The following is a 144,179-nucleotide window of genomic DNA, read 5'->3' as shown; positions in this document are numbered from 1 at the left end:
CTGTGCGAACTGCTCCTAATGAGGTGTCCACACGTCTCAAGATTCCTGTGCCACTTTCATCAGAGCCAGATGTACCATGGGCCTCAGAAAACGAAGGCCATCCAGTGCCAGAGCAGTACTTTTTCTCAGAACTAAGGAAGACATTCCCAACACTACTGTTATTAACATACAAATAGGATTTTATACCCAAACTCTTTTTTCTACCAAGCAGATCTGATTCCCTCCCTCCTCTGCTAGGTCCCAAGGCCAGTGACATGAGAATCAATTCCACAGGAATTTTGCCCACTGCACCTTCACTATTAAAACATTGCCCCATCGCAATGAAAGGCTTTCTTGTTCCTTTGATGCTAAAGGCTTCCCTCTCAATGTCCAACAAGGACCTAAAAACACTAGGAGCTTTGTGGACTGTGTTGCATATTAAGAAACACAGATCAAACCCACGTGTTGTAAATGTAGAAAAGGGGGAAATCAAAGTGAAATAACAGTGGCTGAAGGAGGGCATATGAGCCTGGCACATCAGAGAAGCATGAGGTCTGATGAAACAGCCACTTTCAGCAACGGAAATTTCGGATTATCTAAACACAGAGGCCTGACTACCTCAGGGACCCAAGGGCTGCCCCTGCCACTTCTCAGCTGTATGAAATTTGGCAAGCTGCTTCACCTCTCAGCCTCAGTTTTCTTATCTCTAAAATGGGGGTAATACCTACCTTATGGAGATGTTTTGAGAATTTAAAGAGCTACTCTGTAGAGCACATGATAAGTGCTTATGAATGAACATTCACTATGATTTTATTATTATTAATAAATAAGCCTGGTCACTCTGGGTCAATCACTGCAGTGAAGCCTGGCCCTGCCGGGGAAGTCCCACAGGCACCAGTGGGGCTGAAGGCTGGGGAGGGACAGGGGAGCTGGCAAGAGGAGGGCAACAAGCAGTCTGCCCAGCAAAAGCCCGCTTTCTAAGTGCTCTAAAAGATAAGCTCTTTTAAATGGCACTAGGAAAATAGATTAAAAATTTTTTAATGACAATGAGATGGCTCTAAGAAAAAATGAGAAGAAATGAATTATATACTTAGAAAAAAAAAAGCTGAGCAAAGTGAAAAACAACAATTGGCAAATAATCAAATCCCTAGACTACGAACAGGGAAAGAAGCTCAGTTTAGAGCACAAACTCCAGCAGAAACATCTAATGTAATACAGTGATTCTTCAACATTCTGGTCTTGGGATCCTTTCATACTAAAAAATTATGGAAGATTGCTGAGAGCTTTTGTTTACACGAGTTATGTATATCAATATTTAACAAATTATAAATTAAAACTGAGAATTTAAAAATATATATATACATTACTTATAAAAAAGAATAAATTCATTACATAATATAAATGGTGTTTTTATGACAGTTATATTTTCCAAAATGAAACAAATATTTAGTGAGAAGAGTTGCACTGCTTTACAATTTTGCAAATCTCTTTAATGTCTGGCTTAACTAAGGACAATTGAATTTCCATATGCACTTCTGCATCCAACCTGCTGCAGTGTTGTTGATTGAAGTGTAGGAAGAAGGTGTGGCCCTGCCAGTATGTGGTTAGAAAAGAGAAGACCTCAGAGGTCCCCTAAAGGGGTCCCAGGAACTCTCGGGGTCCTCAGACCAGGCTTTGAGAACCATAGGTATGACTTTCAGGACTAAGGGCTTCGACTTCTGAAAGATTTGGGTGTGAATGCAGGCTCTGCCTGTTACATCTATGTGACCTTGGCAAGTTATTTAATCTTTTAAAGCCTTAAGGCCTGGGGGGTGGGGTGTGCGGTGCAGGGGGTCAATGAGGAAAAAAGGGACATCTGTAATATTTTCAACAATAGGTAAATTAAAAATAAATAAATAAATAAAGCCTTGGCATCCTAACCAACAGATTAGTAATGGCATCATTACCTCACAGGGTTGTTGAAAAGATTAACTGAGATACTTTCTGTATAGCAGTGTCAGACACATGGTACATAAGTCAGTAGCTAGTATTTTTTAATATCATCATTATTATTAATAACAGATATCCATGACATTTCAACATCTGTGGGTCCAATTAGAAGTGTCTGCACATTCAGGCTGGGTTCTTTGCAACCCTTTTGCAAGGGTTTAAAACATTAATCCATGCCACTCTCGCCCAGGGAAAAACATCTTAAGTAACTTATAAATATATCCTTTCAACTCTCAACATTATATATAAACTAGTGATCATTAAAGGAATTTCAGTGGAGAATTATGAATACAATAAATCTTTTTAATGAATGAATCTAAGACTAATAAAAAGTCATTTAAAACATTTTATGGGAAACAATAAACCTTTATTGAGACAATTAACAGAATCTGGAGATTTTGACAAGTAATATTAGAGGGCCATCATGCATAATTTAAGACTGGGAACCTAAATATTAAGGCCAATTAGAAATTCCAATATACATATTGAAATGATTAGCAGATTATAAGGCCCACCCTTGAAAAACTAAAACCATTCTGGATAATTTCTCCTCATATACTCTTTCATTTATTATTCATTTCTGGAAATTCTACAGCCTCCAAACCAACAGCACAGGTGATAACTGACAACCCTAGTATCTTAGAAAATTTTCTGTTCATTTGAAGGAATCAAGAGTACAAAAACAGGTTTTAAACAATGTTAGTTAACGGTAACATGTAGAACATCGGATATTACATAAAAAGGGAACTAATAACAGGCTCTCTGTTTTCTTCTAAGATTTTGACCATGAAATATGTGACCCCACAGATTTTCATAAACACTTCCAGAATGGGCATCTGAAGGGAAGGAGAAGGAAGGTGAAGAGAGGAAGTAGGGAAGGGCAAAGTCACAAAGTGACAGTCTGGAGTCCCCAGGGGATTGATAACATCCTGAGAGAGTTCTCTGGAAACCCTGAAAACCCTGATTTAAAAGACTCTGATTTGGAGAGTCGGCAGCTCTCCCAGAACATGCCCCATATTGGTTCTGTGCAAAGGCAAGTCTGCGGGCAACAACGAACCCATCTGCCAAGAGGCAGTGGTCCCACATCCACATGACTATTTAACTATTTAGTTTTGGTTGACTGACGTTTCACCCCCTTTTAACTCTATACAAGTATTTGAAGGAATGTTTATTTTTCTCTAACTCTGATCCCTGTTATTGAGGCTGGTAACTGCGGACAGAAAGAGGGGGGAAAATGAGAGGCAAAAGAAGAATAATTCCTAGGACTAGCCTCTTGAATGGGAAGCATGCTCAGGAATATAGTCTTCATTTCTAGATTCTCATTAATTAAAATATACTCTCAAGAATTCCTCATTATCAAAGATACATTCATGTATGCAGCCCTAAGAAGGATCTATCTCTATCACTGCTAGTATTGTGTGCTTAGCATGTGTCAGGCATTGCTCTGGTGCTCTTACATGTATTAACTCATAACTCAGTTAATCCTCCCAACAACCCTACAAATTTGGTACTACTGACATGCTCACTTTACAGGTGAGCAAGCTGAGGCACAGAGAGATTAAGAAACTTGCCCAAGGTCACAGGGTAATGGAGTCAGGATGCATATCTAGGCAGCCTTAACCACTCTGCTATACTATAAACAAATGTATCTTTAAAAAGAGTATATTCTGGAACCTAAATGATTCTTATGAATATATTCTTATTTCTCTTAGTCTTGGCTGCAGCAGCAACAGAAAAATGGAACAAACTCAAAAGTCCTTAAAAAAAAATAAAAACTTTTCAATTAAAATTAAGTGACTGAAAAGAAACAAATAACGTTGGTGAACTGGAAGTTCAGTAAACTGGCCACTTGATAAACAGCCTTTTGGAGAATTAGCTGGCTTTCCTGTTAGAGTTGGCTGCTTCACTACTTTAGTGACCTGGGGCTGGTAGTCCAACTTCCTTAATTTAGACTACCACTGTACTAATACAGTAGCCTGGCCACATGCGGCCTTATAAGTTAAATTATTTAAAAGAAAACATTCAGCTTTTCAGTGGCATTAGCCACATTTCACATGCTGAATAGCCACATGAGATTAGTGGCTACCATATTAGACAGAGCAGATATAGAACACTTGCATCATCGCAGAAAATTCTACTGCACAGAGCTTTCTGCTCTGGTCTCTCGGGTCTGCCCTGCTCCCACATTCTGTGATTCCATGCCTGACCTACGTGCTGGGGTGGCAGACATTGTGTAGGAAGGTCTCAACTTTACTGCTGCATAAACTAGAACACCAATGAAGTGGGGGGAAGAATAAAATGTAGGGGAATGCTCTTACAAGGATGGCTTCTAATCTTTTGTCTTCATAGCCCAAAGACAGAAAGAGAACATCTGTCTTGCTGCCTTATGGTCAAGGCAGTCCTTGATACTTTTACAACATGGTTCCTTGGCTTGAAGCGGGTTGGCCATCTCAAGGTCCTACTTCTTCTCTTTAATAGGACCAAAGATCATGGAATAATTAATGTCTGAGAATACACATCCCATATTTTACTGTGTCAAAATTAACCTTTGTCTCCTAGTTGTCCCAGGCCATCCTGGGCTGACTGCCATCTTAGATATCTCCTCACTGACCACTGACAAAATGAATGAATCTGGGCAAAGGCCTGCCTTCCGTGAGCATGAAGGAAAATCAATCCTAATCATTCCTCACCCATGAAGGCAGGTCTGGCTTTCCAAATTCAGCCCTCATTAGCAGGAAAGCCCAGTCTGCTCAAAGCCCAAAGGACATAATGAAGCACTGACTAATGGAAGATTCACAGAACTGTCCTGATTTATATTTTATTCTAAACCAATTTAGGGTTGATTCAAAAGAAAAAAAAACACCTTTGAAGTTCTGAAAAACAAGACTTCAAAGATGTTTTCCTTTATTCTCCATTGAGTCTACTTTTTTAGACTGTTTCCTGCATGTCTAAACAAAAAAGTCTTTGTTGAGAGATTTCAGATTCTGATTGACTCAAAAGAGGCTTTGAAATCAAGGGACAATTAAATTTACTTTTAGCTACATAGAAGAGGGCATGGTACTCACTACTGTCAAGCATTGTGGGGAATCTGTCCTCATAAAATTCTACATTTCCTAAATCGAATTATAAACCCATTTTCCCTGGGAGAGATACAGTTTTAATCACATGGCCAAGCAAATACTATTATGGTTTAGATTTCTTTAAATACTTTCCCAGGAAAAAATTCTAATAGCTTTCTCTTAAGATGCCCACCATGTTTTATAATTTTGCAATTTGTTGGGGATATAGAAAGAAAGAAAGAATATAGGCTAAGAAGCCTTGTTAACTGCTCTAAATGCTAGAAATAATTAGGACAAGCAAGTACCTTATACAAATAGCTCTCCTTATAGCAAGCATTCCAGATGCGAAGGACAATTAAAAACAACATATGGTTTTATCCAAGGCCTCAAATGAGGCAGAGTTGAAGGACCTTCTCCTTCAGAATTGCTTGATCTTTTCTCTCACCTGAAGAGTGGGCTGTCACAGCATACACAGTGATACATTCCGGATTCCTTGTTATTCAGGTAGATCCCACTGAAAGGCTGAAAGTCAATTAGATACATCATGTTCAGGTTTCTCATAACACCAGCAGGAGATAATACAGTAGATTTAAATCCAAGATGAAGTCCCCAAATAAAGGACTTTTTGTACTAATTTGACAAAGAGCAAATATCACCAGAGAGAAAATTACCACACACCCAGTGAAACAGACTGCAGGCTTATTTACAACCCAGCCTTTATTGTGCCAAATATTTAAATTATGACATTAATAATGCCCTGTATTAACATAGCACCTTTCACTGGGGAACATCAAAGTCCATGAAAAGGGGAGAGAACAGTCCTCTGGATTGTGTAAGATTTCAGTCTCCGTTTGGAAAGAGTCAATACAACAGGAATCTAGTCCTGTCAAAAACCCTCTGAAATCTTCAATTACAGACAGAGTATAAACACATAAGAAGTATAGCTCAGTGAGATGAGGGTTGTGCCCTTATGATGTTTCATATAGTGTTTAGGACACTGCAACTTAATAAATGTTAAACAATGAGCTTGATTCTCCCAGTGCCTAAGTGACGACTTAGATGAAATTACTATGCTAATTGTGGCTTCAGAGTTCGAAGGTTTTCAAAGGTCTCCCGAGAGGAACACAAGGAGAGTTGAGGTAATGAGTGAGCTCAATAAATGTTTTTTAAAATGTTATTTTACAAACTAACCTCACTGGTTAAAAAAAACATTTTTGTCCAATTCTTTTTGTTATCTCCTTTGTCAAATAAAATTAAAGGGGAAAAAAACCCTTTCACTAGCCAACTATGAACCACTGTCCCATTTTAAGGGATGGAAGGGAAGAGGAAGTACAGAATGGCTCACTGAGTCACAGAGCTGACTCAGGAAATACGCTGGACTCTTCTGGCCTCTCTAGATTTCTCATCTCAACAAGTTCACAGGTCAAACATTCAAATTTCCTGTGGTGGTATTAACAGCACATTTCTAGTGAACTAAATAATGGACAATTTCAAATTAACTTACTGAGCCTACCATCTGGGCACACTTGGGTATTTTCCCTCTTTAAAGACCCTAAACTTAGTTGAAGAAATCTGAAGGGTAGTGAGCCAGTGGTTTTATGGCCCATCCCTCTGAATGCTTGCTCCCAACATGGGTGCAAATGAGCATCTGTCATGAGGAAGAAGTTTCACATCCCTCTCACCTGGGCTGATGAGACACACATGCCCAAGGGCTTCCAGTCCTAATGCTGACCTAGAAAAGCCTATTCATAGGATCCAGACAGAATGATAACATTAAAAATATAATTTTGTCATTGCATCACTGCAGGGGGCAGCTAGACAGAGGAAGTGACAGGGAACTGGTATTATAGCTTTAAAAAACTGAAATAAAAAGGAAGCTCTAGCTGACATATTTGATGAAATGGCATCTCTGAGCCGCCTCCTTGCCTGATTTCCCAATGTCCCCACTCCCTTCCCCAATTTTATATCAACCCTTGCTCTTATTTAGGGCTAAACTCAGCTTCCATCTCAATTGTTTATACTAGTGTTTACATGAAAACCTAGTATGTGCCCAGTGGAAACTTAAACTGGGTGTGCACATGACATCCACATGAAGAACGGGGTGGAGCAGGGGCAAGAAGACACTGGAGGCAAAGAGCAGTCAAACAGCCACTAACACAGGCCTGGACTTAGCTGTTGCAGGAGCAGTGGGAATAAAAAGAGGATAAATCCAATAATCACTCAGAAGAGAGAACTGCAGTGACTGCATGGGGAGGGGGACAGGCTCAGGGACAGCATGGCACTCAAGATACCCCTTGGGTTTTCAAGGTCTGTGCTATGGACTGAATGTTTGTTGAAGCCTAATCCCCAATGTGATATTTGGAAGTGGGATCTTTAAAGGTGACTAGGTCATAAAGGTGGAGCCCTCATGAATGGGACTAGTGCCCTTATAAGAAGAGACATGAGAGAGAAAGCTGCTCCCTTTCTCCATCATTTGAGGACACAGTAAGAAGGCGGCCATCTGTACACACCAGGAAGAAAGCTCTCTCCAGTCATCGAATTGCCGGCTCCTTAATCTTGGACTTTTTAGCCTCCAGAACAGTGAGAAATAAATGTTTGTTGTCTAAGCCCTCCAGTCTATAGTATTCTGCTACAGCAGCTCAAACTGACTAAGACAGTCTGTCTGGACCAACAGGGGATCTCCCTTCTTTGACCTTGTCAATACAACATACCTGTTGGAAACAGATGACACCCTGAAAAGGGATGATTCGCAGATAATTTAGTACAGAATTATTTACAAAGTTGGGGATGGACAAGGCCAATGAAAACCAACAAGGGAGAGTGAAGCACCCCTGGGCCAGTGACCATAAGAACACACTACACCCACTAGGCCTGTGGGACAAAGGAAGGGGCAGTTACCAAAACCTGTGACACTGCAGCTACAGATGAGGGCTGCCTATGGCAGCTGCAACCTACACTAGAGGAACACAGCTCCAGGGAGGACCGTGGATCCTAACTTCTCTATCCTGCCATCTGATCTCTCTGGCATCTCCCATTGGTCAAATTCAATTACTAGTAGCTAGAGGGCAAGGGAGATGGTTACTCTTCCCTGAGCTGAGAGCAGGGTAAAGCAAGTGGAGAGCAGATCTGGAGGGCAGACAGAGGATGGTCTGCATAAAGCCTACCTTCTATTGATACCTGACTTTTAGTTATTGCTCATCCACGCTGTAAACTCCACCATACCTAGCAGAGTGCTGACACATTACTGCTGCCTAATAAAAGCACGTGGAACTTGATTTTAATTTTGAGTCACACATAGAAAGCTTAGATGTTTTACTTCTTTTTCCTTAGCCTCATGAAGCTAACAAAGGCTTATATTCTTGTGGGGAGCCGGCGGGACTCCCCCCGGGGAGGACCCGCCGGGCGAGGTGCTGCCCAGGGAGAAAGACCCAGGAGGCCCGCTTGCCCTAGTGTCATCGAGAGAGAAATCTCTGAGGCATTGACCCGAGTGGTGGGCAGCGGTGCTAGCACTCGCCCTGCTCCCCCCGCTCCCCCTCCTTAGGGACTTGGCTAAGCTTAAGATTGACAATGCTTGCATGGGGAGGTACCTTGATCCAGGAACCGTGGCCGGGTTAGAAGTGCAGCATGTCCCAGCTACCAATGATGTATGTACGAGAACAAGGAACAGGACTACCAATGATGTATGCATGAGAACAAAGAGCTAGGTGGGGAACATACATGGGACAAAGGTTACTGATTAAACCGCTGCCTTACTGAATGCGCTATAATTACAAGCTGAAAAATAAACTCGGGGCTCAGTCACGTACTGAAGCCCTCCCGATCCCATCCTGTCTCTTGTCTTTCTTTTCCAATCCTCACCCCCTCAATCAGGTTACTGCTCGACTGCCGGCAGGCTCCGGCATATTCTAAAAAGTTAAATGTGGAAATGGATCAAGTAAAAGGGATTTATAACATTAGTTAAAATAATGGATGAGGCTCATTTTGTAAAATGGCCAAATGCACAGAGTATAATGCACCATCTGTCTGAGAATCCCACAGATTTATTCTCCTAAACATCTGGCAGCTCATCTCCAGGCTCTGTATATACACCGAACTCTGCCTGAGAACAGGGCTGCCTTAGAATATTCTGGGAATACACACAACTGTACAGAGCATCACGTATGGCTCCCTTGTGCCACCACAATAATGGTGAACATTGTCTCTTTCCCAGTGAAGGCTTTATTAAAATCCTGCCCACAAGAAGTTTCCAAAAATACCAGTCTTTCATAAAAATCTTTTGGGATCTGCTGTCACGTCTTATGACTTCAGCATAGGAGAAGTTGAGGGTGAGACCATGATTATAAGGCCACATGCACATGGACAGCTACTTGAACTTTGCAGGGATCGCTAAAGTAAATATATAAACACTCTACAACTTTGCAAAACCACTCCCTGGGGACTGCTTCAGAAGTGAAAGCATCTAATAACAAGTTCAGTCCAGTAGCCACATTTGGGTCTAAGACAGCCCACTTGTTAAGAAATGCAGGGCTGTAAAAATGGTATTATAATGAGGAAACACTGAGGATTGTTCTCTCAGGAAATGAAATAAGGTGAGATTGTTGAATGTAGTGTAAATAATATTTCCACTTCTTAGCCTTTAGTCATTGAACATTCAGAAAATTTATTTTTTGAGTGCCAGACATCATGTTATGTTCTATGGATATACCAACGATGGATAATGCTATGAAGGAAAAGGACCAGTAAAGGCAAAGCCAGCTTGGGGCTGAGAAAAGGCTTCCCTGAGGAAGTGAGGTTCGGGTGGAGAGCTGAAACATAGTTCTGAATGAAGTTGGGGCGGTGGTGATGAGAAAGGAGAAAGGGCCCTAGGGGAGAAGGAGCCCAGGGAGTGTGAGAGGTGAAAGGACAGTGTGGCCAAAGTGCACAGACCGAGAGGTAAAACGGCAGGATTCGAGGATGGGGAGGGGAGGAAGGGGCCAGAGCCATTAGGGCCATGCTAGCTGTTTAAACACTTCTCTTTACCTTGGAAGCAGTGGGGAGCCACTGGAGGATTCTGAACAGGGGAGTGATGCGATCAGATTTGTGTTTTGAAAAGATGTGTTCAGCGGCCGTGTGGAGAACGGCTGCATGAGGGGCAAGAATGGCTGTGAGTAGAACAGTGGGAGGCTCCTGCCATCCGAGCAGCGAGATGGCGGGCACCGGGACCGCCCGGCAGCAAGAGCAGTGGGGACAAGCAGAGTGACGGGAGGCAACGCAGGAGGCAGCATGGCTGGGGAGGCGACGGAGGGCGGACGGTGACGTGACATGTCCGGGGAAGAGCTCTGGTTTCTACACCTAGATGGGTGCCGATGGCCTGAGAAGAACAATGGAGGGGACCAGATCTGTAGAGCAGATGACGATGAGCTAGGTTTGTAACTAGAGCTGTTCCAACCCCGATCTGCACGCACGTAATCAGGAAACCGTCAGTCCGCTCAGCTTACCGGCTCAGTTCCTTTTTCTCTGGTCACATAGAATTGCTCTGGAGTCAGCTTCTTTCGCCACTCACTCTTGGGGAGGGATGGCTCATGCTTTGTAAGAGACCCTGTATTGTTAAATAAGATTTTTTTTAATTAAAACAAAAAGTGCAATGACCTTTTCTTCCTCAGCCTTCCTCCTGATGTGCACTATCACCCCGTAAAAAAAGGCGGTCACTGCCCCTCTCCCACTCCTTCCTTCTTCACAGGGACCAGAAAGCTCTGGTACAAAATGATTTAATTGAGTCATTACTTTAATAAGAAATGAGTAATAAGTAGAGAGCCAGTTTTCTACTCCCCCTGGGGCAGAGAAGCTAAAGAGGCAGCTGAAATATGAAATAATGAAGAATAAATTCTCCTCAGGTAGGAAGGGTAGAAATTGATCCTTCTTCCATTACTGCGTTCAAAGGAGTAGCTCCTGTCAGGATGCAGCTGGGAGTAGTGGAGTGATTGAGAGAAAAGACGGCTGAGCTAGTGGGTTATTAAACTCCTTTCCCTTGCGGGTTTATAAAGGTATCTCTAATTCTGTTTGTCAAGGGAGGTCTTTATTAAAAAATCTTGTGTAGAAAAAAAGACTCCTATAGCATACATTCCTGAAAGGGAAACTGAGACCCACCATAATCTATTCTAACGTTTCATGGTTTTTGTTCACATTTTTGCTTTCTTCTACTCTCTCTGTCTTCTATTATCAGGTAGAGCTGTTTTTGTTACTATTTTAAGAGTAAGTAGGATGAGAACTACTTTTGATGGACATGAACTATTTGTTTAAGCATAACGGAAATGGAAGGCATTCTATTTTAGACAATTTAAAAGACTGGTAGATATATGGGTATAACTACATTTTATAAGTCCTTCAACCAAGGGCAAGATGCTAAGAGATGACCAGTGCCAATGTGTCAGAGTGGTCTAAGCTGGGACTGGTCACACAAAGGCTACCCCAAAGGGCGAAAAGTTGGAAGGTAAGAGAAAAACAGGTCTTGCTAGTTAGAATGAACTGCCCTGGATTTCTTCTTCCAGAATTTAAACTCTGGTCTAGAGGGGAATTTGTGAAATCTGAACCCTGGCTATCACTGACATCTATCAAGGAAAGGAGCAATAGAGCACTAATGATAAAAGCTCTCCTTACCCTTCAAATACCTGTCCTGCCATGCCACTCCCTGCATATTCTTGGCTTTGACAAAGATCTTGCTTTATTTCCCTGGATAGCTAAGATGAGGATCAACTTTTGATATTAAGGTTGGGATTTATAGTCTATAAAGCAGCCATTATCTTCCTATCTCCTTTTGGGTAGGAAGTGGAATGGGATTAGAGGAAAAAACCTAGTGTCTCCTGGAAGTATTGCCCTTAGTGTCTTTCAACATGCAGTACAATATAATAGTTGACACTGGGAAGTGGGAATTCATGAAGGGGTAAATTCAGTGGGACTCCCATGCTTCAGCGTTGAACCTAAGGCATGAATCCTATATGAGCTTCTAGCTCCCTCTCCCCGAGCTCTATATTTTATTACACCTGTTAGAGAGTGCCTTCCTATTTTCAGACACCCACCTTCTCCCTCTGCCCTAATTATTTTTAGCTTAAAATTTATATTTAAACTGTTAAACAAAATAATTTCTCCTTCATCTAAATGCAATAAGAAACTACATTTTTCATGGTTCTTCTAATCCTTATCAATATGTACCTTTTACACTATTATTAATGTGCGGGAAAGGTTTCGTGGGTTGGTATCAATCTTCCCACTAGTTGATGAAGCACCAATTCAAGCACTGATTACACAATATTTTGTTGCCAATCTGCCAGCCTGGATGACTATGTCAAAAGGAGACAGACTCTGCCTTGATAGCCAAATGACAAATGTGTCGGTTGGGTGCTCTAAGGTCAGGATATATGTGGTATGTATCACTTGAAGAGGTTTAAACTGGGTGTTATGAGCTGAACTATGTCCCCCCCTCCCCCATTCATATGTTGAAGTTCCAATCCTCAGGAGCTCAGAATGTAATCATATTTGGAGATAGAACTTTTAAAGAGGTGATTAGGTTAAAATGAGGCCAGTAGGATGGGTCCTACCCCAATCTGACTGTTGTCCTTATATGAAGAGGAAGAGACACTAGGGATGTGAAAACACAAGAAAAGGCCAACTGCAAGGGAAGGAGACAGGCCTCAGAGAAAACCAACCCTGCTCGACATTTTGATCTTAGACCTATAGTCTCTAAAACGGTGAGGAGATACATTTCTGTTGTTTTGGCCACCCAGCCTATGGTATTTTGTCATGGCAGCCTGAGCAGAGTAATACACTATGCTTTAGGAAATGACTAAAGTTTGAATGAAAATTGCATTGAGTAAATTTTGTGCAGTTTTACCAAACAGCAATTTAGGTGCATGTACACACAACACACAGTAAGGTCTCACTTGGGAATGCGTTAAGTCTTTTGACCACCAATGGCTAAAGAGCAGGACTCAGTGTTGGTCTCCTCATCCTTTTGTTTGTTTGTGTGTGTGTATGTGTGTGTGCATGTGTGTGTGTGTGCAGGTGTATTCTGTCCTCAATCCACATCACCTGCACCTCATGTGGATCCTTTGGGGATCACATGTCTTTCAGATTCCCTCTGCATTCTCCTGCTATCTTCATTACCAAAAAGTTTGGGCTGCTGCTGCTATTGCATTCGATGGCTACACAGCTCTACATTGAACTATGCTTTGATAAACTCAGATTCCTTTGGGTACCTTTCTTTCTTTGTGCTGTGTACTTTGCACAGGCTGTATTTCTTGTTGCTCATATGTTCCATGAGGTGGTCCTTGATTTTCACATCTTTAAAAAAACACAGTCATGCTCATATGGCCACCCACTGGTTACCTCCTTCTAGTTTTGCTAACCTTTCTGGCCACAGTTGCTGTACTGCCAATTGTCACACATGAGTCAGCCTCGTTTCAGTAACTACTTGTTAAAACTAAAAGAACCTATTAGGAACTGGGGTAAAAGAATCCCAGCCCACTCTAATCTGTAGAACTAACTTTCTCTCCCACCACAGTGACTAGACTGTTTTAAACTTCCGCTCAGATGGTCTCCGAGCAGAGTAACTCTAGAAAGAATGTTTTTCTGAAACAACAGATTATTTTCTCCAAATACTTCTAACTTTCCTCTTCAATTTGCTCTTTGTCAATCTGAATGACAAAATCACAGGGGCCTTGCCTCTTATTTATCAGAAGCCTTAGTGCTGGAGAACAGTCCTCTGTCACTTTCAACATCTCATTTCTCTTTCTCTCCAACCTTCCCCAAGTCCACAATGTGGGTTAAATGTGGACTACACTTTTGTCTTTTCCACTTATTTGTGTAAGTATAACTAACATTTACTGCATGCTTACCAAGTGCCAATCATTGTGATAAAGCATTTTAAATTATGTTTTTCCCATTTATTCTGTACAACCCTACTATTGTCATTATCCATATTTCATAAAAGAACAGGCTGAAGCACACCAAGTTCAAAATGTATACTGAAGCCCTTTATAACCTGTTAATCCTTTTTAATGGATGCCTAATAGTTGTTGAATTGAACTTTCATGGTTTATGTAAGCATTCGTTAACTGATGGACATTGGGTTATAGCCAGTTTCTTAAAAGCAGTGTTCTTAAAAACATCCTCACACAGATAGCTTTGTTCTTTTGAATAATTTCCTTAGAATAAATGCCCAGGATGGGGTGTCTGATAAGTTACATAGCTCTAGTTATGTATTGGTGTCTGGCCAAATTTTAATGCTGCTGAAGAACTTCAGGTCCAAAGGCAATTCATTAGGCTGTTTCTGACAGCACCAAGTACATTCATAAAGGACAGGTTTCTGCTGAAACCACTAGCCTCTAAAGGGGAGTGAGGAGAGCTCTAGCCTGCAACTGTGGCGTTTCCATCACTGGTGGTTCTCAGCAAACCAGTGCTTGGCACACAGTAGGCAGGCAACAAATATCATCAGATTGGCTAATTATAGACACCAAAGGGTCCTGAAGGCCACGACGGGAAGTCATGTTGGGTCGGCTACTGCTCCACAATGTTGGAGCTTCTATTTAACGCTACGTACTGAAAACTTGCAGGAAAAAAGAGTTCCCAGTGACTGGGTACATTGTCAGCGGCGTTAGGTATCTCTAAATGTCGTCAATGGTAGCAGAACAGAACTGGATCCAGAGATGGCCGGGAAGCCAATCCTCAGGGCCACTAAATTACCCTGACACAGATCTGAAATACAGGGGACTCCGTGCTAAAGGGTGGAATGTAAAGGTGCCGGGATATGACAGGGGCGCCACAGGCATTTTACAGAAAACACACACTCCCCTGCTCAGTCTCGGCCACTGACGAACCATGATTATCTGCGTAAAGGGGCCGGGTTATTAGCCCCTGTTTCCCCAGGTCCTGAAACATACACAGAAACAGAGCAGGGCAGGAGGCCAACCCACAGCAACTCGAGTCTGAACCGCCCGCTTCCAGCCGCAAGGGCGACCGCGTGGAGGCGAAGGCCCGTCACCGAGCGCCGCGTCGCCGCCAGCCCCGCGGTTCCGCTCCCGCAGCCCCAGCACAGGCGGCAGGGGCTCCTGAGCCCGAAATGTCACGCAAAAGAAAAAACAAATGTGCGCACGTTCCTGGAGAGGATCTATACCTTTCCCCCAATTCTCTGCGACTCCCCTGCTGCCCCTCCAAGTCCCAGCCGGGTCCAGAACCAGCACGCAGCACCCACGGCGCGGCAAAGAGACGGAAAAACCGAAAGACGGGAGGCGGGGGGCCTGCGAGGCCCGCGTCCTACCTGCGTCCCCGTGTCGCGCCCTGGCGCCGAGGACATCGCTAACCGGTCGGCCGCGCGCAGCCCGCGGAGGCGCAGCTCCGAAGGGCAGGCTCCGGAGTCTGCGGAGGAGGAGCGCCATGATGCCGACGTCCGCAGGCCCCGCCCCCCGCGCCACCTTGGCCCCGCCCCCGCCCCGCCCCGCCCCCGCCCCCTCCCAGCCCCGCCTTGCCCCGCCCTCTCCCCCCCGCCCTCTCCTCCCCCCCTTTCCCTCCCCCCCCCCCCGCGCTCCTCCCCCTCCCGCGTCCCTTCTCCTATGCCCTTCCTGCTCCTGCCCCTGCCCACCTTCCCTTAACTCTCCCTGGCCCTCCACCCCTTTGCCCTCTCTAGTACCCCTCCCCCTCTCCCCACGTTCCTTCTGGCCCCTGCCCGGTCGTGCTCCTCCCGGGGCCCTGCCCCACGCCACCCAGGCCCACTCCACTCTCCTGGAATCCAAACACCGGTCTGTTTTCGTTTGCATTTCCTAGAATTATAGATAAAGGGGACTATAGATTAGTTTGCATTTTCTTGAGTTGAATATAAATAAAATCATACAATATATACTTGATTTGGTCTAACCTCTTTCATTCAGCATAATTATTTTGACACATTCATGTTTTTTGAGTGTAACAGTTCATCCCTTGCTAGTGCTGAGTAGCACTCTATTTATGAACATACCATAATGTACTTATCTACTCACCTGTTGGTCGACATGGACATTGTTTCCAACTTTTCCTCACTGGAAATAAAGCTGCTAGGAATATTGCTGTACACATCTATGTAGGGACATGTGCTTTCTTTTCTCTGGGGTAAATACCTGGAAATGGAATGGCTAGGTCATAGGTAGGTGTATCTTTTTAAGAAATTACAAAAATGTTTTCCAAAATGCTAGTTTCCTTTTACATTTCCACCAGCAGGTGTGTGAGTTCCAGTTCCTCTACATCCTTGTCAACACCCAAATATCCAGACTTCTAAATTGTAGCCATTCTAATAGTGTGTGGTGGTGTCTCATTGTGGTTTTATTTTGCATTCCCTAATGACATGATGTTGACATCTTTTTCATATGCTTATCTACAGTGGATTTATTTTCTTTGGTGAAACATATATTCAAATCTTTTGTCCATTTATTATTGGGCTGTTTTTTATTACTGAGTTCTTTATATATTCTGGATACAAATCCTTTATCAAGTATTATGCTTTACAAAGATTTTCTCCCAGTCTGTGGCTTGGTTTTTTTCTTTCTTTTAATAGTGTCTTAGGAAGAGTGGAAGTTTTTAATTTTGATGAAGTTCAGTGTATTGTTTTTCTCTTTTATGGATAATGTTTTTGGTATCATATTTAAGAAATTCTTGCCTAACTCAAGTTTTTCTCCATTTTTTATTCTAAGTTTTATAGGGATTTTTTTTGGTTTTACACTTAGGTCTATGATCCATTTTGAGTTAATTTTGTATATGCCCAAGATTTTTGTTTATTTTTAAAATTATTTTTGTTTGTTTTTGCATATGGATATACAGTTGTTCCAGCACCATTTGTTGAAAAGACTACCCCTTCTCCACTGAACTGTCTTTGAATATTTGTCAAAAATCTGTTTTCCGTCCATGTGTGGGTCTATTTCTGGATATTCTACTCCATTCTGTTAATTGGCTTGTCTATCTTTACATCAGTACCATGATGTTCTGATTACCACATTTCAAATCAGCTTGGTCAGCACTGAATTTTTCTGTTATTTCCCAAGGTGGTTTTGGCTATTTTAGGTCTTTTGTATTTCAACATAAATTTCAGATTCAGCTTAATTTTTACAATTTTGATTGGGATTGCATTCGCTCTATCCATAAATTTGGGGAGGATTGATAGCCTAATAATATTGAATCTTCTGACTCATGTATAAGATATGCCTCTCAATTTATTTAGGTCTTCTTTAGTTTTTCTCAGCAGTGTTTTATAGTTTTCAGTGTGTTATAGGTTTTACACATCTTTTGACAGATTTATCCTGAAATATTTCATATTTTTGATACTAGTGTATTGTTTCACCAATTTCAGTTTCTGATTATTTCTATATGATTTGTATCTTGATCTTGTATTCTTCAACTTTGCTAAACTCATTTATTAGTCGTAGTAACAATTTTATAGATTTTATCAGATTTTCTATGTAGCCAACCATGTCATTTGTGAAGAAGGAATTTTCGCTTTCCTTGCCAATACAGATGCCTTTGATTTCTTTTTCTTTCCTTATTGCACTGGCTACAATCTGTACTATGTTGAGTAGAGGTGCTGAGAATGAACATCCTGATCTTAGAGGGAAAGTGTTCAGCCTTTCACATTAAGTGAGATAGCTATAGATATTTTGTAGATACTCTATCAGATAAAGGGAATTCCCATCTATTTGTAGTCTGCTGAGAGGTTTTTATCAGGAAAGGATGTTGGATTTTTATTAAATGCTTTCTCTGCAGCAATTAAGATAATCATATGGTTTTTTCTTTCTATTTTATTGAATGATTTTCAAATATTAAACCAATTTAGTATTCCTGGCAAAAACCCAACTTTATCTGTTTTATTGTCCATTATAAATATTGTAAGATGTCATGAATTAAAATTTTGTGTAGAGTTTTTGTATCTATGATCACGAGAGATAGTGGTCTACAATGCTGTTTTTCTTTTTCTTGTAACGTTTGTCTGGTTTTGTATGAGTGATAAAGAAACCGATTCAGATCCAGGGAAGTTAAGTAGCATGTCCATGCTACTAGTAGTGTGACTAGTAGGTCACACTACTAGTTAGTGGAAGAGTGTGTAAAGTCCCCCTAAAGTTTAGAATTTAGAAACTATAAAGGAATAGCAGACCTTTAACCTACGCATCTTCACTCCCCAATCACAAAGTTAAGAAATGAATTTAACTTGTGACATTGTGAAAAAACATGGATTCTGCACTAAGACCCAATTCAGAAGATCTTACATTTAAAAGAAGGATGACCTTGATCAAGTATTCAATACGTTTCAGCTTCAATTTTCTTATCCCTAAAATTGGGTTATTATGAGGATAAGAGACGGTATACATTTAAAAACATAACAAACTCTCTGGCACATGATTGGTTTTAATAAATATTACTTATTGTTATGAAGATTTAATTGGGAAGACAGTGATGGGTAAACAGAATTGATAACCAACCCATGTCTGCATTTCTGTGCATCCCACACTCCCAGTAAGATATTCTAAATACTGAGGAAGTACCTCCCTCCCTCCTGCTATTCTCAACCCTGCTGTGAGAACTCTTGCCTCATCTTTGCTCAGGCCCTTTCTGGTCTTGAAATGCCCCCTCTGCCCACCATCATTTTGTCTAAATCCAATTTAACCATTAAGACCACGAACTAATCTCTAATTAGCTGTATCATCTTAGCCTGAACAAAATACAACTTTTGCTCTCCTTTTTTCTTTATGCCTGGAAATTAGTCATGGTGGCTAGAGCACTAGCAAACTTCTGGTATTTATGATGATGAGACCCACACTCTGATATTAAAGAAGTAGATATCAGGAAGGGACCTGGGTGCTTGGTGACACTGTGGAATCAATATAATGGCCCTGGATCTCCTACCTTCAGATTTCCCATTACAGGAGAGACAAATCCATATTTTCATTAAACTACTGCTATTTGGGTTTCCTGTTGCACTTTATGTCTGGTGTCCTGAATTTGATTGCGAGAATCTCCTGAAAAGGCAAGATTCTGTAACTTTTCTCTTTGTGTAGTTAACATACTTCTGTGCAGACAAAAGTGTACAAGAAACAATTGTTTATAATAAAATCCTAGAAAATGGGAGATTGGTTCAAAAGCCAACTCACTTTTCCTTACAAAAAAACCCCACTCAGTGAAGTGTGATGTAATGGAATAAGCTTTGCACATTCTGTCCCCACTGAAGAAACCATATGCCCAAAGTTCAACATCAATGATCTTTGTTTTCCTACTACAATCCTAGAAAATTCCTAGAAATAAACTAACTGGGATATACCTACCATTTGTAAAAGAGAACTTTAAAGTGTTAAAGGCAGCAAATGAAGATTTGAATAAATGGTGTGATAGAAAAAGTGTACAATGAGATAGGCCCTGGGTTTTGTTTTCAGCTATTCCCCTAACCAGATACGGGTTTGGGGGCCTTGGTTTGACCATCTGTCTCTGGGCCTTGGGTTGATTGTCTATAAAATGGCATGGGTTGGGGGAAGGTGGCCTAGAAGTATAACTTGAATGATAGCTAAATAGCTAAACTCTCTTAAATCTGTAATCATTTGACTTTTGGTGAAAAATGGAAGGAAGTTGAAATAATGTTCAAGTTAATTAATAGGTTTAAGTAATATCATTTATAATCCCAATGGGTCACTCTAAAGAAAATAACAAAGTAACAACTAAAATAAATGTGGAAAAAAGTACATTTTTGTAATGAAGGTAATACTGGAGAAGTGGCCTCACCACATATTAAAGTTTCTTATTAAGGAACAGTAGTTATCAAAATGGTCTAACCAAAAATTAGGCCAAGGAGATAAAATAGATTCTCTAAATTAATGTGTATTTAATCTATTATATACAAAGGGATATAAAATTATTCAATATATGTCTTGGGAAAAGTGACTGTTAATATGGGAAAAATAACCTTAGAGTCTAATGTTTAGATTGATAATTCACTTCAACCAAAATAATTAATTTTTCAGTTAAATGTAGCATCACCTATATTTATATATACATATAAAATAAAACAATATTGCACTTATTTATTTTAGAAGAAAAAGGATTTCAGACAATGGAAGTAATAAGAGGAATTACCAATGAACTGATGGTAAGGTTGACCAATTCAGGTACATGAAAATTAAAATACATACGTGCCAACAACAAAATATTAAGGTTCTCCAGAGACACAAAACCGACACAGAGAGGGAGAGAAAGAGAGAAAGAGAGAGAGAGAGGAGAGATTTATTATAAGATGCTGGCTTACATGATTATGGGGGCTAGAGAGCTGCAGGCTAGGTACCCAGGAAAGCCCGAGCTACAGTTCAAAGGCCTGAGAGCTGGCGAGCCTTCCAATCTGTGCTTGAAGGCCCGAGACCAAGGTGTGCTCAGAACAGGAAAACACCCATGTCCCGGCACAAGTTGTTCGGCAGAGAGTGAATTCAACCTTCCCTGCCTTTTTGTTCTCTTGAGTTCCTCAATGGACTGGATGATGCCCACCCACTTTTAGGAGGGCCACCCTCTTTACTCGGTTCAATTTAAATGCTAATCTCTTCTAGAACCACTTTCACAGACATACTAGAAATTACGTTTAACCAGTTATCTGGGCATTCTGTGGCCCAGACAAGTTGACACATAAAATTAAACATCATAGTCCCAAACTGGAAAAATAAAAAGGAAAACATAAGGGGAGCATTGTAATAGCCTATAAACATTTATTATTAGGAATATAATGGAAGTGAATATTATCTATATGGGCAATACTCAGGTCTGACTAGACAGGTGGTTAAAGGATATGAGCAGATGGTTTGCATAAGGGAAAATACAAATAGTGAAAACACGCTTGGGAAAATGTTTATCTTCCCTAATAATTACAGAATGGTAAATTAAAATAGTCTGACATACTACCTCATGCATATTAAATTATTAATAATAGATTTTTAAAACTAAAGTGAGTAGCACTTCATAGGTTCAGGTATTCTCATACATAGCTTGTAGAAATAATGGTGTAAATTTTCTGGAAATAAATCTGACAACATGGATCAAGGATCATAGAGTGCATTATATCCTTCGAATTGGCAAATCTGCTTTGGAAAGCAAATCCCAAGGAAAAAATTCAATAAGGGGAGACACCCAATTTTGCAAAGATGATTGTAGTTATGCCTTTCATAATGGTAGAAGAATCCAAGATCATTAACAGTCAGGAAATGCCTAACTACATCTTGACATAGTAATACAATGAAACTTTATATACCCATTAAAACATCAAATATGAAGATTATCTGGACTTACGGAATGATCTATATGAAATAATGTCAAGGGGGAAAATAACACAAAACAGTTGATACCTAAAAATACTAACATATGAAAGTATGCACCATAAAACTGATCTCTCCTGAAGCATTAAATTTTGGAAGAAAATATGTTTTGGTTAAAAGATACTTTTGTACTTTTCAAATAATTATCTTTTAATTTCACAAACACTTCATATTCCTTATAGATAAAATAGAAAATAAGTGTATACACAAAACTTTTTTTGAACACTGTCTCAGAAATCTTTACTGATGATATTTTGATGTATATTCTTTCAATCATTCTCATATATACTGTAGTTAATATGTTTTAGTTACTTCCCCTTCTCTTTGAACTAGACTCTTGAATTTTTAAAAATTTTTTTTGAAGAATACACTCCCTCTCCCCTTGTCAGTTATGTGATTTGGATAGGGTGATCAGAGCAAGGTTTCTCAGCCTCAGCACCCCAGCCGTTTTGGGCCGCATGAGCCTTCCATGTGTGCTAGAGGGAGGGGAACTGTGGTCCTGTGCATTGCAGGATGTTTAGAGCGTTCTGACCTTCACCCACTCGATGCCAGTAGCATCCGCCTCCAGTTGTGGCATTGCCAGATATCCCCTAGGAGCGAAACCACCCGTGGTTGAGAACCACTGATAGCACACAGATTACTGTATCTTAGAACAATTTAAGCTATTGTTTAGTGTGTTTTAAAATCTCACATAAGAGGCATCATAGTGTTGGTTTGCTTTTACAACTTGATTTTATCATTCAGTATTTTACTTTTTAAAGATTTATTGAGATAGAATGATATCGATCTAGATCATTAATTTTAACTGCTGTATGGAATGCACTATATCAACAAACCAAACAATATCCATTATTCTCTTTAGAGATAGATATTAAGATGTTTTCATTCTTCAGCTATTGCAAAACATACTACGATGCCATCAACAAACAACTTTACACAAACCTCCTTGTTCATGCAAGATTTCTCTAGAGTAGACATCTAGAGAATGGTTGGATCAAAGGATAATGCATCTTCCTCTTTCCTGGGCCTTCCCCTATTGCTCTTCAAAGTGGAGGCACGAACAAGGTATATGACTCTCTATTTCTCCACATCTTCACCAGTATTTAACATTATAAGATTCACTGTTTTTTGCCAATATGATGGGTGCACAATGGAGTTTCATTAATTTTTAATTTTCATTTTCCTGGTTATTAATGGGGTTGAGAGTTTTTTCAGACATTTATTAGCCTCTAAGTTTTTTCTACCTGTGAATTGTATGTATTCTTGTCTCTTTTTGATTGTTACTCATTTTGTTACAACCTCGTTGGAATTCTGTTATTATGCATACTGATTATATGTTGATCGTATGGGTTTGTGATTTTCTCCCATTATGTGGATTGAATTTACTTGGCTCATGGTATCTTTTGTCAAGAAATTTTAATACTTAGGTAATCAAATTTATCTACCTTTATTTTTATAGTTTATGTCCTTTTATTATATTTATAATCACATGTGTGTATGTGTAAAAATTTCCACAAATAGTACATATTATTGTCATCAAATGTATGTATCCTTTCCCAAATGCTTTGCTTACTCTACATTTCGTTTTAAAAGTTTACCTGTCTGGATTTTAAAAATCCATTTTATTTAGTTTAATGGATCTGAACTAATAATGATATTCTCTTAATGCTATCTTCTAAAGCTAACAGTTTTGCTTTTTACATTTAGGTTTTTAGTGATAGCACAAAATTATTTTTTGTATGTAGTGTAAGGTAAGGGTTTAATTTTGTCTTTTTCTACATGGAGGTTCAATTGTCAGACCATTTATTAAGTGTTCATTTGTTAAACCATTTATTAAAAGTCTGTTCTGTTCCATTGGCTTATTTGTCTACCCCTCCAATAAAGATTTGTGGTACCAATACCACACTGTTTCAAAACTAATAATTTTATATTAAGCCTTATTATTTGACAAATATAAATCTCCCTTCTTAAAAATTTATTGGCTATTATTGACTTCATTTATCCAAATGAAATATAAGATCACCTTCCATATGAAATGTTAGTTGCAAAAAAATAACCCTATTGGAATGTTGGCTGGAATTGCATTGAATTTATAAATTAAGGGCCAGACAATTGTTATTTTTGATAATGTTTATTCAAGTAATATAGCACTCCAATTATCTAGGTTTCATTTTCTATTTTCTAGTTTTATTATCAATAAAGGAGCTGCCATCTTTTGTTAAATTTATTCATAGAAACCTTGTAACTTTTGTTGCTATTGTGTATTTGTTGCATATTCTAATTGCTAATTATTTGTTGAATGTTTATTTAGATGCAATTTTAGTATATCAATATTTTATCCAGTAATCTTGCCAAACTCTCTTCTATATTCAAGTTGTCTTGAAGAGTTTCTTGAATTTCCTATGAAAACAATCTTATTCTTACCTCATCTTTCTTTCCGATCCTGTTATCTTTAATTTCTTATTGTGCAGGCTTGGACCTCCAATAAAGATTGAAGAGATGAAATGACTCTAAAGGAAATGCTTCTAACATTTCTCCAATACATATAGTGGTTTTTCTTTGTAGATTTTTAGTAATCTTTACTAGGCTGTAGATGTTCCCTTCAATTCCTAGTTTACTAAGAATTTTTATCATGAATGAGTGTTGAATTTTATTTGTTGGCTTTCCTGTATCTAGTGAGATGATTATATGGCCTTTTTCTTTTACTATGCTAATGATAGTCTTACATTAATAGATTTTCTACTGACGTTAAACCATTGTTGAAAGCTTGAGATCAACCCAGCTTGGTCATGTGGTATATTTTTTACACATTTTTAAGTAGTTTGCCAGTATTTATTTAGGAGGTTCACAATTATATTCAAAACTTAGTTTACTTTGTAATTTTCCTTTCTCATGATCCCATTGCCAGGTTTTAATATCAAACTTATGCTAGCCTCACCAAATGAGCCCAGAAGTCTTCTGTATATTGTTCAAAATCAATTGATGAACTATATATCATAATTTTAATGGCTTCACTGTTGTTTGAATGTAATAATTTAGTTACAAATTGAAGAAGATATTTTGTGTCTAGTTTGTCAGTAATTTTAATTGTGAAGATGGTAAATATTTAATAAAATCAATTTCAAAATAATCTGTTATTTTCTGATCTATCTGGTTCTGTTCCCATATCACAGAGGTTTCCTGGCCAAATTGGTATGACTGGCACTTACTTTTTTTATTAAGGTTTAGTTCCCCCTCCAGAGGACTGACATACCTACTGCTCTGAAGATTGGCATCATTTCAGATATCATGGGTTGGCCCAGGGAAATTTGGTTTGGTCTTTGATTTTCTGAGCCATCTTTTCTCTGTCTCCAGACTATGCTAATTTGTTTTCTTTCATTAAAATGTTAAAGCTTTTTTTGCCTCGTGCTTCTCTGAGTCTTCTGCTTTCTGAGGCTAATCTAAATTTGTTTCCATGTTCCTTAAGGGAGTCAGCCTTTATTTGATACTCAAGAATGATCCAAAGAGCTGAATTCTGACTCATGGTAATTTCCCTGTTGGTCCCTCCCTCAGCTCACAGTTTCAGGACAGCCTCCACTGGCTTTTTGTTATATCTTTAAAAGCCTCAAGCCAGTCCTTAAAATCCAAATGTCACCCTCCTGGGATTGAGGAATATTTCCATACAGAAAGAGGTCTAGATTTTCCTTCAGTTGCATTTTAATTTCATTGGGTCAACTGAACAAGGCTTTCAGAGGAAACATCATTTGTGTCGTTGAGCACCTTCAGCACTTTCTTCAAAATCGTGGTGGCAAATCTGTGAACATATTTACAGGGCCTGGTGAATCTTCTCTCTCCAGATGGCTTGCCACAACAAGCTAATCCCACTTCATGTTACTGGTAATTGAATTCTCCCCTGAGAAGGAAATTGTATGAGATCCATGCACATTTGATGTATGGATATTTCTAAACAGCCTGACTTGGAAAAGATTAAAACAGCCTTGTATTCCCAATCCCTCAGACCTCCTCACCGGCAGGACCCAGATTTTAATCTGGTCCAGGTGGCAAAACTCAGGAAGGCTTATAGCTCTCAGCATCTTCAATTAATGCCAAGTGTAATCATGGTTGGCAGAGTGCAGGGTGTGCTGGCATGTTTAAGGGATGGGCACAGAACCTTTCTGCCAAGTCCTTAGTGTACTATCTTTTGGACTGCACTTCTTATAATCAAAAGCTACTATGATTAATGAGCTACAGACAATGGGTAATCCCTACACTTAAAAATTAGGACGTGGGGAAAAGAAAGAGCAAATTATTCGACACACTCTTGGGTTTCTTGACCTCAAAAGCTTTGTGCAAAGCCTTTCTTTTAGGCCCTTTGCCATGCAGACAGCTGAGTCTGATTGAGCTGTGTTTTATCTGCATGTGTGAGAGTTTGCTGCTCTGCATCAGTGAGTGCATTTGTTTCAATTTTGCTCATGAGCCCAGAGGCATTTGGAATTGGCTAAATTTAAAAGTAAAACAAAAGCATCAAAACATTAGATCTGGGGAATAATCACATAACTGGACTCCTCTTTGCGTGTCTGATTGGCTTCTGGTCCATTCAAGGCAATCTGAAGCAAGATGTTTCCAGCACTTGTTACAGGGACAAGTCTGCATTGGAAACTGTGACCCCTTTGACACCAACTTAATTTCAGCAAGTCATAAAAGTCCAATTTATACTCCAGAACTGAAAAGGAAATGCTAACTCAGAAAAAAACTATAGATTGAATGAATGTTTTTCTTTAATTTGATGGCTATTTCAAAGTTAAAAAAGTGAAGCTATCTAAGTTCCACTGGAAAAACAAGGAAATCAAGTTACAAAGCAGATGAAGGGGAGACTAGTTCTTTATTTAATGACACTATAGGAACATTACCAAAGTGATGGGGAAAGAATCACCTCTAGAAACTATCATGGATTTACAACATTTTTTATATAGGTAATAACTTGGTTTTTATGACTATCAAGAGATCATGAGAGAACAAGAAAATAGTTTTAATACGTTTTGACTAACGTAAAAAAAAACAACTTAGTAAATCCTTGACATTTCTCTCAATTTTATAAATCACTAAAGCTTGTATTTAAATTAGGTTTTATTAGTCATTGTAAAATGGTGCATTACTTTGTTACACATTGTTTTTAAAAGCTGGAGAAATAGAATCTTAATTCTATGTTATCACACGTGGCATAAGAGTCTTTGTAATGACTGTTTCATGAGACTCTCCAGGAGTAGGGTGCATTGTAAATCTCCTGGTTCCACAGTTTATAGACAGACATAGCAAAGCACGTGGAAGTTAAGTCACTGGTGTTCATGTTACAACAGCAGCGATGGAATTGTTACTTTTTAAAATGTATTAATTTTAGAGGGAGAGGAAGGAGAAGGGAGAGAGAGAATGAAAGAGAGAGAAAAACAGTGATTTGTTGTTCCACTTATTTATGTATTCACTGGTTGATTCTTGTATGTGTCCTGACCAGGGATTGAATCCCCAACCTTGGGGTATCGGGATGATGCTCTAACCGACTGAGCCCCTGGGCCAGTGATGGAATTAAATCTGAGACATTATCTGTGAAAGAGAAATTTGCCTCCATACATGAAGCCCAAAGTCCCTCAAGTATTTTGGCAGAGAAGAGCTGTGGAAAGGAGAGGGAGAGTCTGTGCCTGGGTCTCAATTCTGTCCCATTGGATGTCGCCTGCCCCTTTGGACGTTGGAACTATCAACGTCCTTTCTCTTGTTCCCCTGTAAACAACAAAAGAATGTACTGGGTTTCTCTTAGCATTGCCTGGGAAGAATGACAGTTTTTAAAGAATGTAATGCAGGAGGAAAATCAAATGGAAACAAACTGAGAACTAAGCCTTCACTATCCTGTCCCATCTGATTTTACTGAGCCCAGATTCCCCTTCCTCCCCAGCTTCCTTCCACATAACCTCTTTCAATGTGCCCTCTGCAACTCTTCCCACCATAAACAAACTCCCACTTTGAGGCTCGGGTTACTTATGTCCACAATACTGATGACCTGTTCCACAGTCCTGCCATCTGTCAACCTTCGGGTCACTCTCCCACATTCACTGAGGACATTAGCACCTGGCTTATTGTCCTTCTCTCCAGCCCAAATGCTGGATGACCTCGGAGTTCATGTAGAGGACTGTTTGACACCCTAATGGCAGGTCTGTTTGGCCCCACTGTTGGCCTTTTAAAGTTATACCTCTTTATTTTTTTATTGATTGTTCTAGAGATTACCACACAGGGCCTTCACTTATCAGTCTACTATACCAATTCCAATAAAAAATATTGAACTATATCCACCCACTTAGCACCCTCTCACTTTGTGCTATTATTGTTATACACCTTCCACATGCACTAGAGGGGGGGGGCAAAAGTAGGTTTACAGTTGTGAGTACTCAGAACAGTTTATTCTTGTATTATTATTAATTATTGTATTATTTCCATATGAACAACTCTAAACCTACTTTTGCCCACCCCTGTATACACCTCACAACACATAGTTTTATTCTTTCTTTAGTCAGTTTACCAGTAAAGAAAAATTTAAAAACAAACAAACAAGGAATTTTTTACTTACCATTTCCAGTATTCTTCATTCTTGTGCATCACTTTGAATTTCCAACTCATATTATTTCCCTTAATCCTGAAGAACATTCTTTAATATTTATTGTAGGTCAAGCCTGCTGGCAACAGTCTCTCAAGTTCTGTTTTTGAAAATCTCCTTTTTCATCTTCATTTTTTAAAGGTATTTCTACTAGTTATAGAATTCTAGGTTGACGATCCTCCCCCCAACACACACACACTCACACACCAGCACATTAAAAATGTCATCCCATTTTGCATTGTGTCTTATGGAAGTCAACAATCATTTTTATTCTTGTTTATGCAATGTGATCCTCCTGTCACCCTCATCTGCTAATTTTAAGGCTTGGTTTTCAGCATCATTACTCTGCTATGCCTAGATGTAGTTATCACTGTTTATTCTACTTCAGGTTTGTTGAGATTCTTGAATCTTTGGGTTAAAGTTTTTCTCAAGATTGGAAATATTTGTGCCATTAAGTCTTCAATTTTTTTTCTGCCTCATTCTTTCTCTTTCCTCTGTGTCTCATTATGTGTATATTAGATTACTTGATGCAGTCCCACAGGTCACTGAGGTTCTGTTAATGTTAACTTAAAAACTCCTTTCTCTCTCTCTGCTCCTGTTTTGAAGTTTCTATTGTTTTCAAGTCCTTGTGCCATGTGTAATCTAATGTTAAACCAATACAGTGTAATTTATATTTTAGATATTTTATTTTTCAGATCTATAGTTTCCAGTTAGTTCCCTGTCTTATAGTTTTCCTTTCTAGGCTGATATTCCATATCTGTTAATTTTTTAAGTTCATTTTTTTCTTTAAATCTTTGAACAAATTAATAATATGTCTTCTAAAGCTCCATCTAATAATTCCAACATGTGTCATCTTTGGATCAGTTCCTATTAACATTTTTTCTCCAGATTGGGGGTCACCTTTTCCTGCTTTGTATCACATCTAGTAATTGTTTTTAAAAATTATGTGCTTTGAAAATGCTACTTAGTGCTAAATTTCTATGTTTTTCTTTTCTTTTTTTTAAATAAATATATCTTTATTGATTTCAGAGAGAGGAAAGGAGAGGGAGAGAGAGAGAGAGAGAGAAATATCAATGATGAGAGAGTCATTGATTGGCTCCCTCTTGCATGCCCCCAACTGGGGATTGAGCCTGCAACCCGGGCATGTGCCCTGACTGGGAATCGAACCCTGATCGCCTGGATCCTAGGTCGACGCTCAACCACTGAGCCATGCCCGGCCGTGGTCTATGTTTTTCTGTAAAGAATGTTGGGTTTACCTTTAGCATTCAGTTGATTTACCCATGGACCTGTTTGAACCTGCTGAGACTTATTTTAGGCTTTGTTACAACAGTTGTTGGGTCATCCTTGCTTTAGATGTGGCCTTCCTGGACCCTCAGCTGAGTGCCCGAGGACTTCAGCAAGTTCTCTCCACTCAGGCCAGTTGGAACTTCACTATCTTCCAGCCCTGCTTGGCTTCTGGAAACTCTGTTCTGCTTAAACCCTCCAGTAGCTGTTCTCTGCCCAACAGGGTCTTACCTTGCACCTACACAGCTTAGTCTTCAGCCAAAGACTCCAGGGGACCTTTTGAAAATCCAAGATTTCTAGAGCTCCTTATCTGTGTAACTTCCTCCCCTGTAAGTGTCCTGTCCCTCAAATTCTAGCCACTTTAACATCCTTGAACCCAATCTCTGTCTCCTCAGCCCAGTGAGACCACTGCTGTCTGTATGGGCTCCATTTTTCTGCGCTGTAGTTTAGAAAGGGCCCCCTAGAGGAGTCCAGGGTGAATGTGCTGTCTCCTTTTTTTCAAAGATCATAACCCTGTGCTGTCTGCTGTCTGCTGCCTAAAAGCAGTTGCTCCATATATTTTGCCCAGTCTTGTCATTTTTACGCTGGGAGGGTGAATCTGATACTTGTCACTTCATCATGACCAGAAACAAAAGTCAGCTCAGGGTGGTTTTTTTTTTGAAATAGAAACCTTCATGTCGGGGGGAAGGAAAGCTGTACTTTCATTTGTTCATTTGTTTTCCTAAGGTGGAACTAAAAAATTTCTGCTCTTTCATTTTTCTCTCCTTTCCTCTTCCCTATATCCAGTTCCTTCTTTTTAAAATTCTCCTTAATAGGGGTGCCTAAAGTTTGCCTATATGCAAACTGGAATTTTGGCAACTAAAGTAAATTACAGTAGTAAATTTGCATATACTAGAACTTTACTTAAGGGGAATAAGAGAGTGGTTTATGTATAGGAAGCATATAAACAGCTAGGTTTAGAAATCCCAGGTAAACATAGCTTGCAGAAAGCTTGTTTATCTTATTTTCATCCCATTTCCATGTTCACATCCATATAAACAATTTAATTTCTCACTGTTCAAGAGTAGTCTCAAAGCCACGTCTTTTACTCAGAGAAGGCCAAAGGACCCCAATTCGAGCTTCCTAGGCTCCCTGAGCCTTTCAGTTCATTTTCTAGTCAAGGAAAGCACCTGGATCCCAAGTGAACAGCAGGACTTCTATGGTTTATATTTTGAATCTGACCACAGTTACAGTGAAATTTCACCTTCAAAGCTTCCACACCACCACCAAGCTAGAGGGTAGTCAACCCATTATAGGTTTAAAACGTGAAATGTTTTAAAGATGCAATCAGCTTCACGTTCCAAATAACGAACTTGTGCACATAGTATAACAAGAGATAATCTTCAACGCTATGCAAGCACTGTGTTGAATGTTAGAGTAGAAGGGTCCTTAGAAGTCACCAGATTCGAGCTCTTCATCTTCATTTTAGTCCAGTGAGTCCCAAGAGGCTGATGTTTCCCCCAACGTCACACACATAAAGGGCCAGAAGCGGGTTGTCTTCTCAACTTTAGTGTAGATTCTTCATGCTTCACTATGCAAGTGAAAGATTCACTCACTCTGGTCCCCATGTCTTATTAGAAGTAGATCTGTTTTTCAATGAGCTCTGGTCACTGAAGAGCCCAGTAGGAGGGCCTGGTGACATAGAAATGGCTAAAATGATCAGATCTATTTTGTCTTGAATATACTGGTGCATTCCAATTTTCTTAATTCTTGGTTTATTGCTCTAAAGTCCCATGTTTTAATTGAACATGTTCGTTTTTGTTATAATGAATGCATGCATTTTATTTAAAAGTATCCATTTCACACATACATATCTTAGCTGAATAAGCAGGCCATTACAGCCTCTTTTGATTACATTTTATCTCATTCTCTTTATTTGCCCAGATTTGTCTGGGTTTTGGGATGACTGAATTGCAAACTAAAAAGCAGAACCTTACACACCATTTCTCTGAAAGTCACGTTCACATAAATCTAGTAATTATCCACATGGGGTATCATCTATCTTTATACCTTTGTAAATAAATAATGTTCGCTTCAATAAAAAAAATCACCTGCTTCTTGATTATTTATAATTTTATAGAACTTCATATGTTCAAATAATGAGTTAAAGAGGCATCATCTATATACTCTCAATACTATAACTGTCACCTCATTTGAGGATGTAATTAAACAAGTATTTAGTAAGTGCTTGTGAAAAGTCATAAAATCACAGACAGGATATTATTCCTACCCTCATGTGTCTCACCAAGGTGGGCAGTCAAAGTGTAAATCCTCGTGAATGAAAACATAATTGTGGATAGTCCGGAACATTGGGAAAGTCAGGGATAGTTTTACAGAAGTGATATTGAAGGTAGGTATGGAAAGAGTATTTGTGAAGTTAAAGGGAAAGCATCCATAGCAAGAGGGGCAGAGCAAGCAGAGAGAGAAGCAGGCTGTCTGTGGGGCCTACTGTAGGCGAGATAATAAATAAGAACGAATGATACCTGGCAGTCCATGCATCCCAGGCACTGCCCCCATCCTCTGCATACTTGACCTTATTTAACTCCCCAATGATGAGTGGTTGTCATCTGACTTCAACAGAAAATAGATATGATTCCTGTCCTTCTTTCAGAGATAAATAAATTTAAGTTCCCAGAAGGAAGTGACTTGCCACAGGTCCATAGCCAATAGCGGTGGCAGTAGTGATTAGAATTTGATATTCCCAATGCCTGATATTCCATTTCTTGTGTTCTTAACCACTGTGCTCTAACACTGATTCGACAGGGGATCAGATGTGATATTTTGTCTATTTTTCTTAACTGCGTGAGTCTATGGGACTGATTCCCACTTAAGGTTTTACAAATAGCACTAACCTTATATACTTTCACCCGCCCTATAAACCAGGCTGTGAAGACTTGTGCTCTTGTAATATCACATTTCAGTTTCCATTCAGTGCGGTTTCTTAAATTCAGCCTCACCCCAGTTTCTAACCTTGGGTCTGGCCTCTGACCTATATTATTTGGAGATAACTATTTAGTTCTGGATACATTTTTTTCATTGCCATGATTATAATAACTTCTAATTTTGAATTTCTTACTTCCATTTCCTAGAAGAGGGGAGACTTGAAACAGATCTTGAAGAGGTCAAGTTGAGGGAGCAAATGAGCAGGAAGCAAAACCCTCATCAAGCCCTGGGTGTTGGACCTGCTACGTGAAAAATGCTCTCGCTGGCATAAAATTTCACAAATCTGCATCTAGGTTAATATGTGATGGGTAGGTGGTCAGAACTTCTCACAGCCCAAGTATAATGTGGCTTTAGCAGGACACTACTGTTCTGCCTTATTCTGCTCTGAGACATGATCACATCTGAATTTCTACCTGTCTGTTGCAGGCTTGTCACATTAAATATAAACAAAGGCCATTGAACATTCAGATGAGATATCTGAGGCTAATAAGATCCCCAAAGAAAAGTGTTGCCAGAGTAACCAGTATTTCATTAGTCTTTAAAAGGCAATAGATTGGTTAATATTTTAACTCACTAATCTTGTGAATATTTACTCATGGAATCAACATTTTCCAGTTATCACATGAAGAGTAAGAACCCCTTTTCTGTTAGAATATCCATGTGGTTTAATAATAAGTCAGCAACATTTTTTGAGTGCCCCACTGCACTGAGACAGATATTTACACTCAATAGTTGACATAAAATGCTTGCATTCACTAGGGTGTGTTAGGCTAACCCTTCAAAGGAAAGTTCTGTTTTTTTAATTTTCTAACTAGATTTTAGCCATTGACCAAACTGTATAAGTCAAAGTTTTTGACACACCACACACACACACACACACACACACACACACACACACACACCACTAACGAGAAGCTTTAGTCATGCTGCATATTAATTAATTTCTCCCTGAGGACCGCTCCATTAATCATAACATACTAATGCCTGACAAATCAAACCAGCTGAAGGTTCTTCTGGGGCCATGAAGTAATATTTTCCTGGGTTGTAGGCATGATGCATAAGGAGCTTTTTTTTTGTAGAGCTAAGGGATAGTGTGGCTCGCAAACAATGAAAGAGCAAACCCCGGTACTTACACGGTGATAAACAATGGAAGTCTGGAGGATCACCGGTACCAGTGTATTTTCTTCTTCAGAGGCAGCTTTTTAGCAGTTACTCTTTCTGAGAAGAGCGAAACCACATTCTAGTTCTTTCCCTGAGGACTTTATTTTAGGCCAGTTATTGATCAGACCAAATGTGTTCCAGAATAAGACATAAGCAAACTCTGCCTTCTGTTTCTTTAACTCTCTCCTTTTCTCCAAGATAATTATTTATAGAAATAGAAGTGCCTATGAGAAGGGGACACTTGCCTCTGATCCCCTAGCTGGGGGCTTCACAAACTGGAGCAAAGAGTGGTGAGAGAATTTTTAAGAATACTTGACGTGAATTCTCCCGAGTTTGAGGCATACAAGCACCTGGGAGCTGTTGCCAATTTTTGGTCTAGAGCATCCTGCAGGAGGGTCTACTGAAGTACTCCCCACCAGTAAGTCTTGAACCATAGGCGCTGCCTGGGAAGAAGTGGGGTACAGGCCCACTCCAGCCAACTTCTTTGTGCTTCATTAGAGAAGGAAAAGTATCCTAGCTAGTCCCATGGCTCTGCATGAAGGAGTGTGGCACCCAGATGAAGGAGAGGAGCTGTGGGGCTTCCCTAGAGGCCACTGAGCCAAATGATGGGCCTCCATTCTGAGAAAGGCTCAGCACTGTGGACTCCTGGGGAGGCTGGAGGGAGATTAGACTACTGTTCTGAGGGGTCTTCGCGGACCAAGAGGACTGGGATGAAGCGGAACACCGTCCAATGAAAGGGCTTAAACCACCCATGTGGCACCCACCCCATCAGTCTAGGTCAGCAATTTTCAACGTTTTTCATCTCATGGCACACCAAAATTCTGCAGCACACCAAAAAATATATTTTTGGTCCATCTGACAAAAAAATATAGATATAATTTTGATTCACTCACACCAATGGCTATTGTTGTGTTGACTGCTGTCATTTTGTTATTTGACAATCTAAGGAAAAAGAGGTCAGTGTCCCTGACTAAATAGCTAGGTATTGCATGTTTTAAAAATTCTGCCGCATGCTGGTTGAAAATCCCTGGTCTAGGTGACTAGTTTTAGACCAAACCAAAGGCTGGTCAGAGAGCTGTCATTCTGACTTCTATGCCACATGCCAAATTTATCTGCTCACTTGCACTTGGATGAATATCCAGCTATATATAGTTTTATTGCAAGATATTCAAACATCAGTTCCTGAAAAACATTTCATTAGCGTAACTGCTACTTATCAAGTGCTGTGAGCCCAGGACTGCCGTGGTGCTTCCCCAGCCTTCCTCTACCTCCCCACCAGCAGCAGCTAGACCCAGGAGTGGAGCCAGCAGCCCCTTCCACCCCAGCCACACCCAACGTGCTAGAGTGGGAGAAAGAATGAACCAGCACACCATGCCCCAGACTCCAAGCCTCGGCCCCCAAACCGAGCCTGTACTGGGCACAGAAAGAGCTTTGAATTTAACCGACTATGTTTTTATAACTGAAAGTAACTGGAAATTATGGATTCTGCCTCAGATACCATTAGGAGAAAGGAAAAAGTCATGTTATAGAGCACCACTGAAAGTTGTGGTTAAGGGGAAAGTAATATCTTTATATCCTCAAAGAACTGAAATTCCTTGGTAAGTAATTTACATGTCTAATTCATTTTAGAAAGATTGCCATCCAAGGTGGCGGATTTTTTTTCTAAGTTTGGGGTTTTAAAGAAGCAAAGTTATTCTATCTAGAAAATTAATTTATGAGTTACTAACATTTTTTCAGACATATGAATTATTAGCAAACTTTCTATTTAATCTCTTGTCTTCAAAAATACAGGGAAATTACTGCAATCTGGGATAGATATTGTCATAAGTGGAAGAAATTTCTTACATAGAAGACATCTTGTCTCTTTAAGGACGAAGGAAGTGCCACTTCTCCTTGCCTGTGCTCAGTGCCTGGGAACAGATGCAGTTCCAGATGCTGACCTCATGGGTAAAATGCACGCCTGTATCTTACAGACTCACCTGGAGAGCCTGTCCCCATGTGTCAGGAGAAGAGGAAGTAGAGCTGATGGAAAAGTACAGAACAAGACACGGATAATCCATTCCCCTTTTGTCTCCTATGAGTTCCTTTGTTTTAGTAAAGAGGTTTAATCATCTTAAGTCACCACCACCAAGACCAAAGTAAAAGTAGACAACTTCCAATGATATTAGCATATTAGTTATAATGTCTGAGCCTATTTTTGATGGTCATTTGATAAAACTCTCACCTTGGTTTTGTAACATTTTTTTCATAGTTTGCATTTTATCTTTGATAGTTGGGGATTTCAAATTAAAAACAATCTTTTCTTATATTGAACCTTTAAAAGTAAGGAATTGACATCACCTTTATGTGGCTTTAGGAACAAATGAATATAATTTTATTTTGTGTACCCATTTTAAAAAATGAGAACAAATAAATACAATTTTATTTTATTTTAAAATGAGTATATTAAGTAAAACTGTATTCATTGCCACTGCTCTACTTTAGACTTTGTCATGTGTGCAGAGTCTTTTAAGATGTGTGTCAGGCTGCGCCATGAAGAAAGGATGGTGAGAAAGGACAGATGCAGTGAGCTGGGTAAAAAAGCAGAAACTGTGACAAATGAACACATGAATGGGTTTCTCAGATTAATCTCTGACTTGCTGATCAAGAGATTGGACTTGAGAAGGGCTGTAATAAATGAGGGCCCACTCACACATACTGATTCCTGAGCGCAAGCCCCCAAAGTCAATCGGCTCTCCAGGATGTAGGCTGGTTTTGAATCCAGAGATGAAGAGTGTGCCTATGGACTGCGGAGACTCAGGAGGGTACTTAAGAGGACGGGCATGGCCTTTATGGCGAGGAAGGTAAAAACCAAGAAAGCATAATGTTAAATCACCTCACCTTCACACAGCACATTGTGATCTTCCTCGATCTCCTATTAATTCTCATGCCAGCTGTGGAGTCTGTTTTACTACTTTATAGGAGGCAAGTGACTGACTCAAGGTCATCTAACTGGAACCACCACCCAAACACAGGTCTTCTGGCTCCTTTCCCTGATGGGCTCAACTGGAAGGGTGAGGTTAACCCAACGTGGCCAAGGTATCTCCCGTAGGAATGTACGTGCCAGAAACTTCTTTCAACCCAAGAATTGAGAAAAGTTTTACTTCAGATGAATTGTATGTTTTGTTTTCATGAACACTATAAATTTTGCATTTCTCCTATTTTTCTTTGCCTACTGAAAAACCCAGTGCCCAATTTCTGGCTTAATCTCCAATTTTGGAAATTGCATAAGATCTTCTGCAATTGGTCATATCTTTCCATTTCACCTATATCATCCCTCACCCTGACTTTTTATTCACATTTCCTTATTTGAAAGTGATGTGCATGTTATAAGCCTCTTCAAATTATTTATGAAACAAGGTAGGATATAAATATATAAACAGAAAAGGGAAATATGTGACATTTGACAGCTTTAGGTTTCTGGAGACAGAGCTGTCATTCTGAGTCCTACAAACAACACCTAACTATCCATCTTTCTGCCTGTGCTTGGATGAATAACCAGCTATAAATAGTGATGCTTTGAAGCATCCAAGCGCCGGCACCTGACAAACATTTCATTATAACAACTGCTTTTTATTGAGTGCTGTGAGCACAGTGCTGCTGTCGCTGAAAGATAGGCTCACGTTCTCTGGGTTCAGACTGAGGAAATCCCCACTGGGAAGAGGTATAAGTCTGGACTTTCCAAATAATCACCCCATGGGGGGAAGGAACACTCATTGAACAGTCATTTCATCTATAGATTCTCATGAATCTTCTGCTCCCAGTTCCGCCCAGTCTGCGCTCTGAGGATGCCCAGCTCAGAGCTCCGTTCGTTCCTTCCTGGAATCCTGAGGTTTCTTCTCTGCCCTCCCTCCCCTCAGTTCTGATGCTTGGGGCCCCATACTTCATAATCTCATTAGACTATGACATATACAGTCTTGGAACTCCAGGAAAACATGGCCATTACCCTAAAAACCCAATCTCACCATAATATATAAAGCACATGATACATGTTAAATATGTTGAACAACATAAAATTTAACTGTGAAATAACATGACAGAATTTTTAACACACACCAGAACTTATGCCCACAATTGAACTTGGAGGTGTTCATTCTGTCATTTTTAAAAAACACACACAATCCAATCACAAAGAGTCCCACCTAGACAGTTATAGAGGTGGTCCTTGGTGTCTCGTTGCCATCACTAACTGGGACAGTGGAAACTCATCAATGAATGAACATGGATTGGGTCTAAGTTCTTTGCTGAGGGTGTCAAATCTTCAAGACCCTTGCTGCAGAGCTCATGGTTAAGGGCATCTTCCTGATACAAAGGACTCAGCTAAAGCTGCAGCCTGAGCATATAATTACACATTAATTATGCATATAATTACTTATTAGCCCATTTGTATTGTCAGTCTACAAATCTAGGGTCCAGTGAGTGAATGGAGAGTCGTTTTGATACAGATATATGTAGAATTATTTGCTGTCTCCTTTTCAATTTAAATATCCTGTGCTAAAATGGGCAATTGAGTATGATAAAGCTATCATGCACTTCTGAATCTCTTTACTTGCTTTTGAATTGTTGCATTTAGATTATAACTCCTTACTTTCATTCTTTATCCCAGACATCTTAGAGATTCTGCTGACTTTGGATACATGTAGCGTACAGAATAAGAGAAAAAATAGTTGAATGTACCTTTACTCATCAATGAATGAACTTGGAGGTGTTCATTCTGTCATTTTTAAAAATTAATTAATGTGTAATTATATGCTCAGGCTGCAGCTTTAGCTGAGTCCTTTGTATCAGGAAGATGCCCTTAACCATGAGCTCTGCAGCAAGGGTCTTGAAGATTTGACACCCTCAGCAAAGAACTTAGACCCAATCCATGTTCATTCATTGATGAGTTTCCACTGTCCCAGTTAGTGATGGCAATGAGGGCTCAGATGCCCTCAGTGTGGTGGTAGCTGCCTTTGGAAAGCGAGCTGTTTCTGAATTTACTGTTTTCCTGGCTTCTAGTGATAATCCCTCCAGGACATGAAGAAGGCTGAAATGGAAATTCCACAGGTTATTAATGAAGAGGCTTAAATTTAGAAATTCTCAAAAATGCGTATCTTCTTCATTTATAAGTCAAGATAGTAGTTACCTTTTCAGGAGTGATTGGCATCTGCTGTGTTTCTTGCTACACAAATGTTGGGAAAGAAAGAGTCCAGCTAGACTAAGTGGGCGATTTCTTCAGATTCTAAGTCAGTGGTTCTCAAAGGGTGGCTCCAGCCATCAGAGTCAGTACAACCTGGGAAGTTATTACAAATGCTGATGTTCAGGTTTTACCCCAGGCGTACGAATCAGGAACTCTGAGAGCCATGCACAGTTACCGCCAGAATACAGGTGCTTCTGCTGCCCCCTGAGCTTGGAGAACCACTGCTCTGTCTGTCCAGTGGGAGGGCAAATGTCGTGCATGAAACCATGTTATCAGAGCAGCGGACACACTTTAGCTACTTGTACCAGAATATATTCCAGTTTAGCTAATGCAAGGTAGTCGTTAATGGGTGGAACATTGGGAATTACTTTTTTTTTTTAAGTGGCTTGTGGTTTTGCAAGCATAACTCCTTGGCCTTAGTTAATGGTGTCAGTAATTACTTAAGTGTTTATAATTAGACAACGATGTCAAGAAATTGGGTGGTCAGTAGCCAGTCTTCTGGAGAGTCGCCTGAACACAGGCACTGCCCACAGCTGATTACCCTGCATAACCCAGGGCACATCACAGACAAACAACTGGGTCTTGGGGGGCACATTACTTCTTGAGCGGCAGTAAACTCAATACATCCAATCCAGTCTCCTGTCTTTCATGTTCTTTAAACATAGCCTCTATGGCTCTCGTTTTAAATATATGTCCATGTCTAAATTTTACAGTGGTTTCTATAAAATTGTGACAAGAACTTTATATAAAAATAAGTGCTGGCATATATATATATATATTTGGCATCGACATTCTTCACTGCTCTTTCTGGGCTTTACCCTCCAGGAGTAGCCACAGCAGTGTGTATACACAACCTGACCAGGAGGAACTTTCCTCTTCTTGAGCTTCCTTCTATTAATGAGATGGGAACTGCCAAGAAAAAGTTGGTGCCAGGATATCGCAGTCCCTGCCTGCCTGCCCTCAGTTTCTCCCTGTGCCTAGAGCAGCCGCCACCACCCTGCCCAACTTCCTCTACTACATGTGTGGGAACTGTTGTTTTTTCTTGGGAAATGTCACCATTCCTCTTAATTTCTCTGTTGTCACTATGAGACCCAGAGACCTCAAATCAGATAAATTTGAGCAAGGTAGAAATTAGCATGTATCAAATCAGACCAAAGAATAATTACTGCCTGTGTGAACCCATTAAAAAACAGTCACACTGGTCACATATTTATGTCCTGCCATTTGTCAGGAATTCTTAAGCCTCTACTAATGTTACCTTGAAAATGTCTAAATGGAAATACTATTCCCAGCCTACCCTGAACTTGAGCCTGTAGCTGAAGTAAGGCATCCCCAGTCTCCCAGAACAAGCAGACAGTTATTAATGGAGATGCCCTACCAGCTCGTGTATGCATTAACATCTGTTAAAATCGCATTTGTACAGGATTGCATGAATGATTGATACAGGAACATATCACTTTGGCCACATACAAGAGTTTAGGATTTCATGATGATGTTTCCCAGAGTTCTAGGTTATGACAACCTAACTTTCAAAGTTACAAGGTAAAGCAATCCACTTTCATCCCAGGAGAGGTTTTCATTTGGAAGAATCTGCTATTTAAAGAGAATGGGGTCTTTGGCAGTGGTGGGAGCCAGAATCTGTGGCTGGGACTCCTTCAGGGCCCCTGAAAGCAGCTGTGTAGCCTGACACAATGAAGCTCTTCAGAAGGAGTGTGTTATGCTCAAAATAGAGAAATTTTCATTCCAAGTTTAGAGTTTATAGCTTTATTGCTGGGGGAGGGTGACTGTAAGGAAGCAGCATACAAAGCAAATACTGACTATGTTGCTTGCATATCCCCCCAAAGACCATTCTCAATGCTCTTTAACTTACATTCATTGCTTTTGAACTTACATATACCTGAACTTCCATTCAACTATAAACCAGCAAGCTCACAGTGCCACAGGCAACGTGCAGGGGCTCTTTGTTTAACAAGTTCTTTTTTTATCTTTCTACTTTGAAAAAATATTTTCGGAAGTGAGGGGGCAGAAGAGGTTTCTAGTTTTTTTTGTATTTTTAGAACAGGATCATTATTTTGTCAACCTTTTTTCTCCTAACTAAAGGCATCTGTCTTTTCCTGTGGACATGATTGTTGTGGCTGTGGGATTTGGCATAATAAAGCACCCACTAGGGGGCGCCAAGCACCTCAGAATAGTTCACCCCTGATCCCAGAAGAGGCCTGCTGCCAGCTCTGGTGTTGGGGGAGGCCTCTAATTGCAGGAGGCTCTGGAACTGTTCCTGGAAGGCCTTCATCTGTCTATTAATGGGTTTGACAGAGGAGAGCACTGCCAGCCCCCAGATGGGAGGGTGAGAAGGGGATCAAGGAAGAGGTAAGAGATTGAGAAAACTGGTGAAAGGAGGGAAGTGGGGAGGAAGTGGAGGATGGGAGAAGAGGACTGGGGGGGGGGGGGGAAGATTAAAGGGAAAGAAAGGGAAGCTGCTTTTTGTAGGGGGGTGGGGCTTCAGAGACATGGGAATATAGTATTTTTGTGGACCATATGGTGTGGCAGGGAGACAGGGAAGGAGCCAGGTTTGCACTTAATTAGAAAACAGGGATGCCTCTCGAGGTCTAGAAGGTCTTAGCCATTCTGTGGGCCGGGGTCTTCCCAGAATCCTCCCAGGAACCTGTGTCAACCTATAACCTCCATAATTTATCTCTTCCCATGGAGAGAAAAGTGAGTGGCTCTTGACCACATATTTTCTATGGGTTGGAATCAAGGCCCTACCATTAATTACCCTAGTGACCCTGGGCTTTCCAAGTTATCTAACTTTCCAGCCACAGGTTTCATCTCTAAAGTGGAGATAATAATAGTACCCTCAAAGGATTACAAAGATAATTAAGTGAATAGTGTACATCAATGCTTAGAACATTACCTAGAATGTCACGTAAGTGTTGAAAATGTTAGTATTATTATAATTTAAAATGATTCCTGGCACCCTTTATTTTTCCTATAAATCATATGCTCCCTTTGGCTTTAATACCTATAGTATGTTGGTATGTTTAATCTTTTTTAAAAATCATTTAAAAATTTTTTCAATTACAGTTGACATATATTATTATATTAGTTCCAGTTGTACACCCCAGAGATTAGACATTACATAACTTACTAAGTGGTCATCCCGGTAAATTACACACCCATCTGACACCATACTTAGTTATTAGGATTATTGACTATATTTCCTGTACTGTACTTTACATCCCCCTGACTATTCTGTAACAACCAATTTGTACTTCTTAATCCCTTTACCTTTTTCACCCACCCCCCCTAACCCCACTCCCATCTGGCAACCATCAAAATGTTCTCCATCTATGAATCTGTTTCTGTTCTGCTTTTTCATAGATTTTGTTTTTTAGATTCAGTGGTTGATAGATATGTATTTATTGCCATTTCATTGTTCAAATGTTTGACTTTTTTCTCTTTTTCTTCTTGAAGAAGACCCTTTAACATTTCATATAATACTGGTTTGGTGGTGATGAACTCCTTTAGCTTTTTCTTATCTGGGATGCTCTTTATCTCTTCTTTAATTCTAAGTGATAACTTTGCTGGGTAGAGTTATCTTGGTTGTATGTGCTTGCTTTTCATCCTTTAAATATTTCTTGCCATTCCCTCTGGCCTGCAAAGTTTCTGTTGAGAAATCAGCTGACAGTCTTATGGGAGCTCCCTTGTAGGTAACTCATTGCTTTTCTCTTGCTGTTTTTAAGATTTTCTCTTTGTCTTTCACCTTTGGCATTTTAATTATGATGTGTCTTGGTGTGGTCCTCTTTGGATTCATCTTGTTTGGGGCTCTCAGTGCTTCCTGGACCTCTACGTCTATTTCCTCCACCAAGCTGGGGAAGTTTTCTGTCATTATTTTTTCAAATAGATTTTCAGTTTCTTGCTCTCTCTCTTCTCCTCTGGTATCCCCGTGATGCAAATGTTGTTTTGCTTGAAGTTGTCTCAGAGGCTCCTAATACTATCTTCATTCTTTTGGATTCTTTTTTCTTTTTGCTGCTATGACTGGGTGTTTTTTGCTTCCTTATATTCCAAATTGCTCATTTGATTCTCAGCTTCGTCTACTCTACTGTTGATTCCCTGTAAATCATTCTTCATTTCAGTTAGTGTAGCCTTCATTTCTAACTCATTCTTTTTTATGCTGTTAAAGTTCTCACTAGGTTCATTAAGCATTCTTAAAACCAGTGTTTTGAACTCTGCATCTAGTAGATTGCTTGTCGCCACTTTCTTTATTTTCTGGAGTTTTGTTCTGTTCTTTCATTTGGGACATGTTTCTGGCAGCCTCCCTATGTTTGTTTCTATGTATTAGGTAGAGCTGCTATGTCTCCTTGTCTTGGTAGAATGGCCTAATGTAGCAGGTGTTCTGTAGGGTCCAGCATGTCACAGCCTTCCTGATCACCCAAGCTGGGCACTGAAAGTGAGCCCCCCATGTGGGCTGTGTACACCCTCCTCTTGTAGTTGAACCTTTATTGTTGTTGGCACATCAGTGAGATTTATCTCTAAGCCAATCAGCTGCAAGGACTGGTTGTGACCACTGACCACTGACCTCCAACCATAGTGGAGGTTCAGCTGTGCAGGAGCCCATCCCACAGAGCAGGTCTTACTTTGGCTGAGCTCTGGTGCCTGCTGAGTCCGTCCCTTGAGTGTGTCATTGTGGAGGTGGTTGGGTGGTGCATCAACATGGTCTGAAGCTCTCCACTGGGTGTGCTGATTCTGAGGCATCCCAGGAGGTGCAGTCCAAGGTTAGCTGCTGCCTTTGTTCTGCCTGTTGCCACCCAGTATGAGTTACAAAGTGATCTGCGGATGGCTGCAACTTGTGCTGAGCTTGGATGTGCCCAAGTGAGGCCAAGCTGCAAACCAAGGCTGGCTGCTGAGGCCGGGCCTGAGGCCACTTAGTGAGAGGTACAGGTCAGTTTGAAGCCAGATGCTGCTTGTTTGAGAGATTTTAGGAAAATCTGAAGCATGAGCCAAGATAGGCCATTCATATGGAAAAGCCACTGGAAACAGCATGGGTGGGCCCAAAAGTTGGCTGGGAAGGGGCCTCAGGGAATCACCAAGGAGGGTAAACAGTGTGAGCCAGGTTGGTCAAGATTCAGATATGGTGCCTGCCTGCTGGCTCTTTGGGGGTAGAGGGCTCATCAAAGGAACAAAGGCCTCTGCAGCACTTCTGTCTGGGAGAAAGCTGCTCCTCTCAGCTCTCATCCTGATGCTGGACAATTTAGTTCCTCCCATATGTCTCTGTTTCCTTTCAAGCTGCTGCCCCAGTGCCGGAACTCAGAGGGAGTGAGCCTGAGTAAGTCCATATGTGGACCCTTTAAGAGGAACTGCCTGGGACTCCGGGAGCCCTCAGTCTCAGTCAGTCATAATCCCTGCTGGTTTTTACAGCCAGAAGTTGTGGGGATTTCTTTTCCTGGCACTGGAACCCTGGGCTCAGGGGCCTAGTGTGGGGCTGGGACCCCTCGTTCCCAAGGGGGACTTCTGCAGCCGAGATATCCCTCCCAATTTTTATCTGCCACACATGGGTGTGGGACCAGCCTGTTCTGTGTCCCATCCTCTCCTACCAGTCTTGATGTGGCTTCTTCTTTAATTCCCTAGTCATAAGACTTCCATTCAGCCAGATTTCAGGCATTTCTGAATCGTGGCTGTTTTGTAGTTTAGTTATAATTTTGATATGGTTGTGGCAGGAGGTGAGTACTGTATTTACCTACCCCGCCATCTTGACCAGAAGTTGGTATATTTAATCTTAAATAACCAGACAATTCTAGAGTCAGAGGTAACACTCAACCTGGTAGTGTTCAGTCCCAGAATACCATGTCTATTTTGAGTATTATCATTTGTGTTTTTCTTTCCATACCAAGGGTTTCTGATAAAGGGGTGAGTGGATTGACTAACTGAGGTTAGAACAGAGAAGCCAGAGAACACATGGAATCTGTGACCAAAGACAAATGGCCAGGGCTGTGGTGCCAGCATAATATTTCCTCACTCCTTAAAAAAAGGCCAGATGCCCACAGTTCTCCATCAGTGGTCTTCTCACGGGGCCGAGGGACCCTGCAGATCAGTGACCACCCAGATGCCCTCTTGGAGAGACGTGGGGTGAGAGGCAATGTAAGGAAGAAATCTACCACAACAAGTACTACCTGTGCCATCCCAAAAGAAATATCAAATGACAAGTGGCACATCTAAATTTTGTTACTCTGGGTATCATGGTGCATGCTCTTAAAAAGTTTAAACTATTTCCTGGGTCCGGTTTATTTTTTCTTAGAATCTCCTTTTGTGTAACATTGTTTCTCTGTTTTCTCCAACTGGTAACAAATATCTGTTTTAGTTTGCAAAGAGAGCCTAAAATGCCATAACCCATCTAAAACTTCAGCACACATCTGCTCACCACTACCAGTGAGAACGTCTTTCTTCAGCTGTTGGCTGTCAGCAGCTCTTTGCAGGCTGGTTTCAGTTGGGCAGGAATGACTGTAAGGGAGGGCCGTGTGGTATTATCCATATGCTATGAAACCAAAATTGTATTTTCACGGCAGAGAAAACAGAAGCAGGACTCCAAGTGGATTTCAGATCAGTTCCTGATTCTCAGGCCAATGTCCCATATCTAGTTTCCCCACCCTCATTTTACATTTCAACAAAAGGCAGTGCCTTACAATCTAAGAGTTTATTTGGCCAATGTCATCTGAGAATGCAACAAGGGTGATTTGTGGTGGGAGAGATGTGTTAACTGTGCCTAAACTGCTATCCAATACTCCACATGAAAACCACTTCCTGCAGGGTTGGAAAAGGAGCTGAGCCTTCTGGAAAGTTTACCTTTCATTTTCTGAGGCTTTCCAATTTCTTGGTTGCAGCTGGACGTGCTCTCAGACAAGAGGAGATACCCTGGGAAAGCAAAGAGATGCCCCGTCCTGCAGCCCAGCTGGGGGCAGTGGGAGCTGGCGCCTTCCTGGGCCAGTGGGCCTCTGCCTGGCTCCCAGCTCTGGGGGCAGCTCTCAAAGCCCAAAGATGGAAGAACCTTGGGCTGATTGGATTCTCTAGGAAGAACCTCATCCAACAAAATTACCTTTCAGCTTCTAAAAAAATTTCATTTTATCTTCCCAGACAAGAATTCTTTCCCAAGTATTTACTAAGCACCTCCCGTGTGGCAGACGCCATGCTTGTTACTCAGGTTCCTTTGCCATCATTTACTTGGAATTTGTTTACCAGGCAAAATGAGAGGGATGATTAGGGATCCTTACTTCTCTGTGCAGTGATTCTTGTTAAAAGTGCTTGTGACTCTTCCATGTGCCCAGGGCTTATGTGTGATGGATAGAGTTCTTGTGATTTGTGCCAAATAAAGTTGAGGGCTGAAGGGACTTGTGAGAAATGTAGTTTCTGCCTTTGAGGCTTCCCCTCAGTAATTGGGAAGGAGTTCTAGTTGGCAAGCAGGGGTCTCTCTAAATGGGAAAGAAGGTAATGGGGTTGACGAGGCCTACGCCTGGTGCAGTAGATTCCTGGAAGACATTTAGGTGACTTACAGCAGGGCGACTGAGCAGCCACTGCACGCTTGCAAATTTATCTCCCTGAACTACGGACTCCCATCTGTTCTAGCCTCTAATTACGAATGCAAAAAATAGCTAATTTGCAATGGTATCATAAAAAGGGGAAATATAAGTGATTTAAGGGCTGCTCTTTGCTATATTGTTCATGTTGTACACTCTCCATCTAGGCAGAGAGAAGTTGCTCTCTCCCTGTGTTAAGAGAGTTCCCTCACATCAGCCAGTTTCTGATTTGGCTGGACTATGGGAAAATGCCTATGAGGATACAAAGGAGGAGGAACTAGCCCCCAGGACAGGACACTTCCCATGTGATTCTGCTCAGGAGAAGGTGCTGGCCACTGAGATTACTGCCTAAGGCCAGTGGTTTGCCATGATTTCTGGATTATTCAAACTCCTCTGGGATATATATAATGTGCACACAATACTGTGAATCTAACTATGATTACTATAAATTATTTTCTTTTCAACTGTGCCAGTGATGAAATAAGGGGCAGGGGGGTGGGAGCGGTTACCATGAATCATCTTAGTAAGGAGAGGTAAAAAGGTATGTACACACACAAAGCCATAAATTTGAATTCCTTTTCTTTATCTTCTCTTTCCCCTGTTCCTTATTCTCCTCTATCTTCTGTCTCTCTCTGTGGAAGATCTTAGAAATCACCTGGAGTGGTGGCAGTTTGGGATTGAGGAAAGAGCAAAGTGTGTGGGGTCAGGGGCTACCTCTGGATTCCTTTTGTGCTCTTGGAACCCAGTAGTTATGTAAAAATGGGGCAGGTGACAACCTCTCTGAGCCTCGCAGGCACCTGCTCTGTTTCCAAGGTCTCTGTAACCATCCTGTGGATCCTGACAGGACAGTGCTTAGTAAACCAGGAAGCACTTGTGGGAGTGTGTGCTCTCTGATCCACCCTTTCATTTCATAAGTGAGGAAACAAGACCCATAGAGTGCTCAGATAAGAACCTCACCTTTGCACTTGGTCCCAGCACCTACCTGCTCACCCAGGATGTATTAGACACTTTCATAGCACCTAGGATTGTGCTGGTTCCTGCGGAAGGGGTCAGGGGAGAGGTACAAGCTCTGGTGGAGGACGCAAAAAAGAAGATACCTTTTTTTGCTCTTGAGGAACTAGTTGGTTGGGTTTCACTTCCTAAGGAGTGAAAAGGCAACTTCCCTGAGAGTTCAGAGACCTGTACTCAGGATCAGTATTGCCAGGAACTTATTAAAAACTTTGGGCATATCACTCTGCTTCCCTGGGCCTCAGTTTTTCCCTGCTATAAAATATATTTAAGCAAGATGTCTCTAGGAATTCTTTAACCTCTAAAACACTACTATTATGATATTATTCAATTTAATTGGGCATCAACTTTTGTTTTATTAACTGTAGATTTGAAACACTCATTTGCTTTGGGATCCTTTGGTTGCTTTAAACATATTATGACTAATTTCCACCTTTAATTATCTTATATGTGCAATAAGGATAACACATAATGTTTTTCTGAAAAAGTAAAAACAAAATACCAGTGGACGATTGGTATAGGTAAGCTCTAAATAAGCTTTAAGTACTCGCTTACTTGGGCAATGCTAAGAAATATTATTCTGACACTTGTTAAAATGGCAAGGAAGACTTCACTCAGGACTATTGCAATAGGGAAGGGAGATTGGGCTTAACTCCAAATACAGAAAAGGTAGCTGGGGACTTATAGCAAAGGAGCAGAATGAGGGGGTCACTGGGTGGAAAAAACACTGAGAGGGGACATCAAGGGTAGGAGGATTCTTGCTAAACCCATTCAAGAGGATTCTTGCTGGAAGCAGGCCAGAGTGACCAGACATCAAGGATAGGGTTAAAGAATTTGATCTGATTTTGAGGGTGATCAGCTATCCGTGGTAGAAGGGGTTCTCAGTAAACTTAGTAGGATTTTTGCTACAACTGTACTAGGCAGGCCAAGGACAAGGCCCAAGGATGAGACCTGGTTGAAAAGAAGTCTGTCTAAAGCTTGGTCAAGGAAACAATTCCTGTCAGTGTGGGGAAATAATCTATTTTCTGGAACAATGCAATAACGTTTGGAGTGAATTTTTAGTCATTATTGGATAATTAGTTCTTCATAATTGTTTTGCAAATAAGTAATGGAGGAGTGGAGGAGGGTGTAGTGGAAGGATAAGTTCCACTTTGGTTAATGAGACACAATCCTCAGATCATCCACTTGGTGGGGGTGGGGAGGGGAGCTTGGATTACATGATATGGGGTAAAACTGCATCTGAGTTGACCACCTAGATTACGCTGAACTCTATGTTTCTCCAAAAAATAGCTGCCATGACACAGTGTTTACTATGAAAAAGGTAACTGCTAGAATCTTTCTTGCATTGCTCATAGATCCACCATTTTGTAATAGAAAACTAGTTTTAAGAACCCTTCCTAGTATTAACTAGTGTTCAGAATGTACTAAGTCAATGTCACAGTGTAGACATGCATACTATTGCCTACACAGCATGCTTCTGTACCCTGCCCTCTTCACTACCTCTCCATCCCCATGCACACTTAGGACCTTGGGTTCTGGAACTTCAACAACACTGTCTATAGAGCAGTTCGAAAAGGAGAACACATTTGGGGGGCCCTAATACACTATTTTAATTCCAAATTTGAAAGTACAAACAAGTTCAAGAGAGATTTTGAACTAAGAGTACAACAAAGTAGGTATCTGTTATTATCATTCAGGCCCTGGCTGCAGGGTCTTGGGTAATGCTGGTTTAGACTCAGTAAGGAGGAGAAGGCAGGTACACTGGCCCTGCCTTCCAGGAGTTTCTGGTTAATACAGGAACACTGCCCTATGGTGCGCAGAACCACAGGGACCACAGGTGTGAGAGAATGTTTAGAACAGAAGAAAGCTTGACACAAACAGAAAAAGAAGTCAGAGCACAAACCACCACCACACAGTCTGAAAAACAGAAAGAAAAATGCCCACTTCCATTTGGCTTTCTCAGACTTTGCAAACCTTCAGAAGCAAAACAGAAAACTGGCAAACTAAAAGAAACAGTAGCTTTTTAAAAAGGGCAAAAGGAAAAAAATATTGCCCACTCACCCTCAAATATAGAGACTGGAGAAAATTAAGAAAATCAAAGTGCTTTTTGCTTTTCATTTATATGCATGTTTTCAGTGGAAAAAAAGAAATTTTCAAATTATATTCATAGATTGATTTTGCTCCATAGATGTAGCATCATTTCATTCCATCAGAAAATAACTATTTTCAATTAGAACCCTATTTGAGAACAATATAGTTTTAGCCATTGAACAGAACTTTTGGAGCTATGATCAAGGGGTTCTTTGAAGCCGCTTATGGGACTTGAAGTTTGTCTTTTCTTGTGTTCAGGCACATAGACTTCAGAGCCCCAGTGAAAAGGACTCCATAATTCATAAATGACAGACACACACACACACACAAAGGTTCTTTGCTCTCTGATCCACCATCGGAGCAACTCCAGGAGAGCATTGTCTGGTTAATCTGGACACGATTGACTCAGCCAAAGTAGATTTTAGAGATGACTAAAAATAAATTGTATCCCAATTGCTTCCATCTAACCCTTTCTCAGTTCCCATTTTTCCACTTGGGCAGCGAAGCACCAGCTCCTAGGATTCAGACCTAGCATTTCTGTCACACTTCCTGGGCTGGAAGAACTTTCTGGGTAATTAGCATGCAAATGTGTGTTTCAGTGCGGGGGCCGAGGCAGGCTCCACTCCCCTGCTGAGGGATTGATTTTGTTAGAGGGCTTGAGAAGGTGTGTTTTTCATTTAGACATGCCTGCGTGACTGAGCACAGAGGGTAAATTCCATCTAGGCGGTAATTGATAAGGAGCCTTATGAGAAATGAGATCTGTCCCCACAGCAAGGCAACATATCTGTGCCCCGTGTTGGTCAGCATGCCCTGGCTGAAAGATGAGAGCGTCTCAAGGAGTGTTCATTTTGAGCAATCCCTGCTTTTTATGTGTTTAAAATGTTGTTGTAAAGGAATTATTTAAAAAGCTTCAGTGATTATTTGCAAAATGACTATTAGAAGACTGTATTAAGTCATATGATCTCAGTTCACTTATTATTTCTAAGTATGACTCCTGTAGGAGTGAGGAATTGGGGCCTTTGTTGGGTCTCTGCCCTCCCAGGAAGGAGGCTCGCTCGAATGAGGTCTGTAAAGGTTTTCTCTGGTGATATTCAGAAGGACGGCTTCCTTCTCTCATGTAAACAGTTCTGCTTGGAGTGCCTAAAACGTGTATCTTTGAGACTAAATTTCCTGGGGTTTCAGAGTTGGTTGTCTTTTTGTTTTAGGGTTTTTTGCTCTGGGTAGTAAAATATTTTTCCTGTCTGGGTTGATATTTCATGTCTGGGATGACACATCCTATAGTAGCTGAATAAACTGAGCAGGGGGAATTTAGCATTTCGGGCATCAAGGCAGCTGGAAGCTTCTGGGGTAATTTTTGGCCAGACACTGGTTGCCTGAAATTTGAGCTCCCTGCCTTTTGAGCAGAGGGGGTGGTGGTGCTGAATTGGCCCCGTGGTGAGGGGAGAGAGGAGCTGTGTCCTTGAATGGGTGGCAATTCGGACAAAGGACAAAAATGTTCAACTTTTTAGCATCCAGGACTATGGGTAAATTAGCTTTTAAGTCTATAAGGGGACAAAATGTTAACAGTGGTACGTTATCTCTGTCATGGGACTGTGTGCGACAGTTGCTTCTTTATATATTTGTCTCAATTTTTTAAACTCTCTACAATGAGACTGTATTACTTATAGAATCCTTAAACACCAATCAATTAAATCTCTCCCTTCTGGAGGAGGTCAGGAGGTGTTATGGAGCTGGGGATCACAGGAAGGCACCAAGGCGGGAGCACAACCCCATTGGGGCTGAAACCCCACCCAAGGCTCCCCAAACCCTGACACTGGTGGGCAGCCTGCTTTCCATTAGGGGTGCACCAGCTGCATTATGACCAGGGTGGGGTGTATGCTCCCCATGAAGGAAATCTCCCACTCTCTGCAAGGTGCGCAGAAAGCCACCTCTGCTCGCCGACCCCACCACGCAGGAGGTGGGGCCTGCATTCCCTTAGCGCTGCCCTTGACTGTGGTACCAGCTTCTAGCACATTGATTTATGGAGCTATTTGGTGTCAAGTAATTGCCCATCAATATCCTATTTATCACCCAGCTTGTCACGGGTTGTGGCTGCTATTCCACAAAGCCAAGGCTTTTGAGAAAGAGCCAGTGACTCAAGACACAGAAAAAGAATGGAAGAAATGTCATGTGTCCAAGTTCTTTCCTCCTAGCTTTCTTCTTGCTGCTGGGCCTTTCCATGAACAAGGAGAGGCACAGGGGCTGTATCCAGGGTAGAGAGCTGCAGCAGGACTTCTGGAAGCCAGGAAGGCTCCTTCTTGCCCCAGCCCTTCTCCCTCAAAACCCTTCCTAAATAAATGTGTTCTATGCTGGGAGTAGGAACAAAAATCTGTATGTGCAGTAGGTCATTAAGTTTTTTGAAAATGTCCTAATTAATAGACTGGAAAGAAATATATCAAAACATAAACACTCTGTAGCTGATAGAAAACTTCTTCTTTGCTACATATTCCATATTGTCTCTATTGAGCACATATTTCTTAAAAGAAAATAATACATTTTGTCTATGTTTACTGGAACTTGAAATTCCACAATTAAAGAGAAATTTATTCAGCTTCAAGTTTTTCATGCTTTTAAAATGCAGAACTTTCTCTAAGGTGTCTTTCACAGCCTCCAGCTGAGAGATCTTCATTCTAGAAAAAAAGGCTTTGGAATTGATGGCCCCCCAGAGGTCGGGCTCTGATGAGCCTGAGGGCGAGGGTGGGGTGAGGGGTGGGTTGAAAGAAAAGGTCAGGAAGTGGGCTGGGAAACCAGCTTTGCCCACAGGGTTTGCCAGGGCTGTACCTGGTGACCTGGCACACTGAGAGTCTCGGTACAGATGTGAGGCTCCTCCCATGTTGCAGTGCTGGATTCCTGGTAAGCCCACTGTCCTCTGGAGCCCTAGAGATCAGGAAAGCACTGATCTTTCTAGGCCCTTCCCTTGCCCTTCAGTTTCAAGAGCTCTGCTCGGAGGCCTCACTCTGTAGAAGGAGAAAAGGAAGCCTGAGTAGCTGGGTGTTTCACAACAGAAAGTCCCAGCTGCTGACACTGAGTGATTCAAAGTGATTTTTCTTTTAAGAAAAAAGCAGCTTTTTATCATATTCCTAGGGCTGTCAGAAACCATTTGGGTAGATTTTCCTAGTGGTTTTCACATGCAGAAGTGGGAGGACATACCTGTCCTCACCCCAACTCACCCACAAACCGTGGTGAGAGAGAGTAGAGGATTTCTGGTGTGGCTCTGTTACTCCTAGCTCAGCCCTCGCTGCTTGGAAAGGGCTGTGAAAGGTTTCTACCCACAGATTCCCCATTATGCTGATCATGTCTAAAATCTGGGTCCCAGAGCACGGGCACTGCGTGAGTGAGGTGAGGAGAGCTCACATTCATTGGGTGCTTTCTCTGTGCCAGGCAATATTTTGACTACGTTTATTTATCCTTTTAAATCTTATAACCCTCTGCGATGGGAGCTATTGTCATTGCCCTTTTCTGGGCAAAGAAACCGAGGGCCAGAGCCACTCACCTGAGTCCACTCATTCAGTGAGTAGCAGAGCCAGGATATGAACCCCGCCTTCACCTGCAGTCCATGACCCGGGCTACCTGTTTGCAGGTGGTTATTTCAAATTTTGCTTACATCTGTGCATAGACGTTTTAAAAAGTAATTATAATGAAATACCTCTCCAGGCATTATGCTAATTATATTGCGCTAACAGTTCATATTTGTAATTAGGAGACTGGGGACTGAGTGCTTCTGTTGCTTGAAGAGCGAGGGCACTAACATTTCTCCTTGTGCAAACGACATGCTCACGTTCCTAGAGTGAGAAAAGCACACTAACAGGTGCTGGTGCCCAATGGAAGCCCGTCGTGTAAATATTTTCAAGACCCGAGGATTTTAGTGATTAAATATCCCCATGGCATGAACCTATAAAGACAAGAAAGTGGCCAAACCACCCAAGTCTGCCCACTTTAGTGAAGGAGAGAAAGAATTCTTTCCGCTGTGGGAGGCAGTTCGACAGGAGCTGAGCAAGGACGGTGGGCCGGGTGCAGAAGGCCTCAGGGTGGAAAGCCCTGGGTGTCTAGCAAAGGACAATTGTAGGGTGGGACCTCGCCCCCAGGGTGGCCTTTCTTCCCCTAGTATATCAATGGTCAAGCAGTTTGGACCCCTGACCTTTCCTCCCTAGAGATAACATCTAGGCCTCAGTTGTATTCCAGCTCCAGGCCCAGAAAAGCAGCAAAACCAGCCATGGCTGACCTCAGGACCAGCTGCAACCAACCAATCAGTGTAGACCATAACCCTGAAAGGACACACCTGGAAAGCTGCTGATTATTATAATGAGATCTTTCCCTGGGACCTCCCCTAAGACAAAGGACAGAGGACCCAGCTCTCTCCCTCCTGGGGGCACGCCCATGCCTTCCCCTTCCCCTTCCCCTTCCCATTTCTGCATGTGCCATTCCTCAGATTCCTTCAGTTAAAAGTAGTCAGTATGCTAAGTGGCCATATTTTGGAGTAACATGTTCTAAACCCCATCATGAGCAAACAACAAAACTTTGAAGCTGTTGACATCTTATAACCAAGACATTCAGTACAACACAGGCCTCAAATTTCCTAGACAATATTTCATATAATTTTTGTCTTTTTATAGAAATGAATACACTCATTAAAATTTTCTGGTTCCAATTTTTTTCTATTTTTTATAAATACGTCTTTATTGATTTCAGAGAGAGGAAGGGAGAGGGAGTGAGAGATGGAGAGAAACATCAAAGATGAGAGAGAGTCATTGATCAGCTGCCTCCTGCACGCCCCCTACTGGGGATTGAGCTCAAAACCCCGCATGTGCCCTGCCTGGGAATTGAACTGTGATCTCCTGGATCCTAGGTCGATGCTCAACCGCTGAGCCACGCCTGGCTGGGCTGGTTCCATTTTTTTTAAACAATAACTTACAAACTTCTACATGGATTAATGCCTTAATATCTGCCCTTAACCTTGGACATGGAAACCTGAGCTGAGGAAACACTTTGGAGCTCTTACCAAAGATCCACTCTGACCTCCTCTCTGGAAATTTCTAATTCATAACTGAATTCTATGGGTTTTGGCATTCTTTCTGTAGTATCTTTGACAGAGATGACAACTGTACATGAAAAGTGACAACAGAACGTGTCCTTGGGGGAGCCACTCTCCAAGCGTCCTCTCCCAGACCTCTGCAAGTGAGGGCTCTGAAATTTAGCCAGGGACGACAGGCTGAACACAGACAGACCTGGCTTCTTTCCTAGAATGATTTACATTAAGGCTCTGGGCCAGGTTCCCAGCCAGATGCCATCTTCCTCCCCCTGCCTAGCCCAGGCCTTCGGGACTGTGCCAATAGCACGATGGTAACCCTAAAACTAAGGCTAAAAGGAATCAGATGGTCGGCATTAAGAGATTTACCAAGGCCTCCATCATTGCTTCCTTTACTTTCTGTGGATTTCACATTTGTGAGCAGTCTCTGACTGTGAAGGTGTAGCAGTATCAGGCTCAGCAACCCTGATTCTCACAGCACTCATTTTGTAAAGATCATGCACAAGAGAAAGCATTAGAGTTATCCTGTAAATGTTTTTAACTCACAAATAATGTTTATGCAGCTAGTGAACACGGCTCGGGACATGGAGAAGGCTTTCCCATTGCTAAATTTTGTGCTACTCCTTAAAGCTCCATATTATTACTTCTGAGTGGGGCTCTGAAGTCCATTTCTGACCATTCTTAGCTGCTTTTTAATTTTTATTTTATTATTGTCTTATTAGCAAGGGAAAAATAACTGCATAAAGGAAATCTCATCTCACTCAATAGTTAACTTTTCCCTCTCATTCTAATTATTAAAAGAGTAAATAATTGCATATAAAAGACGTAAATCAAGCTTTTTATACTGTAAGAGTTTAAGGAGCCAGCATATTTATCTCTCTTTCTCTCTTATTTGTATTAATAAAATGAGATTAAAATGTTTTTCTGGAAAGCTAAATAAATGAAATCACAAGGCTAGAAAATTGTGTATCCAGGAAAATGACTATCAGTGATTTAGGAAGATAAATGACTTGATAATACAGACATGAATGCATTCATCTTTTTTTCAAAGTTTTTCTAAAAGTAAAGACTATGGAATCAAAAGAAAATATAGACACACTCAGATTTTTCAAAGAAAGGAATCTATAAATAAACTAATTGGACTATCACTTGATTTGTATGTCAGATATGTAAGTACTTAGAGGGAACACTGTTTGTTTCAGCTGTTCTCATCAGTATGATTGATGACTACTTAAAAGTGCTTAATTCCATTTGTATGCCAGCTGTTCTAGTGTAAAACAAACGGGGACTTTCTCAAGATAATCAGAGCCGGACTATGTGCAGGATTTGGGGGCTGATACCTATGAGCTGGAAAAAAATACTGATGGCTCTTAGCTCATTGCTCTGAGATCAGACCACACTCATTATGAAATACAGTTGACCTTGAACAACATGGATTTGAACTGCATGGGTTCATTTTTACATGGTTGCTTTTCAATAAATACTGTAAATGAATTTTCTCTTCCTTATTATTTTCTTAACATTTTCTTTTCTCTAGCTAACTTTATTGTAAGGATAGAGTATAGAATACATATGACATAAATAATATGTGTTAATTGACTGTTTATGTATCAGTAAGGCTCTCAGTCAACAGCAGGCTATCAGTATTAAGTTTGGGGGGAGTCAAAATTCATAAACGGATTTCCAACTGCACAAGAGGTTAGCACCCCTAACTCCCATGTTGTTCAAGGGTCAATGTATATCTAAAGTACATGCTGATGACTGGGACTTGTGAAAACAAGAGCCTGCCCCTTTGCAGGTTTGGTTGGTGGAAAGATCTTAGCCAATGTGGAGCCTTATGCACTGTTAGCAAGTTAACAAGAACCTAAGTAGTCTTAACTACACACACTAATAGTGCTTTAAAAGGTAAATATGCCAGATGAGTCATTCAGATCACAGACAAGTTGGGCCAAGCATCAGTACAAAAATCATTCGTAATGAATCAGCTACCACAGGTTACACCCTGTGGGTAGGCAAGGTGGTCTTGGTGGTGGAGAAACATGCACATGGGGGATGAGTTCAGTCATAAGCTCCAAAGGTAGTGGCATGTCTGCATTTTCATTTCCTATTGCACAAGTTCCAAAGTAGCTGTGCAAAAATGGGAGTGATTTTCTTTACCACGAAAGTACTTTCCAAAGTATCCAAATGAAAATGAAAACTAAGAAAAATTTCACTGTCGTCTTTAAGGTCAGTTAATTTCAGGCATAAAGACAGCAAATTCTCCTCAAGCTACCCTGTGCTAGTAACTCTGCCAGTAAGGTATATATCAAACCTGAAATAGCTTTCTGTCTTATTGGGGAGGTCAACACATAACAGCGAACAGCTGTCACCTGTTTAATATGTTTAGCACTGTACTGAGTATGTTATATGCACTATCTTTTTTATTCCTCAGAGCAACCTTATGAGGTGGCTACTATTATTATGATCCCATTTTAGAGACAAGAAAACCAAGACTTTTTTTTCAACATCCCACAGTTAAGAACGGCAGAAGCAGGACTCAAACTCAAGTTTCTCTGACTCCAAAGACCATGCATACTCTTTACCACCACATGCTATATGTGTGCATTAGGAGATTGGCAATTCTAGGCAGCAAGCTATGAGAAAATGCCAGAATGACTAACAAAAATAGTGTTATACAAGGTCATCAGAAGAGCAAAAGGCATCCGGAGAGCCTCAGGGAGAAAATGAGGCTTGATCTGAATTTGGATTTGAACCTGTAGACAAAAGATTTCCAGGATAATATTGAGGATAACTACCATACCTCCTCACAAATATTCCTTTTGTGTTATCAGAGAAAGAAAATTGGCCTCATGAATCATTAAACTGATTTACTGTGACCTTTCTTATATAATTTTATATATATAATTTTTATGTGTATCTAAAATATATATAAAATTATAGGAGTACTGGTTAAGGCAAATTCACATAACCAAGTGTCAATCATCTCTTATAGATGAGAAATTTCATAAAGCCTTGCGTACTGTAAGAATTGATGAAGGTATTGGGAGACAATTCTCCATGGGACTACTTGTTTCTGCATGTCTTATAAACATAGGCTTCCTGACAGCCCTTTGTTCTGGACTGTCTTTTCAAGGTTGTCAGCAAACTGCCTCAGAGGATATAATGTCTCCCCTCTGGTAAAAAGGGTAGGCATGCTTACTGCCCATTATAAAAGACTGGGTTCTCTAAGCTCAGGCTTCCTCTCCTGTAACACAATCCACTGTACTCGTAGCCATCTACCCGGGTCTATTCGCATTGCCCTCATGAGACTTGGGAGCAAGGAGAACTGACACGGTAAGCTGCCTCATGCTATTTGCTGTGCCATGAGCAATAAAGCCCTTTGTCTCTGACCCAGGAATCTAGTGTCTTCCGACAGCAACCTTGAAACTGTGGCAGCTAAGTTGTGAGTAGGGTAAAACCTCAGGCCCTTCAAACTTTAAAAAACAGGAACATTTATTTTCGTTTTTAGATGGGCCAAGTCTGCCCTCATCCTCACTGAAAAATAAGGCATCTGCTTGGGCATCCATTAGATGGATATCAAGTAGATCCATCTTAGAACCTGGAGAAACCAAGGAAGATAAAATGCCTGCGTGAAAGTCTCTCCTGAATGCTTAGGCCAGGTGCCCAGCGACGAGATTAAGTGCAGGCCTTTCCCTGTCCATACCCTCAAAGTGCTCAACATCCAAAGCAAAGGTTGATGAGGTGACCTGTGAGGCGAATCTGGCTCTCCTCTGTTTTACTAAATAAAGTGTATTATCTAGGTATTATCTGTGGCTGCTTTTGTGCTGCAGCAGCAGAGTTGAGTGGTTGCCATAGACACTGTATGGCCAGCAAAGCTTAAAATATTGCCTGTCTGGCCCTTTAAGGAAAACATTTGCTGACTTCGCATCTAAAAGAAGAGACAGATACACGAAGAATAAAATATTCCCTCAAAACATGCTAAAGGCAGCAGTATGAACAGAACATTATGTGAGCATCAAAAGGAAAGCTATGAACACACACACACACACGCACACACTGACATATACACATGTACCTCCCCACCTCCCTCCGTGCACACCCACATCTGTCATTCACGTGCATGGTCTCATTTCATCCTCACAGCAGCTTTATTAGGCATATAGATTAGTTCAAACTTAAAACTTTGCCGCTTGCTAGCTGAGTGGTTTTGGGGTGAGTTACTTAACTTCTCTGTGCCTTTCTTGCTAAACATGAGTAATGCTACCTATAGATCACAGGGTCACAGGAAGAATTAAGCGAAGGCCTAGCCTCTAATACATAGTAAGCAATATGTGAATAGTTGTTATTATTTACCCCCACTTTCCAGAAGAGTAAACTAAGGGACAGAGGGGTTGAGTAATTTTGTCAAGGCCACACGGGTAGAAAAAGGTAGATGCAGAACTTAATCTCAGCTCTAACTCCAAACCTGGGCTTTTTACCAGTTATGATATTGCTTCTCAATAATAAAGGCTTATTGAGTATATAAATACAATCACCACAATAAATTTTCTTTATCTTTTCCAACAATTCTTTTTATTTTTTAAATTATAATTTGTGGTTTATTTATTGGCAGACCCTAAAGATCTCTTGTGTGAGATCTGAAAGAGTTTTATTTAAATTCACTATATTCACACCCAGTTGGCTGTTCTTTGAAGTCATGACTAGTTTTATTACTAAAATAATTATATTCATAGCTTTAAAAGCAAAGCTTTTGCTAGTAATCTATATAATAATGTTCAAGTAATTTTAAATACAGAATAGTACTTTTAAATACTAAGCTCTAGATAAGTGATTTGGTATGATTGTATTCCTCTAAGAATATACCAAAGTGACGTTTCCCATATGGTTTTCATAAAGCCAGTTTATCTGGCCCTTGGCATTCAGCTGAATTAAAACAAATAAGTACCATCAGTGTGTGGATTGGCTCTACGGGAAAAGCCACCATCTCCTGAAACACCTACATCTTATCTCCAGATTACTCTTTGGCAGAGAAATACTATAGTAATATCTTGCTGAAAAAAAGCTACTATTTAAAGAATTATATGTCAATAAAGAGAAAAGGTCAGTGTCCACTTGATTGTACATATGATTTTGAGCTTCTTAGAAAAGTATTTTTCATGATGACAATGCTATTTCTTTGACAAGGAAGTAATATTTTCAAAATCTGATGTGTACTCACTTAAAAGTGCAGTGCAAACTGGAATCCTCATCTATGATACCTGCTAAAAGGCTGGAAGCCTGTGAAAATGATTCTATTTAAAAGTTCATTTATCCATTTAATTAATAGCTATTTTTGAAAGTTAGATATTAATTTTAATGAAATGGTTCCATCTCCAGAAGAGAAACTGTAGCTTTTGATTCTGACAAACTAACAAGTAGCTTTATATAAATTGTTTTGAAATCTCACAGCCATAATAGTTGCCAGTTTCTACAGTTTTTAAGTGACAGTCAGGATTCTAACTCAGCTCTCTGTAGTTCTAGACATTGCCCCACATTAAATATATTTCCTAGATCTAGATCTGAAGAAACAAACATGTTATTCCAGCCCAAAGCATGTAACCCCTGAAGGAGATCCTTAGCACTTTCTTGTTCCACTGTAGTGACCAAGGTCATGTGTTCCAGGTAGTGCAGCTACAAATGGAGAGGCTGCTCTCAGCCTGGGTCCTCAAGTGACTGTATGGAGCAGAATCCCCTCTATGGGCCTGTGTTCAACATGTAATGTGATAAACAGCTTTTATGTTAAGCTACTGAGATCCAAGGATTGTTTATTACCACTGTATAGATGTTCTGTTCAAATACAATTTTAGCCCTAGCCAGTTTGGCTCAGTGGTTGGAGCGTTGGCCTGTGGACTGAAGGGTCCCAGGTTCAATTCTGGCCAAAGGCATGTACCTTGGTTGCAGGCTCAGCCCCAGTTGGGGTGCAAGCAACCAATGTGTCTTTCTCATATCGATCTCTCTCTCTCTGTCTTTCCCTCCGTTTCACTCTCTCTGAAAAACAATGGAAAAAATATCCTCAGGTGAGGATTAAAAAAAAAAATCCCAAATACAATTTTATTTGCCTCTTCTCCAAGTGGATCATCTTTGTCATCTTGGATCATCTTCTCCATTAGATCATCTCATTGGTTTATAAAAGCTCTTTGTTTATTAAGGATATGAACATTTTGTTACATAGGCTGCAATTTTTTTCTCCCTGTCTCTAATTTTGCTTACATTTTATTTTGCTGAACAGAAATAATTTTGCTTGTATTTTTCTGAACAGGAATTTAAAAATTTTATATAGCCAAACTTGTCAACCATGTTCTATGGCTTCTAGTTTTTATTTTTTTAATCATAAATAGAAAAGATCTCCACTTTCCAAGATTATAATTTTCTGATTGTCATTTACTGAATAGGCCGTCATTTCCCCATAGGGGAGAAAAGCTATGCCTGGACTTAATAGTTTTCTATTTTTATGTCTGGTTTATACTAACTTATTATTGCTTTTTAATATATGTTCTGATATATGATAAAGCCAATTCCTCTATGTTTTTCTATTTCAAAATATTATTGGCATTCATATGTATTCATTCTTCCAGATAAATTTTACAATTTGTCAAGTTCTAGAAAATAAAATGTGTTGGGATTCTATATGAAGTTATACTAAATGTATATATTGCTGAGGTTTCAATGAAGAAAATGGTGTGTATCTTCATTTATTCAGATCTCATTAAAATTTTATGTTTTTTCTTATGTATTTTTTTGTTAAATCTATTTTTAGGTATTTTTTATATATATATATATTTTTGCTACTGTGAATATGTTTTCTGTTTATACCAGATTGAATTATTGTTAAATTGTATGGCTCTGTACTTAACTGGTAACAATGAATAGATAAACTTTAAAGACCTAAGAATATCATTTAAACTCATTCTTGTTTGATAATTACATAGAACCTAGTTCTATGTAACAGACTATACATAATGTCTCAAAGATGAAAAAAATGTCTCTGGCCTGTACCAGACTAAAAACTGTGGTGTCCACCTGGACCCTCTCCCTCATCCACTGGGATGTTAGGCCATTGCCCTGTGGAAACTTTCTAGAACTTACTAAGAGGGTATTTTTCAAAGATGGTATTTTCTGTCTTACACTTGTCATCTGTATGAAGCTCCCAAAGAGGGATTCCTTGGTCTTTGCTCCTCCTCTGAAACTGCTTTGTGCTTTTATCTAGTGCCTCTGATTATAAATCACATAACTTAGAGCATTTCCTTCTGCATTGGCTGCCAGAGAGCATAGAATCAAATTTCCACTCACCTCTGACAAATGCATCAGATTCTCATGGATGCATTTGATTCTAAGCTTATTCCTGGCCTTGTCCAACTTTCTTTATTACTCTTATGCCTGTTTGTGTGTGTTTTTTTTTCATTTATTCTTATATTGTTACATCTTTTATATCTTTGTAATCCACTTTAAATGCCTTCTGGATCAAAACAGACTTGAAAATGCTTATATGAGTTTGTATCCTCCAATCCATGCTAGTTCATGAAATTGCATGATAAATATAATTACCACACTATTTGATATACAGAACTTTATTTTGAAATATAAAGAATAATACGTTCTTTGAAATTACAGATTGGTTCATACACAATAATCTTGGCCTTAATTTCTAAAATCAAACTCACCTTTAAAAACCTTCTAGTAAAATGATTGCACAATCATTACTAGGAAACAAATACTTCATGAGATTTGTCCTATTGCTTATTTTTATCTCTCCTATCATTTGAAATGTGTGTTTGCTCCGTTTTGTGCTTAATACTGAAAACAATTTCTCAGCAAAGATTTATTCCATTTCTATATTTCAAAGTTTTCCAGAAAAGAATTTTTAAGCTTATATAAATTTAAAATAACGTTTTTGTCACCTAGCATTAAAATGTGTAAAAGCAAAACAGAATGGTTTTTAACTGAAGGTATATTTCCAATTTAACATAGATAGGACAAATACAATTTATGGAAATGGTTTTTAGAAATATTTATATTTTAGTGAAGTATATTAAACAGTGTTCTTTGTGAGTTTAAAAAAAATGTGAACAAAAACATTTTAGGAAGGAATTTGTAAAATACTAGAATAGATCTATAAATAGTTAAACTTGAAATAATCTTACTTTATGCAAATGAGAAAGGTGACTGAAGACATTAAAAAGCACTGGATTTATTTAACCAGAGTGTTCTGGGCATGAAGAATGACAGTGATGAGGCCACAAAATCGTCTGGGATCAGCAGCTGAGTGTTTTTACACAAGAGTCCCAAAGGGCAGGGATGCTCCTTGGGAAACAGCGGGGTGGATTAATTTTGACAATAACAAGCTTTTCACGAGGGACAGAAAGCATAATATGATCCAATCAGACCAAACTTTTGCCAAAAGCCTGAAGTCAGAAGCACAGCCATGTTCATCCTAGTGACCTCATTTCGACACAGAATCTTTCTAATACTTTCATTTAAAGAAATACAATTAATGGGTGAACTTTACGGAAAGTCTACAGAGTAAATTTCTTGTTTGAGCCCCTTTCTTGTTTGATAGTTTAGAGAAATCTGTAAAGATCTGCTTCTTTACTTTTTAGCTTCATCAGCCCACCCGGATGGAACATGAGGTCAACAATGTACACTTCAGGAGGGGGGAGGCCCCCAGTCACTCCCTTCTGAGATTCATTCATCAGCTTAACCTCATTCCAAGCTCTGCCATACTCCCCTCGGACCAGAGAGCAGCCGATGCCAATTTTATCAGCCAGAGCCTGAGGGAGAAAACACAAGATCAACCAAGAGTGAGGAGGGAGAAGGGTGGAGAAAAATTCTTAGTTGTAAGACCCACCTTGGTTGGAGGTGAAATATACAACTCTTGCAAAGAAGTGCTTAGAGAGGAGGCTGAAAAAAATGTGGAATATTATGATAGGAGCCAATAAAATGTGATAAGTTCCCTTGTTCTTCAAGATCCTGTAGATTTAAAATCTCTGTGTAAGTCCTGCTGGGAAGTGACATTTTTCAGGCAGTTACACTGCATTGTATCAGTACAAGATTGATAATGTCATTGGAGAAAAGCTATTCCACAGGCTTTCAGCACTAGTGCATCTATCAATCTTTCCATGCTCCTAGGCTGCTCTCTGGGTGTGAATCACAATGGGATTGAATGGAGGGACCAAATGGGTGGGGACCTGTTTCTAGCCAATTTATTCTGTGTGATGTATGTAGACAGATGCTGTGGAGCAGGAAGCAAATTATGAGTGGTTGGTCCTTCTTGGGCTGCCTGCTGCCACCTCCTCAGGGTTTGCTTATGTTTTGGGGGAGTTGTCTCTTCAATTTGTCTGGATGTTCAGGTTATTTTAAAAAAATGCCCTTGAAATAGTCTAGAAACTTGTTAGCCACATTACAGTGGATAGGAGAGCTGGCTGAGACTGCATGGGTTTGAATTTCAGCTCAGCCACTTACTAGTTGTTGTCACCTCAAGCAAATGACTCAGCCTCTGTGTGCTTCCATTTCTTCACCTGTGAAACAGCAGTCTGACTACTCTCTTCATAGGTGGTTATGTAGGTGAAGTGAGTTAATACCTTTCAGGTGCTGAGAGCCGTGAATGCTGGCACAGAGTGAGTACTCAGTAAGTGTTCCTAGTACTAGAAGGAAAGACTTGTGTTGTTTCAACAATCTCTACATTCATTTATTAATGTAATTTATCTGAATGTATAGTGCTCTGTGGTATTGTGATTTCTATCTAGTAAGAAATATATTTTGGTCTTCATTAGGGTTTCTGGCACAGAGCTTCTAAAACCCTGGGAATTTTCCTAAGTGATGAGAATCATAAAGGTGTCTTTTGCTATGATAATGAGGTGACTTTGGGACGCACCTGGGGATGGGGGCTGGTTGCCAAGAGAATCGAGCACATGATTTGAGGTTTGGAACTTTCAGTCTTACTGCCCCCTCCCCTTACCTCTAAGGAGAGAAGAGGGACTGGAAGTTGAATGATCAATGGCCAATGATTTATTTAATCAATCATTCCTATGTAATGAAGCCTCCACAAAAACCCAAAAGGACAGGGTTTGGAGAGCTTCTGGGTTGGGGAACAGGTAGAGATCAGAGTAGTGGCCTTCCAGAGGAGGGCATGGGCGCTCCACACCCTCTCCCCATACCTTAACCTATATTCTTTTCTCCATTTGGCTGTTCCTAAGTTACACTCTTTTGTAATAAAATGGTAATCTAGTAAGTAAAATGTTTCTCTGAGTTCTGTGAGCAGCTCTTGCAAATTAATCAAACCCAAGGATGGGGTTGTTGGAACTTCCAGCCTATAGCTGGTTGGTCAGAAGCACAGGCGATTCCCTTGGCTTGTGCCTGGCATCTGAAGGGGGGTAGGGAACAGTCTTGTAAGACTGAGTCTTTATCCTGCAGGATTTGGCACTAGTTCCAGGTAGACGGTGTCAGAATTCAGGTGACTTGTAGGACTAGCTGTTGTTGAACTGCTTAGACGCTGGAATGCCCTCTGTCTCGTGTTGGATTAGAACTAGAATAATTTTACACTCAGAGTCTAGTGGGATTGAAAGGCAAAAATAAACATAATTATCACTTACAAACTAACTTTTACTGATCTCTTACTCCATTCCAAGGCACTTTAAATCACCAAAGCAACCCTGTGAAATAGATACTATTGTATTTCTCACTTTATAGAGAGTAAAACAGAGCACAGATAATTTTCCCAAGGTCACAGCAGGTGGTGACTTAATGTGAGAGCCAGGGAATCTGTTTCAAGAGTCTGGTTTCTTAACCTCAGAATAATATTTCCTCCAGCTGAGATGAGATGAATCTGAAAGTCTCTATTTTCCTTGTGAAGTGAGAAACAAGGTTATTGCATAGAGGGAGAGGTAGGTAGAGAGATGGAAAGGCTTAGAAAGAAGGTCAGATGTGGGGCACAGTTGCTGAGGAAAATAGGAGAAGCCTGTCACTAGGAGCTGGAAAAGGGTGGCCAGGTTCCCCACATGTCCACACACGTTGGACATCCTGAATCAGCTATGACACTCCCCACTGTAATTTTCTGCAGCCTAAGTGTCATTAGTGGAAAGGACAGGCAATCAGATTGGTGGGCTGGTCAGGCAGTGGGGTGAAAAGATGGGGAGCAAAAAGTTGAGGGAAATTAGTGAGCAAATTATAAAGTCGGTGGACAGTTCATCCAGGCTGCCAAGGAGGCAAAAAGTAATAACAAAAAAAAAGAGCCAAACAACTGGAAGAAAATGAAAAACAAATAATATATGTAAGAGGAGTGAAAGATTTAGGAGGGGTGGAAGGAAAAGAGACTTTATCAGTGAGTTAAGTTAGTGTTCAGGATTTCAGCAGTGGGCAAGGCCTGGGTAATTAGGTGCATGACTCAGTTGAGGCACGAGGATAAAGAATTCAGTTTGGCATAATGTGATAGACTGAATATTTGTCCCTACCCCCCAATTCATATGTTGAAGCTGTAACCCAATGTGATGGTATTTGGAAGTGGAGCCTTTAGGAGGTAATTAGGTTCAAATGAGGTCATAGGGATGGAGTTCCCATGATGGGATTAGTGCCCTTATAAAAGGAGGAAGACTCGAGCACTCCTCTCTCTCTCTCTCTGGGCAAATGATTATACAGTAATGGCTGATACAAACCAGGAGGTGGGCCCTCATCAGGCACTGAATCTCCTGGCACCTTGATATTGGATTTCTCAGCCTACAGAACTATGAGAAATTATGTTTATTGTTTAGGGCAGCCAGTCTATGGTATTCTGTTACAGAAGCCCAGGCAGACTAATACAGTGCCTATTAGACACTTAAGTGCATCTAGCTAGAGGGTAAAGAGATACATGAATCTGGAATCAGGAGAGATTTGTGGGACAGAGGAAAGGAACTGGAAACTTTAGGCACATAGGTGTATTTAAGGCCACATGAGAGGATGACCTCACCTTGTGAAGCACATAAAGGGAGAGAAAAGAACAGCCTGCTTCAGAACCTTGCAGGACCCCCAACATTTAAGAGAAGGGTGGAGGAAAAGAGGTCTCCAAAGGTGACTGAGATGGAGTAGTAAGAGAGGACAAGTTACTAAGGAGAATGGTGTCAAAGAAAGAGAATGATTTATGATAAATTCTTTGATATACCCAGTAAGACAGACAATAGGTAACTATAATTCTTATTGAAAGGAAGCAAAAGCCAGACTGCAGTGAGTTGAGAAAAATGAGACGTATACCAAGGGGGGACAAGGCATTGAGATGACTCAGAATTTTAACCAGGAATGAGAACTGTCTATAGGTAGAAGCATTATGATAGGTTTTGATTCAGATGGGCATGGGTTCAAATTCCAGTTGTACCTCTGGTTGACCTCAGGTACATTTCTTCTCTAAATATCTGTTTTCTTATTTCTAAAACAACGAGTCACTTCACCTTGGCATTTTTGAGACTCTTCACACTTATACTTATCAAGTGCCTGGCATGTAGCTCAAAATGATGGTGGTCATGATAATAGGAGCTACTGTGGTGGTTGTAGATATTATGAGAAAAGAAAATACACTTATTCTTTAAGTATTGTATATTTAATTTTAGATTTTAAAAGAGAAACAGCTAATAGAAAGAGGGTAAAGAGAGGAGAGAAGAACTGATAGAGCAAGAAATCCAGGGAATTAGGAAAGACTGACATCTAGATTATAAACAGAATGAGCTATGAAGTAGAGGCAAGATACACGTGGTTGCAACAAGGCTGATAGGTATTTGGGAGAGGATAAGAATTTTATACATTCAGTCTATAGTTTAGAAACCATTTTCTTAGCTCCTATTATATTAGAGACACTGGATACAATGGAGAAAAACAAAGATCACCCTCCCCTTAAGCCTGGTCCTTTTTTAGTGTCCCTCACTTCAATGGACAATGCCATCCTTACCAGCTGCCTTGCTTAGAACCTAGAAATCATTTTGTTGTTCTCCTGGAATCTCTCACACTACACCTAAACAGTCACCAACTCCTTTCAGTTTTCTCTCTCAAATCTCCCTCTAAATTCACCCCTTCTTTCACATCCTGGACTGTGTTTATAGGTCACCCATACTTCTTGCTCCAGTAACCTTCCAGCTGGTTTTCCTGTCTCTAGTCTTGCCCCTGCTCTAATCCATTCCCCATTCTGTTGCCTGAAGGGTCTTTGGAAATCATGTTCCCCATTCATTTCCCCTTAACAACTTTCATTGGCTACTCACATGGTGCTTTATGATCTGGTCCTTTAGCCTCAGCCAGACTATGTAAAATAGTTTGTCTTTCTTCATCCAGACAAACTATTCTGCATCTTTCAAATGGCCCATTGACTCATACCTGTTATTTTGTATAAAATGTTTGCTTTGTTTAAAATACTCGTTTTCCTTCCTTACCTGTCGAAATCCTATGTTGCCTATAATATATCATTTTCTCTCTTGAAAGTCTCCCTGACACCACCTTAGAACTCACAAGTCTGGCTTCGGTACCCCTTGCATACAGGAGCTGTGACTTTAGTGTCTACGTATTCCCAGACCCTAGAAGAGGTCTTGGCCCTTAGTTGGTATATGATAAATGCTAAATGAATATGCTTTTAGAAGTCTGCAACTATTTATGTACCTGTGTGTATGTATGTACATATACATATATATCTCAAATGTAAGTAAATCTAAGTGATAGGATTTATATTATCCAGTTAAATATTAGCAGCTGGCTCACTCCATTATGATCAAGAAAACATTTTTACCTAATGGTAAATGAGGCAAAACATCTTAAATACCTTGAAAAGCAAAGCTCGATGGTAAAAGATTCCTTTTTTGATTTGTCCTATTGGAACAACATTGGACTTAAGTTGAAATTTTAGTTCACTTATATGAAGTTCCCAGCTGAAATCCTGTAGTTTCTCTTTTGGAATTTTACCGCCCATTTTTTCTGCCACATACCTGTGTCAATTATATTGAGATCAAATCAATTAAGCTTAATATTCACTTTGGACACTTTGAGTATAACTATAAGTATAATTATATGTATAAAAACTATATTCCCTCTGATTTGGTTGTTTGCTTTACTTTTAAAAATGTACTTACTATTATTAGGTTAACATTCTGCTTACTATATTCAAAGTATCACATATAAACTGAAATTCTAACAATTTCATTCAACACATGGAAAGAAATGAATGCAAATTTTCTCAATACTTACAACAAGATACAGATAAGTATCACTAAATTTGTCTCAATGCAGTTTTAAAATTTTATCCTACTCTTGAAAAGTATTTGTAAATGTTTCAATCCAAGGCATTGTAATAACATGTGGTCCTTCTTTTAAGAAATTTAAACTCAGAGCCAGGACAAACACATAGAAATTTTCCCATTAGATCCCCAAATATTTTCAAATTTTATAATGTCTTTCTTTTAAATTTAATTATTTTTTAAATTTAGAGAAAGATGTGGCGTTTACACAACACTGAAGTTAGAGGAGAGAGGAAGGGCCACAAAGGGAAATAAATACTGTAACAGCTGAAGAGGTGGGATGGATGTGGTATATTTTGCCTGTGGATTTCTCTTAATATTAGGCTCTCACTTAAGTAGTCCATGAATGCACCTGCAAAAATTCTCTGTAGACTAAGGCTACTACATCTTGGAATAAAGGCAGAATTGCATATTTTAAAGAAATAATTTTCCCTTGTTGTATGTGAACTGAGCAAAGAACAAAGGCAAAAAACAAGAGAAAGAATTGGGAGAAAGCTACTGACCTGACCCACGGTCCCACCTGGCCAGGTGCAATGTAACGTAGGCTTGCGGAAAGCCTGAGAAATCTCTGTGTCTCTGTCTTTGTGTGGGCTCAGGTTAAAAAAACAATTATTTGGGAATGATGCAAAGTATTCCTGATAGGAACAAGGCATGAGGAAACTTGATAAATGTTGAAGAGAGCTAAACCAGAGCTCTGCTTGAGCCATCATTTCTCAAGGACATCAGGAAAACTTCCGTAGCCAAAAACGTTCCCTTCCAGGGCTGGCTGATAAGAAGTCAGTGATCTGGCACCTGTGTTTCTTGCAGTTGTCACATCCAGGCTTGATGACTGCTGCTCACTTCTACTTGGAGTAGACATGAGCTCCCATGGAGACCTCAGCTGCTGCACAATCCAGTAGCTCACCTATCGGTGGGTGTCAGTCAAGAAGGATAACTATCCTCCGCTTCTGGTGATTCCTAATCCCTACGGCTACCAAGTTAGGTTCTCAGCTTCTCTTAGTGGAACCAGATTAAACACTCCAATTTAGAAGGTAACTTGACTGGGTTATGCAGAGCGCTGAGCCTGCCCAAACATTTTAGAATACTCACACTCCCCCTTTAGAGCAATGTGAAACAGATAATATAAAAATAGGGGATGGTTCTTTGTATTAGAAAATGACCTGTGGGTTTATAAATAATTACAATAGAATTTCTTTAAGTTGTGAGCACCCCATATACCCAAGGAATGATTTAATTTTCAAAATTTTGATTCATTCATAACTCCTTCAAAATCACATTGAAAGATGCTTTTCATGGTTTAGCTGAAAAAAATGACAGGCACTTTTGGCCTGTTTTTAGTTTTATTTTATTTATTTATTTATTTTAGTTAAAGCACAGACAGCATGTACACAGACATTTTTCTTTAAGTAATTTCCAGCTACTAGTTCTGATTCTTGGCAGAAATCTGGTCTAAAATAGAAATTGAGAATCCCCCCCCCCCAATTCATTGTAGTTCTGGCTTCAGAGTCAGAGGTAGGGAGCTATAAAGTTCAATTTCATTATGGTGTCGTTATCCAAAAATTGGCTAAAAAAATGCAAACCACAAAAAAAAAATATTTTTCCAGAATTGTATATGCACATACAGACCACTTACTTTGCAAGAGCCTCAATCTGCTCCCTTATGTTGGTTATGGGGAGTATTGACTTGGTCACTTCATACACATACACACAGAAGTCGGGGTCGGAGGGCGGGGCCCACTCTTTGTCGGAGCTGCCTTCTCCGGCCCCTTTTAGCACAGCCGTAACCTCTTCTTCCTCCTTCAGTTTCTCCTCTTCTTTTTTACCTCTGCTTTTCCTTGAAGGGTAAGCAGCAAACAATCAAAATCACAAAATGAATAAGCACTAACTGTACTCTGAGTTCATCTGAAGAACATCCCAGAAATACGGTGTTTATACCTCAGCGAACACTCCTATAGCTGTCAAATTTTCGATGACAATGATAGAGTTTTAGAGTGTCTTTGTTTTGCAGGAGAAATTAATTTCAAGAGAACACTACACACACACACACACACATTATGAAAATCGTCTATTGGTCTTCTGCACAACTGCACAGCAAGCTGTCTGGCCCATTATAAGTATGCAATAAAGATTTATTGAATTAAATAAAACTAGGTTGCCTTCTCAGGGAGTTTATGCCAATTTTATATCATCTCTTGCTTCAGTTGACACTTTCTGAAGGAAGAATGTGGATCACAATTTTTAAGAAAAAATACTCAAAACATAGAAAAAAGCAAAACAAAACCAGGATGGTATGGAATTCATGTCATGCAGCGACAAAGACTCACCGAAAGTTTATCTGGGGAAATGCACTTAGTTCTTTTTTTTAATTGAATTTATTGAGGTGACATTGATTAATAAAACCATACAGGTTTCAAGTGTACAACTCAATAAAACATCATCTGCACAATGCACCGTGCCCCCCTCACCCAAAGTAAAAGTCTCTTTCTGTCCCCATTTATCCCTCCTTTGCTCACTTCTACTCCCTCATCCCAGTGAAATGTACTTAGTTCTGTACTTAGGAAAAATGGAATATATTTAGTAAACAGTGAAGATATTGTTCAATTAAAAGATACTATTAATTAACAGTTCCAGACTTAGAGAAGTTACTAGTTATCACATAGATTTTAGTAAAGATGCAAATTATTTCTGTCTGGTGGAAAAGATACTCCCAATAGCTATTTAAAGACTCTGAAAAGTAATTAATAGCAGAAAGATCAGAGAAGACACTGAATTACTACTGAACTGTTGGTGAGTCTAATTTTTTTTTCTGTCCACTGTTCTACAAGTTGAACTAGGCATAGCCCCACATCTGAAACTGGGCATCAGCACAGGCAGCGAAAGCTCAAGGAGAAGCCTGTTTGAGGAACAGGAAAGAGAGAGTGGAGTGGGAAAAGGCCATTTCCCCTTATTTTCTTCTGTTCTCTTGTGCTCCACTCCCTAAGGAATCCTGTGACAGAGGTGGCAGTGGTGTCATCAGGGTCTCTAAGACTCAATGACCTTAGATCCATTTAGTCTTTCTGCTGTTTGGCTGTAGATATGGATGCAGTCATGGCAAGAGTATATTAGGGCAGAGTATATAAAGTTTTCTGCTTGAGGACCAAAAGGGGAGCCCTAATGAACCAGAAAAGATAAATGAGATTATGGAGAGGAAGGAACTCAGGAAAACAGCCATATATATTTGTTTATGGATTCCTAGGCTTACTCTCAAGCTGTTGTGTGCATAGTTCTGACCCCAAAAACCACCTTCATAGGCTTTGAAGATGGAACTATGGGAGAGACGACCACCCAAGACCCAAACTTGACACTAGTTGGCACACATACAGAGCTGATCCAAACAGTACTGCAAAACCTTTGAACATGGGACTGACAGTGGAATGACAACTCACAGATCACTGGTTGGAATTTGAAGACTGAGAGCAACTGGGTCAATTATCTGCTAGTACACACAGTAACAAAGGAACATTCTTCTTAGAATGTATATAAGACCCATAAATAACTGCAGCACTCATAACATGATATTACAATCTAATTACTCAGCATACAAAGAACCAGGAAAACCTCAACTCGTATGAGAAGACAATCAATAGACATCAATGCCAAGGTGACACAGATGTAAATGCTGTAATTAGTAACAAGCACTCTTGAAATGAATAGAGTTTGAAAATTTTAGAAAGAAATAGGAGATATAAAAATAGAACTTCAGAGCTGAAGATATAATACCAAAACTTAGAAAAATACAATTTTCTCAATGGCTTTAATAGAATAGAGATAACAGAAGAAATAAGCCATAAATTTGAAGATAGATTGATAAAAATTATCCAATCTGAACAACACAAAGAACAGAAGATTGAAACAACAACTGCCAGAGTCTCAGGGACTTGTTGTGCAATAAAAAAAGATCCAATATTGGTGTCATTAAATACCCAGAAGAAGAGAAAGATGAAGTATCAAAAAGAATGAATAATTAGGACTGAGATGGCTTCCTTAATTTGGTTAAAAATATAAATCTACATAGTCAACAATTTTAGTAAATATCAATAAGATAAACCCAAAGAATTTCACTTCCAGACACACGAAAGTAAAGCTATCAAAAACTAAAGACAAAGCAGATGATACAATTGTCTATGTAGAAAATCCCAAGGAATCTACACACACACAAAAAGAAAAGAAAGAAAATTTAAAAACCCACAAAAAAATTCCTAGAACTAACAAGTGAGTTTGTCAAGGTTTCAAGATATTAGGACAACATACAAAAATTGTGTTTCTATAGAGTAGCAACAAACATGTGAAAAACAAAAAAGTTTTGGAGCACTTACAATTGCTCCAAGAGAGTTAAATCCTTAGGGATAAACTTGGCAAAATATGTAAAGAATCTGAGTACAGAATATTTAAAATGCTGTGAAAAGCAATCAAAGAAGCCCTAAATAAAGGATAGGACATAGTGTTCATAGATTTAAAGATGTAACATATGAAAGATGTAAATTCTCTCCAAACTAATCGCTAGGTTTTATATAACTCCTATCAAATCCAAGCAGAGTTTTTTGTAGACATAAAAAATATCTTATTCTAAAATTCATACAGGAAGGCACAGCATAGCTAAATCAATTCTGACAAAGAAGAATAAAGTAGGAAGAACCTTCCTACCTGATATCAAAGCTTACTATACGGCTACAGTAATCCAGACAGAGCGATCCTGGTGGAGAGACAGGCACACTGATTAATGCAACAGAACAGAAGACCCAGAAGTAGACCCACTAATAAGCTCAACTGATTTTAACAAAGGTACAAAAACAATTCAATGAAAGAAGGATAGCCTTTTCAACAAACGGTGCTGAAGCAAATTAAACGTGAAAGATCCATGTAGTGATAGAAATGTTTATTATCTTTTTGTTTTGTTTTTGTTAATCCTCACCTGAGGATATTTTTTCCACTGATTTTTTGAGAGAATGGAAGGGTGGAGGGAGAGAGAAACAGAGAAACATTGATGTGTTGCTTCTCGCTCATGCTCCAATCAGGCCGGAACTGAACCTGCACAACCCAGGCACGTACCCTTGACTGGGAATCAAACCCGAGACCCTTCAGTGTGAGGGCCGGCGCTCTAACCACTGAGAACACCAGCCAGGGCAAAATGTTCATTATCTTAATTGTAGTCATAGACACATGAACTTACAGATGTGATAAAATTGTATAGAACTAAACATATACACTCTCTCTCTCTCTTTCTCTCTCTCTCTCTCTCTCTCTCTCTCACACACACACACACACACACACACACACACACGTTGGAAATAAAACTGGGGAAACCTGAATAAAATCATAGGATTGTATCAATCTAAGATACAATGTAATATAAAATCTCTAAGCAAAATTTAATATTTCTCAGCTGTATCTTCTTAACCCATTTCTTTTCTGTAAAATAAATAAACTGAACATATTCACATACATAGTAAGATTTTTGTAAATTAAGAACCAACACTAGGAAGGTCAATTAGAATGGTAGAAAGCATAGATAGGTTTATTTGCTTTCTAAAATTACAGGATAAGTTTATGAGATTGGAGAGTTCGACCCTGTGATTACGCAGAACCACCTGTAAAACAAAGAGGTATACTTCTCGCTGGGTGTGCTGCCTGAAGCGTAAGAAAAATCACTTGGCATGTAGAAGATGTTACCATCAGAGAGAGCCATCCCACTGAGTGATTAAAAATAGGTAATTTACCCAAACTCCTGTACTGTCCTTGACTGCTGCTAAAAAATAGAATCATTTCATTTGGACTACTTTCCCACAAAGGCTGCCAAGTTGTGTTAATAAGGGCTTCACTGCCTACATGAATTGCATTTCTAAATAAATACAGAAACAATCACCTGGAAATTACAAAATTAATTCCTATAAAGTTAATTCTCAGAAAGAACATCAATTTATGATGAAAGATAGCAGAATTTTTACCTTTCTTGCAGAGACCTTAGCAAACCTACCTCAGAAAACAGAGATTTACTGTGTGGATCCAAAACAATTAGGATATTTTCTATTTTCATAAGAGAATGCATAGGCAGGTAGGTAAGTAGAGAGCAATATTTGGCCCCAAATTGTGTACTGACATTTTCAAAGTTTAATCACTTGCTCTTTTTTGTTATCATCAACTAGTTGAATATATAAACTATAGGACAAGGCTGGAAGGAGAAATGAATCCAACCCATTTGGGGTTTTTATTTAAGTAGAAAGATTTTGGTATGTGGAAAAATAATCATAATACCAGGCAGCATTCAATGAATTCCATTTGAGTGAAAAAATAAGAAATCTATTCCATTGGGTGTCCTGTTTCTACCCAGTCTATTCTACCAAGTGAAGATACAATTTATTTTGGGATTAGGAGAATATATATTCTCTATATATTTTTTATATAGAGAGTGTGTGTATGTGTGTGTGGTTTATTTTGTTTGTTGTCTGTCTCCCCACTAGCATGTAAGTTCTATGAAGACAGGAGTTTTTGTTCACTGCTCTATTTCCCACATTGGAACAATTCCTGGAATCTAGTAGATGATCTGTTAATTTATTTTTTCCATTTTACTGATTAGGGAACTCATGCAAGGAAAAGGTAACTTATTTGCTCAAGACACATAATTTATAAATGTGGATCATGTCAAAAATAACCATTTCCTGCAAAAGTTCAGATTTTTATCTTGAACAAATGTGAATGCCTACATATGAAAACTAAGCACGGTGCTAAATACTGGGGATGAAAAGAGAAATTATTCAAATCAGAACATGTTCTTGTCCTCAAGGAGCTCTCAGTCCAGTAGAGGAGAAGCAAAGAGGCCCCTAGAGGAGGAAAAGGAAGGGGGAGGGCAAAAGTTGTCAGGGCTGGAACCACAGTGGCAGGTTAGAGGCAGAGATCAGAAAAATGAGCAACAGAGACCGACAATAAAAACAAAGTCAGAAATAGAACACAAACAGCTCTGAGGTCTGAGGAAAAGAACAAGCCATGCTCACACCTTAGGGACCTGAGGGGACAGTCTCAGTTTAGAAAAGAGATGGTCCATATTAGGCCAAACAGACTCCAATACCACAATGCTTGTGAGGGCTGAAGTGGAAAATAACCGAAGAGTCACAGAGTGTGTGGCAAGAGGTCCAGAGGGTTTTTGAAGAGTCCAGGAAAGTGCTCACAAGAGAAATAATATATTAATATTAAAAAATATGTAGACAGGTATAAAGTATGTTTAAATATGCCAGGCCTAAAAAGCACAAAACCACATTCAACATATTTCAACCAAATGAGATGTTGGTCCTGTTTCCCTTGTTTCCCTCTCCCTCTCTGAGCTACCTTCACTACCTCCGGGATCAGAGATGGGTGACCAGGTGGGCGGGGTGGGGATGCACAAAGCAGGGGAGAGAGAGAACTCCCTCTAGCCAGTGTGACCGGGGCGTGCAAAGTTCATTTTAAGTTGGATACTACACAGGGTTGGACTTTTAAATGACTGACTAGAGACTGCTTCCGCTGTCATTTTTTAATTAAAGTGACTGTACGACTTCATAATGATCAAAGTGACTTGAGATCTCACCCAGAGGCAGGAGAAGAAATCCCTCTGGGTAAGTTTGAGAGACAGCAGGAGACAAAAATAAAGTTAATTTTAATTACATTTCATGAGTCCGGCTTAGTTCAACATACTGATTCCATAAGAAAAGCTTCCCATTTAAAAGCCACCCCCTCCTTTCACCAACTGTGTTGGGTAATTAAAACTTGACCTGGTTACAATTAGGGGAAGAATAAACACCACATTTCTTACCTCGATCCCTTTTCTTTCATGGCGCTTTTGCTAAGAGCAGTATTTCGTCCAGAAGTAGGTTCTGACTTATCTTCTGTGGGAGATCCAAATCCAGCACTAAAATAATAAATTTTCTTGTCATTTATAAAAAAACAGGATCAATTTCAATCATATGGAAAATAACAATACATTTGAAGGCATTTAATAATTTGTATGGCATTTTCACTTCCCTTATGTTTTGATTCCTTTCACCATTACAAAGCAGGGCACCAGGCATTATTCCATCTACAGATAAAGAAACTAAGCTTGCTCACAGACACTAAATCATGTGCTCCAGGCCTCACTGTAGGCTTTCAGCAGACAGAATGTCAAACCAGGTTTCCTGCCTCCTTTTCCAGAGATCCTTTCCCTAGCAACTTAAAAAACCAATTATGAAATTATATTACTATAAGAAGAATCTAAGAATGGTTCACCAAAATCTAAAATCTAATTCTTTTTACTCCCACAGTAAGAGGAGAATTATTTGAGTGCAGGTAAAAGATCATTTTCTTACCTAGCCTTTTCTTTACTTGATCTTCTTAAAGAAGATGAAGAAGAAATACTTCGCCCATAACCGACCTCTGAGGATTTATCTTCTGTAGATGGAGGTGGAGAACTAAAATTTTACATATTTGAAATTATGGACAAATTAAAATAATTTGCTCATCAGTACTGGCTTTGTCCTACAAAACAGATTTTTTTCCCCCTGGAAATCATATTTGGAGCTGACTCTTAACAGTGACATTAATTTAAAAGCATAAAGAAGGTGAAATAAGATGGCACGTAGGTAACAGCTGCACCCACCGCCTCCCGCAGCCACATCAAAATTACAACTAAAATACAGAATCACCATCACTCAGAACCTCCTGAGATCTGGCTGAACAGAAGCCCCACAACCAGGGAGCTGAAGCAGCACCGAGGCCCGTAGGAGGGGCAGAGACGTGGACAGAATGGGGCTGAATCGCAGAGACACGGCCAAGGGCCCACACCCGGTGCCGCGGGTTAAACCCAGGAGGGAATCTCAGCGGTGGAGGTTTCCCGGAGGAGTGAGGGTCCCAGGCCCACAGCAGGCCCCCAGCCCAGGGCTCCATGGCCAGGAATAGACGCCCCCACAACTTCGGGTTGTGAAAACCAATTGGGACTGTGGCTGAGGGTCGCGAGAGCCCCAGCAGCTCCTCTTAAAGGGCCCACGCACGGACTCACTCAGACACACTCCCTCTGAGCCCAGCGCCGAGCAGCAGCCTGAAAGGACCTGGGATATTTGGGGAGGAACTAACCTGCCTGAAATTGGAGAGAGAGCTGGAGGGGCAGCTTCCTCCCAGGCAGAAGAGCTGGCAGAGGCCATTGCTCCTTTGGCGAGTCCTCCCCACACACAGCCGACAGGCAGGCGCCATATTTGAATCGCCAGCACCTGACTCACGCCTTTGGCCCCACTCTGTGATCCTGGAGGCCCCGCCCCTTTCTATCTGCAAGCTCATCCAGGCCATTCCCAGTGGCTTTTCTGTGTAAGTGGCCTCTCAAACCTTATGCTTAGGACTTTCCTAAAATCTCTCAAACAAGCAGCAGAGGGCCCCATAGGGCTTGATAAGCGGCCCCAGGCCTGGCACTAGTGGCAGCCTGCATTGGCTCATAGCTCGGCCTCTCCTGGACACCTCCAAGCCCAGCACAAGGAGTAGCCAACTACAGTTTGCTGTGTAGCTCATGCTGGGTGGCCCTGGGCAAGGCACTGGCACGGGCTGACTTTGCACCTCCAGGGAGGCCCCAGAGACAGTGCACCTGGTGATCAGACTCGACCACGCTGGATTACAACCCTACCACATCCACAAGTGACACTCAAGGGGCGCACTTCGTGAACATCAAAGCTCCACTGAAGTAAATCCTGCTCCATAGGAGTGTCTCCAACACAGCAGCTCTTTGGCTCTGTAGTTGTACCTGGTCCTCACAGCTGATTGGTCTGCGGGTCAATTCTTCCCAGTGACGCCAACAACAACCAAGGCTCAACTACAACAGGACAGTGCACACAGCCCACACAGGGGAGCAACTAGAAGGCCCAGCTCAGGTGACTGGGGAGGCTGAGCCACTGGACCCTACAGGACACCTACTATACAAAGCCACTCTACAAATTCCAGGAGACATAGCAGCTCTAACTAATACATAGAAACAAACACCTAGAAGCAGCCAAAATGTGGAGGCAAAGAAACATGTCACAAAGGAAAGCTCAGAAGAAATCTCCAGAAAAGGAACTAAATAAAATAGAACCAAGCAAGCTAACAAATACAGAGTTCAGAATTTTGGTTATAAGGATGTTCAAGGATATTAGTAAGACTATTATGAAAACAAGTGAGACCTTCAATGACCTAATAAAATACCTATCAGAAATGAAGGCTACACGAACTGAAATGAATAATAATTTATAGGGAATCAACAGTAGAGTAGAGGACACTGAGAGTCAAATCAGCAATTTGGAACATGAGGAAACAAAAAGCACCCAACCAGATGAGAAAAAAGAAAAAAGAATCCAGAAATATGAAGATAGTATAAGGAGCCTCTGGGAAAACTTCAAGCAGCCCAACATTCGTATTATTGGAGTGCCAGAAGAAGAAAGAGAGGAAGAAATTGAAAACCTATTTGAAAAAATAATTACAGAAAACTTCCCCTACCTGGGGAAAGAAAGAGACTTATAAGTCCAGGAAGCACAGAGGGTCCCAAGCAAGAGGAACCCAAAGAGGCCCACAGCAAGACACATCATAATTAAACTGCCAAAGGTTAAAGACAAAGAGAGAATCTTAAAAGCACCAAGAGAAAAGCAGTTAGTTACCTACAAGGGAGCACCCATACGACTGTCAGCTGATTTCTCAACAGAAACCTTGCAGGCCAGAAGGGACTGGCAAGAAATATTCAAAGTGATGAAAAGCAAGAACCTACAACCAAGATTACTCTACACAGCAAAGCTATCATTTAGAATTGAAGGTCAGATAAAGAGCTTCTCAGACAAGGAGAAACCAAAGGAGTTGATCACCACCAGACCAGCACTACAGGAAATGTTGAAGGGTCTTCTTTAAGAAGAAGCTAATGAACAAAAGAATCTGACAAACTAAGTGGTACCAGAGACATTGATGCATGCAACAGATGATCATATTTCAGAGGGAATAGGGAAGGGGGGTGGAGGGTGGGAGGAGATAGACCAAAGAAGTTATATGCATATGTGCATAACCCATGGACACAGACAATGACAGGGTAAAGGCCTGGGGAGGGGGTAGGAATGAGGTGGAGGGAGTCAACTGGGGGGGGGGGAATGGGACACTTGTAGTGCTTTCAACAATAAAGATAAATTTTTAAAAATAAAAAATAAGAGCATAAAGAAGAAGTTAAGATAAGACAAGAAATATTATAAAGCTTTCCATGAGCTAGAATAGGAAATATTTTTATAAAATGTGTCACATAAAGTGTATTATATAGATATATGCAACTATTTAAAGAAGAATGATGCTTTAGTTTCTAACTCTCCTATTTTATATATATATGTGAAGCATTGTGCAGTAGTTATTTTACATATATATAAAACATTATTATATATATATATATACACATTGTGCAGTATTTGGACGCCTGCATTCAGTTGTGGAGAGTTGTAAACATCATTCATTTTGGTTTGCTCCTAATTATACTTTCTTCAATTACTTCACGTTACCAGAAAAGTAAGAAGCCCTGACTGCTGAAATATATATGGAATTGACTGGTAACATGGAGTCAAAGGAAAAACCATGGTGGTATTCCATGGACTTTACTATGTCAGGCTATGAGTTTATGGATCAGTGTTTTATTTTCATGGTGGTGCTTGATATACAAGGGACAGAAAAGATACCATACTAGGAACCTTTACATATTCTCATGATGATGGACAAGCAAAAAAAGTAAGTGCTTCCCCAAACCACTGCTTCCCCATAGACTCACACATCAGATCTATTGTTAACCAAGAGTATAGTACGTAGATCATTTGGTTCTTGTAAGCAGAGATCCTTCAAAGGCCAAAGTTTGGTGCCAGGATTTATCTGTGGATAATTTAAAGATTGAAAAGTAATATTGGCATGGATTATATTTTTTAATATGAGTGCTGATACTATATGTTCTCAACTGTTTGAGGTGTCTGATTTCACACAGACACAGAGGCACACACACAATTAGAAATAGGAACCTGGAGTTGTGGACATCTTGCCTTTGGGCAGGATGTATCTCTCCAGTTCCCACAGTCTCTATTGCTTTATTCTCAGCTGTTTCACACCATAATTATCATATAATTTGGCCCTGAAAGTATTTGAGTTTACAAATCCTTCTATAAATACAAGGGAGACCTTAATTGTCTGAAAGAGTAACTAGTTACTGAACAGATTACAAAAAAGTTGTAAGGTTATCTGAAAATAGGCTAGACAAAGCTCTGCACTAACAATTTTATCAGTCTGGTGAAGACGGTTAGCCCAGGTCACCTTCTAAGGTATTTTTTTCCAATCACATTCTGGTTAGATTCCTCTCTCATCCAAGATACTTTTCATGATCCTTTTAAAATAAGATGGATCATGTCATTCTCCTGCCAAGGTTTCCTACTTCATTTAGAGTAAAGGCTAAAATCCTTCGGATGGTCTATAAGGCTTAGATGATCTGGCCTCTCTTTACCTCTCTGATTTAATCACCATTCTGTCCTTGGTTCCCTCAGCTCTAGCTACATTGACTTTGCTGTTTCTTAAATATGCCAAGTATGTTTACACTTAATGGCCTCTGCACTAGTTTCCTCTGCCTAGGAAGCTCTTCCCCCAGATATCCCCATGGCTAAGGCCCACACCTTCTTCAAGTTTTTGCTCAGGTATTGCCTCTCAGTGAGGCCTCCTTGACCACAGTTTTGAAAATTACAACAATCAACCCCAGTATTCCCCACCACTACAGAGCCCCCTTATCCTGACTCTGCTCTACTTACCTCTCCCCCATAGCTATTATTTCAATCATGTGATGTAATGTATTTAGCTGTGATGTTTATTGTTTATTGTCTGCCTCTTCCCCCTGGTGCTATGGGAGACCTTTGTCTCTTGTTCACTGACATATTCAAAGCCTACAATACTAGAAACTTAATATTTACTGAATGAATCAGAAAATTCTCCTTTATAAAGGATATTGTCTCCTTAACTTTTTTTAAAACTCATGAACAAATACATTTTGTCACCATTTTCTGATCCATGGCAACATTTTTCTGATATGTTCTTTGATGGTTTTTCTACTCTTTTCCCTCATTCCCTTCTTAAAGCATCTTTGTACTAATGTTGTGCCAACTTGCAAAAAATTAATCATCAGTGAGATGGGCTTTCTTGGAGCAGTGACTTCTCAGTGGTGTGTACGTGCGTTATGGGGGTTTGTGCCTGTGCTGTGGGGGTGATGTTGGTCAGGGGAAGCAGAAGGAAGAGCTAAAGTTTTAGGCTAGCTGTCCTCATTATTCAAAACAGCTTTAATTCTGTTACCATGATTGAGTGTTTCCTGCAAATACGACTTAGCTATGTGATGTTTGTTATGGCCCTGTCTCCTCTGCTTCTTTGAACCAAATCGGCCAACTGGGCTCCTGCCGCCAGCCTTGCTCACCCCAGCTCCCGAGGTCCGCACCACCTGGAGCAGAGAGTTCCGAGTTTGTACTTCTGAGTTCCCCCATCACCTCAGGAAGTAAACCTTTTCGATGGTATTTTCTGAGGTCTGCCACCCCTGACTCTCTTGTGCTTTTTTCTTCCCCTTTTCATTGTTCTTTTTGAACAGCTTCTGTCTGATTTCAGGGACTCTTGGTAACTCTTGAAATTTTTGAAGTTTGCGGATCATACCTGTTTCCTAGTCTTGCCTAAAATGGAGTCTGTGGGTTTAAAACGTTTCCCTATTCTTCTTATTGCTTTTGCTTTTGGTTCCCAGAAGTAGTAGAAAACACTGGCTTAAGCAGCAATGTCGAAAAGTCCCCAAGATGCTAATTTTTAGCTTCCCATTTCTCTCAACATTAACACTGAATTGCACTGTACATTGTTTTAAAAATCATAATCAGAAATGCAGGTAAGTAAAACAATAGTCTTCTACATTACATTTTTAAATCCAGTATTACAATCTGATTAATTTCAATTAGACTATAATAAAAGGAAAAACACATACTTCTGTCCTTATCACTAACACTGAGCCCTGGAAGTAACAGAGCTGAAAGTACTGCTTTTTCACATCCTCTCTGAATCTAGAACTAGCATAGCAAGCTCATTTAAGTGCAAGTAATCAGAGTCCAGTTAAAAGTATATACATATGCAAAATCTTATAGCCAGACAAAGTTAAGGATGAAGTTCTGATTCCCGAGTTTCTGTCCGCAAAATATAAACTATGGTAGGCTGAATTATGAAGTTGCAATGCAATGGCATAATGATAAAGGAAAAAATTCTTATCATACACACTAAACTACAAACTAGGACTTACCCGGCCATAGTCATAGAAGCCGTCGCTAATGATGTTACTTGATGACAGGTAGCCCGTCTGGCTGTATTTCAGGGACAGGTTGTTGTTGAGCAATTTGTTATAAGCTGCCTCACTGAATTTATTTTTTCGACTTACTGATAGATTAATTTCTTCAAGGATATCTAAAGCCCTGTCGATAAAAGCAAAAGGTAGTATTTGCTTTATGTAAGCCATCCAACATTAAGTTCTCGTTTATCTACCTAGCTAAGATCCTGAATGAGAAGGAAAGGTAAAGCCATCCTACCCTTTTAGATAAAGTAATACTCACAGTTATCAAGACAAATCACTCCTTTCTGTAGTAACTCATATTCAAATAGTTGAAAAGCACACTTTCAGGGAGAAAAAGGTTCTTTGTTTAAAGCAAAATTAGTATTTAATTTCGACTTTTGGAGCTAAGCGGGCAATATATACAAAGAATAAGAATGTTTAGAAATAGGGCAAACCTGTCTGTGAAACCTAAAAATCCTATTTGCTGATATGCTAAAGGCAAGGAACTCAGCCGCTGTTGGTAAGGGAACCGATTAGGTGAGGCTGGCTGAATGCGGAATTCTGATGAAAAGATTTGGGTCGGGGAGGGAGCAGAATGGAGATGGTCGTCAGCGCTCATTTCATTTTAGAAAGTTGAGGGACAAGTAGGATTGTGTTACAGTAATTGAGAAAATGAAAAAAGCATTTCTCAGGATGGAAAACTGGAAAATGAAATGTTGGAGATGATTTTATAAAGGTAGAGAGGATAAGGGAAGGACCTGGCTTCCACCAGGCAGTCCCTTCAGAGGTCAGGCCCTTGCCGTGACAGGCAGCACCCTTGAGAGCTCTGCAGACCGGAGAGGGGGAGTGTAGACTCTGCTTGACCTTCCTTTGGCCTGAAAAGTGTGCTTCTACATTTCTGCTCTTCGTCTGAGCTAGAAACCCGAGATAGTTCCACTCACCCGAGCCTGCACAATTCAGCGGCCATCAGCTCGTCGCTGGCACAGACCATCACGGCCCAGCTGGCATGCCTTCTGACTTCATCATTCTTGGAGCGCAGGAGCTCTATGAGGGGCTCCAATCCACCTGAATTTCTTAACTAACAGTAGAAAAACCAATATTTTACACATTAGGAGTCCAGAATATAAGAGTTATGCTTTCCAAAAAAATCTCATTATTTGATTAAAGGTTGTAACTATGTAAAAACAGTTTAATATGTGTCCATATTAAATTTATTAAATTCAGGGGATAAAGCCAACCACAAACCCTTACAGACAGAAGTCCAATTTTCTGTTCAAAGTCAAGAGGAGGGCACAATAATTGAGGGAGGTCCTGGTGATTTTGCACAGAGTGGGGCCTGGAGAAAGAGCCCTCTTCTGACTGCCCACAAGTGGGATGCCCGTGTTTATTCACTAGGCCCTGCAACACTGAGTGTCCATTTGGCCCTGAGGTAGACAGATGATGTCCTTGTTCCTGGACCCTTGCAAATGTGACTAAGGGATTTTGCAAAAGTTGACTAAGTGAAGGAATTGAGATGGGAAAGATTGTCCTGGATTATTGGGTAGGCTCAATGTAATCATAAGGGCCCTTAAAAGAGGGAGGGGAGAGTGCCAGGAGCACAGGAAGGTGATGTGGGGAAGCAGAGGTTGTTGGGGTGATGCTAGAAGGGGCCACAGCTGAGGAATGCAGGTGCTGGTAAGAGCTAGAAAGGGCCAGAAAATGGGTTTCCCCTTGAAGTCTCCAAAAGGAACACAGCTCTGCTGACGCCTTGACTGTAGCCCACTTTCAGATTCTGGCTTCCCAAACTATAAGGTAGTGGATTTGTATTATGTTTATGCACTACGTCATGGTGACTTGTTATGGCAGGAGTGGGAAACTAATACCATCCCAAGGCTGGGCAGGAGGAATCGCAGTGGGTAAGTGCCACCGTGTCCCTGGACACTGCACCAAGTCAGCAGTGTGGTCAAAGCAATCCTGAGGCAATTCCCTAGAAAGGGAGTCCCTTTGGTTATCCTTACACAGTGTCTTTTCTTCATTTCTCCGAAAAGTAATAAAGAGAAGAAAAATAAGAGAACTGGACAGAATTATATTACATTATTAGAATAAATTACTTATGTATAAAATTATTCCAACCAGGCGGGAAAAAAAAAGATTTGACAGAGCTCAGTTCACTGTCTGAAATGCAATACTCTTATTATCTGAGCCTAGAACACAAAAAGAATGTTCTGCCAGTCTGTATGAGTAGGACCTGAAGACAAGGGTCTCTGTGGAATATATCCACTTTCAGTCATTTTCTTCTCAAACAAAGGGACTCTGGCAGAGATGGCACATCAGCATATGTAACTTGGACAGCTCAGAAAAATTTCCTGAAGCATCTTATGCTTAGCAGGCCAGATTTCTGAACATCTACATTTCTGAGTATAACGCAAGATAGGTAGTAATCTAACTCCATGTGTTCTTTTGGCAAAGACATAATTATTTATTCATCCCTCCACTCATTCCTCCCTCCCTCCCTCCCTCCCTCCCTCCCTCCCTCCCTTCCTTCCTTCCTTCCTTCCTTCCTTCCATTTGCTCATTCATTTAACAGCTGTTTATTCAGCATTCACTATGTGCCAGGTGTGCATTAATGACATGAACACAAGGAAGAAAGCCCTCAGTTCCCTTCCCAAGAGGAGCTTATTATAATCTTTCATACAAAAGTGATATAATGTAAAACAGACCATGGAGGCCTGCCGAGGGTATAAGGGGAGCACAGAGGAGGATGCACCCAAGTTTGAGGACTGAAGGCAGAACTCATCAAAGAGGACGGCTGAGCTGGGTTTTAGAGGAGAAAACAGAAGTTTATCAGGATGACAAAAGTGAGACTAGCTTCCCAAGCAGAGGAAACAAGAAGGTATAGATAAGAGAACAGGGCAGAAGTGCAAATAGTAGGGCATTTCTGGAGTATAGAGCTCCACTTGGGGAGAGACTTCAGGCTTAGGTAGGCCCTTGCACGTCAGTCACTCTACACAGCTCACCTTTTTCCACGGGGCATTAGCAAACCAGTGGGGGCCTGCAATGATGTGAGGAAGCTCACGTATTTGGAAGATCAGCCTGGAGGTAATGTGGGGAGTAGAAGATGGCAGGGGTAAGGAGAGCATTAAGGAGCCAGCTGCAATATCCCAGGAAATAGATGGACTACTGTGCAAGCTACATAGAGGTATGACCAAGATACTACTGTTTATCACTGTGTTCCCCATCCTTAGCATAGTGTCTGGCACACAGTAGTTGATAAATAAATATTTGGTGACTATCTTACTACTTTAATGGTCGAATACAAATGAACTGAGTTAATGGGCACAAAGAAGGGGGATAGAACAGAAATGTGAGAGACAGAAGAGGAAAGACTTGGTGGCTGCCTGAGCAGATAGCACAGTGTGAGAACATGGGCTCTGAACTTGATCCAACACTCACCACCTCGGCATGGAGCACAGTATTTCTCTAAGCCTCACGTCTTCATATGTAAAACAGGAATTACAAACTTACCTATTTTGAGTGGGGGTTAAATGAATGTAAAGTGCTTAACACCAGTGCTTGGCACATAGTAAGTGCTCAATAAATGCTAGCTATTGTCATTTACACTGAGGAGAGAGGAACAAAATGCTATGCTGTTTGAAAGAATGCCATGGTGACAAACGAAGATGAGAAAAGCGAGGCCTAGCGAGTTTGGCTCAGTGGTTAGAGAGCATCGACCTGTGGACTGAAGGGTCTCGGGGTTGATTCCAGTCAAGGGCACATATCTCAGTTGTATGCTCAATCCTCAGCCCCAGTTGGGGGCGTGTGGGAGCAGCCAATCGATGTGTCTCTCTCACATCTATGTTTCTCTCTCTCTCTCCCTTCCACTCTCTCTGAAAAGCAATGGGAAAAATATCCTGGGGTGAGAATTAAAAAAAAAAAAAAAAAGATGAGAAAAGAAAGAAAGGGAGGTTTGTAGGATTATATTAAATCTTCATGAAGATTTAATAGGACCAACCACAAGGACCAAATACACTTTTATGTAATGGACTTGTAGAAAATGCAATTCTGTGTTTTAAAATTTTGCAATATGAGAAACCAAAGAGTGTGTGTAATCTATATGTGTAATTTCAAGAATCACAGTAAAAGACGCACCTCTTGCTCACCACTAGCTTAAGAAATGACACATTTCAATAACCTTGAACCCCGGGGTGCTCCTCTGAATCACATCACACCCTTATTCTCCAAGAGGAAACCACTTTTTTGAACTTGGGCTCAATCATTCTCTCGCTTCTCTTTATAGTTCTGACTTGTATGTATGTATGTATGTATGTGTGTATGTAGGCCTAAACAATGTATTCCTTAGCTTTGCATATTTCTGAATGACATATAAATAGAATCATAACGTACATTCTTCACAACTGGCTTTTGCTCAGCATTAAGCTTGTTTAGATTCATCTCTGCTGATGTCTGTAGCAACAGTTCATTAATTTTTACTGATGTGAGATTCCATTTTATGAATATACCGTAATTTATTTATCCACTCTCTTAACAGTCGGACAACTGGTTTGTTTCCAGTTATTTAGATATTACAAACAACGCTTCCTGGAGCACAGAGGCAAGAGGTTGTTCTAGGAATATGCACTTAGAAACCGAATTGCTGATTTACAAGGTTTGTTCACCTTCTTTGCTAGAGAGTGCCCGTTTGTTTTCCAAAGCGTCGCACCAGTTTTGAAAGGCTTCAAGGACGGAGGATCAGGCCAAACACTTGAAAATGTTTCAAATTAATCCACCCATCAGGACTGACCAGGTGAACGGGAGCACATGTTAGGCGCGCTCTCACCTCCGCGCGGGCCTCGGCGTCGCAGGCGATGGCAGCGACCGTGAGCGCGGCCCTGCTCTGCACGAGCATGTTGGCGGAGCGCAGCGGGCCGCCGAGCGCGCCCATGGCCTCGCGGCTCTGGATGCTCACGCGCAGGGCCTCCTGCATGGCCATGTTCGTCAGCACGGTGGCGGCGTTGGCGACGGCCCCATCTCGCCTGCTGGACAGGGTGTTTATTAAGGGATCGATAGCATCAGCTTCAGCAGCGGCACTGGGGAGACGAAGGTGAAATGCATGTCATTCGTCCAAGTGCAAGAAATTATTTTCGGAGTGTGCAACTGAGCTTATAAAACAAATGAGTACATAAATACAATTTTAGAAATAAATTATCCATTAATATATTAACATTTTCTCTCATTAGAAAGATTAAATCTCCGTTTAGGAACATCATACTTTCTATAGTCCTTGCTTTGTAAATATTTAAAAAGACATAAAATAGTAAAAACAAAAAAGAGATCATTTTAATAAGCAGAAAACAATTTAATTATGTGCTGTAATGTTTGAAATGGTTTCAAATAAGAGCTGTTCCAAGCAATAAGATATATAGAGCATCCTGGTTTTAAAGGAATACCCCAAATTGTGTGCTACACATCAATTTAAATCACTGTGGGATGAGCCCAGAATTCAGGCTCTAGTGATTGAAATGAAGTCTGGGGAAAAGTCAGGTATAAATGAATTTAAGCAATCATTTTCCTACATCTACAGCTGTTGGTTACAGAAAAATGTAGGACTACTTCTTAGAAACCCTTCTGCTGTTCATTTTTTAAATCAGTGATACTTACCAGACCCGGCAATTCTGTTAAAAGAAAGTCTGTTAAAATATTCCTAACTAGTAGAAAAACCAGCTTTAAATAGGAGGAATGAGTGAGCATGGGAACTCTTGATTAAGTTAAAATTCTTTAGCCCATCTTCCCCTTTTTCAGATTAGGTTGCTAATTACAGGCAGAGGTTAACACATTTGAGGGCAGCAAACCATTCTGCATGTGAATATTGCTTTTACAAATTAAACATCAAAAATCAAAGACATGACATTGACATATAGGTAATTTCAGTAATGTAGGCATATTCAGTTGTTAAATTTCCTATTTCTAGTATAAAAAGACCACAATTATCCATTAATATATTAACATTTTCTCACATTAGAAAGATTAAATCTCCGTTTAGGAACGTCATACTTTCTATAGTCCTTGCTTTGTAAATACTTAAAAAGCTCATAAAATAGTAAAAACAAAAAAGAGATCATTTTAATAAGCAGGAAAACAATTTAATTATATGCTATAATGTTTGAAATGGTTTCAAATAAGAGCTGTTCCAAGCAATAAGATATATAGAGCATCCTGGTTTTAAAGGAATACCCAAAATTGTGTGCTACACATCGATTTAAATCACTATGGCAATAGAGGTAATCAAGACAATCAAAGCATACTTGAAACTCCAGTAAATCGACATCTCTTTTAAGTTTATATTTGACACTTTTTTTTTCATTTAAGATCGTATTAATAACCAAAATTGAAAGAAGAAAAAAAAGTGAGCCTATTTGATTTAGCCCCTCGCCCTGTATTCTGATGAACTGATTTTAATTTGGCACTGTCACGTAAATTTGCTGATTGTAAAGGAGAATTGACAAATTCAAGAATAGAAATTATCACAATTATCCAGAAAACAAATTCTCAATAAGGAGACTGGTAGCTCTAGGTGAAAGAAGCTATGGTTGTGGCACAAACCAGCTCTGAAAGAGCCTGAACAGCAGAGATTGGGGACGGAAGTGACAAGAGGTGGCAGCTCCGGAGAATAAAAGGTCTGGGTTGGTGTTAGCCTTAAGGGAAACACACACACTGACACCAAGGCAAAGTCAGCACCCAGTTCCATTTCTCCTATACTTGGTGTATATTTAACCCTTTTTGTGGTATCTCTGGGAAGGCATCCCTTAAAGCTAATATTTGGTTAGATGACATTTAACCCAAATTTATTGATATAAAAATACTGGGGGAAGGCCCTGCATCTCAATATGATGACCTGAGGGACAGCATTTAATTTCCTTTCTTAGGGGATAAAAGGAACACGTTTAACATAATTTCACTTTTAATTCGTTCTCTTATTGTTAATTGACATAGTGGTCTTTTGATTTTATGAATAAATGAAAATTTGGGAGCTCTGACATGTTTGTTTATCATAAATTCATCACATTCAGCTTACAGTTGAAACACTGAATTAAAAAAATACTTCCAGCAAGAATTTTAACTGATGAATATATTCTAATTAATTAATATATACTTAAACCTTTCCAAAAAATCATTTTTCCTTTGACTCATTTTTCAGGTACTTACTGTAATCAGTTCCTTAAACCAAATACTTTTTAGTTTTAAATTATTATAAACATACCTTAGCTAAAATGTATGAGTCCTTTGCCACTTAATGGTTTTTCCTTTGACAGTGTTCACTTTGGAGAGTAAAGAGAGAGCACACATGCATCCCTGACAGAAGCCAGAGTACGTCAGGTAAACACAAACCAATGAATTCTCAAGGCTTTCTCTCTTGTGTGGATCAGGGAGCTTTTGGAAAATTTAAGTGAGTATATGGGGTCATGCTGTCTTGTTTGAATTTCTCTTGTTTGTAAATAAATGGGGTCATGGAACTGCGGGGATTTCTCATCAGGTGTGCCTCTGCTCACAGTCTTTCCACTTGGGTTTTGTCTCTGCCTTTCTCCTGTACAAAGTCATAGTAGGCTTTGGTTCATTTACAATCCACCTTCTGCTCTTTTCTTCGCTCTTTATGGAGGCAGTAAAGGGAAGTACATAAAAACCTAGCTATTTAAAAAACCAAAGATTCTCGTAACACAGTGGAATATAGCCTTTACTAAATCGAACATAACTGCCAGGGCAGAAAGACAAATCACACGCGCGCAGCTGGGAGCACCACTGGCGTGATACTTACATATCTGCCCATAATTTATGTGCAGCTCTGTTTATGTGTAAAAACCATCACTGAGGTTAAATTATTATGGCAAAAAATCAAGCTATTATTTTTACCTAAAAAACTTATTTCAGTTCTAAAAAAATGCAGAATTTGTACTTAAAAAAAAAAGCATTAATTTTGTGTCTTTCAAACCCAAGACAGTTTTATTTTTCCCTGTCTTTTATATACACAAGCTGAAGTCTGTCGTATTTTAAAACACATTTCAGTTTCCTAGATAGTACAATGTTATCCAAATGAATGGGACAGAAGTCAAACTACTTTGTTACAAAATCCAGAATTACAGGGCCATATGTCATTACAATAATCTGAAAATGTTTTCTGATATTTACTATCATTAGTCTCCATCCAGTTGGAGTTTAATCAAGTAAGAGTTTAAAATGTAAATTGAAAGAACCACCAAGCTAAAATCAGAAAAGGGAATGTACAAAAACATCTGTTTGGAGCATTTGATATATGTAAAAAGAAGTCAAGTTTGACATGTCATGTGTATCCAATCTATTACCACGTCCTGACTGTTTTCCACCTCCATATTTCTCAAACTGCTCCCTTTTCTCCATTTCCATCTCTCCCCCTGAATCCCCTCCACTGTACTCTCTGGTGAATTAGTATAAATACTGTCCTGACAGGTCTCTCTTCTTCCTCTGCAGTCCTTTCTTTATCTTGCAGCTAAAGTGATCTTTTAAAATTACAAATATAATCATATTGCTCCTCTGCTTAGAACTTCCATAGCTTCCCATTGCTCAGATGAAGCTCCAGATTTCTCACATGGCTGCCAGGCCCTGCATGAGCCAAGCCTACCTCTCTCACCTGCCCGGGTTCCCTCCCACCCCTCTAGTTGCTCTGTGCTCTGGGCCTCTGATTGGCCGGGCTCTGTCTCATCTCAGGGTGTTCCCATATGTTGTTCTTACTTCCTGACACTCTTCCCCCTGGATATTCCCATTTATCTTTCAAGGCTCACACAAATGTCTCAAGGAAGCATTTCCTGACCTCAAAACTAGGTTAGATCTCTTTTTTATATGAGCTCAGAGCATTTATTTACTAAACATATATAACTTTATTTTTGTTTAAAAAAAAAATGCTTGGCACAGATGTTCACCATCAGAGAATAGCAGCAATCTTGAAATATTATTTTACAGCACTTGTTATAAAAAGGAATTCAGCACAAAGTTTTTTAGATAAGTACCCTTACAGCATGGGCACTAAGAACATTATTAAAGGAAAATCCAATTACACAAATAGTGTCTAGTTACGGCTCACTGAAAATACTGTGTGATTTCATGTCTGTGTGCCTTTGCACTCGTTCCCTTTATCCAAAACACCCTTCCCCAGCCCTCCTGCACCTCTCCCTGAGGAACTCTAGTTCACCCTTCAAAACCTGCTCAGACACCCTTTCCTCTGCAAAGTCATCTGTGGCCATCGCTACCTCTCCTTGTTAATCACTCCCTCCGCTGTGCTCTGTCTGCACCTGGTACCTGCTTCTCAGAGGCAGTGTTCGAGTCCTATTTATATCCCCAGTGCTGACAAGTCAATATATTTTAATTGACTTGGATCAACTGGAAGGAAGTGATGAAGGAAACCTCTGTGGGTGTTGAGAAGGGGTGAGGGAAAAGCACTCAGCTCAAGTTTAAGTTTGCAAGAAGGGAGAGGACTCGACAAAATTGTGATCCTCACTTTTACCATTTCCAGCTGCTGTTGAAATCAGGCTATTTCCGCCCCACTCCCAATGCTTCTGTAATTATATGAGGGAACTTTTATATGAAGTTTAATAAATGAAATCTTGCATTTTGGACAACGTTTTCTGGCTCTGTCCATTTCATATATCAAGGGATGTCTGTATTTTGTCTTTGCAGACATTGTTGACTCTTTATTTCGGTTGTGTCATCAGATAGCACTATTTGGTGGTGCCTCTCAAAATTTGATCCTTGCTGCAGTTGGGAAGTTCCTATTGAATACATCTATAGTCTGGCTACATGAATCAAGGGTGACCTTGGGCAGTGCAGAAATCTGTTTAACAGAGCCCACATACTGGGGAATATGTGGAACCTGATGGAACAGATGGTAATATTGGCAATCAGAACCGTGTTTGTTAACAGTGATTGCAACCATTCCCACCAGCATGGCTTTTCATGTGTCTCCGTGAGTGCTGTCACACCAAGGAAGACATACTGGCAGCAGACACACTGCAAGTGGTCCGGAGAGGTGCGTGTGCAGCAGCCACTCGGGGTTGGCGTTTAAGCCTTGCGGACTCCCAGCGCGTCTATACAGGTGTGCGGGGGTGGGACACGCGTTATGAGAAACAGGTCTCCTGGTTATCACAGCCAGATTTGGAATGCTGTGAACAGGATTCCTGACTCCCCTTCCAGCCAGTTTTTCAACAAAGGTAATGATCCGAGATGTCTAGTGTGTTCCTTAATTTGATCAATTTCAGAGTCCAAAACAACCCTGACCCCACAGCTGCGGAGACTGAGATACGTGCCCCTGAACTCTGGCTGAACTCCAGGACTGACAAAAGTAGCCAGGAAAACTTCTCCTTTTTAAGAAATATTATTTAAAGAAGCTTACCAGAAATAAGGGAGAGAATCACAATTAGTTGCAGGCAAATCCTTGAAAGGAAGAGTTTATAAGCAACATGATTATGAAAGTAAAACTTAGCAGAAGAAACAAATGCATGAAGTTTTCCATCTCATAGCAAAATAGGAGAAATGCAAAATTATTTAAAAGCATGTGACACTGCGTTGTTTCTATCATATTGATTCTCCTTTGTAGGCATGATTCAAGACTTTCAGAATGTGTTTTCCTGCTACAGTTGCTGTGACATCATGGTTTCTCAGGAGGGAAATGCCAGTTGCGTAGAGGCTAGTACATGGTAGCCCTCACGAACAGCACGCAGGTTTTAGTCCAGGGAAATCAAATGTAATTTTCTTACAAGTGACAAGGAATTCTTATTGACCTATCTGTTCAATTGCAATACTTCACTTCTGTACATGCCACCTTCTATCTCCAAAGCTGGAACGCCTGCCAATAATTAAGCTGCTGCCAGGAAAGAACAATTGCCTTCATCTTACATGGCTGACTTGTCTCCTGATAGAATAGATATAATGGTCAAGGTGTTATATTCATAATAAATGGCTTTTGCAGTTACCAAATGTTTCTGTTTAGCCTGGAAATCAGTTTATTTACATATCTGTAGATGACAAGTGACCCAATCCCAAAGTAATTAGAGATACTCTATTGCTGATATTCTTAACTAAATAACAAGGACACTGAATGCTCTAGTATGAGAGCAAATAAAAAACCCTGGCACTTGCCAGAACTGGCCTATCCTCATCAGCTCGAACATCCCTTCCTCAGAGAGGCCTTCTTTGACGAGCTCTATGCCATTCCCTATGACTCCTTTCACAACCCAGGGTCATGCATGCCCTCTCTATGACACTGTACTGCTTTATTTAATCTATACTGTTATCACTTCTGAAATTACCTTTTTAAAATTTCCCAAGTATGCCCAGCCAGCATGGCTCAGCAGTTGAGCATCGACCTATGATCCAGGAGATCGAGGTTCGATTTCTGGTCAGGGCACATGCCCTGGTTGCAGGTTCGATCCCCAGTAGGGGGCATTCAGGAGGCAGCAGATCAATGACTCTCTCGTTATTGATGTTTCTATCTCTCTTCCTCTCCCTTCCTCTTTCTGAAATCAATAAAGACATATATATTTTTTAAATTCCCAAGTATTGTTTGTCTCCCTCACTAAAAGTAAGTTACATGCAAGCAGTTCTGTGGAACATTTGTCATGTTCCCTACTACAACCCTACAGCCTAGAACAGTGCCTTGCACCTAAAAAACACCCAAGCGATGGTGAAACATTACAAAAGAAGCCTAAGTTCAGAAGTAATAAGTTCCTTAGCTTTAGGGATAAACTGGTAACAGCGGTCAAGTGTGATCTCATCTAGTTCCTCCCAGTTGTGTTCCAGGCTCCTTGCGATGCTGGGTAGAGGGTGATCACTCAGAGGCACAGAATGTAATAGACAATCTAGATTCACTTTTTATTGCTTGTTTTATAGTTAAGAAAGGTAACATTTAGAGAGGCTAAAGACTTGTTTGCGAAGCAATTCAATCAACAGGCACAGGGTCAAAACCATGGTGTTTTCTATTAGTGCATTAGTGCATTACCTTTTATACGATTATCAATCTCTTAAGCTTTAAAAAATAGGGCATTTTCTAAGAAAAACAAACAAACAAATAAAAAACAGAATCTACTTGGTTCACTTCATCATTCCTCGGGGAATGAGAAATGAGGCAGACCACTTTGATTTCTAGCATAATGGGAAAATTTTACTAGCCTTTGGATATATGTTTTGCCTTTTCTCACCCTTTGTAAGAAAAAGGAGAGGAAGGAGAGGGGAGAAAAAGCGGGGAGAAGAGTGGAAGGAGGGCGGGAAGGAGGGAGGGGAAGAAAACTCACTCCTCCAAAGGTGATTTTGGAGTTGAAGGAGCCCTGGCCCTTCTGGTCTGGAGGAATTCAAAGAGATTAGGAAAGCAAAGGGAAACATTTTGGTGGGAAAGATTTGTAGAAGTTGAGTCAAGGAGGCAGTGAGAAGACAGCAGGAGAAGTTGCAAGGGTGGAGACTAAGGGCTTCAACTCCTGCAAGCTCCCTATGGATGTTCAGGGCAGACTGCCTCCGTGTGAGAGTTCATCTCACCTCGGTGGCCTTGAGCAAAGACCGTGCCTCTGTTTCCTTGTCTGAAAAACGGACGTGACAATAATATTCCCTACCCAATGGAACTGTTTCGAGGATTTAATGATATATTCCATTTCAAGAACTTAGCTCAATGCCTGGCACACACATGCCAGCTATCATCATCATTATCTGCTCATACTCTGTGAGCCACAAGGGCAGAGATTTCCCGATATCCTGTCACAGTTTCTTGGACCATGAGAAAATATGATCATATTTCAAAACTTGCATGTGTGTATGTAATTTTCATTATCAGAAAATTCAGCTACACAGCCAAATCTCCAACACCTGCAGGGCTAGAGCTGGGGCATTTCCTCAGGAATCCCACCCAAGCCTTTCTATTTAAGTGTAATCATTGAGCAAAAAAGGCCATTTCCAGAGGGAAGACAAATTATGGAAAAAGGCTGATATAAAAGGCCAAGCATGAGTAAAAATGGAATTTATGTAGGTTTTTAAAGCACTGCTTCAAATTGAGAGAGAGAATATTCACAAAATATAAAGATAGGCAAACCAATCATTTCCTCTGAAAATAAGTAACACTGGGAATTAAACCTAAAAGAGGTACCAGCAATTTTAAAATAGCATTAGACAAATGTCAGCCTTTGCTCTCTAGGTAGTAAAAGCACATGGATAATTTTCTAATTGAACATTTCATGGGTTCACCTACCCTCACAAAACAGGTAGCTACTAAAGTTCAAACTGTGAAGGTCAAGTTGGCATCAACTGACACAAAATGGGGATGTGGAGTCAGCTGGTTTTATTGCAAAATCCCGTTTTTCATTCTATATATTCCTTCAAATCTGAAATAATTTTCTCAGTCCAGAATATCTTATGTTATAACAACCTTCCATCAGGCAGAGAAGGAAAAGTATCCATTCAGTAAACTTGGATAAAAACAATGCTGAAATAATTCTTAAGTTTACCATGATGACTGTGCCTATCTATTTTACGTGTTCCTTTCAGAAGCCCTTTAAAGTAGTAAGTGACATTTTGTGTAAGCTTGTTGAGGAATCATCCTTAACACAAAAGTTTGAAATACCCTTAATGTGAACCTGAACTTCCTGAAATATTTTGAAACGAGCACAAGTTATTTTGCAGGGTGCCCATATTGTAAGAATTCTAATTCAAAGAACGAAGCATCCTTCAGCAGAGCAATATAAATAAGAATATTAAAACAAAATCATCTTTCTTATACAAAGTCAAGAGCGAAAAATCAGCCCTAGAATAACTACAGTAACAATACGATTAATGGATATTTTCAAGCTTGTTATATTTATCCTATATGGTCATAGAGCGCAGCAGATATTCAGCCACCAGAACAATGAACGTGTCAACACATTTTGAAGTGACTGCTTCTTAAAAAAGTACAAAGACAAACCCAAATATCTATTAACACGTTCAGCAGCACAATATTCTCTCTTTATAAGCTTCACAATTAAATGCTTTCCCGATCACTATCTTTCAATAATGTTTAAAGTATTATTTTAGAATGTTTCAGATAAAATTAGGGTGGGGTTCGCTGAAATACAGAGCAATTCTCCCGCCACCTTTTCCGCCCCTCCCCCAACTGCCTCCCAAGCCGCCACTAGGGGTCAGTATGAAGACGCAGGTCCCTTCCCTGCGAGGAGGGAGAGCGGAGCGGAAGACGCCTCCCGGGGAAAACCCTGCGCAACAAAGACAATAACTGCACGACTGTAGCACTAAGTCCGGCTGATACATCAAGTCTGTAACAGGAGCTTGCGTTTTTCATAAGACTGGCATTTTAATTTTGTAAATCACCGTGGGTCATTTCTGTGGTCAATGTTTCTTTAATAAAAAAAGCATCCTAAGTGACAAGATTACTTAAGGCTACGTGTGTATGTGCTTATTGGCCCAGGCGTATGATCTGGAACAGGCGTTCAAATTTATTTTCAAAGGGTGATAATACACCTCTCTAGCCATCTCAAAGGTAGATATCCCGTCTCTTCCTCTAGAGAAAGGGCGGGGGAGGGGGGAGTAAAATTGTGGTATTTTGTTAACTTTAAGAGAGGTGGGGTTTTCCCTTCAAAATGACTGTCAATTCACTGCACAACAGCCTTATTAAATGCACAATAAAATATAAGCAATTCTAAGGAAGAGCATTAGTCTATACTTAAATCTACAGAATGAAAGAAATGAAAAGAAACAGTTAAAAATAAATCTATATCCCTCCCCCAATTCTATTTCATGGGGTGGAGATGAAACACAAACAAACACAAAAGCCTTGAAAAGTGCTTTCTGTACACACGAGAGAGATTTAACACTCCAAGAAGGCACTTAAAGTCGGGCCCTTCCCTGACAATACTGAAATGTCTTAGAGGGTTTAGGTCACTGTGAATAAATGAAGTACTGCCTTTTCTTGAAGTACTCACTGTATGAAGGAAGTCCTCTATGCAACATACCTTATAAATATTTTTTCTACAAATTGCATGGCTTGCTTAGGCATGGTACTCCATGAATAATTCTAGTAGGTATTAAAATTTTTTAGTTAGTGCTTTATTTTTATAATGAGTTCCCAAGCCTCCCAAACGCAGATCCATATAGTTTTGGGACATTCTGACTCTTTGTGGGGTCCTTTTGGGGTGCACTCCTCACTTCCTTTGTTGTGGTCCTGACCTTACATCACTCAGTAGCAGGCCAGTCCCTAGAGAGAAGCTCTTTGTCTTTGCTGTTGCGGAGGCCAGCAGTGGCCCAGCAATCAATCAAATTTTTTTTAAGTAACCACTATATATGCTGCCATCAGAACTGTATTGAGTCAGTGCTGTTATGAGAAGTCAAGAAGGGGTATAAAAAATAAAAAGCAAGGAAACTGAGATAAAAGGAGTCTCTAAGATTTCGGGAACTCATCCAATTTTTCACGGAGATAATATGGAATAGGGACCAAGAATCAGAGTATGATCTATGTGTAAATACCAGACTTGATTAGTTTCTATGGCAAAGCTGCAGTTCTGATTTATCTATGGGCATTAAAATAATTATGGTTATTACTTTTTATATTTTTATTTTATTCCTTGTTTTATTTCCTACAATAATTGTATCTTTTGAAAAACGTCTAGTTGATAATCATAATATTTTGTAATCTTTTCATAGTTTACCAACAGCCAAAATTTAGTTAGTGTTGGCAAAGGACAATGAAAGACACTTGCCCCTTTTCATTCTTGTGGTAACTTAAAAACTCTCATTCTGATCAGATCCAACAGATGGCAGTGATGTTATAAATTAATAGTTTAAATTTTTCTTATAATATGTTGGATCTGCCCCTCAGAAGAATGTCAACCAAGAATAATTCTCAGTACTTGCATAAATATTGTAAAACTTTGATATGAAAAATTGGATAGGAGAGTACAGGTAAATAGAACATAAAATTAGGCTGAAAAATAACATTTCTTTTAAAAATGAATTTTTTCCCTCCTAAAAAGTATTACAAATTGAGAATTGTCAGTAAGACTAGCAGTGAATCAAGAAAAGATAGATAATAGTGTCCATACTAACTAAATGGATTACATTTTTATATAAAATTCATTATTGCTCTTGGTTCCCATTTTTATTTTTATCTATTTTTTTATATGGGGGTTGTTTTAACCTCACTTTTTATTTATTAACTTAAAAATAATTTTACTTTTCATTTTCCTTCTATTACTTTAAATAAGTGAATCTGGTTGCTCTTATCCTGTTTTCCTATGTCTTTGAATAGTTATTTTTATACTTATTCATTACCTTTTCACATTTTTATCATTTTTAAGTTACCTTTATTATGCAGATAATAAAGAATGAAAAGTATGAATAGAAGACTCCCTTAGTTCTCAGGCGTTCAGACTTGGGCTGAATGACCCAACCATCTTTCTTTGGTCACCAGATTGCAGAGTGTAGATCGTGGGCCTTCTGAGCCTTCTCAATCAAATGAGCCAATTCCAATATATAAAATATCTATTATCTATCTATCTATCTATCTATCTATCTATCTATCTATCTATCTATCTATCTATCATCTATCTATCATCTATCTAATCTATCATCTATCTATCTAATCTACCCACCTATCTAATCTATCATCTATCTATCTATCTATCTATCTATCTATCTATCTATCTATCTATCATCTATCTATCTATCTATCTATCTATCTATCTATCTATCTATCTATCTATCATCTATCTATCATCTATCTATCTATCATCTATCTATCTATCTATCTATCTATCTATCTATCTATCTATCTATCTATCTATCTATATCTATCATCTATCAATCATCTATCAGTTATCTATCATCTACCATCTTTCTTTCTTTCTTCCTATTGGTTCTGCTTCTCTAGAGAACCCTGACTAATACATGGGCCAATTGAGATCTATGTAGGATAAATAATTTTTTTTTAATTATAAAAGTCACCTTCATGAAATTCTTGCTGTTTTATAAGGCAATCTTATCTTCTGTCTAGGAAAGAACACAGACTTTGGAGTCCAACAGACCTTGATTTAATTTCCAGCTCAGCTATTTTAATAAATATTTATACCCAGGAAAATTAGGTAACCTTGCAGAGCCTCAGTTTCTTCATTAGTTGATAGGTTATCTTGATAATTACATTTTTCAGTGAATTAAGTCACATACCACAGTGCTTGGAATACAGAGGGCACTCCTTTCCAACCTTTCTTCATAGTATTTACCCATAGTACGTTGCTTTAAATTGACTTTTTAAATGTTTCTAGATTTATCTAATGTTTATGTCCATTTAAAATGGGTCTTTTAAGTTTTTTCTAAATTTATCAAATGTTGTTATATGTTATCTTTAAGATTTCCATCATTAAAGATTTTAATTTTATTTGTACTGAAACCTTCCACAAGAGTTAACCCATTACCTGAATCAAATGGCCTGCACATTTTTCCAAACATGCCCAGAAATAGTCAAGATTTTATAGCTGCCATATGTCACTTAACAACGGGGATACATTCTGAGGAATGTGTTGTTAGGTGATTGTGTCATTGTATAAACATCATAGAATGTACTTACACAAACCTGGATGGTATAGCCTACTACACAGCTAGACTATATGGTGTAGCTTATTGCTGCTCTTAGGCTATAAAACTGTACAGCATGTTATTGTACTGAATACTGTAACCAATTGTAAATATTTGTGTATCTAAGTGGTAAATATTTGTATATCTAAACATAGAAAAAGTACAATAAAAATACGGTATACAGTACTTTTATATGACTGGCATTGCCACAAACATGTGAGTAATGTGTTACCTTATAGCTTTATGATGGCTATGACATCACTAGGAAATAGGAATTTTTCAGCACCATTATAATCTTTGGAGACCGACATTATATATGTGGTGAGTCATTGAAAAGTCCTTATGTGGGCATGACTGTATCTTTGGAAAACCTGCCTATCTGATTACTTATTTTCATAAGGGTTTCTGAAGGTTTCCTAAGAGTTTTATCCCAAGATAGATCACCTGGATGAATATGTAAACTTCCTTGAGGGCCAAAATATTAAAATGAACATTTTAATTAGATTTCCCAAACAAGGCAGTGCTGAGTGAGTCGTTTCTTACTTACTTTGCATTAGCGGGATTGCAAGTGGTCAGGTTAGCCAGGGCCAGGGCTGCAGCTTCCCTTACCTCTTCATTGTCACTTTTCAGCAACTGAACTAACTGTGGAATCCCTACAAAAAAAGAAAGGTAAAATGTAACTTCACCAATGTCCACCTCAACTAGACTATGGTCACCTGAAAATGCACAAAATGACTTTTTCCAGTTTGCTTACCTTGATGATTGAAAAATTCTTTGCTGCCTGAACTCTCACACATTACTGAAATAGCCTGGGAAGCAGCAATTTTAGTTCCATCGCTTTCAGAGCCCAAAAGGGTTACAAGGCATTTTTCAACCTCTTGCTCGTGAAAAAATTTCCTGTTTTCAGCTTTCATAAAAACAAAAGAAAAAAATCAGAATTTTGCTGCAAAAACTGTCCAAAATATGATAGGAATTCAAACTATTTGCTAGCTTTAGTCAGAGAGTCTAAACTACACACTCACACACAAATCTCCATTTAACCTTTAGAACACAGTGGTTACGCTAAATGGTGCAGGGATATTGATTGCTCTATTTTCTATTCCCTTATATGATATCAATACTACGGCAAAGGGGATTCTATAATAAGAAAGAGGCAAGTTTTAGATTTAGCAAGAACTTATTTAACATCAATTGTATGCCTGGCATGGTGCTGTGTTCACATATGCTATCTTCTAAGGACAAACACCTGTTTATTTGATGTTTATTTTAAATACAAACCCAATATTTGAAGAATAACTAAGATGTACAAACCAATGAGCTGGAGAAAGTAAAAATGAGTAATAAACTATGATTCTAAGTCATAAGGAATTTATAAGCTTATATAAAAGTTGTAATCATCTTTTACCTTAAGTTACAATACATGGTGACATAGCAAAAATTAAACTAATTAAATTGCTAACTTACCATAAACATAATGTAAACATACATTAGCATAGTTTTCTTTATTTGAAAACAAGTAAAGTTACAACTCTAAGTACATTCCCTAATGTTTTTTTCTTTATTTCATTTTATTTTTTAAATAAATGGCAATCTCATTACTATACTAAAGCAAATATATTATTCAACTAAATTAGAACATTAATACCTAATTTTTTGTTTTGTGTTCTATAGTTAATTCTAAATAAGTTGCTATCTATTAAAAAACATGTACTAGAAAATATATATTAAACCAAATTCAGTTTTAATGTCATAAGAAGTACCAGAGACCATTTTGAAAAGAAACAGCTTACAAAAATAATTCCTTGCTAATCTATTTACAGTTCCTTCATTAAACTTTATCATGGGTTTGATTCTCCTTTAATTAACTTTTATAAAGTCAATTTACATGATTAAAATAGAAGAATGTGTGATATATGCTATTAGGATGCTGACATATAAGAGAATAATATTCTGTTAAAATAAAAATCTGCAAAAATGCTGATACCAATTGAGGTTATAACATCTACGTGTGGAAATAATTTATTACTTATACATATTTTAATTAATTGTGCTTTTCAGAAATACTTTCAGGAATGATTGCAACTAGGTTTTCATTTAAAAGTTAATGTATGATTTATCTTATTTCAACAATAACTTTTAAATCACCCTTTTCACAGGAGCAGTATCACATTTCAATGCCACCATATTTGCAAATATTTTGGCCTTTTTTCATCTGATACTTGGATGTACGCTGAGCTATCTGGCCATAATAACTGGCTAAATTACTAACACTTCTGTTTACTCATTTTAAACCAATCATGAGCTATGTCCTGTAATCCTATCATTTTAATCCTTTGCTCCTTTCATTTAAAATTAGAATTCAGGCAGCCCATAACGGTTTCACTAAAAAGCTGTGATTAATATTTAAATTTCAAATATGTGGCTTCTAAAATGTTTAAAAATATATGTAGTCCTTATTAGTTTTTCTGAATAAACAAAGTCTGAAAATTTTTCAGTATCTGACCTAAAATGCTTAGATTTATAAGTAAGACTTCCCTGATGGCTCTAAATCAACTTTCTAAACAGAACACCCTGAGTGCGGATTCTATCAGGAAAATCGGCCAAAAGAATTAATTTGAAAAGACAGTTTGGAGTATGTGATTGTTGCATTAAAACAAAACAAAATGGTGTATATGCAATTATTGGAGAGATTTAAAAAAATAATTTAAATACTATGGGCAATTCGTTTCTCAGCCCTGCTGATAGTGCTCTCAAAATCCAGCTGTGTTCACTAACCCTCAAAAGTGCTGACTGCAGCGTGGCCATAATAAATTTAAAAGATGAATTAACATAGTAACCAAGTACTTTCATTGAATTGCTACACAGAGAAGTGAAGTATTTATGTTTTAATTATGCAGATAATAAAGATGGCAAGGTAATTATGCTATGAATAGAGGAATGTCCTTTAAAAATTACATTTGTTCAGTATCACTAAAATAAAAAGCATGAGGTTTTGTAACGGAAAATAAATCTGTATGCAATGCTTTCCTTCGCCTCTTCTCAGAGTCTCTATTGTGCCAGCTCTGCTCCTGCTGAGATGTTAACGCCAGTTCATAACCTAGTGGTGACGTGGTAATTAACACCTTCCTCCTCCTGATGCCAGGTCAAAGGCAAACTGATTTGGGTTTTCCATGGTTAAAATGTGCGTTAAAACTTTTCTCAACAAGCAAAACTTAAAGACTCTGTGTTACATGTTTGTTTCAACTGTTTTGACATGCAATGATAATGCATTACCAAGCCTACAAATTTTTTTTTTTTATGATGATGATGGAAAGTAAAAAATAAAATGCTATAAAAGAACACTGGTGGGTACATTGTCCCTAATGAAAGTATATGGAACAATATTCATTAAAATCTAGTTAAGAATGGAGTTTTCTGTGGAAAATTATTTTAAAACTCCTTTATGATTATTTACTTTCAATACAGAGATATTAGAGGGTAACTGTTAATTCTTATAAGTTTTTAAAGTTTATCTGTGTTACTAATATAAAATAAGGCATGTCTAAAATAAAGTGAGGCGTGCCTAATCTGGCTGGGTCTGGCAAGAGAGAGGTCAAGGCAGGCAGTGGTTGAATATAAACGGGTAGACAAGAAATACAGGTAGGACCTGAAAACAAGGCACAGTCTGGCACGGAGGCAGGAAGGAAGGGGTGGTTACTGTGGATCCTGTGGATCTGGCCAGGTTAACAGCGGTAAGAGGTAAGTAAATCAACAAAAATAGACGAGAATAATCAGGTAAATGGGGAAGTTGCCAGTCTAGCCTCCAGCACTGGGCCTAGGGAAGAGGAATGGTTCTGTGCCAGCACTAAGTTCTGAACAGAATGGGCAGGTCCACCCACAAATGTTATGGCGAACGTCGTTCAGAGGCCTTAGAGGAATTCTGCTTCTGCAGAAGCTTAGAATGGAGAGCTGTTCTCAAAGCCCCGTCCTGCCAATCAGGAGAGGGCTCACTCTTTAGGAGAAAGCTTGAATCTTTGTGGAATCATCTATCTTTCTAGAAGCTCCAAGAATCAAGCTGCCAGACCAGACTATAAGAAAATTAAACCACCTGTGCACCCATTGGATTTGCGGATTCATTTGACTCACTTCTCCAGTGTTTTACAGTCACCCAAGGTGACAACAATTTAGGAAAGAAGGAGACTATAGACAAAGGTTTCCAATTGAGTGAACTGAATTATAAAATTTAAACTTTTTCAGTAACAGATGAAACCTGCGAGACAAAGGTGAAGGATTTCTACTGTAATACATGTGGGCAGTTGGTCAAGTGATGTTAGGGTAGCTGTAAGTCTTGTCCCATTTGGAAGATGGGGGTTCTGCTAAGCAATGGAAGTTAACTTTTGCCTGGCGGTGGTTGGCTGATATTCCAAAGTATGAGATCAAACTCCCTGAGTTCATGCACAGGGTATTATGCATGAACTGACATGTACTGTATATCCACTATAGTAGAGATAGATGAAATACGGTATGATATATGGTATGAGGAAGCCAATAGTATATTTAAAGCAGAGTGGGGTACTCTAGGATAAAGCATGAGAAAGTATACTGTAACGTTTCTGAAAGGAAGGTAGAAAAGCCAGATATTTTGCTGAAACCTCCAAAAGCAATGGAATTAGTAAATGTGATTTTCCCTCTAAGCCTAGCCATTTAAAGAACATGGATACCAATAGGTCAAGACTGAATTTCCAAAATCAGAATCCAGACTAAACCAGAGCAAACATGTACAAAAATTATGGTACAGCACAATGGACAGTATCCAAGCAAGAGGAAATGGATAATCAGTGGCCATATCATAGTACAAGATGGAAGAATCTCTGATTCCAAGCTAAGGCATTGCGACTTGATCCTATTTTTCCTAGTCCAAGAGTTATTAACTTGGAGTCCCTGGATCCAGAAGGCATAGATGAGTTTCCAGAAGTCCATGAACTCCCTGAAGGCACAGGCAGAATGTTGGGCATATGTGCATTTGGGAGGTGGTTCTCTTTCATAAGCTTTTCAAAGAAATTAAAGACCCCTCAAAAGTTGAGTTTGGGTAATGTAGTTGAATGTGATTGGAAGTCATCAGAAATATAGGCAGGAATTCAGAAGACAGGTCATAATTAGATACAGATTGGGATTCATAAGCAAATAAGGAGTCAGCTGAAACATGAGTCACAAATGAGATTCCTCAGGGAGATTTAAAAGGCAAGGCAGAATTTGGGAAGGCAATTTTAATATTGAAATGATAGGCAGATGACAGAAAGTTGGTAAAAACAAAGGGTTGGTCTGATGATTACAGAGTCATCATGAGGGAAGAGGAGTGTTATGGAAGTCAAGGGATAAAAGAGTTTTCCGGTGGAGGGGTCAATCAACAGTGGGGATGCCACAAAGAGATCAATAAAGAAAAAACTGAAAATGTACCTGTAGGATTTAGGAGTTGGGAGGTCCATGTGAAATTCGACAAGGATCGGTTTTGCAGGATGGTGGAAACAGAAGACACATGCAGGAGGTTAAGTGATGGAGATAAGACGAAGAGGTGAGGTTATTTAAATTCACTAGTCTTTTGATTGAGAGGTTGATTGAGAAGAAAAGGAGAAAAAGAGGGTCCCGAAGCAGGGGCAAGAGAAGAAGAAACAAGCTTCCAAAATGCCCCTGCTCAGTGAACAATTATGGGCCCCATAGAATGTTCCAAATTTATATCAACATCTGCCTATATAACCAGTGGGACCAGGAGAAAATAGCACATTAGTGTTGCAATGCCACATTAGAGAGAAGCCTCACCATCATTCAAAACTGGGCAAAAGTATTCTATTGTCATCTCAACTGATGGGGAAAAAGGCAAAGGACACCCTGATAAGCCTTGTCTTTTTATTCAAACCAAGTCTAGGCAGAGCACTCCTCATTCCATGGTGAATAAAACATTAAAAACCAATATTATGAAAGAGTAATAGGCATAGAAGAAAGAGAACAGAGATGGTATAGAGATAATAAGTATTCCCGAGTAAAAATATTAAAACAAAAACAATAATCAAAAGTATAATAGAAAAATAAACAAAACACAACTTTGGAGATCAAAAGGCTTTACTATGTAATAAACAGAGAGAGGGAGAGAGAGTCTCAGACACATTTTGGCAATTTTTTTAAACTTATAGGATAACGGGTTCTACCCAAAAACAAAAAGAAAGCATCTTACATAGAAATGAGGCTGGCCTTAGACTCAGACTCTACAAAAGCACGGTTCATAGAAATCTGAGGAGAAAATGTTATGGCAGAAGAATTCCAAACCCAGCTAAACTGTCATACACAAGGTGGGGCAAAAGTAGGTTTATAGTTGTGAGTACGAGAAGCACAGGGTTTATTCTTTTATTATTATTTATTAAATATTGTATTATTTTCCATATGAACAGCTGTAAACCAACTTTTGCCCCACCCTGTCTATATAAAGGCACAAACATTCACAGGTAAGGTCTCAAAAAATATACCACTCTGACAATTCCTGAAAAAAATATATACTGAACTGAAAAAATATACTCTGGTTAACTGAGAAACAAATCAAAAATAAAATCTTAAGAATGAGTATGTTTTATTATGAGAAATTCACAATGTACACTGAAGGAGATATAATATGTACAGAACTCTAAACGGTAAATATGGATGAAATTGAATGTAATGGCAAAGTGATTCTCAAAAATGAAATGTTTACATAGATTTTAGAGAGGAGAATCTATAACCCCCTATGAAATTACAAATATCAGGAAGAAAAAGAGCTACAAAGTGAAAATGCTAAATCTCTTGAGATCAAGATAGCAAGTTTATCTTTAAAATAACCATTAAAAATTTTAAAACCTATGTAATAAAAAGAAGAAAAAGAAAACAAAGGAGGGGGCATAGAAAAAGCAAAAGGCATAAAAGGTGATGTCAGAAATAAGGCCAAACACAATAGTTGTAAAAATAAGTCTAACAGTGTTTTATCACCTTGCCTTTGGATCTAGTGGTAGTGAGGGTTTCTCAATATTACCAGTTTCTGGGGACCTCCCCATCCCTTGTTTGTTTCATTAACCCTGCCTATACCTGTAAAAGTAGGCTCTCCACTTTCTCTTCATTTAAACCATCTGGAGTTTACAGAACTGTGTTCTGCCCAGACCAACAGATAATACATGGTAATCTTAATATCAAATTAGAATTTAAAGCTAAAAAGCAGTAAGTGAGGTTTTAAAAAAATCAGTAGTGGATATAAAATAATATTAAATGAAACAAAGTCGAAATAAAGTTATAAGAGAAAATCAACAGAAACAACCTAGTGGGAAGCTTCTAATATACCACTCTTCATCAGTGATAGGTCAAAATAAGTAAAAAATAAAGACAAGCCCGGCTGGGCGTGGCTCAGTGGTTGAGCATTGACCTAGGATCCAAGCGATCCCGGTTCAATTCCTAGTCAGAGCACATTCCCCGGGCTGCGGGCTCGATCCCCAGTTGGGGGCATGCAGGAGGCAGCTGATCAATGACTCTTTCATCATTGATGTTTCTCTCTCTCCCTCCCTTTCCTCTCTCTGAAATCAATAACAATATATTTTAAAATAAATAAATAAATAAAAATAAATAAAGGCAAAAAGGACTGTACAATATAATTTATAAAGTAGAGCTAAAAGATAAATAGCAAACTCTACATTCTACAGGAAATACACCTTTTAGTCTATTCAACAAATATTTATTCACTTATTCACTATTATCCTTGTCTTCTAGAATAGTGCCTTGCATAGGGCATGCACACAATAAATATTTGTTAAGTAGTAGGCAAAGAATATACCCTTTCAAGATTGCATAGAATACTTGGATACACTGATAATATACAAGGCTTCAATGAAAATGTAAAGTAAAATTTGAATTTTTCCAAAATAAAAAATTTTAGATTTTAAAATGAAAAACTTATGAGCTCTGCATCCTGAATGAGAAATGAGGCCTGGGATTCACTGTAGGTCTTTGTTTCAAAGGGCTGGACCAATATGCAGATATGGTCAAAAGTCTGACTAAAATACCTGCTTTATCAGACTAAGATTGAAAATAAATTATAAAATTGCCCATCTTTATATTATATAAATTATGGTGCATGTTTTTAAAATGTTGGTCATAATGCTTATCACTATACTTCAAGGAGGGTATCATGAATACAAGAAAGTCCAGAAAAGGTAAGAAAATGATTACAGTGTAACCCGAGAACATGATTATTGGGAAAGACTAAACAAGACAAGGATTCTATAGCCTGCAAAAGAGATAGTTGAAGGGAACATGAAAAAAAAAAATCACAAATGGCATAGGTGAACTAAATACAGATTCAGTTATTAGATTCTAAAATAGTCAGGAAACACAATTTGGAACTGTAATGTAGTAGATTCATAAAACATTAAGTGCCAGGTGGGACTTAAAGACTATGTTGTCAATTTTTTGTGTTATAAATAAAGAATGGATTTCAACAAATGGTGCTGAGTACATTGGATATTCACATGCAAAAGAATGAAGTTGGATACTTACCTCACACCATATACAAAAAAAACTCAAAATAGATCAAAGACCTAAATATAAGAGCTAAAACTAAAACTATTGGAAGAAAACATAAGGGGAAAGCTTCATGACATTGAATTTAATGTCATTAATGATTTCTTGGATTTCACACACAAAACACAGGTGAAAAAGAAAAAAATAAATAAACTGGACATCAAAATAGAAAACTTCCCTGCATCAAAGGACACAATCAATAGAGTGAAAAGGGAACACAAAGAATGGGAGAAAATATTTGCAAGTCATGTATCTGATAATAAGTTAATATCTAGAATATATAAAGAACTCCTACAACTCAGTAACAAAAAAATAAACCACCTGGTTAAAACATGGGAAAAGAATTTGAATAAACATTTCCCCAAAGAAGATATACAAATGGTCAATAAGTGCAGGGAGAAGATGTGCAACATACTAGTCATTAGGAAAATGCAAATCAAAACACAGTAAAATACCATTTCACACCCATTAGAATGGCTTCTATTGAGAAAAAAAAATGGTGGAGGGAGGCTGAACAGGGTATGGGGGTGTAAATGGTGATAGAAGGAGACTTGACTTAGGGTGGTGAACACACAGTACATTACACGGATGATGTATTATAGAATTATACACCCAAAACCTATGTAATTTTATTAACCAATGTCATTCCAATAAATTCAATTAAGAATATGAAAAATAAGTGTTGGTGAAAAGTGGATAAATTAGAACTCATGTGCCCTGCTGATGGGAATGTAAAATAGTTTAGCTGCTATGAAAAACAGTATGGCAATTCCTCAAAATATTAAACATAGAATTACCATATGACCTAGCAATTCCATTTCTGGGTATACACCCCAAAGAATTGAAAGCAGGGACTTGAAGAGATATTTGTACACCCATGTTAACAACAGCATTATTCCCAATAGTCAGAAGGTGGAAGAAACCCAGATGCCCATCAATGGATGAATGGACCAACAAAATGTGGTCCATACATACAATGGAATATTACTCAGCCTTAAAAAGGAAGGAAATTCCAACACATGCTATAACATGGTTGGACAGTGAGGACATCATGCTAAGTAAAATAAACCAGTCACAAAAGGACAATTATTGTATAATTCCACTTATGTAAGTACTTAGAATAGTCAAAATCATAGAAACAGAAAGAATGGTAGTTGCCAGGGACTGCAGGGAGGGAAAGTGTTTAATGGGTACAGAGTGTCAGCTTTGTAAGATGAAGAGAGTTCTTTGGATGAATGCTGGTGGTGCTGGCACAACAATGTGGATTTACTTAATGGTTAAGTGAATTTACTTATCCATTACTTAAATGATTAGGATGATAAATTTTATATGTATTTTATGACAATTTAAAAAAAGAATAGAACTCTCATTTCCTTTCCTTCACTCAAAACCTGCTTCTCTTCCTGAGTTCCTGTTTCTATGAGTGGCACCATTCTATTTCCAGCTGCTGAAGCCATTAACCTGGCCTTGTCCTAGACATCATCTACTTCCCCCAATGCATGTAGTCATTCAACAAACAATTATGGACCTTCCAATGTGCCAAGCACTGTCCTGGTAATTCTCCTTGCCTCTGAATCCATCTCCAGCACCACGTCTCTGTTTCAGGACACCTTCACCTCTCACCTAGATCACCCCCAGCAATCTCCTTCCTGATCTTTTTGGCTGGGCCTGGACATTTCCAATCTCTTCTCCACCCTGCAACAAGAGTGCTCTTTCTTTAAAAAGTGAAAATCTGTAATGTTCCCTCCTTTCTCTAAGTCAATTCTATGCCCTTTGTTGCTATCAATATAAAGTTCAAAGTCCTTAACTTGGCTTATAACACCCATTAGCATTTGGCTCCTCATTACTCTACAACATTAACTCTCAGTTTTCTGCTGCATTCTGTTCACTAACCACTCTGAAAACTTTCAGTTCTGGAACTTACCATGCTCTGTCCCTCTCTGGCCTTTATACATACTGTTCTGTCACCTTAGAGCACTGCTGATCCTCTCCCATTCCACCAGGATCTCCTTTGCCCAGCCAAAGTGTATTATTTACTCTAGGTTCTAGCCTGAATAGGTCCTTTCTGTTTCAGGAAGACTTATCTGATCCAGGTCTCCATTAGGTGGCCCTCCTAGGTGACCTTGTTCTTTCATCATCAAACACACTTAACATTGCACTATGATTGACTATTTACTTGCCTGTTCTGGCTTTATTGACACCAAGGGGCTGGACTCAATAAATCATTAATAAATGAATGAATAAATAGGTCCAGAGAGGCTGTTGTTCACTCATAGTCACATACCGAGGTCAGTGCAGTGCGAGTAGTGGAACAAGTAGTAGAACTAAAACACCAGGAACCCTCCACGGAGTGCTCTCTCCACTACTGTGTCACATGATGGGTGATAAACTCATGAAATCACTACTGCAAGAGAGACTGACACAATCTTCTAACAGTCCAGCCACATGAATTCAAAGAGAAGTTGAGATATGCAAAAATTTTAGGTGTGACATTTTCCCTATCTTCCTACTGCCCTCTCTTTGGGTCCCAAATAGCTAAGGCCTGTGATAGATAGAAAACAGAACTGACCAGATATGACAAGGTTTAGTTCAATCAGACAGAGTTCTGAATCAACCAATCTTTGTCAATATTAAAACCTTAATTTTATGGCCTATCTTTAGATATGGAGCATATAAAGTAACTCAAAAGGTGACTCTTTATCAATTATGTACTGGACAGTGAAATTTGGCTTACTGCATTCAGACTTTGCCTTGAAGAAATCCAGTATGGGTTGAAAAGGAAATGTTCTCCATAATATACACATAGACATACATACAGACATGAGTATATATGTTTAGAATATAAATCACTTAAACTAGTCAAAGTTGTTATCATTTATATGAGGAGTGATGTGGAAGGGGAAAAATAAAGTCACATCTTTTACTAAATCATATACTCCAGATATACATAAATTAAAACTATAATTTCATCTTCAGTGCTTGTGACACAATTAATCTCTCATATTTTACAGATTTATGTCAACATAGCTTGCCACTGAAATGAAACTGTATTATGTATATAGTATGAGCATATTATTTTTCACACCTCTGTAACATGGCACTGACTCAGCTGAAACTTGAAATTACTACATAGATAGCATTCCAAATGTGGATTTATTGAAATAATGTTTTCAGGATCGCAAGCAATGCGCATATTCTGCATCACGCCAAAATCAAGAGAAACAAAGGCTTAAAACTTAATTTAGGATTGAATTGTTTAAAATAGATACGGTCACAATTAGATCACATTCAGTATATTATGTCCTTGACAAAGCAATCTCTACTTTAATTCACTGGCATTGAGATGAATTTTTGTCGTAAGTAGTAAGTATAGCACTATTCTTAAATGGTGGTTTAAAAGCAGACAGATATTCTAGTATTTGCTAGTACTAAACAAAATAAAAAATACAGAGGGAAGATGTGTGCTTAGTCTACATAAATTGAGACGTACGATCATAAGCTGCTTTAGTGATTGCTTTTGCTGCATTCTTTTGAATATCAGGAACTGTAGAGTTTTCTGCAAATGTTAAAAGCTTCTTAAGGCCCCCTGTCTGTTGAATCAGCACCATAGTATCCATATCTTCAAGGCAATTGGCTATCACCGAAAGTGCTTCTATATGAAGGTCATTCAATTCCTAGTAATAAAAGCAAACACAATTTTAGAAAGTTATACTAAAAGAAACTTATACTTTCCAAATTTTACACAAGAGGGATTAAGGTCAGTCAGAGCATAATGTAATTAATTTTGTTGGGGATCAGATGCCCGAGGAAACAGTTCTGTTATTAACATAACATCACACTCCCTAAACATTTGCCCCATCTTTTCTCATTTCCCCTACTCCAAAGTGTTTTATAGGTAAAAATAATTACTGGAAACTTCTGGCAATCGTATCCAAGTGAAGGTGCCCATACAACCTTCTGCCAACAACAATTTTAAAATCTGAAGAAAAATTTTTTTGGAAAAGCAGTCAGAAGCTGAAGAAAAGTAATATTCCTTAAAATCTCCAACTGGTAGAGGGAAGGATGTGAGTGTGTGGCTGTCTTGCCTGAGGAATCTCCCAAACCCCCATAGCAATGGAAAACTGCAGTCTTCCTGAGCTAGAAATTTAAGGTGGAAACCCTTAAAGTGAGAGAAACAGAAAAGATGGGCCACCGCCAAGGTGTTCCACACAGCATTGCTTCTGGCCAGGGAGCTTACTTCACAGCAGAAGAAGTGCGGCAATGAGCCCGCACTCACAGAATTCACTGGCCTCACCCTGGTTCTCATCATCCTAAAGCTGGTTTGATAGAAAGGCCTTTTTAAGATTCAGTTTCAGGGCTAGCCAAGGGGCATACCTTGCAGGTCTGGGGCAAGGTTCTTCAGGAGGCTTTATAGGTTCTGAATCAGCATCTAACATATGCTGCTGTTACTACCATAGTCGGGGTTCATGTGCCAGGAATCAAGGGGTGGAAATGGGAGGCACACCACTCATTGTTATCTCTAGTGACTCACTAGCAAAATTTTTGCTGTCTCTGTGACCTTATGCTCTGCTTATCTAGAGGTCTTAGTACCAAAGGGAGAAATGCTTCCACCAGAAGACATGGAAAGAAAACACTACCATCTGGCCACTGTGGGCTCCTTATGCCTCTAAATCGACAGGCAAAGAAGGAAGTTACTGTTGGCCGGGGTGATTGATCCCCACCACCAAGAGGAAATCGGACTGCTACTCCATAACAGAGGCAAGAAAGAGTATCTCTGGAATACAGGAGATCCATTCGGGTGTCTCCTAAGGGTGCCTTGTGATTAAAGTAGACGGAAAGCTACAAGGACCCAATCCAGGCAGACTGCTAATGGCCCAGGCACTTCAGAAATGACATTTGGGTCACTCCACCAAGCAAAAGTACTTGCTGAGGGCAAAGGGAATATGGGATGGGTATTGGAAGAAGGTAGTTATAAATACCAACTATGACCATGTGACCAGTTATAGAAAAGAGGTTGTAATTGTCATTAATATTCCTTCCTTATTTTGTTATGAATATGTGTGTATATGCAACACCTTTAATGTTTCCCTCTCTATGCCCTTATATAAGATGTACGACTTTATGAACTAGTGTTTAAGTATTGTTAATCTGACTTCATAGTAAAGTTATGGGAGATCAAGGAGAAGGGTAAACATCATCTGAGGACTTTGCATCCTATCCTGGGAAAAGTGTCCATGCACTTTTGGTTGTACACGTGATAGTTGTATCATGTTAGGCAAAAGGAGGATCTCAGCTATAGTAAATAATGCTGCAGTGAACATAGGGGCACATATATCTTTCTGAGTTAGTGTAATCATTTTCTTTAGATAAATACCCAAATGTGAAATGGCTGAGTCATATGGTAGCTCAATTTTTAATTTTTTCAGAAACCTCCCAGGAGATTTCAAAAATTATTTTATAATGGCCTTTATCATTAGTCTGATTTAATCATGCTGACAAACTATGTAGCAATAAGCATATTAGTCCACTATACTTAGTACCATGCTTAAATAAAATTTTATTTAAAAATTCTTCTAAAAATATAAAAATTTAAAAATATTCTATAATTTATATTTTATAACAACATTTAGGAGAGATACATTTCCTCATAGACAGTTAAATAAATGTTTTAGATACCTTAGTTTCCAGAATCTTAATAAGGTGGTCCATCCCTTGATTGTCTCTTAGCATTGCTCGTGACTCCTTATCATTTGTAATAACACCTAAGGTTTTGAGAGCCAACAACTGAATAATTGGATATTCTGACTTCAAAAGCTCTAATATAGAAGGGATTGCATTTAGTTCTGGAAGTATAGTTCGACACGTAAAATCCTGCCATGAAATACAAACGATCAAATAAGTAATTTTTAAAGTAAAATATAACCTCAAAAATGGAGAACTTCTATTTTCTAACAAAGAATATTCAAAGTTATAGTTTTGAAATCTTTCATTGCAGAGTCCCTTCCAAAATAATTCACAAACAAAAGTAAGCACACCCTCAATTGACACCAAAATATCCATTTTAACTATGCAGACATTATCAATAACAGGACATAGACATGATCTATGACTTTTGCAATATCTATTGTTTCTTTATTTTACAGCAAATTCCGACTACTATAAACAGTATTACAACAAAAACTATGCATAATGAAATTCTTTTCACACTCTCTGTCCTGTCTCCAATAGTATTTGATAAAATGAAATGATGGCATTATTCCTTATTATCTTCATCCAAATGGATTTTTTATGATGTGCTTTTATGCACACAGTGCTTTTTGCAGGCCCTGTACACGCAAATTCACATCAGGTTTAGCTCAGACACATGACCTTTATTTAAGACATTTACAATATCAAGGGGTCATTAGACTCTAGACAAATTGCTCTGCCTTGTGTATCTGTAATTTCGTGTGTGTGAGCTGGTGAGGGAGGGGTTGGTTGGAGTGAGCAATGGGAAAAACAAGACAAAATGCCATGAAAAGCTTCCAAACTGTGACATTTTAAATCAAAACGTGGTAAATGTAAAATAGTATTAAAGGTGGAAAAGGCCCCATTTACAGCTTAGCTTTCCTCTATCCATCCTTCAACTGCTAATATTCAGCTTCCTTCAAACATAAAAATTAGAGGTTTCTGTTTGGTTTTAGTTGAATTGTATCCCCAGCAAATAGAGGTTGAAGTCCTAACCCTCAGTACTTCAAAATGTGACCTTATTTGGAAACAGGGTCATTGCAGATATAATTAAGGCCATAGTAGAGTAGGGTGGGTACTTAATTGTGTCCTTATAAAAATTGGTGTCTTTATTAAAAGAGAGAGAATTGACAGAGGGAGAGATTGCAGTGCTACAGCTGCAAACCAAGCGACACCAAGGACTGACAGCCACCGTCAGAGGCTAGGAAGAAGCAAGGAAGGATTCTATCCAGAGTCACAGAGGGAGGATGGCCCTGCCGACACCTTGATTTCAGAATTCCCACCTCCAGAACTGTTAGGGAATAAATTTCTGTTGTTTGAAGGGACCCAGTTTTTGATACTTTGTTACAGCAGTCCTAGGAAATTAAGAACACAATTATTAATTAGTATTTCTGTTATGAAGAATAGTGGAGGTAAGTCTTTTCATTTCTAATTGATAAAAAAATTATGGGGAGTCTGGCCAGCGTGACTCAGTTGGTCGAGCATTACCCCATGCATCAAGAGGTCACTGGTTCTGTTCCCCATCAGGGCACATGCCCAGGTTGTGGGATTGGTCCCCAGTAGGGAGGGTGCAGGAGGCAGCGATCGATGTTTCTCATAGATGTTTCTATCTCTCCATCCCTCTCCCCTCCTCGCTCTCTAAAATCAATAAAAACATTTAAAAAAATATATGGGAAAATAGAGCTGTAAGGGGTCTTGGGATGTAAAACACAAACACATTTGGGGGATTATTTTGGCCTATTGGATAAGGTAAAGCCTTAGGTAACCAGAAAAGTCTTTTTTAGGGAGGAGTAAGGGTAAAACCAGTCAGTGCCCAGCCAAGCGGCAAGGACTTCTAAGGTCAGGAGTGTATGCTTTTGCTGTCCTTGGCTTAAGCCTATTGGCCTCTCTTTTTCTGTATGATTTGTCTAGACAATTTGCTTTTCAGTGAACCTTTCCTCACCTTTGCTCTGCCATCCCTTCCTTTCACCCTCACTGATGGCTCCTTACAGTGGTGTTTTTGTATTTTCAGTTGATCTAAGCAGATCAAATGGGCGTGGGGATTGTTCGGGAACCTGAGCAGGAAAAGCAGCAGAGAAGGCTGTCCACAGCGACAGGGAGCTGACCTGCTGCGGGTGTGAGAGGGCCAATGCTGTGCTGGGAGGTAGGAGCCGTGGTGGGGGACAGAGGACAACACAGGCTGGGGGGAGAAGGTGGTCAGTTTCCTTTACAAAGAGAGCAGCACAGTGAGATCACATCTTACAACTGTGAACAGTGAATTCTGTTCAGCATACTGACTCAGGAGACTTTCACCAAAAAATAAGCCTGCCCCAAAATCTTGGTACGCTGACTAGGGCATATATTATATTCACGGTGCTTAGATCACCAAGGTTAGATCAATAGGTAACTGTCCAGGTCAAACCTACTTCAACATGAATATTCGATTTCCTGTTTCAAAAGAAACACATCTTATCTAGTATAATCCCACCTTAATTTGTAAACCAGTCTGTTCTTTTTAAGTACATTTCTAAAATGCCCTTTCATGGGAGACAAATACATATAAAATGTGAAAACTGAAAGGGATCTGCACTAAACTTCCTTTATTTTATCTCTGAATGATCACTACTGAATAGTACCAACAAGTACTGATTAATCAAAACTGGTGATTTTTAAGCTTTTTTTTTTTTTTTTAAAATGGGAAAGCAAATTCTATACTCATCTTTGGTGAAAACACATTTTTAGGAATGAATCTCACCTGGACCAAGTTGTAAATGCACTCGATAGAATTCTTCTTCACATCAGGGTCTGGGCTGCTCAGCAGTCTGATGAGAGGCTCTAATCCACCGTGTTCAAATATTTGCACTTTGCTGGTATACTCTGCAGACATGTTTGCTAGGCAAAGACTAGCAAACTCATGGATAACTACTTCTTCTGCATATCAAAAATAAATGACATAAGTATGCTAAATGCCTATTCAACCATTACTTTAAACTTTAAAGTTTAAAGCATGTTTTAAAAACCAAAGCTCCACAAATCTTACCTTGGCTGGAGCCCATCTTGTTGAGATATTTTTAATGACAATTCACATTTGGCATTTCACAAACTATTTTCAATAAGTAGTGTAATCAAATGTGAAAAATACACCAGCCCTATTTTTAAAAATACATATAGGAAGCCAATTTACCTTCTGGAGCGAGCTGAGCAATAACGGAATTCATGACATCTAACTCTCTCAACAATTTTTTAACATCATCTACAACAGAAGAAGCAAAATATTAATGTTTATTATTGATAATAATAATGGCCATGCCTGTTGAATAGTTCTTTATGGGATAGATTCCATTATTATTTAATTTTACAGGTAAGGAAAATGAGGCTCAGAACCACACTGCGAATAAGTGAATAAGCGGTGGGACCACGATTCAGGCCCAGGTCAGCCTGACCCCAGACGCACTCTAGCCTCAGCTCCCTGATCACTGAGCTATTATACTACCTTCCAAAACACTTGGAAAAATAACCATAAAACTGCAAAATATGATTAGAACACACACCAAAAGTTTGCGTTATTGTGCCCTACACCTGTTTATTATATAATAGTAATTCTCTTTTTGTTTTGTTGGGACAGTGTTTTTAAATCTTGATTCTAGTAAAACTTATGCAGAATCCACATAAGAATTATCCTTGACCTTTTCTGGATTAATACATCTTGTTTACATTTCATTTCATTTCATTTCATTTCATTTCATTTCATTTCATTTCATTTCATTTCATTTCATTTCATTATCAAAATGCCCAAAATGCTTCAAGGTAAGTACATTGATTTTTTTAAGTTCACTTTTGTATGATTTATATGAGCCTAATTACAGCTAGACATGTACGCCCTGGTTCTTTTTGCCATCCTTAGCCCCCCTTTTCTGAGAAATAAAGCATAGCTGCTACTTTAGTTTTGCAATTTTTCTTCTTGGTCAATTATCTTTGTCTGTCAGTCAAAATTAGCATTACCAAGTGTTTGGAAAAGTTCACTTTGCAGCAGCTGAAGCAGATAGTTGCTGGATGAATTCTTCCTCATTAATTGCTGGATATTCTTACTTTTTGGGACACCTTCTCCTGTGAGATTCAGGGATGTGGCTAGTCTTCAACTTACCTGTTTCTGTTCCAAACGGCCAAATGAGGGCCAGCAAAAGTATAGCAGCTATATGGATGTGAATAGGCTTGAAGTACAAAAGAATATTTCAGTTTCTGGGAAGTGTGTCCCAAAGTGGACACAGTGGAAACTTATTTTAAAAAATACATTACGCCACAGGTTGAGAAATAATAGATTCTTCCAAGTGTTCCAGAGAAATGTAGAGATATGCACCCTCTGGGAGAACCTATTGGGGTTCTCTTCTCCTATGAGTCCAGTGTGCATTGCTTGGAATGATTTTTTTTGAAGATCATCACAAAGTCTCTTTTTACATGCTTGAAGAAAAAAATATTTCTGGGCTTTTAGATCTCCAAGTACATTCCTCACTTAGTATACAAAAGAACCTTCCACATACTTCAAAGTTCCTGCTGCAACACTGACCATGAGGTCCAGAAGATTCACGCTCTGCTCTTCTCTGAGGGAGGGATCTGCTGCCCCGGGGAGCGGCCACCTTGCTGCATCTGTATGTGACACCATGCCTCACTCTGCTCAAGCAAGTTAATAGTTTTGTCAGAGGATTCTCTGTGCCATGAAATTCCTTTCTACATATAAATTTAGCCCAAATCTGTTCAACAGCAGATCTCATAAGTCCATCCACTAAACCATTTCCTTATGGCTCAGTGGACAGTTCAGACTCACTGGCAGTTTTTTGTAAATTGGTGGCATTGTTGATCAATATGTTATTCTGCTTTTTGACAGCAGATTATTCAAAGAATCTTTCTTTTCTTGAGGTTAAATCGCAAAAAAATAATGGATAAGCTGCTACTTCCATCATTTTAAACACAATATCGATCTCTGCCGTCTTCTTTCTCAACAGAGGACACTCTCAGATACAGCAACTGAATAGAAATTCCAACTTGTGGTTTGGTCACATGAACATCAAATTTAGTTGTTTCAGAACTTCCAGCACCTTACTTTCTGGAGTACATTCATACAATCTGTTTTAATTGCATTCTTATTTACAATTGTTTTCCTTTTTATTGAATTCATTGGGGCGACAATGGTTAACAAAATCATACAGGTTTCAGGTGTACTGTGTACACATCACCTGTACACAGTATTATTTGTTCACCACCCCAAGTCAAGTCCTTTTCCATAACCATTTGTCCCTCCTTTCCTTCGTCTTCCTCCCCCACACCCCCTTCCCTCTGGCAATTACTATACTATTGTCCATGTTCATTAGTTTTTCCTTTTTCTTTTTTTTGCTCAATACTTCCACCTCCCCAACCAGACCCCCCAATCACTCCCCCCTTTCCTGACAGCTGTCAGCCTGCTCTCTATCTATGAGTCTGTCTCTATTTTGCTTGGTAGTTCATTTTGTTCATTAGATTTTACATATGAGTGAAATCATATAGTACTTGTCTTTCTCTGACCGGCTTATTTCACTTAGCATAATACTCTCCAAGTCCATACATGTTGTTGCAAAGGGTAAGATTTCCTTCTTTTTAATGGCTGAGTAGTATTCCATTGTGTAAATGTACCACAGGTTTTTTTATCCACTCATCCACTAATGGACACTTGGGCTGCTTCCAAATCTTGGCTATTGTAAATAACACTGATATGAATATAGGGATAGCATGTATACTTTCGAATCAGTGTTTCAGGTTTCTTCACATAAATTCTCAGAAGTGGGGTCACTGGGTCATAAGGTAGTTCGTTTTTAATTTTTTTGAGGAAACTCCATACTGTTTTCCACAGTGGCTATACCAATCTGCATTCTCACCAAGAGTATACAGGGTTCCCTTTTCCCCACATCCTTGCCAACACTTGTTGTTTGTTGATTTATTGATGGTAGCCATTGTGACAGGTGTAAGGTGATATCTTATTCTGGTTTTAACTTGCATTTCTCTGATGATTAGTGACATTGAGCATCTTTGCATATGTCTATTGACCATCTGTATGTTGTCTTTGGAGAAGTATCTATCCAGGTCCTTTGCCCATTTTTCAATTATATTGTTTGGTTTTTTGGTGTTGAGTTTTAATAAGTTATATCAGTGAATATATTCTCAAATTCAGTAAGTAGTCTTTTCACTTTGTTGATGGTTTCCTTTGCTGTGCAGAAGCCTTTTAGTTTAATTTAGTCCCATTGGTTAATTTTTTCTTCTGTTTCCCTTGCCTGAGGAGATATATCAGAAAAACATATTGTTATTGGAAACGTCAGAAATTGTACTGGCTATGTTTTCTTCTAGGATTTTTATGGTTTAGAGTCTAACATTTAAGTTTTTAATCCATTTTAAGTTTATTTTTGTGTATGGTGTAAGAAGGTCGTCTAGATTCATTTTTGCATATATCTGTCCAATTTTCCCAAACCATTTATTGAATAGATTATCACTACCCCATTGTATGTTTTTGCCTCCTTTGTCAAATATTAATTGACTATAAAGGCATGGGTTTATTTCTGGGCTCTCTAATTCTGTTCCATTGCTCTATGTGTCTGTTTTTATATCAGTACCATGCTGTTTTGATTAGTATGGCCTTATAGTATAGTTTGATATCAGGTAGTGTGATTCCTCCAACTTTATTCTTTCTCAAGATTGCTGTGGCTATTTGGAGTCGTTCATGGTTCCATATAAATTTTTGGAATATTCTTTCTACTCCTGTGACATACACCATTGGTGTCTTGATAGGAATTGTGTTGAATCTATAGATTGCTTTGGGTAGTATGGACATTTTTTTTTAATCTTCACCTGAGGATATTTTTTCCCCATTGATTTTTTAGAGAGAGTGGAAGATGGAGAGGGGGAGGGAGAGACAGACAGACATCGCTTGGTTGCCTCCCACATGAGCCCTGATCGGGGATGGGGATCAAACCTGCAACTGAGGTACATGCCCTTGACCAGGAATCGAACCTGAGACCCTTTGGTCTGCAGGTCAGCACTCTAACCACTGAGCCAAACTGGCCAGGTCTGGGTAGTATGGACATTTTAATCCATGAACACAGTATATACTTCCACTTATTTGTATTTTCTTCATTTCTTTCTTCAGTGTCTTATAATTTTCTGAGTACAACTCATTTACATCCTTGATTAAATTTATTCTTAGGTATTGTATTCCTTTAGAAGCAATTGTGAATGGGAATGTTTTCTTGGTTTCCCTTTCTGATAGTTCATTATTAGTGTATAAAAATGCAACTGATTTCTGGATATTTATTTTGTATCCTGCTATTTTGCTGAATTCATTTATCAGTTCGAGTAGTTTCTTGGTGGAATCTTTAGGGTTTTCTAAATACAGTATCATGTCATCTGCAAATAATGATGGTTTTACTCCTTCCTTTCCAATTTGGATGGCTTTTATTTCTTCTTGTCTGAGTGCTGTGGCTAGGACTTCCAGTACTATGTTGAATAAGAGTGGTGAAAGTGGACATCCCTGTCTTGTTTCCAATATTTAGGGAAACACTTGTAGTTTTTGCCCATTGAGTAAAGTAAACCCTTGATTTTTCGGACCTCAATTTAACAGACTTTGAATTTAACAGACAAAATTTCCAGTCCATATGTCATATTTGAAAATTAATACTATGTTAATTTTTAAATGCTTTTAACCAAGATTTGCTTATAATTAAATTAACAAGTTATTTTTTTTTTGTTATTAATTCACTATTATTTTTAACAAATTTTAGCAAATAGGCCATATGTTGGAAAAAACACTGTGGTAATTTTGTCAACATAAATAAATATTACATATCTACAACCATAGTCTACATATTTGAATCCAAGAGTCACCGCTCGCAATGTTGAACAAATGATTAGCACATGATCACACTGCATCATGTGGTATTTGTTTCTGTTTTTGAGTGGTGTGACTTTCTGCAGCAGTTTTTTGGTTTCTTCGGTGTTTTTTGTGTTGTTTTTTTTTTAATGTCTTTATTGATTTCAGAGAGAGGAAGGGAGAGGGAGAGGGATAGAAACATCAATGATGAGAGAGTCATTGATCAGCTGCCTCCTGCAAACCCTGCCCTGGGGATTGAGCCCACAGCCCAGGCATGTGCCATGACTGGGAATAGAACCACGATCTCCTGGATCATAGGTTGATGCTCAACCGCTCAGCCACGCTGGCCGGCTTGCAGCAGTTTTAATGTGTGCTGGCTGATATTCTCACTTGCACTAAGCCACACCCTAGCCATGTGCATTTGTTTACTCACGGTGACTGGTGAATGCACGAATTTACTAGACAGTATAAATTTAAACTTACTATAATACATAAACAAAACTTTTCTGTAAAATTAAACTTTTCATACATATTTTAATTACAAAAATGTGTCTACATAGGTAAAAACAGGTAAACTAACTAATTTGTCGATTTTTTAACATATTTGGAAAACCTACTTTTTATTATGTAATGGACTTTCAGCTTTTATGGACACCCCCTCACCCAAATTAGTCCACTATATTGAGGTTTTACTGTATGATGTTGGCTGTGGGTTTGTTATATTTGATCTTTATTATGTTGAAGTATGTTCCTTCTATTCCCACTTTGCTGAGTTTTTATCCTAAATGGGTGCTGGATTATATCAAATGCTTTTCTGCATCTGTTGATATGACCATGTGTTTTTTATCCTTCAATTTGTTTATGTGATGTACCACATTTATTGATTTGTGAATATTGTACCAGCCTTGCATCCCTGGGATAAATCACACTTGGTTATGGTGTATGATCTTTTAAATGTATTGCTAAATTCAGTCTGCTAATATTTTGTTGAGGATTTTAACATCTGTGTTCATCAGGGATACTGGCCTAAAATTTTCTTTCTTTGTAGTGTCTTTATCTGGTTTTGGAATTAGGATAATGCTGGCCTTGTAAAATAAGCTTGGGAGTCTCCCCTCATCCTTAATTTTTTGGAATAGTTTGAGAAGGATGGGTGTTGGTTCTTCTTTGAATGTTTGGTAAAATTTACTTGTGAAGCTATCCAGTTCAGGACTTTTGGTTGTTGCAAGTTTTTTTTATTACTGCTTTAATTTCACTAGTTGAAATTGTTTATTCAGATTCTATGATTCTTCCTGATTCAGTTTTGAGAGACTGTATAACTCCAGGAATTTATGTACTTCTTTCAGATTGCTCAATTTGTTGGCATATGGTTGTTTGCAATATTTTCTTACAATCCTTTTTATTTCTTTGGTGTCAGTTGTTACTGCTTTTCTTTCATTTCTGATTTTATTTATTTGGATTCTCTCTCTTTTTTTCTTGATGGGTCTTGTTAAAAGTTTGCCAATATCATTTATCTTTTTGAAGAACCAGCTCTTGGTTCCACTGATCTTTTGTGTGGTTTTTTGTTTGTTTTTTTGAGGCTCTATTTTGTTTATTTCTGCTGTGATCTTTATTTCCTTCCTTCTACTCACTTTGGGCTTTGTTTGTTGTTCTTTTTTTTTTTTTTCTAGTTACTTTAGATGAAAGGCTCAATTGTTTATTTGAGATTTTTCTTATTTCTTGAAACAGGCCTTTACTGCTGTGAATTTCCCTCTTAGGACTGCTTTTGCTGTGTCCTATAGATTTTGGGTTGTTGTGTTCTCATTTTCATTTGTTTCAAAGTATCTTTTAATTTCTTCCTTGATCTCACTGTTGACCCATTCATTGTTTAGTAACATGTTATTTAGCCTCCATGTCCTGGTGTATTTTTCAGTTTTATTCTTGTGATTGATTTCTAGTTTCATACCATTTTGATCAGAAAAGATGCTTGACATGATTTCAATCTTCTTAAATTAATTGAGACCTATTTTGTGTCCTATCCTAGAAAAATGTTTCATGTGCCCTTGAAAAGAATGTATATTCTGCTGCTTTGGAGTGAAATACTCTGAAGATGTCAATTAAATCCATCTGATCTTGTGTGTCATTTAAGACCACCGTTTCCTTGTTGATTTTCTGTCTGGAAGATCTACCTGTTGGTGTTAACACCCTATCAATGGGGTGTTAAAATCCCCTACTTCGGCTGTATTACTGTCAATCTCTCCATTTGTCCATCAAGATTTGCTTTACATATTTAGATGTTCCTGTGTTGGGTGCATAAATGTTTACAAGGGTTATATCCTCTTGTTGGATTGCTCTCTTTATCATTGTGTAGTATCCTACTTTGTCTCTATTTTGTCAGATATAAGTATTGCTACCCTGGCTTTTTAAAATTTCCATTTGCATGAAATATCTTTTTCCATCCATTTACTTTTAGGATGTGTATAGCTTTCATTCTGAGGTGGATCTCTTGTAGACAGTATATATATGGGTCTTGCTTTCTTATCCATTCAGCTACCCCATGTCTTTTGATTGGAACATTTAAGCCATTTATGCTCAAAATGATTCTTGATAGGTACATATTTATTGTGTTTTATTTTTTAACTATGTTCCTCTTTCTTCCTTTTCTTCTTCTACTTCTTAAAGCAGGCACTTCAACATTTCTTGTAATACTGGTTTTTGTGGCAATGAGCTTCTATAGCTTTTTCTTGTCTGGGAAGCTCTGTATTTCTCCCTCAATTTTAAATGATAGTTTTGCTGGGTAAAGTAGTCTTCGTTGTAGGTTTTTGCTTCCCATAACTTTGAATAGGTCTTGCCAATCCCTTTTGGTTTCTGTTGAGAAATCAGTTGACAGTTTTATGGGAGCTCCCTTATAAGAACTGTCTTTCTCTTGCAGTTTTTAAGATTCTCCCTTTGTCTTTAACCTTTGTCATTTTAATTATAATGTGTCTTGGTGTAGGGCTCTTTAGGTTCATCTTGTTTGGGACTTTCTGTGCTTCCTGGACTTGTGTGTATTTTTCCTTCACCAAGTTAGGGAAGTTTTGGGTCATTATTTTTTAAACAGATTCTCAATTCCTTGCTTTCTCTCTCTTCTCCTTCTGGTACCACTATGATGCAGATGTTGTTATGCTTCATGTTGTCCCAAAGGTCCCTTAAACTATCATCATTTTTATTAAGTTTTTTTTTAAAAATATATCTTTATTGATTTCAGAGAGAGGAAAGGAGAGGAAGAGAGAGATAGAAACATCAATGATGAGTCATTGATTGAGCCCGCAACCCGGGCATGTGCCCTGACTGGGAATCAAACCCCCATCGCCTGGATCCTAGGTCGACGCTCAACCGCTGAGCCATGCCCGGCCGGGCCTATCCTCATTTTCAAAAAAAATCCTCACCCAAGGATGTTTTTTATTGATTTTAGAGAGGAAGGGAAAGAAAGAGAGATACATCAGTGTGAGAGAGAAACATCGATTTGCTGCCTCCTGACTGGGGTTCCAACCTGCAACCTGAGTACATGCCCTGACAGGGAATTGAAACTGCCACCCTTCTGTGTATGGGATGACGCTCCAACCAACTGTGCCACACTGACCAGGGCTCTTATAGTATATTCTTCAGTTCAGGTATTGTATTCTTCATTTCTGACTGGTCCTTTTTTATGATCTCTATGCCCTTTTTCATGCTGTTGAGCATCCTAATAACCATTACTTTAAACTCTGTATCTGATAAGTTGCTTACCTCCATTTAATCTAGCTCTTTTTCTGGAGATCTCTCTTGTTCTTTCATTTGGGATCTATTTCTTCATCTCCTCATTTTGGCTGCCTCTTTGTGTTTGTTTCTTTGTATTAGACAGATCTGCTATGATACCCAGTCTTTGTGGGGTGGCCTTATGTAGCAGGTTTCCTGTGGGGTCCAGTGGTGCAGTCTCCTTGATCACCTGAGCTGGGTGCTCCAGGAATGTCCCTTGTGTGGATTATGTGGGCCCTCCTGCTGTAATTGAGTCTTGATTGCTATTTGGCCCATTCGTGCATGGCTTTGGCCCTCAGGCTGGCTGACTGTGAGGCTTGAACTTGACCACAGAGTGTTAGCAGCTGTGCAGGTGTTGACCACATGAAGCAGAATTCACTTCAGCAGGGTTGTGTGCCTGCTAAGATCTCCCTTTGGATTTGCTGGTGGTGAAGCTTATTGGACCCTGCTCTGATGTTGTATGAAGCTGGCCACTGGGTGTGCTGGTTTTGGCTCTCTTGGGCAGGACTCTGGTGCAGACCAATGTCAGATATTGCCTGTGATTGGTCCTGGGCAACCTGTTTGGAGCTACAAGCGGTCCACAATTTATGGCTGCCTCTGCTGGGCCTGTGTGCACACTGGAAGGGCCAAGCCATGCACCAAGGCTAGCTTCTTCAAGCACCGGGCCCAGGGGCAGGTCAGCAAAAGTCCTAAGTCACCCCTACAACTGTCTCTGCCTGCTGGCTGACTGATAGGCTCAGTCACTGAAAGAGCCTCTGGTAGTACACGAGTTGCATGAGGTAGGTTCACAGTGAGTCACCAGGAAGGGGCAAGTGGTGTGCATCAGACTGATACAGGTTCAAACTTGGTGCCAGTGCTGGGTCTGAGGCTACTCAGCAAATGTCCCCAGGTATACAAAGTCTATCTGCCACCTGCTGGGTGCTCACACACTTTTGTGCTGGGGGTGGGGATGGAATCTCAGGGAGTTTTCAGGGTGAGGCCAGCAGAGTTTATCAGGTCCAACCAGACCAATATTTGGCCATGTGAAAGGAGGGTTCTGCTCCAGTCAGTCATGCAAGGAAAAAATGACCCCTGTGTTCTAAAGCCACGCAGCTCAATCTGTCCCCAGTTCTGCTGGGAAGAGGTAAAGTTCAGCAGGGTGGGACTTCTGAGAGTCAAGAGGATGAAGCTAATGAATCAAATGACCAGTTGCTCATATTTTGTTCCAAGTTTCCGTGGGCATGTATGAAAAGTGAAGCAATAGCTGTTAATGGGTTGGCTCTCTTAACAAAAAAGGAACTTCACAAGCAGATGAGGATGCCATATGTTTTATCTATGTACACAGATAGTTCAAACAGAAAATCAGTTCAGCTAATCCCCAAAATGGTTTGTTTGTTTATTTTTCATCCAATTCATAGAATCAAAGGAAAGCTCTTAGAAGTTCATTCAGCATACCTGAGTGTCAAGCACTCAGTGGAGACCTTGAAAGGAGCAAAGCTCTTTCCACTGATAAGCTTGGCAGTTGCAGACTGCACTGTCCCTAACACTGGTCACAGCCTAGCCAGCCAGCTTACAGACTATGATTTGGCAGATCTAAGAGGGCTATCTCAGTTAGTACCCAAATGTAACAATAATTCTTAATATGTTGGGGCCACAGACTCCTTCAGAAACTTATGAAATCATTTTGTAAATCTGCTCAGAAAAATTCTGCAATCAATTTTGAAGGCTTCACAAATTATACAGTCCTCATATATTGGAAGATGAGAATACAAAATAAAATGAATAATAGAAATTAAGAACAAAGCAAGCAGGAAAAAAGTCATAGGGACCTAGACATTAAACTAGAAAATATTGGGAGTCCCATAAAAATGTATACACACACTTTGAGTAATTATAAAGGCAGTGTTTATTAAAATACATTTCATTTTCAAAATTGAGATTTCAGCTGTTAAAGTGTGTATACATTTTTGGGGCACACCCTGTATAAGTATAAATAAGAAATTATAATTTTCCTTTCCAAGCAAGATGCATTCTCCCCCAATATAATTTAGAAGGAGAACCTGACAGCATTCACACCAATGTAAAGGATCATAAAAGATTTGGTGAATAGGAAGTCTACTAAACTATGAGTCAAAGAGTAAAGTTCTAATTCTAACACTAATCTTAGTTCTGCTAACAACCACCTGCATGAACTTGGGCAAGGAACCTAATCCTTTACGGATAATTCTTGTTTTTAAACTGAGTCCCACAAGAGGTATTGCAAAGCACCCTTGGTTCTCAAGTTTAGGGGTGTGTAAACAGGTAAAACATAAGAAAAATTTTAATTTTCCTTTTTTGGTATGAATTCGTTCAATACAACACATTCAATATGGCAAAGTTAGTATACAGGCAACCCTTGAGAAAAATTTATGAAGGACCCACAACACGAATAATGACTACCTTATTTAACTTCTCTGTGCCTCAGCTGCCTCATATGTGAAGAAAGTAACAATAGCACCAGCCTCGTTAATGATTTAATACATAAACAGCACGTAGAACAATGCCTGGTAAGTGTTGACTGATGTTATCATAATCTGGGTTGGTGGATCACCTACTCCCCCTTCGACTGTCATCCTGCTGTCATCCCCAGGAATACTCCCAGACCCCAGCACAGACACCATTTAGAACTCCTGCAGCTGCTGCCAGAACCCCTTCCACTAAAATCCCCAGTGGAATCCAGTTTCTCCCGCCACTGCAGGTGCTGCTCGTGCAGTCTCTGCGGCTGAGGTAGTAAAGGCACAGATGCCAGACAGAGCTCTTTCCCCTTCCCTCCCCAGCCTCCGCTCATATCTGTCTCTGAAGACACTAATGTCACAGTCCTGTTGGGCACCACAGTATAAGGAGACCCCACTATCTCACACAGGGCCTAGGGAAAGTGAGGTAAAGGGAGAAAGTCTGATAGTTTTAGCTAAGTACTATGATAGTGACATGTTAATTCCTAGAAGCCTAGGTTTCATGTTAGAATTCAATATCCACCAAGAATATAATTATTATAAATCAAAAGCTTTTGTTGGCTAACAAAGAAACCTACCATTACAGCATGAAAATGACTTACAAATAGAAAACATATCCTGTTCATTAGTCAGGGGCTGCCTTTATTTGCATGCTTTTGGTCAAACTGATATTCTAATAGACATAACAGCATATTTTAACTAATATTATTACCCCACCCTATTAAATATATGAAAATATTCAAGCAAGTAATAGGTCTGATTTAAGGAGTAAATCCATGTCTACATTTATTTTTGGCAAAATATAGTTTGTGGCTTCAAAAAAATAAATGTACCAAAACTTTACTCTGAGCTTCCTTCACTATGAAATACATATGAAGTGTAACTTACATATAGGCACACAAATCACATTATACTAACTCAAGAAAAAAAATATTTCAACTTTAAAAGACAATGACTGCTCTCCTAACTTGTAAAACTGGAGCATACTATATCACCAACTTAGAGAGCACTTGCACATAGTTTTACATTTTAAAAATATCCCTTAAAATTTGAAATCATAACATTATTACATCATAGTTAACTTTTTCATTAACATTAAAGTCAGTTTAAATAAAATGGAAATAAATCCCTTAACATTAAATTTAAAAGAAAGATAAGGCATTACATGAGATTATTTATTTTAAAAAGTCTCTACTTACTATTAGAAGCCAGTATTCCAAATATCATAGTGGCATTTCTTCTTACAATTTTGTCTTCGTGGGTGAGCAGTTTAGTTAAAGGTTCCACCGCTCCAAGTTCAAGGAGCGTTGCTTTGTTTTCCTCACCTGTCATTACAAGTAAAATAAAATAATACCATCAATTTCACCAAAACTGCTTTGTGTTATTCCAGTTTCTGATTTGCCATCTGCCTTTCACACTCCTCTGCTTCCACGTGTCTTTCTCTCAGAATAAACTTTAGAGCACAGGTATCCTGAAGTCTGCTGCTCTCCCTCCCCTCTGATGTTTACAAAGCTGGCTTTCTCTTGCCGTTCAGTTCTTAGCTCACCCTGCACCTCCAGAGAGGTCTCTTTCCACTGCCTATCTAATATTATTATCACCTCCAAGCCTTCCTTCCTTGTCTTTCTCCTGCTTTATTTTTTTCATACCACTTAATGGCTTCTATGCATTGTTTGCCTACTCCACTAGAACTTAACTTTCCATGAGGACAGACACCTTTCTGTTCTATTCCTGCATATCCTCAGTGCCTAGCACAGTGCCAGTCATGTGACGACATAATTAATTGCATAATTGTGTAATTAATTGTAAAATTAATTAACATTCATAGGAATGTGTTATTTACTTTCTATTTCATGATGCTCTTGAGTTCTTTGTGTTATTGATTTTTAATTTAAGCCTATTGTGGTATGACGTATTTTCTATCATTGGAATTCTTCTAAATTTATTAAGGCTTGTTTTATGGCCCAGAATATGGTCTATTTTGAAAAATGTTTTCTATGCTCTTGAAAAGAATGTATATCCTGCTGTTTCAGGAGTGCTCTATAAACATCAGTTAGGTTAAGTTCATTGATATTGTTGTTTCAATCTTTTAGTCATTAATGATTTACTGTTTGTCTTTTCATTTATTGGGGGGAGGAGGCATCAAAATCCCCAGCTATAATTGTGAATATCTATTTCTCCTTGAATTTCTAGTTTCACCTTTATTTAAAGGTGTGGCATTAAGTAATAACTGTTTAGGATTCTTCATAGCCTTTTGATTAGTTGATCCCTTTATCATTATAAAATAACCCTTACCTTTGGTACTATCTTTTCTGTCTACTTTTATGATATTTATAATATCATCCTTTCACTTTCAAATAATTTCTGTCATTATATTCTAAGTGCATTATTTGATGGTAGCATGTAGTTTGGTCTTGCTTTTTACTCAATATAACACTCTCTCCCTATTAACTGAAGTACTTAGACCATTTACATTTAATTTGATTTTTGATATGATTAGGTTTAAATCTGCCATCTTGTCATTTGTTTTTATATGTCCCATTATTCTTTGTTTTCTTTTTATTTTTCCCTTCTTTGTATAAACTGAATATTTCTTATGATTACATTTCATTTCTTTCATTGGTTTATTCAATGTTATTCTCTGTTCTATTATTTTACTGGCTGTATTAGGGTTTGTAGTATACATCCTATGACAGTCTACTTTCAAGTGGTAGTACAAGAACCTTACAATAGTAGACTTCCATTATCCCCCCAGTGCTGTTATTGTCATATATCTTATACATATATTTCAGACCACAACTATATGATTATTATTTTGGTTTAAAGTTTGCTTTCTAAGTGATTTAAATAATAAGGAAAATATTTTAAATGTTACTATTTCTACTGCTCTACCTTTGTTCTTTGTGTAGATCCATATTTTCATCTGGCATAATTTTGCTTTTGTCTAAACTACCTACTGTGCCATAATTAGCAGTGTGGGTCCACCTTCAATGAACTGCTTCAGGTTTTGAATGTCTGCAAAGGACTTTATTTCATGTTTTTGAAAACATTTTTGTTGAGTTTCCATTTTCCTAGGTTGAAAGTTTCTCTTTTTCTTTTAGTACTTTAAATATGTTATGCCACTGATTTTGTGACTGTATCATTAGTGGTAATAAATCTGTTGTCATCCTTATCTTAGTTCCTCTGAATGTACCTTTTGTTTTCTGGCTGCTTTAAAGATTTTTTTCTTTATCGCTAGTTTCAAGCAATTGGATTATAATGTGAGTTGGTGTAGTTTTCTTCCTATTCATTGTGCATGGGTTTGTTTGTTTTTTATCATTTTTTATTTTCAATTACAGTTGACATACATTATTATAATAGTTTCAGGTGTATACCTCAGTGATTGGGCTTGGAGTTTTTATCAAATTGGGGGTATTTCTGACCATCATTTCTTCAAATACTTTTCTGTCCTTTGCCTTTTTCAGAGACTCCAGTCACACATATATTGGCTTATTTTTGATTGGTTGATTGATTTATATCCTCATTATGGGGTATATTTTCCTGCTTCTTTTTCATGCCTGGTAATTTTTTATTGGATGCCAGACATTGTGTATTTTACCTAGTTGAGTAAAGGATATTTTTGTAATCTAGAAATCTGTTCTGGGACACAGTTATCTGGGAACAATTTGATCCTTTTATCTTTCAGAAGAGTGTTCAGTTTAGGGCTAATACTTTCTAACTACTGAGCAAGACCCCTGTGTATTCTGCACAATGGTCCATGCATCTTGAGTTTTTTGGGGTCTGGCTATGAGAACAAGCACTACTTCTGGCCCTGCGTGAGCACCGGGCACTGTTGCCACTAATCCTGTTGGGTTCTTCGTCTGACTTCAAGTAGTTCCCTCACATGCACACGCTGATCAGTACTCAGCCAAACACTTGAGTGGCATGTTTTACAGATCTCCTGTATTCTCTCTCAGTTACTCTCTCCTGAAAACTCTTGCTACCTTTGTGCCCCTGCACTCTCAGGTCTGTCTTCTCAATTCAGAGACTCCAATATGTTCTACATAGGCTACCCCTTCTTGTGCTATGGCCTGGATACTCTTTGCAATCAATAAACTCAGGCAGTTATAGGGCTTCTTTCCTTTTTTCCTGCCTCTCAATGGTCACTGTCCTTCATTGCCTAATAGTCAGTGTTTTGCCAACTGCTACTTCATATATTTTGTCTATTTTATTAGTTGTTTCACTTGGAGGGTAAATCTGGCCCCTTACTGCATCTTAGACAGAAGGCAAAGTCCCATCATTTATCTTAAAATACTATTTCAGAAAACACTGCTAGTATGAAACACCAAACTTACAATAACTTCTGTATTGATTAAACATAAAATGCATGCTTACCTATTTATTTACCTCATGTCATATAAAGGATGATATATATTTAGGTACATATGATAGCCAGATGACTTATGATGACTCTATAAGGCTGAATGGGATATGCTACCACAGATGCATGATCCAAAGCCTCCTGAAATTGACTCAGAATTCTACATAATCTACTCATAAACTATACCTTCCAGAACCACTCTGGTTTTTGTCTAGATTCCCCTCCACTCTATGACAAGAGTGACATAGCAAGATGAATATTTTACCATTTGCTCACTGAATATTTGTTGTTCTGTCATACAAGTCCCCAAACCATGTTTAATCACCATTTCCTTACAATCAAATTGCTCCTGTTTAAAAGATCTTGTTAAAAATACACTACATGTCTGGCCAGCATGACTCAGCAGTTAAGCATCAACCTATGATCCAGGAGATCTAGGATCGATTCCAGGTGAGGGCGTGCAGGATGCAGCCGATCAGTGACTCTCTCTCATCATTGATATTTCTATCTCTCTCTCCTTTTCCCTTCCTCTCTCTCAAATCAATAAAAAAAATATTTTAAAAATTACGCTACATACTTCAAATAGTCACAATTAAAATGTTATACACTATAATAAAAATCTAATTTTATCACCATTTGGAATAAACTAAAATATAACAACCATCTTTTATGTTTGTAAATCCTTTATGAATAAATCTCTCAATATTAGATTTATAACATTTACAATGTTTTAATAAACTTTATTTTTTACAACAGTTTTAGTTTCATAGAAAAAATTGCAAAGATAATACAGGGAATTCCCACATATCCCACACCAAGTTTCCCCTGTTATTAATATTTTACACTAACAGGTACACTTGATACAATTAATAAGCCATTATTGATATGTTATTATTAATTAAAATCAATAGTTTATTCAGAATTTCTTAGTTTTAGCCTAATGTTCTTTGTTCCAGGATCCTATCTAGGATCCTCCATGGCATTTTTGTTATCATGTATCCTTAGCTCCTCTTGGCTGTGAGAGTTTCCCAGGCTTTCCTTATTTTGATAGCTGTGGCATGTTGAGGAGTACTGGCTACATATTTGTAGAATGTCCCTGAATGGAAATTCGATTTTTAAAAATGATAATTAGACTGAGGATACAGGTTTTGGGGGAAAATAACACAGAAGTGCCATTTTCATTACATTGTGTCAAGGGGACTTGACTTACAAGGTTATCGACATGACTTATCACTATTGATGTTGATTTTGATCACATGGCTGAAGTAGGTTTGTCAAGTTTCTCCACTATAAACTTATTCTTTTCCCCTGTTTTCATACTGTACTCCTTTGAAAGAGTCACTATGCACAGCCCATACCTAACAAAGTTATATTTTGTCTCCTTGAGGGCAGAGTATCTACCTAAGTTATTCAGAATTCTTCTGAATGGGAGATTTGTCTTTTCTCTACCATTTATTTACTCACTCAATCATTTATTTATTGAGGTATAGACTCATGGATATTTATGTTCTACTTTGGGTTATAATCCAATACTACTTTATTTTGTTGCTCAAATTGTTTTGGCTTTGACCACTAGGAGCTCTTTCAGCTTCTGTGTCATTTATAATTTCTTAAACAATAAAGCCTTCAAAATGACTCTTCTACCCAGTGACAAAATTACTCCTTAAGATTAAGTTAGGCACTTAGGGAGATACATTAGTTTCAGGTAATGCATTAAATGACATTCTGGTTGTCTGAAAGAATTCATCTGACAGGAAGTAAGTTAAAGACTGGGGAGAAAAGTGCCCATTATGTAGTAAATATTTAAGCAACTAATGAAATAGAAAGAAAAACTGAAAAAATCCAAACCTTTTAAAGCAAATTTATAAATGGCTTCACATGCTTTGGCCAAAATTTCTTCTTCTGGAGAATTAAGCATTAACACCACAGTTGCTACTTTTTTGCTTTCAATTGTTAATGGATCAAACTGAAATGCAGAAAAAAAGATATCAGGTTCACATTTGAGCTTTAAAAAGCACATAAAAAATGAATGGTGTCTTGAGACTTAAAAAGAACATAATCTTACAGAAAGGATATGGTCACTGCCCAGTAAGTGCATTGTAAAGTTGTTATTTAAAAAAACCCATCACTGATACAAAGACAGCTGTCAACATTGACAGCTTTGGAATGCCTGGGGTATGGCAGGAAGAGCAAAGCATTCTGGAATCTGGCAGACTTAGTCTCTCAATTTAGCTACGTGGAATCAAGCAAGTTACTTAGGCCACTAGAATTTCAGTTTCCTCTTCTGTGTAATGGGTAAAATAATTAAGGAGAGAATTACAGATCATCTATGTAAAGCACTGAGCATATTGGCACATAATAGATGCTCATTAAATAGCATATGTTAGTATAATTCTTAATCAATATACAAGAATCCTTGAGTACCTGTATATACTGGATGCCCTGACAGTCTCAATAATCAGTACCTGCTTTAGGATTACGGCACTCTTTCTGGGAAAGTAGCTATTACATATGTAAAACAATTTAAGAGCAATAGAAAACAACATATAAAAAATGTAAAATGGGGCAAAAACTGGAACAGAGGAAATTGTAATATAGTATAAAGAAAAAGTATAGGTCTCTAAGAAGAACTGTATCCTGCTGTGATCTTGAGAATCTTGAGAATTCGTGTGCAGCTGAAATGAACAATAACTAACTCATGACACTTGGGGCTTTCTTTGTAGAGGAGAAAATAAATTACATGATTTCTCTTCCATTTCCAGAGACTGGTGGAGGAGGGAATTCTGCTTATGTTAAAGAAAAAAACAAACAAACTGAATTTCAAAGCTTTACCTGGTTCCTACTGGATAGCTTATTGTGTTTTGGGATATAACAAAAACATTGATATTCAGTTACAGGTAGAGGCTGGAGAGATCGATCACTCTAAAGAAGGAAACATAATTGTGTGAGGTTGAAAGAGGGAAGAAGGCAGAGGAGACGGCGGCGGGCAATGACCTGAAAGGACGGGGCTGGGATAAAATGCCCCTCGGAGGGGAAACGGCTGTTACATGTAGGGCAGCAGCATCCTACATCCAAATTAAAGCTGCGGTTTGTGAATGTCTAACTTTGTGCTAGGAGCTTTAGGAGTTACAAAAGTCATGTTCGTTCTCAAGCTTCTCAGGCTCTTTTTGGAGAGAAAAAAATCTTCAGTAAAAGTCTGTCATATACTCCAGGCTTGTGACACTTGTTACCAGTGACATGACCAGTGAGAAAAAATGGCCCCTAGCGGAGCCCAGAGCAGTGGCTAGGATGTGAACCCTAACACTGATGGGGAGGCCATGAGGACCTGCAAACCCACAGACTTCCCAGGGGAGGGCTCCCAAAAGTATTTGGGGATTGAGGCTTGAGGGCTATTTTATTTAGGTATTAAAGGGTAGCCCCAGAATGCCAGAAAGCTTGGGGTCATCTGGGTTATATATGTGGCTTACTGACCAGCTCTTTTTTAACCTGAAAAATTAGGGAGTTGGATTATACCTCTTAGATGTCATCCAGATATAAAAATCTAGGACTCTAGGAAGTACAAAAACATATGGCAAAGATGATAAATGCTGTGATGACAAAGGGGAATTTATTATGAGTTGAGGTAAATGGAGAAAGGTCCATGGAGGTGGTAGAATTTTAGATATGATTAGAAGAATGGACAAAAAGGAGTCAGTTGAGATAAGGAGGAAGGATATTTAAAAGGGGAAAACAATACTAGGAAGGTTTAAAATAGGAATGAATGTTGTAGTTATGGCGATAAAATAGGAGCTTGCCTAAATAGAAAATATGTAATAGAAAGCAGAAATATTATTGAATAGTAAGGAAAGATAATGTCTCAGCTAATGACCTAGACCCTCCCGTCACCCAACTTTCTATTGAGGATAATTAACAATGTTCAGAAGGAAAAGAATTATAGCACTAGAAATTTATACCTGGCTAAGTGATCATTCATACATGAAAAAGGCATGTCCAGGCATTCACAGGCTCAACAAGTACATCAAATACTCCAGCCAGAACCGGGGAGGACAAGATATAAAAACAATAGTGGTGGATTGATACAACAAAATATGTAGTTAAAATCAATGGTAATGATGTTGTGAATTATGATGTAATTTTTAAGAAAGGATTCCTGAAATAGTAATGACACATTATAAGAAAAAAAAGCTAGATTCTAGTTTTTTCAACAAAACTCAGAGTAAAGGAAACTTTTGGTAAAGAGAACAGGACTGTTGTCTAGTTATTACTTATTTTTTACATTGACAGAAAAATACAAGTTTGGATATGTGTGTTTAAAGGCTACAGATTAGTAGAAGTTCCAAGTTACCAAGAAGAAAGGTTAACAAAGGTTTCAATTCAGAAAAGAAAATACAAAAAAATACAGCATAAAAACATAGCAAAGAAACACCGAAAACTTAATGTAAAATGATAGGAATGAAATCAGATATATCAATTATCAAAATAAACATTAGTATGGTAAATTAATCTCATTAAGATTCTCAGATCTGGTTTAAAAGCAAAATCTACTCTGTTTTTTGTATACTGACAGATATTTCTTCCATTTGATCTTTCAGAATATGCTCTCTCTGACCAAGATACAGAGCACTTCTATCACCCCTGAATATTTCCTCACACTTTTTCCCCAAACCTTCCCAGAAAGATAACCATTATTCTGACTTTTAAAATCATCACTTAGTTTTTTCTGTTCTTGAACTTCATGTAAATGGAGTCACGCAACATGCAGTTCCTTGGGTATGTACCAAGGAATAAAACTGATGGGTCATAAGGTAGACATACATATACCTTTCACAGTTACTGCTGAACAGCTTTCTAAAGTGGTTTTATCAGCTTACATTCCCAATAGGTATGAATAAGAATTCCATGTACTTACCAACATTTGGTATTATCAGTCTTTTTAATTTGCTTTTTCACAGCTCTTCTATGATATTTTAAAATCCATCTACTTTCTTTTTAATTAAAAAAATTTTTAATGTTGACATTATTGCAGGAGTCTCCTCCATTCCCCTTTGACCACCTCCACCCTCCCCTGCCTCCTCCTTCCTAGGCCTTTACCAAATTATTGTCTGTGTTCATGTGTATGCATATATGTTCTTTAGCTATTTCCTTCACCTTCTTTATCCAGTCACACCCAACACCTCTCCCCTTGGGTACCGGCCAGTCTATTTCATGTATTCATGTTTTTGGTTCCATTTTGTTCATCAGTTTATTTTGTTCATTAGATTCCACATATTAGTGAGATCATATGGTATTTGCCTTTCTCTGAATGGCTTATTTCACTTAGCATAATACTCCCCAGGTCCATCCATACTGTCACAAACAGTAAGACATTCTTCTTTTTTATAGCTGCATAGTATTCCACGGTGTGAATGTCCCACAGCTGTTTTATCCACTTATCTACTGATGGGCACTTGGGCTGCTTCCAGATCTTGGCTGTTATAAATAATGCTGCTATAAACATAGGGGTGCATATATTCTTTCTGATTGGTTTTTCAGGATTCTTAGGGTATATTCCCAGAAGTGGGATCACTGAGTCAAAAGGCAGTTCCATTTTTAATTTTCTGAGGAAACTCCATAGTGTTTTCCACAGTGGCTACACCAGTCTGCATTCCCAACAGCAGGACACAAGAGTTTGCTTTTCTCCACATTGTAGCCAGCACTTGTTGTTTGTTGATTTATTGATGGCAGCCATTCTGGCAGGTGTGAAGTGATACCTCATTGTAGGTTTTATTTACATCTCTCTGATGATTAGTGATGTTGAGCATCTTTTCATATGTCTATTGACCATCAGTATGTCCTCTTTGGAGAAGTGTCTATTCATGTCCTTTCCATTTTTAATAGGATTGTTTGTATTCCTGGTGTTGAATTGTATAAGTTCTTTATATATTTGGAAATTAATCCCTCACCAGATGTATCATTGGCGAATATGTTCTCCCATACAGTGGGTTCTCTTTTCATTTTGTTGGTTTCTTTTACTATGCAGAAGCTTTTTAGCTTGAGTTGTTACAGTGAGAGAGATGCATTACTACATCCTATCCAGAAGCAGAAATGTTCTCATTACTTTTGAAGTTCTCTTCTGTCTCTTCTACTTAATTCTGGCTCAATAGCATCCATCTATCATTCATCTTTGTCTTCTACTATTATGCTTGATATCCCACCAATTTGTATTTGCCTACTCACGTTGCCTTCCTAGCACCCACATTGTTCAGATTTTAAGGGTCTCTTGGTAGCCAACCAGCATATGATGGAAGATAAAGCTTCATTATTCAGCTACTCCCACTGCAGCTATCCTTCAGTTTCATTGGGATCCCCATCCATTTACCCCTCTAATTTCACTTAGCTTTCTCATTTCTTCACTTCTTATGCTGCTTAGATTTTATGATCTATTATTTTAATAACACTCTTTCCAAACCTTAAATCTCCTTGTCCTTCTGTCTTTTCAAATCAATTTTAGAAAACCCAAACCATGAATGAACACTAGTTTTTGCTCTCTTTGCATTTGCACCCAGTCACCCCTTTCACAGTCAAAAATCTTAGGAACTGTTTCCTTGCTTCATTTTCTTACTCTTATCTCCAGGTGAACATCTCCTATCTGATTTTCACCTTCATTGACTCACCCAAATAGTTCTCACTAGGCTGTCATCAGTGATCACAATGTCACCTACCACTTCTTGATAGTTTTATTTCATTTCTAAAAATTGGAATAATAAAATACTTGAAACTATTGAAGCTTATGGCTCATTTAATAGTCAGGTCTCTATCTTTCTGGGTACATTTTCTATTGTTTTTTATTCATGGTAGTTGGGGTGTTAAAAATCCTTGGGCTTTCTTTTCTTTCTCACAGCTATATTCCTCTGAATTTCTATATAATAGCACTTAACACACTGCACTGTTTCTTTATTTTATATGTATACGTTAGTATATTTTACCATAACTTACTCAGTTGCTCAGTCCAAGAACCTTGAAACATCTCAGCTCCTCTCTTTCTCACACCCCACATACAATCCATCAGCAAATTCTGTCAAATCTACCATCAGCATGTGTCCTCACTCTGGCCACTTCTCACCTTCTCCACAGTTACCACCTAGTCCTAGCTGCCCTACTGTAACAGCCTCCAAATTGGCCTTCCCTTTTTCACTTTTCTTTCACATTGTAGCTAAAACAATCTTATTTTTTGTTTTAAATATAACTTAGTTATTGCTAGTCCTCTACTTGTAACCTTCCAATGAATTCCCCTTTTTGCACATTAAGAAAAAAATCCAACCTCCTTAACATAGCCTAAAAGGCCCTATGTGATCACTACCACCCCACCATCTTTGTGACCCACCTCCTAATTCCTTGCTCACCAAGCTCCAGGCACACCAACCTTCTTGGCATTCCTCAAACATACTAAGTCATGCCTTATTGACTTATTGTTGATCTGCTGGGGTACTCTCACCCAGATATTTGCATAGCAGAATTCCTTCATTCTATTTAAGTCTTTTTCAAATGTGACCCTCCCGGGAGGGCTTGCCTTGATGTAGATCCTATTTAAAGTGGTGCAGGTCCATCACTCTCAATCCTGTATACTACTTTTCCTTTATGTATCTTATCACTACATGAATTATACTATTATTTGTTAATTGATTGTTTCTCCCCACTAGCATGGATACTGCCTTGAGGCTTGAACTTGGTTTTGTTCTCAAGTATATGTCTAGGATATATAATTTTTGTCCAACAAATGAATGAATTTATCCAGGCAGAGGACTATGTTATTTCTCTATTTCCATTACCTAGAATAAATCTGAGGTATGGAAACTCAATAAATGTCTGTAAAGTGCCTCTGGATATTTCTTTTTTATGATTCTGGCCTAAAGTACCTTAACCATGTATTGTTTGTTGATGCGAGGAGAGAAGGTTCTAAATCAGAGATTCTTGAAACCATCAATGGGCAGCTCTAGGGATACATTCTCCCACTGAAACTGTATGTGAAAATTTTGGTGTGCATTTTTGTGGGGATAGAGTCCACCATTACCATCCTACCCTCATAAGGCCCTCTGGCCCCCTGCCAAACCCTTGAGAATCACAGCCCCTGGATCCGCTTTACTGCTTAAGAAACTCCCGCTAGGGAAACTTCCTTAGCGTCCTTAGCTTCTCCATCAACCCCCATTCAGAACAAATTTCCCTTCCATTTTAAAACTTTCACTTCAGAGCCCTCTGACATTTCAATATTTTTAAAGCTGATTTTATAAGGATGTGAATAAATATGCTGTGTTGTAACATGGATATGTCATGATCTGCACAGAATGCCTACAATTCTCAAAAGAGCAGAATACATGAAAATGCATTTAAACAACTATAGTAAATACATTCCATCCTTCTTCAAGTGTTTAGAAAACACTTCATTATTTTGCCACATCTTCTGGTCATCATTGAGGAAAAGGTGATAGGGAGTCTGAGAAACTTAAAGGGAAGACTGAGACTGTGCGAGAGACAAATTAAAGAGCTGTCAAAGAAGGAGAAATACCAATATTTGGCAGAGAGTGCAGAAACCTGGCATGACATTTGTTTCTCCTACAGAGCCTACAGCATTACAGTAATTTTTTATTAAAAAGGCACTGAGAATAAAATGATAGCTCTAACAGAACGCCACACAACTAAATAAATAATACTGTGCTGTAATTACATATCCCATCTGCTTTCCTGTGAGAAACTCACAATCAGTCACCAACAAGCTGGCTGTGAAATTATAAATTCACACTCTGCACAAAATAAATGATGAACCAAATTATTTACAAAAAGAATGAAAGAAAGGGGAAGCATTTTGGCTAAGCTTTGAACTTTAAGCTCAGTCCATTAGAGGAGTCATAGATTTATAGGGATACTTTTATGTCTGTGAAGAAAATAAGACTGTCTAGGGTAGTGTTTTCCAATAGAACTCGGACGGTGGAAATGCTGATCTGCGTCTCCAATACAGCAGACACAGTCACACATGACACTTGAGCACTTGAAGTGTAACTAATGTGACTGAGGAACTGAATTTTTATTTCTTTAGTTCATTTTAATTAACAATTTTAATTATTATAAATTTTAATGTAAATAATTACATGTGGTTAGTGGTTACTGGATTAGCACAAGTGTTAAAGAACACAAAATTACAAAGTTGAACTCAGTGAAAAGTAGATAAATAATGACAACTGAGTGATATTTATGGTTCTGGTAAATGCAAATAAAAAGCTTTTTTGATTTATTTTATGTTTTGATTTATTTTTATTGTTCAAAATATTACAAATGTCCCCTTTTCTCCCCCATTGATTTCCTCTACCTTGCACCCCCACCTCAGGCCTTCACCACACTATTGTCTGTGTTTATGGGTTATGCATTTATGCATATAAATTCTTAGGTTAATTTCTCCCCACGCACCCACCCACCCCTACCTTCCCTCTGAGATTCATCAGTCTGTTCTATGGTTCTATGTCTCTGAATCTATTTTGTTCGTTGGTTTATTTTGTTCATTAGATTCCTCATATGAGTAAGACCATACGATAATTGTCTTTCTCTGACTGGCTTATTTCGCTTAGCATAATACTCTCCAGGTCCCACCATGCTGTCTCAAAGGGTAAGAGATCCTTCTTTTTTACAGCTGCATATTATTCCATGGTGTAAATGTCCAAGATGCTTGATATGATTTCAGTCTTCTTGAACTTGTAGAGACTTGTTTTGTGTCCTAACATGTGATCTGTCTTTGAGAATATCCCATGTGCACTTGAGAATGCATATCCTGCAGCTTTGAAGTGAAATGTTCTGTAAATGTCAATTAAATCCATGTGATCTAGTGTGTCATTTGGAGTCACTATTTCTTTGCTGATTTTTTGTTTGGAAGATCTATCCAGTAAAGTCAGTGGGGTGTTAAAGTCCCCTACTATGACTGTATTGCAGTCGATCTCTCCTTTAAAGTCCTCCAGAAGTTTTTCTCATCCTGTGTGAGTCTTTTGTTCTGAAGTGGGTCTCATGTAAACAGCATATATTTGGGCCTTGTTTTCTTATCCTTTTAGCTACCCTATGTCTTTTGACTGGAGCATTTAATCCATTTATATTTAAGGTTATTATTGATGGGTACTAATTGTCATTTTATTTCTTTATGACTGGTTTTCTTTCTTTCTATTTCAACTTCTTATTACAGCAGTCCCTTTGACATTTCTTGCAATGCTGGTTTGGAGGTGAAAAGCTCCTTTAGTCTTTTTTTTTTTTTTGGTCTGGGAAGCTCTTTATTTCATTATTTATTTTGAATGATAGCCTTGCTGGATAAAGTAGTCTTGGTTTCAGATCCTTGCTTTTCATTGCCTTGAATACCTCATGCCATTCCCTTCTGGCCTGAAGAATTTCTGATGAGAAATCAGCTGACAGCCTTATGGGAGCTCCTTTTGTAGATAACAGATTGCTTTTCTCTTGCTGCCTTTAAGATTCTCCACATGTCTTGAATTTTTGGCATTTTAATTATGATGTGTCTGGGCGTGAACTTCTTTGGGTTCTTCTTACTTGGGACTCTCTATGCCTCCTGAATTTGTGTGACTTTTTCCTTCACCAGATTAGGAAAGTTTTCTGCCATTATTTCTTCAAACAGGTTCTCTAACCCTTGCTTACTTTCTACCTCATCTGGCACTCCTATGATGTGAATATTGTTATGTTTCATGTTGTCCCACAACTCCCTTAAACTGTCCTCTTTGTTTTTTAATTGTTTTTTTCTTTGTGGTTCTCTGATTGAGTGATTTTTTTCTACTCTGTCTTCTAATTCACTGATTTGATCCTCAGCTTCCCATAATCTGCTGTTTATTCCTTCCAATGTATT

At 39.0% G+C, this 144,179-nt stretch overlaps 2 protein-coding genes across 2 annotated transcripts in view; both read right to left on the bottom strand.

Moving 5' to 3' along the window:
* MSRB2 (methionine sulfoxide reductase B2) overlaps nucleotides 1-15,436 on the bottom strand; it is a 17,774-nt gene extending 2,338 nt beyond the window's left edge. Inside the window, exons 1-4 of the mRNA XM_016224691.2 lie at nucleotides 15,319-15,436; nucleotides 10,505-10,605; nucleotides 5,473-5,549; nucleotides 1-131 (exon numbers count right to left, since the gene is read on the bottom strand). The exon at nucleotides 1-131 is cut by the window's left edge and continues 17 nt beyond it. Coding sequence (XP_016080177.2) covers nucleotides 1-131; nucleotides 5,473-5,549; nucleotides 10,505-10,605; nucleotides 15,319-15,436 — 427 coding nt within the window. The remainder of the gene's footprint in view (nucleotides 132-5,472; nucleotides 5,550-10,504; nucleotides 10,606-15,318) is intronic.
* Nucleotides 15,437-62,948: 47,512 nt separating this feature from the next.
* Nucleotides 62,949-118,078, bottom strand: ARMC3 (armadillo repeat containing 3). The gene is made up of 15 exons (XM_087815869.1): nucleotides 118,031-118,078; nucleotides 117,602-117,777; nucleotides 114,817-115,011; nucleotides 112,631-112,814; nucleotides 101,327-101,479; nucleotides 101,120-101,225; nucleotides 87,791-88,040; nucleotides 83,916-84,052; nucleotides 82,948-83,116; nucleotides 80,425-80,522; nucleotides 76,991-77,086; nucleotides 76,453-76,575; nucleotides 70,264-70,464; nucleotides 68,159-68,321; nucleotides 62,949-63,158 (listed from the first exon to the last, which is right to left on the bottom strand). Exons 1-15 carry the CDS (start codon nucleotides 118,062-118,064, stop codon nucleotides 62,949-62,951), a joined length of 2,295 nt encoding a protein of 764 aa, XP_087671995.1. The 5' UTR covers nucleotides 118,065-118,078.
* Nucleotides 118,079-144,179: the final 26,101 nt, after the last annotated feature.

The sequence above is a fragment of the Miniopterus natalensis genome, chromosome 1, assembly GCF_054644295.1.
Source record: "Miniopterus natalensis isolate mMinNat1 chromosome 1, mMinNat1.hap1, whole genome shotgun sequence".
Lineage (NCBI taxonomy): Eukaryota > Metazoa > Chordata > Mammalia > Chiroptera > Miniopteridae > Miniopterus > Miniopterus natalensis.
Note: the sequence above shows the minus strand (reverse complement) of the source record. Positions and strands in the feature narration are given on the sequence as shown.

What these genes read in the sequence shown, in the direction of transcription:
- ARMC3 (XM_087815869.1), bottom strand. Translation starts at nt 118,064, where the DNA reads ATGAATTCCGTTATTGCTCAGCTCGCTCCAGAAG. An exon ending in GTTAACAATAGATCTGATGT is followed by an intron (nt 77,087 to 80,424) that starts GTGAGTCTATGG and finishes GTAAAATTTTAG; the next exon opens with TTCTCCACCTCCATCTACAG. An exon ending in ATCGAGCTTTGCTTTTCAAG is followed by an intron (nt 63,159 to 68,158) that starts GTATTTAAGATG and finishes TTTCTCCCTCAG; the next exon opens with GCTCTGGCTGATAAAATTGG.